General features: G+C 35.6%; 9 protein-coding genes across 10 annotated transcripts in view; 5 read left to right on the top strand and 4 right to left on the bottom strand.

Moving 5' to 3' along the window:
• Nucleotides 1-672, top strand: part of LOC132564412 (rab GTPase-activating protein 1-like) — a 42,660-nt gene extending 41,988 nt beyond the window's left edge. For both annotated transcript variants that reach the window (XM_060229064.1, XM_060229063.1), the window contains one exon: nt 1-672. This exon is cut by the window's left edge and continues 3,490 nt beyond it. The gene's annotated coding sequence lies outside the window, so the exon portion shown is untranslated.
• Nucleotides 673-10,845: 10,173 nt separating this feature from the next.
• Nucleotides 10,846-12,240, bottom strand: LOC132564415 (uncharacterized). Its single transcript, XM_060229067.1, has one exon. It carries the CDS (start codon nt 12,238-12,240, stop codon nt 10,846-10,848), a length of 1,395 nt encoding a protein of 464 aa, XP_060085050.1.
• Nucleotides 12,241-42,501: 30,261 nt separating this feature from the next.
• LOC132564417 (uncharacterized) lies at nt 42,502-69,009 on the bottom strand. Its single transcript, XM_060229068.1, has 9 exons — nt 68,958-69,009; nt 63,298-63,528; nt 62,015-62,191; nt 60,150-60,344; nt 59,196-59,400; nt 56,175-56,431; nt 55,344-55,412; nt 53,049-53,118; nt 42,502-42,625 (listed from the first exon to the last, which is right to left on the bottom strand). The coding sequence occupies exons 1-9, from the start codon at nt 69,007-69,009 to the stop codon at nt 42,502-42,504; spliced, it is 1,380 nt and encodes a 459-aa protein (XP_060085051.1).
• A 2,807-nt stretch (nt 69,010-71,816) lies between these two features.
• Nucleotides 71,817-81,877, bottom strand: LOC132564423 (monocarboxylate transporter 12-like). The gene is made up of 7 exons (XM_060229077.1): nt 81,617-81,877; nt 79,386-79,654; nt 77,640-77,756; nt 77,229-77,372; nt 76,668-76,941; nt 75,895-76,538; nt 71,817-74,769 (listed from the first exon to the last, which is right to left on the bottom strand). Exons 2-7 carry the CDS (start codon nt 79,636-79,638, stop codon nt 74,609-74,611), a joined length of 1,593 nt encoding a protein of 530 aa, XP_060085060.1. The 5' UTR covers nt 79,639-79,654; nt 81,617-81,877; the 3' UTR covers nt 71,817-74,608.
• On the top strand, nt 81,403-98,095 carry LOC132564424 (uncharacterized). The gene is made up of 9 exons (XM_060229078.1): nt 81,403-81,464; nt 90,869-91,010; nt 91,972-92,114; nt 92,338-92,454; nt 92,738-92,851; nt 93,034-93,186; nt 93,819-94,027; nt 94,126-94,284; nt 97,699-98,095. Exons 2-9 carry the CDS (start codon nt 90,871-90,873, stop codon nt 97,936-97,938), a joined length of 1,275 nt encoding a protein of 424 aa, XP_060085061.1. The 5' UTR covers nt 81,403-81,464; nt 90,869-90,870; the 3' UTR covers nt 97,939-98,095.
• Nucleotides 86,812-89,596, top strand: LOC132564413 (LIM/homeobox protein Lhx3-like). Its single transcript, XM_060229065.1, has 5 exons — nt 86,812-87,034; nt 87,664-87,838; nt 88,080-88,282; nt 88,502-88,843; nt 89,240-89,596. The coding sequence occupies exons 1-5, from the start codon at nt 86,869-86,871 to the stop codon at nt 89,521-89,523; spliced, it is 1,170 nt and encodes a 389-aa protein (XP_060085048.1). The 5' UTR covers nt 86,812-86,868; the 3' UTR covers nt 89,524-89,596.
• Nucleotides 98,096-100,230: 2,135 nt separating the features above from the next.
• On the top strand, nt 100,231-104,514 carry LOC132564425 (small ribosomal subunit protein uS2m-like). Its single transcript, XM_060229079.1, has 3 exons — nt 100,231-100,294; nt 101,843-102,001; nt 103,475-104,514. The coding sequence occupies exons 1-3, from the start codon at nt 100,231-100,233 to the stop codon at nt 104,104-104,106; spliced, it is 855 nt and encodes a 284-aa protein (XP_060085062.1). The 3' UTR covers nt 104,107-104,514.
• A 3,328-nt stretch (nt 104,515-107,842) lies between these two features.
• Nucleotides 107,843-122,892, bottom strand: LOC132564414 (ADP-ribosylation factor-like protein 3). Its single transcript, XM_060229066.1, has 6 exons — nt 122,852-122,892; nt 118,904-119,047; nt 117,769-117,891; nt 116,850-116,900; nt 112,994-113,179; nt 107,843-111,345 (listed from the first exon to the last, which is right to left on the bottom strand). Exons 1-6 carry the CDS (start codon nt 122,852-122,854, stop codon nt 111,295-111,297), a joined length of 558 nt encoding a protein of 185 aa, XP_060085049.1. The 5' UTR covers nt 122,855-122,892; the 3' UTR covers nt 107,843-111,294.
• A 67-nt stretch (nt 122,893-122,959) lies between these two features.
• On the top strand, nt 122,960-140,583 carry LOC132564427 (sideroflexin-2-like). The gene is made up of 11 exons (XM_060229080.1): nt 122,960-123,004; nt 128,359-128,516; nt 129,611-129,784; nt 131,873-131,968; nt 132,975-133,053; nt 133,711-133,796; nt 135,666-135,726; nt 137,416-137,482; nt 138,198-138,300; nt 138,848-138,895; nt 139,299-140,583. The coding sequence occupies exons 2-11, from the start codon at nt 128,359-128,361 to the stop codon at nt 139,408-139,410; spliced, it is 984 nt and encodes a 327-aa protein (XP_060085063.1). The 5' UTR covers nt 122,960-123,004; the 3' UTR covers nt 139,411-140,583.
• The last annotated feature ends 3,596 nt before the right edge of the window (nt 140,584-144,179 follow it).

The raw sequence follows: 144,179 nt of genomic DNA, 5'->3' as shown, positions 1-144,179 counted from the left end.
TTACCAACAACCTAGGTCCATATATAAGCTCTCATTTAACCTTCCTTGTTCTTTCCCATCATGCTACATTTGTATATATGTATAGTCTTTATTTATTAGAAATCCTCTGCTGCCATAGATATTGTTAAATTATTCAGTGATGTGAAGATTTAATGGTGCGAAGATTGAGACTGTTAATTTGAGTTAAGTAACAACATAGGGACATTTTGGGTTTTTATGTACATGTTATAAAGTAGTATTGTTACTATTACTCAGAGAAAAAAACACTTATTAATTACAATTAATAAACTTTGTGTAAAAATTATCAAATGCTAAATATTCTCACCAGTGCTTTATGTATACAGAACTTAAATATGAAAGAGTAAATACATGTACATTTACAAAATATGAACCTCCGTAAAAAAATGTGTTGAAAACAAATATCCAAGTGTGGATATATATAAATGTGAAGTATTAAGATTTACAATTATTTTCAGATTTTAGAACATGACAGTGACATATTAGTCAAGGACCTCTTCCCTGTTTTCTTGATTAGTTTGTTTCATAAACATATAGCATTCTTTTGTTGTATGTAAATTATTGACAGATCTAGATAATTTCTCTTGCCCGCTGTCTGTCTCTGTGAGGAACACATGCTGTACATTCATATGAGTAATAAACACTAGTCATGCATGTAGACTTTGTAGTCATTTTTGTCCCCTTCTAATGGTATAAAACAAAACAGGATCTTGTTCCTGACAGCTCAATACTTCACCAGCAGTTTACATTGTGGAATTAATTTGAATGGAAGTCACTAACAATCCAACACTTAGTAATGTAAAGGTAATTTCATTTTTGGCCAGGAGAGGAAGATTGATCAAAGCTGTGCTTTGTAATCCACCATTATAAAAGTCTCTTGATACTTACTGGTTAAAGCCTCCTGATAAATGTCAGTTTATGAACAAAAAAGACACCAGAGGAATATGACCTTCAACTACACATAATTGGGCTAACTATAACAGCATAATTGGGCTAGAACTTCAGGGTTGAATTGTCAATAACATGAGAAGCTGTAGAGCAATTTGATATAAGAATTCTTGGTGGACTTTAAATGAAGTAGGATGCCCATAATGAAACTGTACCACAACTGATTAAGAAACCCGATATTTGTCAAGAGACTTCTGTTAACTGTCAGAAAGAGATCCCCAATACTTGTCAGTTACAGACTCCTGATGTTTGTCGGTAAGACATTCCTGATGTTTGTCAGTAACGACACTCCTGATGTTTGTCGGTAAGACACTCCTGATGTTTGTCGGTAAGACACTTCTGATCGTTGTCAGTAAGACACTCGTGATGTTTGTCAGTAAGACACTCTTGATCGTTGTCAGTAAGGCACTCCTGATGTTTGTCAGTAAGACACTCCTGATCGTTGTCAGTAAGGCACTCCTGATGTTTGTCAGTAAGACACTCTTGATCGTTGTCAGTAAGACACTCCTGATCGTTGTCAGTAAGACACTCGTGATGTTTGTCGGTAAGACACTCCTGATCGTTGTCAGTAAGGCACTCCTGATGTTTGTCAGTAAGACACTCTTGATCGTTGTCAGTAAGACACTCCTGATCATTGTCAGTAAGACACTCCTGAGACTACTGATATATTTTAGCCCACCATCAGATGGCGGGCTTTTCAAATTGTCTTGCATCCCGGGTCCGTCGTCTGTCCGCCGGTAAAGAATTTGTGTTATCGCTTTTTCTTGAGAAATATTGGATGGATCTCTCTCAAATCTTATATGTAGGTTTCTCTTGGTCTCTAATGTACACGTTTGATTTTGGGAATGATCAAAAAAACATAATGGCTTGCAAGTAACCATCTTGGATTTTGGAAATGAAAGATTATTATCACTTTTTCTTCAGAGGAAAATTCAAATTACGTATAATTATGAGCAAAAAGAGATGGGGGGGGAGAGATCCACCTCTTAAAAAACAAATAAAGATCAAACAATGGTGTGCTCGAAGATCCCTCTGGGATCTCTTGTTCAGTAAGGGACTCTGATGATCTATTATTTTTCAGTAAAAATCTATATTCATCACGGTTTCCGGTGACTTAAGCGCAAGAAGCCGACGAAGTTTCCAATAACAACAACTCTTTCAAAAATCGTGGAATTCAAATGCTGCTCAAGAAAGTCAATCCATATGTTATGACAAACCCGTCAAGACGATTGAAATCCAAGGGATATCTGCGCACAAGAATGAAATATTTTAAAACACGTTTTGTAACTTTCTTAAATCGTCGAACTAAAAACTCCTGATGAAAATGCATTAGCATGTTATAACGAAACCTAATAAGTTTCCAATGGAACACAGTAGTTTCTCAAGTTACATCCTTTTCAATAACACCAGATTGTCGCCTGTTAAAAAAATCTGAAATGCCCTAGCCAATTCGGGATGTTGCAACAGCCATATCTGCTACCAAATAGGCAATATAGGCAGAGGAACCCGATACTTAACCTAAGAGAACGTATGACTAATGACTTGATACCTTAAAGTTTACATGAAGCAGAAACTGTCTATGTCTGTGTCCATACATCTCAATTGATGCCAGCAAATATCGTTATAAGAGATCCAGGATAATTTCATATATCATTTTAGTATAAGGTCATATATCATGTATCATAGCTGTATGATGTAGGAAAGCCGGGTTCGAGATCCCGATAAGCAACAGGACCTTGGTGTATGGCGCTGAACATTTCCACAAATATCACTAATAACTTGATACAAATAACTTTAAAGGGACTCGAAGCTTTGCAGTTTCATTAGGAATATCTCTTTGGCGTCATGTTATTGTGTGGAAACAATTTATACTGTTTACTTGCCTAAGTGAATTTTCTCTCACCAGACTAAGCTTATTCTATATTCTCTGGTATACATGCTGATTGAACGTGTACATTTGAATTAAAGTTATTTCCCAAAAGTGGTATTATTTGGTGTTTATTTGATAAAAGTATTGGTTTTAGATATGGTTCAGCGTTTGAGACACCTACTACTGCGAGCGATGCCTCGGAGAGTGATCTATGCAGACAGTATAACACGAAGTGACGCTTCACCTAAAAAAATGATAGCTACATGTAATTCAGAAACACGTGGCAGCGGAGATAACGCTTCGTCCTGTTGACGGTGATGATCAAGTATGTGCTCAACCAAAAGCTTGTTAACGTTTAATCGCTGATATGACTAGATCTACAATGTGTTCCCGGCCGGAGTATCTACACGTGAGAAGCGTGTCTATTTCGAAGCCAGATCATGAATCAAAGTACTGAAAGTCCTGAGAGGCTAAACGTATTGAAAAATGTTCACAGATAACCGCTAAGCTATATTACTTTCCCCATACTCCTACACTTTGGAATGCAAAAATTACTAAAATAAGAGAACCAGAGGCTATTTTTCTTAATTCTAAGCGATTTTATATCTTAATTCTTATTTCAAATTTGACGACAATAATGTGAATAAATCAAAATAGGTAAAAAAAAATAACAAAATACGTACAACCATATATTTATTGCCAACAAGCCAAATGATAAATAGCTCTATGATGAAGTTGACTAAATAAAACCTTTGAAATACCCAAGATGTTGCAATTACTATCCTATCAATATGAGGATTTAAACAAATCGAAAGGACTTTATACCTACTTCTTTATTTTGAATGTATTGCAAAGTAATAGTCCTTACTTATTATAATTATATTTCCAATGCATTCGATAATGTCACCATGACACGCTAAATGAATAAATATGTTATGGAAATATTTCGTTCTAGTTAATTGATAATTATAAACATGAATATTTTGGGTTTTTTTAATACGCGCTTTGTTTGAAGGAATATTTTCATTTCAAGGAACTTTGATACACATTAACAAACATTGAGAAATCAACACAATCAACCTTCATCAAATAAAACTAAAAGACAAAAATATAAGTTATAACAAAGTCAGCATCATGATCAGTACAGTATTAAAAATATATAATTCATAAATCATGAGCACCAAATGTACATTGCCTACGAAGCGCAAACTTTTTATCTTCAAAAACTTGAAAAAGTGTCATGAGGTGGGTGTGAAAATCCTGAAAAAGTGTCATATCGGCGGTTGTGCGCCTAGGACGAAAAGTGATTTTATATATTAAGACGATTTTGCCACAACGACAAGGATTAAAGCAAAATTGATGTTCTGTTTGTAAGTTTTGTTTGTTTATAAGTGCTGTTAGTTGATAATTGAAACCAAGCCCCCAGACTAGCTTCTTATCATGGCGCCAACTCTCACGTACAGTGTTCTGTACGCTTACATCATGTCGAGAATTCCGTAAAATATATTGTTCAAAATTTATCAATAGTTCAACCACACTGTGCTTCTTTTTTGAAATAAATAGTAATCGTATTGTTATTTAAAAAATAAACTAATTTTTGATGCTTTTAAAATAGCGATTTGAAAAATCGCGGCATTATTTACGCAGAAAATTGCCGCTAGAGGGCTCTAACTCTTTTCGATATTTCAGCCAATGAGAAGGCCAGGATCGGTAAATTTTGTCTGAAAAAGGCCGTCGCAATAGGCTGTACGTATTGAGTACGTTTAGCCTAAAAAGGAAAAAGAAAATAAAGACTCCTCAAATGTGTCAGAAGAAAATTGCGGACAGATAAGAGAAGACAAGATTATTCGTCAACTTTGTGAGGTCAACAGCATGATAGGCTCTTCAACATCAGCTACTTATCTCGATATTTTCCTGTAACGAAACCAACAGGACAACTTTCCACCGAAATGTGTGATAAGGGTGATGATTTCAATTTCCAAATTGTGAATTTTCCATTTCTGGACAGCAATATTCCTGTATCCCCATTCGATATTCAAGGACATATTCCCATTATCACGATTTTCAACCAAGAAGTCGTAAACACAGGGTTTCGAAAGGTGCAGGTTGATGAAAATATTTTGAGAAGTGTCACAGTCGTCCTATTTAATTCAATGAGAAATCTTCTATCTCTTTCTGCAATATAAAGCTGGGCTTGTTTGATGCCCGTTAGTTTGCCTGTTGTATACCTTGTTCTCATTTGAGAATATAACATTACTTACTTGGATAGATCAATGTTTACATGGCGGAAGTCGTCGATAAAGCAAAAGACGCTGACTCTTCCTCAACACCTGATCTTATTTTCTATATACTTTTTCAGGTGTCACCGTGAACATTTTTCTTTTTTGCTCTTACTTGGATTATGATTATGTTGACATGTTGGTAATTTCTTTTTGTTTCTTGAACATACATGCCACTGGATAGTCTCCGAAAAGATCAGTCATACCAAAAGCCTCTAATGAAACATTCTTTGTATCTGTAATAAAGCTGTTTTTCGCAGTGTTTCGGCTTTTAACGCGATGAAAGATATGTACGAAGTGCTGGTAAAGAACTCCAGCATTAATGTAAGAATGGTCTCTTTTTTTTTAAAGATTTTTGCAATTTCTCTTCTCTGTCTTAATATTTAGTGGTCTGTTATGCTTTCCGTAGGACACCATTTCGCAACATTCAATTTTGGGTCATATGATAAACTAGCCTTTAACGTTTTGTCTTGTTTGTAGATGGCCATTTTCCTCTACATGGCCAACACATCGACTATAAGGAAAATAACGACGTTGTTATATTCATCATTTTTTCAATATTGTTCCATAAACCATACATTGCTTGTCTATCTTTAATCAAAAGTATAGGTAAACAGTGGTTTAATAGACTGTTTTATCGCCGGGAGTAGTTTCATATGGAATTGTCCTGCGATAAAGCATTTTAATCTTCAGTCTGGAATATGCACTATTGGGTTTTATTATAAATATATTAAAGGTTTACATTTGAGACAGACATTAGACATCAGAACAATCTATCAAGTATCAATCACAAGTGATCTGGCTGTCAGTGTACATGTTTCGGGACCTATTGATAGAACAGTAGATTTTGTTTCACTATTTACTGGGCGTGCACATAATTTCCGGATAGAAAAGGCGGTTGTTTCTTTCTCGATTTTTTGTTTGTTTAACTCGGGTACATTATTGAGTATAGTTGGCTCTGTTTTGTGCACTTCTGTTGGTGTGGCGCCATTACCTTGTATCGTTTGTTATACAGAATCGGGAAGTTTTATACATGTATATACTCTATTGGTTAGGTATATACACTATTTGTTAGGTATATACACTATTTGTTAGGTATATACCCTATTTGTTAGGTATATACACTATTTGTTAGGTATATACTCTATTTGTTAGGTATATACACTATTTGTTAGGTATATACTCTATTTGTTAGGTATATACACTATTTGTTAGGTATATACACTATTTGTTAGGTATATACTCTATTTGTTAGGTATATACACTATTTGTTAGGTATATACACTATTTGTTAGGTATGTACACTATTTGTTAGGTATATACACCATTGGTTAGGTATATACACCGTTGGCTAGGTAAATACACCATTTGTTAGATATATACACCATTTGTTAGGTATATACACTATTTGTTAGGTATATACACTATTTGTTAGGTATATACACTATTTGTTAGGTATACACACTATCTGTTAGGTATATACACTATTTGTTAGGTATATACACTATTTGTTAGGTATATACACTATTTGTTAGGTATATACACTTTTGTTAGGTATATACAATGTTTGTTAGGTATATACTCTATTTGTATATATACACTATTTGTTAGGTATATACTCTATATTTGTTAGTGTATATACTCTATTTGTTAGGTATATACAATATACACTGTATATATATACACTATTTGTTAGGTATATACCCTATTTGTTAGGTATATACACTATTTGTTAGGTATATACTCTATTTGTTAGGTATATACAATATATATACACTGTTTATATACTCTATTTGCTAGGTATATACTCTATTTGTTAGGTATATACCCTATTTGTTATGTATATACTCTATTTGTTAGGTATATACACTATTTGTTAGGTATACACACTATCTGTTAGGTATATACACTATTTGTTAGGTATACACACTATTTGTTAGGTATATACCATATTTGTTAGGTATATACACTATTTGTTAGGTATATACTCTATTTATACTCTATTTGTTAGGTATATACTCTATTTGTTAGGTATATACAATATACACTGTTTGTTAGGTATATACACTATTTATTAGGTATATACACTATTTGTTAGGTATATACACTATTTGTTAGGTATATACACTATTTGTTATGCTGAAGTGATACATACATTATACCACATTGAACGTCTAGAATATCTTGCCATTAAAGGTTATTGTTAAAAATGTATAGGTCCGTCAGAATGGTTATGTTTTGCTGTCCATTCGTCGGTCTTTTTAGTAAAATGGTACATAATTGGATAATTTTGCGCTGTCCATCCGTCAGTCTCTTTAGTAAATAATCATAGGGTTTGTCGCTGTCCATTCGTCTTTGTCTTTGGTAAATAATCAGAGGGTTTGTCGCTGTCCATTCGTCTGTGTCTTTGGTAAATAATCATAGGGTTTGTCGCTGTCCATTCGTCGGTCTCTTTGCTATATAATTGTATGGTTTGCCGCTGTCCATTCGTCTGTCCCTTTGGTATATAATTATATGGTTTTCGGCTGTCCATTTGTCTGTCTTTTTGGTAATTGGTCCATCATATGTATGCTTTCACTCAATCATACCTTTGGAGGGTCTAATTGCCACATGTTTCCGTCATCACTTTAACGTTGTCCCTCCTGAAGATTTAAGGCCAATACCTGTAAAACACGGAATTGTCGTTCTCTTTGGTAGGCTTTGTCTGTATGTAAACAAAAATAACAGTGGCGCATTGATAAGACAACATTTAATTACAAGGTTCGCACATGATTTTCCATTAATAAATCTGTCCGAAAATCTTTGTTCTCCCTGACAAGACACGAGCTACGCTGTAAATTGTGCGCCAACATACCTGTCATACCCTGTGTTATTCATTGGTTATACGACATCAATAAAATCACTACTAAAGACATTAACATATTTGTGTATACCTGTTTATTGAGCGGCTATTATCGACCAAAGCACTACATTCTAGCTTGGGGTTAACTGGGTTTTCAATGGACATTTACTTTTTACGACCAGGTTAAAACACGTACATGAACTTTATTTGTATTTGAGGGGACAATGTGGCTTTAAAGTCAGAATAGATCATTTAATATTCTTCTTTATACGTTCCTGTTAGATTTTATTTTCATTTTAATCATACATCCATCATACGTAAATAATTGCAAAGTCTTGATATCTATTAATACGTAGGTGATATAGTAACAGTGACGCACGCTGGTTCTAAACACGTTCTTTCTCAAACGCCCATTCAGAACTCATTATGAGAGTGCCTTTTTTTATTATAAATGCGGCGTTGACCCATCAATTTAACTTTGATGAAGAACTTGTTAAAAGACGTGTTCGTGTTTGTATTGGTCGTTACATTTTATATAGAACTTGGTTTGTCTTATAAGATATAAACTGGAATTCTATATTCTTAGGTACTTAACACTGTTCACAAGGGATTAATGACAAGTACAAATTACAACATCCATTTCTTGTTAACAGACTTCATTTTCTGGAACCATCTGATATGATAAAGGGTTCACGTGATTTATGCAGTAGCGAAAAATTGCTGTTGTGCACGACCTTACTGCACAGGAGCTCGCGTATTTAGATTAAAAACACATTGGCAACTTATATTAAAGCGATATACGTAAGCTGATAGTTAGCAGCAATCGTATGTGTCCAGTTTAGCATTTTAATAAGAGCAAGACATTTCAGGCTCCACTTGTATAAAATATCTCAATTTCAGATTTCCTCAAGCCCAGATTTTCCTCAGCTAATATCTCCTTGAAAATATCTTGTATGAAAATTCATCAAGGAATTTCATGACGTCCTAGCCGAGGACTTCCTCCTGTTCCTTGAGAAAATTTTATACAAGCCGTTTTTGAGGAGATATCAGCAGAGGAAAATCTCGACTTGAGGAAATCTCAAGTTGAGATGTTTTATACAAGTGGGGACAGGTTTCATTACTAAGTCAATCGTTTGAAACTGTATTTTAAAGTTTTTGTTCGAAATTTTGATCTTCCATATATGTATATAGCTAGGGATGGGTTTATCACGTGACTCACACCTGAACCGAGTCATGTGATTACCAAGAAAACACTTTTCTGATAATTATTCTGTCTGGGGAATCATAAGTTCAATTGATAAACTCTAATCCAGGTAATAGCAAACTCTATCAACTGTATTACATATCATGCCAAGAAACTTATTTAGAATATATCTATAGATAGTTACGCAAATGTTGGTGGGATTGACTCGAATGTATGGGTTGTTGTTTTACAACACTTAAGTAACAACATAAGAAATATTAGGTGATAAAACCTGGTCAATTGGTGATATCGTGTAATCGTTTTAGTAATATCACTAATTGAATTGGTGATATCACTATAATAAAGTGACATTCATTGTGCGATATCACCAGTTGAGTTATTTAGTCACATCACCAGTTCAGTTCATATAGTCACATCACCAGTTCATTTAATATGGTGACATCACCAGTTCAATTGACTTTTAGGTGAATTCATCATAATAATGTAGCGATATCTCCAAATAATTTAGTGATATCACCAAATCAATATTTGTCATCAATAACTGAACTCGTGTTTTCACCAAATCGTCTAAGAGATATCACTTAAGTGCATTTAACGTAAAACGGCGCCCCACTTACATGGACTTTGTGTCGTATCAAAGACTCTTATACCATTGGTCAATCATAAACTAGAGTGAAAATAAAACGAAAGTACATATCATTGTTGAAGATAAGTGATTTCTCATAAAGCAATTAAAACTAACACGTTTTGTATCATTTAAACATTCATTGCATCTACTTCTAACTTTCAATAAAAAAATCAAATAACATCTTATTTCATTATCTTCATTCATATATTTTATTATATGTTTCCTATACTGACTTTTGTATCTCATTATATTCTAGAGATAAAGTAAGACTCCAGGCCTAAATGAATGATTGTAACATAGTTAATAATGAAAACAACAAACTCTAACAAAGACTGTAAATACAGGTAACACGACCCCAGGTAGATTAATACCAACCTCCATACAGGAAATTAAGGCTGTCAACAAAGGCTTCCGCTCAACACGATGTGTTTGTTGATAACATTTAACTGTATACACAAAAAGAACAACATTTCGATATATTTACATTTACACAAGGCACAAACTGTTGGGAACAGACGGAACCAAAATGCCAAGGTGAAAAGGTTATACAAATAGTTCACAGTTAGAATATAGATAACGATTTCATTGTCCCATTTTAACATCGCAGTTCCTGTGGGAACATTTTTGTAAAAACGCTATCTCTTAATACAATAGATACTATATATCACAGTCGACTTTACATACTATTTATAGGTCCATCAAAATGGCACTGAGGAAATTTGAATCCATGAATTACATTTCAGACAATGCTGACTATGTTGGTTAATTCTAATTCAATGTATTTAGTTCGAAATAAAAACACAGACGTCATGATGACAGCTCACAACGTCAAACGACCGAGGACGTATTGTTGTCAATAAAAAGACACTAATGTCGATCATCCCTGCAATCTTGTGTAACTTGGAATTAGTGAACGTCTCCGAGCGGTGGTACAGAGCATCACACATGAGCGTTAGCAGTACATGACTATGTTTTGATGACCAACCGACACAATTAACATTCTTTAAGATAGTAACTAGATAACTTTTGTCGTCTTTAAAGTAATTATTACACTAATTATGGGGAGAATATTTCCTTTGTCGTCAGTTCACGGTCTCGTTCGAGTTTTTCCTTTGACCGTATATAACGGGCTTTTTGTGCCTCTTCCCATGATTTATCAAAACTTGGAAGAGTAAACATTGTCTTGAGGGAACCATCTACGTTGTACATATCCGGGTCCAGTACAGGCTTTCGAAGTAATTCGTCAACCTGTTGCTTAGACATCCGCCGTTCTGGACGCGGTCTGGGTGCATCTTCCGTTTCCGGTTTTACTGAAGAAGCAGGAATTTCGTTGTTGCTGTGTTGCGAACCGGTGGAAATCTCTGGATCAGCTGACGTTGTGCCTTTACGGTTGTTGTGTTTTCTGTTAGATCCGGGGTCAGACAATGCTGACCCTTGACCACTTATGTAGTCCTTGGACAGTCTCTTTGTCACCTTCTTTCGTACACTAGCCATGTCAACGTTTGCAAGTTCCGCAAAATCTAAAAGATCGTTTTTCGGCGACAAATTTGACTGTGATGAACTCCTTAGTGTTGTTTCCGGTACTATCAGTGACGATGTGTAGATGTTGGTTTGTTCCTTTTGTTGCTTTCCTGCTTTCTGTTTGTGTTCTCTTGGTACCTTTGTCGTTCGTTCTTTGGTAACGCCCCCTTTCACTTCTCTTGAACGAACATCAGTGGTAGTCACCGAGTTAATAACCTCTTTTTCTGTGCCTTGTCGTGTTGTATCTGAATAGAACTGTTCCGCTTGATCAGAGTCAATTTTGCCAATCTCTGCCAATCGTTTAAAAGCTAAGCGCGGTGTATCGATATCGATCTGATTGGTTGGGGAACGATACACCGGAGATTTAGCACCCCTTTCACTGGGCGGAGGGGTTCTTGTGTATGTCTGTGTGTTGTTGTGCAAGTCACCGAGATATTTGATGATCATAAAACCGTCCATTTCACTGTCAATGCTATCTATAGGATGACCTTTTAAATCCGCGATAGAGTTCGCACTTTCTTTCAACTTTTTCATCTCATTCGCACCAACATTTGTATTTGTTTCGTGCACTGGAATATCTGTAAAATTGAATACCGGATGATGGAATTTTTTGTCTGGTGTCAGTAATGTTTTATTTGTGGGTTTATGTATTCCCTGCCGGATTTTCTCTAGTTGGCGGTCTGCCATACTCTGTTCTTTGGTAAGTGTCTGCAGGTCTCCCGTCGCTCGTGCTGGGCCCATCGTTCGTATACGACCTAGTTCTCGTGCTATCACGCGCTGCTCGTGATTCACTTTATCTAAATTGAACTTGTATACCGCTTCCGGTCCATTTTTGCCGCTTAAGTTCAAATTTAATTTCCGGTCCTCGCGCTTATTGCGTTCACGTGCGACTTCTTGTGAACGGTATGCTTTGAGTAAGTAGCCACTCATGTTGACTGCCTTAATATCTTTTTTTAACTTTGTTTAATTTAAAAGATTTGTCAAATCACGTGTGAACATCAATATAGCACTAGTGCAGACAAACCGCACCATCAGCATGCGTCATTAGAATTAACAAGCCCTGATTGCTCTTACTGATGTTGTCAACTCGATGGAATCTTGGGAAATCAATTTCAGACTGTAACATGAGAACCTGTTGGACGATTGAAATTTGAATCTCGCCATTGCGTCGTCAGAAGTATGAGACCTGAAATTAAAAAAGAAAAAGAAACAATATATAGAAATAGTTTTCTGTGCTTAATTGGTATATATTTGGACGTATTTCGTTAACATATGAGAATATAGATTTCATCGAAATCTTTTCCCACTGAAAGGTATTTAGAAAATTATACTTCCGTTTCACTGTCATGGAAACGGATACAATAATCTGAAGTTATGAATACCTGTACAGTTTATAGGGGTTATAAATAAATAACAAAATAATCGAAATCAGCGATATACAGTGTATATAGAACTTAAAGATAACACGATTTCAAAATAATGAAAAAGGCCGTTGAAATCACACATGTATCATCTATCTTAATTAGAACGGATAATACGTGTTGCAGTTTAAAATATTGTATAAGCCATATAAGCACAGACATGGAACTTAATTCATTTCTGCATTTAAAATACTTTACTAGACTTTGGAAAAATAAATCGAATCGCTTGGTATAAATATATATATATATATCCATTTAATACCGGAGGGAGACGAATGGTTTTTGTGTGTTACTAGTTGTTGTAAATAAACAATTTAACATTGGTAAAACAGCAAGCTCTTTATTGCGAAGAATAAATTCTTTTTCGTTTTTTATCGAAATTTACGACTTAAGCATTGATAACGGTGTAACCTTGTAGCCTATCTGATGGAAATCTTTTCTGCGAGTTCTGGCAAGACTTTAATTCAAAGGAAAGTGACGAAATGAAGTTTTGTTAGCTTTTTTATAGTTAAATATACCACAATGTAAACATTCGTCACACTTGACTCCTTTCCCCAGCCTTAAACAACTTCACATGTACGATTTAATCGTATAAAGGCACGTTCTCGCTATAGTCTCCCATAAAACAACAACAAAAGAAATAGCGTTTATAGGATTGTGATCGTAACAGAAATAGAGCTATGTCGAAACTTGTCATTTTGCCTAATAGCACATGTAAGAAGCAAAGAAATGGATGGCATTTAGATGTTCCAAAGTGACTGGAAATGTCGATAGGTTGATAATTAAGGTAATTTGAATTTAAAACGGATCCGGATTTGATCGAACCTATGTAAACATTGTCAGTATAATCACATACGGGTATAATCCGTATTTAAAATGACGACCAAGCGTTCATAACGACATGAAAACCGCTGTTCAATTTCTTCACTTTGATATTTGTAAGAAAAGGAGATGTACTCCGAAACCTCATGCTGTATAGCGGAAAGTTTCTTTAAACAATTCTGTCTTTCCCAAGTAAAAATATAGCAAACCCGTGCTACCTTTCTGAAATCGTCAACTCTGACTTCAGCTCTTAATGCTTAATGTAATCGGATTACGGTGTTCAGATGTGTCATTGATCGTGGTGAGATGTTTGGAGTTCATCGTCATAACTTGTAATAGTAGAAATTGAGGAACAAGGAAACGTAGGAGAAAAATAACCAATCACCTTTGTGAAATGCAGTAATAAGACTTTCGAGGTTTAGCACAAGGCGTTGCTCCGTTATTCTTTGATTGAGATGTCATTTTCAGAGTCATATTACATTAGGACCTGATCATATATGAGTTAGGAATTTGTTGTTGTTGTTGTTGTTGTTGTTGTTGTTGTTGTTGTTGTTGTTGTTGTTGTTGTTGTTTGATATATGTGAAGATCGAAAACTTTATGTATATCTCTGATAAGAACAACTTAAAGATCATTATGTATTTGCAATATTCGAGATAGGAAAGCTATTAATTTTTTATGAAGATTGTTTTCATCTGCAGATAAAATACGTGCTGATTATAAACATAACAAAGACATTCTCGAGGTCCATTACTCTTGTGTTGAATATACGCAGCTAATTGGTTATGGGTATGTACTGTCGCTCTAGGTACATGGTTATATACAAACTTACCTACATTACAGTGTTATATACTTTTACAACCTTTACTTATGTAGAACAGATTAGATACTATCTTTGGGGATCATTTTAGTATATGATACGTCTTATCGGCTGTACTACGCTCGCCCAGAATCACACCACCGCCATTATATCTCTACCACAGACTGATGTTTCTAAAAATAAGTAAAATAAGTACCTTTGTTTCTATTCATTGTTAAATATCGAGGGGGATGTGGCTGCTAAGATTGACATACCTACATGTATGTTAACAGTTTTAAGGGCAATCACCTCATTCTAGAGGAAGTCGAAAATAGAGAAATGTTCCCTGAATATGAAATAAAATATATGTCTATAAAATTTTGATGCAAAATTGCTTTTAAAAAGTATGTGGATAATTTTCGTTTTTTTTAAATGACCTAAGTTACCTCCCCGTGGCGAATTGTGTCAGAAAGACAATTCGATTTAACCATTTAAAATTACTTTTCTTCGCGCGAAATGTCGCATACCAGAGACACTGGGGGGCTACAAAAATCTAGCAGTGCATATATACGAGAAAGATCTATCCTCTTCACAAAACACCAAAACTTGTCTTATTTATTTGTTTGTTTATTTATCTATTTTTGCAGGCATATTAAATCCTTCGCTCTGAATATGATTGGTACCCCCACAAAGCTACACTGTATTTAAATGGTACTTAATATACACAACGTACACCTCATTTGACGACATCAATATGTAATATTCCGGCTCCAGACTACTTTAGTTCCGTATCATGATATCATACACCTATTGAGTGTCTACAGGTGCAATTATGTCATGCTCTGCTAGTCCACGGACGGAACAGTGTGTGCATGATTAAATGATACAGATTATGTAGATCTGAAGAGCTCCATTCGAGGTACCGACGGTATCGACATTAAATCGCTATTATGTATCTAAACTACAGAAAAACCCCAAACTTTACAGATATCTGTGATGAATACTGGTGAAATAGGAATTTATGTATAGCAGAACTTCAAAGACACACATTTGAACCGATGCATATCAAATCATGGAAGTTGTATCGGAATTGAATATCACTGGTTAAAGTTTCTGCACTAAACATGTACAAACATATGTTTGTATGCGAATAACTTTGAGAAAAAAATTTTAAATGTCTATGCCGCGTAATGCCAGTTAGAAAACGGAAATTTTATCGCTAAGATACACATTTTATAATTGTTTCATTCAAAATTAATTTTAGATAACATAGAAAAATCTTGTATGAAGGGCGACAACTCCCACTTTCTGATTGTCGTGTAGCAAAATGATAAGAACTTATTTAGATTCTATAATTGTTTTTTATCCCGATTATCGATATATCAACCAATTAATAATACACGTTTGGATATATGAAAGAACGGATACGATACCCGTACATTTAACATGAGCAGGACTTGTATAACCAATTATGTTTAAGTGTATAAATACGTATATAATTTTTTACGTCTGTGTTCTAGATATATTTACCACAGCCGAGAGCTGCCCTTATGTACAACAAGTTATTATCCGAGGGAAATTAAGAACGAGAAGGGTACATCAGTTTGGGATAGGAACTTTGTGTAAAATCCCTTAGTACTATAAAAATTAGAAGGCGTGTAATTGTTAGGTATTCTAGCTGCCTACAAGAATAGTTCTTGTCCGTTGTATTGGGTATCATATACAATTGTACAATAATCTCTTGTAACGACAAGGGATAATTAATATACATGTATATGTAAATGTAAGATAAGTATACATATTCAATTACCAAGCTAAGTCCACTCAAAATGGCTAAAAATATGCGGACTTGAATCTCGCTTGCGTTTGTAAGTAAGTATTATCAGTATACATTACAGCTATATTTCACGTTACATGGAAGGGTTAAATCTGGAACAACAATCAACGCCTTTCACCAGTAATATGATCTGATTATGAATATGAAAAGTTTCATATAGTTATTATATAATGTTTTCTCTTATTGCCTAACGATAACTGTGGTAATTTGATACTTTTAAAAATATTACAAAGTTTGTGCTATTCATTATAAGGCTGAAATAGTAATAGAAACGATATCATGTGCTGCAATTTACACCTACCCGAATCTCGCCACTACATATACCACATGTCAACAGTGTACTATAGCACCAATACATATGTAATATAAAAGTCGAAATGATTCTAAATGTCTCCACACAAGTAAAGAATGTATCATTGTCAAGAATGATACATTTAAGCTTCAATACACCTTATGACGTCAAACTACTGATAGACAACTTAAGAAACCTTTCACTAATTACTTATCGATAGGAAGAGTCACGGAGACAAATCAGTCCTCTCACCAACCAGTCAACCAACCAAACAGCCCTCTCACCAACCAACCAACCAACCAACAACCAACCAACTAACCAAATTTCAACCAGTCAGTCATGTCACCAACCACCAAACCAATCAACCGTAATCTAAATCTTCGGTAGATGTTAAATACCTACGCTTAAAATCTCGGTGTTTGTAAACGATTGTATGTTAAATGTGTCCATTCTGTTTAACGAATCCACCAGCAAAAAAAAAAAAAAATGATAATATGTAATTATCTGCCGTATTTTGTGGAAAGTATTTTTTGCCTCGAGTGAATATCGAGGATGCAAATTGTCTTTCTATCAGGTAGACGCTTTACATAGTTAAAACAGAATCATTTTTGCGTTATCTTTTTAAAGAGACCCGATATTTTCTTTCTATTTTTAATTGATGACGGAGTAGAAATTCTGGTTTGTGTTTGACGCAATGTTACACCATCTAGCTAATGTTATCCTCACTGGACTTTAGGTAAGATAAATCGACAAGAACAAGTGTCCTCCGAAATCCTCATTGCTTCACACAATTGTTACCATATATAAGTCAAATACCACGGTAATATATGATTAGTATGCTAAAAACTGTTATTCAGCTAAACATCACACATGCTGTGATTGGTATTCGTACCATAAAAACTATATGGGGATTGTAATGAATGTTTGTTTGGAATGCCACCATAAAATCTAACTAGAAAGACCGCTATGATGTCAGTAGTTTGGGTATCAAAATGGAGACGGGTGACGAATTACAGTGTCGATAATGAATCATTTACCTTACCTAGGTAGTTTAAATCAAGTTATTATCGGCATAAGACCACGAAATGTAAATATAAGCAAAGGACTGTCTAGTTATTATATCTATGGTCGTTAAAATCGACAAAGCTTTGCTATGGAAAGCTTGAACATATTTCATGGTATTTTCTCTGAAACCATTTTGATAATGTTTCAAACTACATGTAGTTACAATGATAGAGAAGGGACATAGGGATGTGACGCATTACATTTAAAGTTAGATAACTCTTACAACTTCACGGAATAAGTTCCGTTGTCCTTATGCCTATTTTATCAATAAACCCCTTTCCAAAATTTTCCGAATCAAAGGATTTAGTAATTAACAATGATTACTGTCAGTAAAACAGGGTAAGCTTTCCAGTTACATAATATATATTGATCTAAAACTCAAAATATTACTTCTACAACAATCGTTTCTTGAAAATGTTCCAGTCATTGTCCGTTCTGACACAATGTATATATATCTGTTTGAATGTTATATAGACTGTACAATAAATAACCCCGTGTACAACTCCGGTATCACGACGTTGAGACAACGTCTAAACTAGGACGAGTCAAGGAGACAAAACAACTGTAACTAACTCCTGTAATACATTGGTAGCTGCTAATCACTGACACTATCACTGAGCTAAATACAACATGACTATCCGTTATACATAAATTCTATATACCTAATATCTCTGTCACATCCACACACATCAAAAATCACCATGACAGTTGTATCAACTCCTTTTCAAGGATGAGAAGTAGTCGACTATACTATTTGTGTTATAAAGAGAGACCCAGTTTTATGTTTCTGTACGATGAGGACAGAATCACATCGATTTTACAGTAATATCGCACCTTACACAACAACGTTACATACCAGCAAGTCAGTTACTAACTAAACATTAAACCTATATGACAGTCGACTTCCTCATCAATACAAATGACTGGAAGTAGATGTATCACGATGTCAATATTGTACACAACGCCGACAATCTTCCCTCTATCAGGATTGAGAGAGATAACACAAAAACTTACAAAAGTTGTTGGAGACATATTCAACAATCAGGCGTGCTTCCTTACAGCTATATGTTGTACAACGTTAGTAGGTTCGTAGTAGATAGTCACAATCATTGTTAGAGAGACCACACATAGAATATATCCATCCTGTGATACATACTCTCCGTTACAGACAGTAGAACAGCTATATTTGGTGGTAAACATATGACATTTAAATCAGTCACACTGCAATATTAATTCGGCCCTTTAAATGTAATGATATTAGAGCAGGAAGAATATCAATATAAGCTGTATGAAAATATTTAAAATTCCGAAATGTCTACCCTATATATCAATAGAATAGGGTTATCAAACATTCCGTTCTGGTCATAAAGTCCCGCTATTACTGCGTTCAATCCATTCACATCGAATCATCATTTAACATAAATAAATTTATTGTAAATACGAAACCACTTTACAATGCATATCAGTGTTGTATATAGATCGCACTAATAAACGTAATTGAAAATACTTATACATTAAACATATATAAAAACAAACATTATTAACATTTTTGGCTGTCAGCATGAGCTATTGACTTCTATAGACATCAAACACTAATTCTATGTAAGGCACTTTGAAATACAAATAATGACTTGTATATTTTAATACATGTTCCAATACAGGTACACGTATTAAAATAAACAAGTCATTTACGAAAAAAAACATAAATATGAGCTGTTTATCCTTCCTTGAAGTGGTGTCTATTTCTTCTACATCGGAAACGTGTAACTGTGTAAGTTTTACAGTCTTATGTAGTAATAATTAATTGAAAATGTGTATTGTTTAAGATGTTGACACAATCTTTCGACCTCTATCTCGGTTCATGTTTTTGTTAGTACTTATTTGACATCAAATGTCATACACCTGTACCCCCGTATAAATTACCAATAATTTTAACAAATTGCATTGATTGAAAATAGGTAGGCCTATACAAAACAGAAAATCCGGTAACATGTTAGTGTTGTAAATAGTTTTAGATAACTTTGTAGACTTTGTCTACAGTGCCAATGTACCAAGTCACCCGTGATACTGAAGTATCACTCATACTACGATATATTAGGTCTTTTGTTCGCCATTTAAATGAATCCCAATGTCGTGTCTTCATCTGTACACCAATAAACAATGGGTATTTATCGTCGTCAGTTCAGTACATTATTGAAAAATCTACGTGACAATCCTTTTATCAAGCCCTTTGAAGGTTGGTCTGCGGATTCTACACATCACTTTATCATCTTAACAAGTCACCCACTCACCAACCCACTTAACCTGTAGTAGATGTGGTACTGAATATTTATAACGAAACAAACTCGCCAACTTTTCTGATATCTAAATAGGAGTATATCTTGCGAATGTTTGCAAGTCTAATATAATTTCTGGAAATAAATTGTGTTAAGTTGCTCAACATGTTGAATATCGTATGTCGAAAAGTGCTACATTCAAATTCTGAATGTTAAATGTCGTCTCTCGCACTGAGAATTATGCATATTCTAAATGTTGATCATGTCGAATGTAGCGCAGCACAACATTCCTATGTTTGAACGTTTAATGTCGAATGTTGATCCAACATCATACAGTTCAGTGAAAATTAAAATATATCTCTTTCTGTGATTATGTAGTCTCTTAACAAATATTGTGGAACACGTGTTCTTGATTCAGAATATTATTTACATAATAGTAAAATACTCAAAATATTTTAAAATTATTTAAAATACACTTTAGATATCAGGCTACATCGCCATATTGTCTTTATAGTTAATACAACATTAATAGTATGTTATATGATCACAAATGAAAAATATATATATAATTCTATTTAAGCATATGCAATATAATACCTGTTTTCACCAGTGTTTACCTGCTTAAGCTCCACACAGCTGATATCAATGTATGCCTCACTTACTGCTTTAGTCCTTGGTCGATATCGAAATTTACATCTATCTACATAACAGTATTACCTGTGTAACACGAGACGTAACAGGTCATTAGACACGTGCACCTCTTGTATTTTGCATGTTTTAATGGGATGATATCCTGTACTGTAGTCCGTATTGTGTTGTGTCGAATATTAAATATATATTATTATGGCACATTAGTTGATTTCATTTGTAATGTAAAACATGAATAATAAAAAGAAAATGGAAGGATTGTAAGTGATTTTATAGCCTATATAGAAATGTCACGTTGTTATATCTTTACAGTTAAGGTTCTAAATTGAATAGAATTTCATATACAAGTACCGATTGAATAGTCAATAGAAAATCAATCAAATAAAGAAAACGTGACACAATTTATCTTTCAAAATTAAAACTTTTATACCAAATATTTTCATTCGTCATAAACATCGATATAAGTCAGAAATTGCCAGTCAAACAGTCAACAAAGACGTGATCAAACCTTATATTATCAATTTAATAAAATTTCAACGAACGTTTATCGAACATCCTCCTGATATCTTAAAATCAAGGACACTTTAAATAGTTCACATACTGTTAACATCTGTACAAGCGGGCGCTTCTACTAGTGAGGATTGATTTGTGTTGATAATTGAACTGATTGTCTATTGATAATCGAAAATGTAAAATTTGTAGTAACATGGGCTGCTTATTACAACTATACATATGTAAAACTTCACTGAATGCAATCAGGGACAGCTTCCAATAAGTTTTGTGACAAGCGTGATGGTATTTATTTCGTATTGTCAATTTTCTGTTTCTAGGTAGTAGCATATTGCGTTAAAAACCTATGATCAAAATAGTATGATTACGTGTCGACAACAAACGTCACAATTCACAATATATAATCTAGAAATGCAGGTTTATATAGACTATGGTCGTCATCATTACCCACTTGGGAAACATGTATTGAAGCTAGATGTGTTTGATGCATATTAGTGCGTTTTGTGGTTTCGTTGTACACACTTGATGCACATTAGTGCATTTGTGGTTTCGTTGTACACACTTGATGCACATTGGTGCGTTTTGTGGTTTCGTTGTACACACTTGATGCACATTAGTGCGTTTTGTGGTTTCGTTGTACACACTTGATGCACATTAGTGCGTTTTGTGGTTTCGTTGTACACACTTGATGCACATTAGTGCATTTGTGGTTTCGTTGTACACACTTGATGCACATTAGTGCGTTTTGTGGTTTCGTTGTACACACTTGATGCACATTAGTGCGTTTTATGGTTTCGTTGTACACACTTGATGCACATTAGTGCATTTGTGGTTTCGTTGTACACACTTGATGCACATTAGTGCGTTTTGTGGTTTCGTTGTACACACTTGATGCACATTAGTGCGTTTTGTGGTTTCGTTGTACACACTTGATGCACATTAGTGCGTTTTGTGGTTTCGTTGTACACACTTGATGCTTGATCTGACCTATATTTGTATGGCGGATATCGTCAATCAAGCAGAAGACGCTTACCCCTAGAACACTTAATCCTTACTTTCTTGAACTTTTTTTTTATCAAAGATCTCCTCGCAAATGATTCATTTATTTAGATTTTGTCCTTGGTTCATCGAGTTTGATTTAGAGTCATAGTCTCGTTAAACAGTCTTTACAACGGATAACCAAGTACAAATCTTATATATAGATAAGTTTTAACAAAGTACAACTAAGCGCAAAACTTATATTGCAGACAAGGTCTTAACGACGGACAACAAAGTACAAAACATCAGCTACAGACAAGGTCTTAACGACGGACATCTAAGTACAAACGTCAGCTACAGACAAGGTCTTAACGACGGACAACAAAGTACAGACTTCAGCTACAGACAAGGTCTTAACGACGGACATCTAAGTACAGACTTCAGCTACAGACAAGGTCTTAACGACGGACATCTAAGTACAGACTTCAGCTACAGACAAGGTCTTAACAACGGACATCTAAGTACAAAACTTCAACAACATAGTCTTGACAACGGACAACAAAGTACAGACTTCAGCTACAGACAATGTCTTAACGACGGACATCTAAGTACAAAACTTCAACAACAAAGTCTTCACAACAAACAGTTTAGTACAAAACTTCAACTACAAAGTCTTGACAACGGACAACAAAGTACAGACTTCAGCTACAGACAAGGTCTGAACGACGGACATCTAAGTACAAAACTTCAACTACAAAGTCTTTATAACAGACAGCTTAGTACAGACTTCAGCTACAGACAAGGTCTTAACAATGGACATCTAAGTACAAAACTTCAACAACAAAGTCTTAACGACGGCCAGCAAAGTACAGACTTCAGCTACAGACAAGGTCTTAACGACGGACATCTAAGTACAAAACTGCAACAACATAGTCTTCACAACAGACAGTTTAGTACAAAACTTCAACTACGAAGTCTTGACAACGGACAACAAAGTACAGACTTCAGCTACAGACAATGTCTTAACGACGGACATCTAAGTACAAAACTTCAACAACATAGTCTTGACAACGGACAACAAAGTACAGACTTCAGCTACAGACAAGGTCTTAACGACGGACATCTAAGTACAAAACTTCAACAACAAAGTCTTAACGACGGACATCTAAGTACAAAACTTCAACAACATAGTCTTGACAACGGACAACAAAGTACAGACTTCAGCTACAGACAAGGTCTTAACGACGGACATCTAAGTACAAAACTTCAACAACATAGTCTTGACAACGGACAACAAAGTACAGACTTCAGCTACAGACAAGGTCTTAACGACGGACATCTAAGTACAAAACTTCAACAACAAAGTTTTAACGACGGACAGCAAAGTACAGACTTCAGCTACAGACAAGGTCTTAACGACGGACATCTAAGTACAAAACTTCAACAACATAGTCTTCACAACAGACAGTTTAGTACAAAACTTCAACAACAAAGTCTTAACGACGGACAGCAAAGTACAGACTTCAGCTACAGACAAGGTCTTAACGACGGACATCTAAGTACAAAACTTCAACAACATAGTCTTGACAACGGACAACAAAGTACAGACTTCAGCTACAGACAAGGTCTTAACGACGGACATCTAAGTACAGACTTCAGCTACAGACAAGGTCTTAACGACGGACATCTAAGTACAAATCTTCAACAACATAGTCTTCATAACAGACAGCTTAGTACAAAACCTCAAGTACAAAATCTTCATAACAGACAGCTTAGTACAAAACTTCAACAACATAGTCTTGACAACGGACAACAAAGTACAGACTTCAGCTACAGACAATGCCTGAACAACGGACATGTAAGTACAGACTTCAGCTACAGACAAGGTCTTAACGACGGACATCTAAGTACAAAACTTCAACAACATAGTCTTCACAACAGACAGCTTAGTACAAAACTTCAAATACAAAATCTTCATAACAGACAGCTTAGTACAAAACTTCAACAACATAGTCTTGACAACGGACAACAAAGTACAGACTTCAGCTACAGACAATGCCTGAACAACGGACATGTAAGTACAGACTTCAGCTACAGACAATGCCTGAACAACGGACATGTAAGTACAGACTTCAGCTACAGACAATGCCTGAACAACGGACATGTAAGTACAAACTTCAGCTACAGACAATGTCTGAACAACGGACATGTAAGTACAAACTTCAGCTACAGACAATGCCTGAACAACGGACATGTAAGTACACACTTCAGCTACAGACAATGCCTGAACAACGGACATGTAAGTACAAAACTTCAGCTACAGACAAGGTCTTAAAAACGGACATCTAAGTACAAACGTCAGCTACAGACAAGGTCTTAACGACGGACAACAAAGTACAGACTTCAGCTACAGACAAGGTCTTAACGACGGACATCTAAGTACAGACTTCAGCTACAGACATGGTCTTAACGACGGACATCTAAGTACAGACTTCAGCTACAGACAAGGTCTTAACAACGGACATCTAAGTACAAAACTTCAACAACATAGTCTTGACAACGGACAACAAAGTACAGACTTCAGCTACAGACAATGTCTTAACGACGGACATCTAAGTACAAAACTTCAACAACAAAGTCTTCACAGCAAACAGTTTAGTACAAAACTTCAACTACAAAGTCTTGACAACGGACAACAAAGTACAGACTTCAGCTACAGACAAGGTCTTAACGACGGACATCTAAGTACAAAACTTCAACTACAAAGTCTTTATAACAGACAGCTTAGTACAGACTTCAGCTACAGACAAGGTCTTAACAACGGACATCTAAGTACAAAACTTCAACAACAAAGTCTTAACGACGGCCAGCAAAGTACAGACTTCAGCTACAGACAAGGTCTTAACGACGGACATCTAAGTACAAAACTGCAACAACATAGTCTTCACAACAGACAGTTTAGTACAAAACTTCAACTACGAAGTCTTGACAACGGACAACAAAGTACAGACTTCAGCTACAGACAATGTCTTAACGACGGACATCTAAGTACAAAACTGCAACAACATAGTCTTCACAACAGACAGTTTAGTACAAAACTTCAACTACGAAGTCTTGACAACGGACAACAAAGTACAGACTTCAGCTACAGACAAGGTCTTAACGACGGACATCTAAGTACAAAACTTCAACAACATAGTCTTCACAACAGACAGTTTAGTACAAAGCTTCAACTACAAAGTCTTGACAACGGACAACAAAGTACAGACTTCAGCTACAGACAAGGTCTTAACGACGGACATCTAAGTACAAAACTTCAACAACATAGTCTTGACAACGGACAACAAAGTACAGACTTCAGCTACAGACAAGGTCTTAACGACGGACATCTAAGTACAAACGTCAGCTACAGACAAGGTCTTAACGACGGACATCTAAGTACAAACGTCAGCTACAGACAAGGTCTTAACGACGGACATCTAAGTACAAAACTTCAACAACATAGTCTTCACAACAGACAGCTTAGTACAAATCTTCAACAACATAGTCTTCATAACAGACAGCTTAGTACAAAACTTCAAGTACAAAATCTTCATAACAGACAGCTTAGTACAAAACTTCAACAACATAGTCTTGACAACAGACAACAAAGTACAGACTTCAGCTACAGACAATGCCTGAACAACGGACATGTAAGTACAAACTTCAGCTACAGACAATGCCTGAACAACGAACATGTAAGTACACACTTCAGCTACAGACAATGCCTGAACAACGGACATGTAAGTACACACTTCAGCTACAGACAATGCCTGAACAACGGACATGTAAGTACAGACTTCAGCTACAGACAATGCCCGAACAACGGACATGTAAGTACAGACTTCAGCTACAGACAATGCCTGAACAACGGACATGTAAGTACAAAGAACAATGCTATAGTACCAATAGCTACCAAAGGTACAATATCGACGGCCGGGAACAACACAACAGGTACAATATCAACCACTAACAGTTAAGTATAAGACAATGTAGTTAGGATCTTGAGATCGGACAATATTTGAAGACTTTCACATAACAAACATTTTGGTAATAGCAAGATGTTCCCTTGACAACGATACCTTTATTATCCTTAACCTATATATTATCCACTTGTCAACAGAACGATATTAAAATCGATAAAACTGTTAATCATCTGAGGCGTGTAATAGGGCTGGATTAATCATATTGACCAGATATTGACACATTTATGAATATTATGTCATTGAAAAATAAAATTCATGTGTAATTTTGTGTTGTATATGTACATTTTTCATGTGTAATTTTTGTTTTGTTTTGTTTTTGTTTTTGTTTTTTTGTTTTTGTTTTTTGTTTTTTGTTTTTGTTCTTGATTCATGAAATATATCTGTGAATGTTCGCATTTATCTGCCTGCTTCGACACGGAAGAGATGGTATTGAAAAAACCCTTCACTGCTGATATCAATTTACTCAAAGAAGTCAAAGAATCAAACGGAAAGGTATTGCTGATCAAGCAGTGAAATATTCAAAAATAAATGTATAATATCATGCTCGCTCTGAAATTGCTTGAGAGTACACAAAAAGGCTAAATATTTTATCCCGATCTGATATCTGTCGTCAGATCTAAAGGTTGATATTTTTTCTGATACACTGACCGGAAATATAGAACCGATAAGTGGTATCGGCATTATCGAAAATAAATAAATAAATATTATATAAGGTCATTTGACAGATGATAACATATGGAAATACGAAAATGACAAACTTATTATGTCAGAATCTAAAAGGAAGCGATATATGTAGACATAAAAGTTAGACATACTACCTAATGTCTCCATGGCTACCACGTACTCAAGTTTTCATTCATGTGTATGAAATGTATTGTATTTTTCAAAATATTTTAAATCTTTAACTATCATATTAGGTCTTTTAATTCCACAACAGTCCTTGGCACTTGCTGATCATTCATATGGATTTAATGAACTCACAATTAGAGATAAAGGTTCAAATATTAGGATACCTTATTACGTATCGTATTTCATTGACTGGAGGGTTAAACACTTTTCTGTTTACAAAGACACCGAAAGATCTCCTAGTCATTTTGATAGATATACAACATAGACAAACATTTTCGACTGTTAAGAACGACATAGTCTCGGGAGCTGTTCTCGAGAAGATGTTTGTCTGAAAGTACACACGCCCGGACATATTTGTGGTAGTAATGTTTGCCTTCAGTCTATCATATATCATTAACTATCACCAATTTGACGTTATATACACCCCAAGTGCCTAAATGGGAGTTTTAAGGACAAATAGACCACAAGAAAGGTGATTTAACATTGTTAGAATATGCATTGAAGGTTAACATAAATATAACACTATACAGGAGATACAGATCCGGTTTATTCAGGAGTTTTTTACCATCATGTTTCCTTTCAACTAAGCTATATACTGCTACAAGTTACTTGTTATAAACTTAAATGTGTTCGGAAAAATTACCACGTTTTAAAGTACTTTCTGTTTATTAAGCATCATAATCTATTATGTTAGTGTTTTCATCCGAGTTTGAAGCTATCAGTGTTCTTAGTACAAAAACATGTTAGTATTGTCATTTTATAGGGCAATTTACCAATTTATAGCCAATTGTTAATAGCATTCTAAACAAATTCAAAATGTAATTTCCGTTTTGGTAATTTACATTATTAGAAACTACTTCTTGTAATTAAAATACAATACATTTACCACGTGAAGCATTTGAAATGTTATTAAATATGCATTAAATACACAATGACAAACACGACTAGTAACAGACACAAATCAACAACATGTAAAACATCAGTTATATTAATAGTCTTTACATATTACAGTATCAAGAACAATCAATTTACAAACAGGAAGTGAAATTAATTTCTGCTGAATGTGTTTTACTCTCTGAGATAAGCATTATTTGATTAACCACTTTTGTACTCTCACGATACAACACATTTTTCAGAACTAATACAAATCGTCACGAGCGCAATTCACATAAGTCAAAGATATTGACCTGTATTGGGATTTTCATATCCTTTTAAGAGTGAGGACGGGTATACGGCGTGTGGTTTAATATCTCATGTGTTTAAGCGACCCAAGTTAACATTTGCCTTATCTGACGTTTATCTGCCGTTGAGTGGTGGGTGCAATGAGGGGTCCATATTAACAGAATCAAACGCCAATATTCAGACCTGTGATATATTGATTTATCAGGTTCACCGCAATCACATAAAACTAGGGAAATTCCATAGGTGCTTTTTAGTTGAATATTAAAACACCTGTTAAAACACCTGACAGCATATCTCACGCAGTGGTCTGATGATTGAAAAAGTCAGAGACACACGCATTACAAAGTACATTAATAGACGGTGTCTTTGAGAAGAAGTATATTAATGTAGATATAAAGATATCATTTACTAAATCTTTGGTAAAGATAAGCGCAACGTATTGTCATTATTCATTACGATGAGACAATTAATGACATACCTTTATTCAAACATGTGTATATGGTAACTCCTTACCGACATATACAACAGGCATACTTAGGGTCCATATTGATATATGTTCTATCATAAAACGGTATTATATACATATGTATTGACGTCAAGGAAACATTTAACACATATCAAAAATAATACTTCAGGTAAATTTTCGTTAATATATTTCTATTAATGTAATTGTTAAATTGTTTCGGTTTATGATTTAATTTGATTGATGGTACTAATGGGTTTCTGTATTTCCGGCAAGTTAGAAGTTTAGCCGATACCCTGTATATGGCCTTATTGGCATGTTAACAATTTTCCTGTAGTGTCGGAGTGACGAGACGCAGATAGTATCATAATCAACACGTGATTATCGTTTTTTTCCAATTGTAACTTTTGTTAAGTGATTATATGAAGCCGAGAAAGATAAGAAGTTGACCGAGCGGAAATTGATGTGTTTTATTGACATTAATAATACATAATGACTGAGACGTTAGACTTATTAATTCAGATATCAACTTAGACAAGCCTAAGGTTAATAAGGCTTTTCAGGTGTAACCCCGTCTACAGTCATTGTCGTGCTAAATATACTTCTTTATCAATAAGTAATATTAAACAAAAGAACATTTTCATGAGAAACATACATGCGTGTTAATAACAAAAATAAGTATTACTGTTTTCATGATTATTTCATTAATAACGATATGTCTCACTCGTGGATTTTATAATTTCCATATTCGAATTTAGTCGAAAATACCATTTTTACCTAAGATTCATTTATAATAATTAAAATTCTGACTATTTGCAGCTTACTATATTGAGCGCATATATCCAGATTTGGTTTGGATGAATGTCAAAAGTTTGTTGAAATCTAATTAGATGCAAGGAAAACGATGAAAAATATACCGACGGTACTAATATAAAAACTGTTATATATAAAATGGGATATGAAAGTCATTCTTTAGTCTGTCTAGTGTTTTGACCAATATAACCAGGTATTGGAACTTGTTTACAGATCGGAGAACTACATTTCACTGCACCTTGGCATCATAAAAATGTTGTGAAATGTAAAACAACAGTAACCATACTATATCCAGAATGGACAAAATATGAAGTAAATAACAGACAAACACATGAAAAACACAAGTACATTGATATTGATACTGAACAGATAAACTTCTCTGTATAATTGAAATAACAGATAAAGTGAAGAAACCAAGAAAGTTATATTTCTGGAAGAAAATTCTGTATCTTACCTGGTATTCCGTCCAGATTGTAGACATTTCTCAATACACTTCTTTATTTTCCAATTAGTGTCGTCTGAGAGCATTTAAATAACCAAGTTGTCATAGTCCATATCAGTAGCTAACCTGAAGGTTGAGTCGTTATCTTAGACAAACAAATAGCTAAATAACATAAGAAGTAAATGCGTAAACTTGACGGATTTGTCAGCAGGTATCCTTAGTCTGGACTACCTATAGAAAAGAGGGATTTATATTAAACACCATTCCTGAAAGAAGTCAACGTTGCTTCTTTAAAATTCCGTTCAGTCATCTAGATTGACCATTGAACGTAATAAATGCAATGCCATGCTCACACAGCATGTGTTAGTTGACAAACTACCCTTGAGAACACCCGACACATGGTTAAGAGCGCTGATATAAATGGACGTAAATCTATGTATACCTATTTACCTGACAGGCTTGACGGGAATACAAAGGCAGGTATTACGCGGCCCAATACCCCCCACATCAATGAATTTGACACTATTGCAGAATGGATGAATAAATAAATATTACATTAGATTTTATAAACGGTTCTTTAACACAAAGGAATACTAAATTTGTATAGTAAATTTTAACAGTTTAATCACCAAAAGAACATGTAATGATACTTTTGTTACATACATAGAATATATGGTTGAATTCTGTTTCATATTTGTGGATCATAACTTTCATTGTTATTTAATCATATAACACTAGCTACATTTTACATAAATGATACTGCATTTCTTATAATAATATTTTTACATTCTGGTATATTGGAAACTGTATCTTGTCACTATTATAAAAAGAATGCACGATTGCATGTTCACAAACGATGTTATTGATTACAGTGTATACTGTCACGAACGCCGCTCTAAGTCATCAGTATGAAACAGCATGGGACATGTTTTGTTTTGGAAATATTGTGAGAGAAAGCTAACTACCACTGTTTACATACCGGAAATTAAACAACATTGGTAGGAAGGAAAGGCAATTATTTCACAGACACCAACTACAAAATAATTAATATCTCTACTAATATTAACCTGACTTTAATTTGATAACGGTATTGTAAAAATACAAAAATGCTCCTCAAAAAGGCAAGTCAGCTGATATCCCACCTCTTTATGATCTGTGTGAGATAACATCCAGACTTCACGCCTGCTTTAAGGCATTAGTCAAATTCACAAGGAAAGTGAAGTTGTATGGGAAACGTTCTAATGGGATTAACGATATGCATCTCCGTACCTTGGTACAAGTAGAAGAAAGGGGATGGGACAATGGCTATTGCTTTGTGTATTTCTAGTACACGCTGTATGGTATCGGAAACTGGGATAGCAGTATGGAAATCTTACTAATGGAGTGTAGAAAACTATAAATATCATAGATAAATTACCTTTTTAAAAAGGCTTTCATCTTAGCACATACGCAAGAAAATGCCAAGTTTCCGTATGGTGTCAAATACAAGGCTGGCTTGACGGCGCTAATACGGATTGTTAATCAATTAAATGGTCTGAAACAACCTCTGGACATGATGAAGATTAACTAGAACCATTAAAGCCTTTTTAGGTATCACGAATGTATTTCTTATTTTAAATATAGAGAAACATAATTGGACTATACTAGTGTAATAGATAGGAAAGCAAACCGCATAATCATAAAATACAAGGAATAACCATACCATATAACGTTTGCTTGATAGCGCCAAACCAAAGGCAAAAGAAAACATATGTTCACGGAGATCCTTCTTAAGAACAGGTATTCCAGAAGTATCTATACGCCCCTGGTATTATGTGAGTATATGTAATTGGTTGACGCTAATTAAGAAGACAAGCCTCTTCTTGCAAAAATCACCACGAATAGGACGACATAAACACTATGTGTTTGTTTCAGCGGTTATTATTTTCAGGAAAGGACAAATGTCACAACCCTTATATAGATTTTAGTTAAAACATGCAATATAACAAATTACCAGGATTTATCATCCTATTATCCGACGTTTAGTCGTTCTTTCGGTAATGCTTAATATATAAGATAATATATGGTAAAGTTGCAGATAAAAAAAACTGCTGCATAATACTAAAACAATAATAAAAATTACGGTATAAGTAAACAATTTCGTTCCTCTTACCAAAACAATATATAATGATTGCAAATATCAGCAAACGAATGACCACATGTTCCGGAAGGGTAAGCGTCTTCTGCAGACATCTGTCATCTAAATTAGGGTCAAGCTCAGTAATGCCACATAATAAAAAGAAGTAAATATGTTCTCTTTCTCTAAACCAACAACAATATGAGAGCAGGATGCGTGGTTTTTGCAAAACACAGCCAAAAACAAAAGCAGATGATAAAAAGTCTTTCTTTTATTATCTCAAAGTGTTTGTCACAAATGGATGTAAAAATGATACATATCAAAAATATATCAATAAAATCATTTAAACCGTTCAAAAGTTTCACTCATTTTCTTTCAAAATACAAGTACAAGAATATTTATTGATGAAAACATGTTTTAAAGTTAGTTTTTGACTCTGTCTTTAGGGAATGATCAATAGAGGTAACCATTTCGGTGGTCCTAGCGTCTCGCTGATTTAGAATTAGACCGTTTCATTGTCCCATTTCCATTATAGATAGTGCGTTGATGGTCTTTGTAGGCAGCCATGTTGGCCCAAGAATAGTAGTTCATGTTCATCATCACCACATTTGGTTTATATTTCACATTTTTCATTTTGGCAGATAACGTTGGAGCAGAGAGTCTATTTACAATATTTTTCACGTCATTCTCTCCTTTCACATCTAGACTACGGCGAATAATAGGAAAGTTTTTTTGGTAACCTTGGAGATGATCACGCGGTGAGGATGGACGAGATGCCCGGATGGGTTTTCCTTCACGCCATGATGGAAACTTCATACCTGAATTTTTTGCCGATGCCACGTTCTGAAAAAAAAAAAACAAATCAACAAATAAGAAATATAATAAAGAAGCAGAACATCATCGTTTTATGTCTTCATGCAGAGTATCAGAAGTGAGCGATAAGTTATATCAAATCAACAACAATAAAAACAACAACAGCAAAAACCAACAACAACATTTGTAAGCTTACAACAGCATCATATCAACCTCATTCGTGGTTTCACTTTCACCTATCGTAACATACTTATTTTATAATTCCTAACTATATTAACCTAGCTTATCTTTTCTCTGTGGTTGTAACTAAGGTTTATACCAGTTGGCAACAGAAATCTGTCTTGCATTTGTTATTTGAAAGAATATGTATCTTTGTGTAATGCCTGCTATACCTTAAACTACTTGTATTTACCACTACGGGTATTTTGTCAGAAATGTGTTAAGCTACTTTATGCAAAGAAATAAGTCAAACATATAAAACAGATTAGAACTGTAGTACACTTGGAGATGTAGAATTTTCGATAGACTCTTCCGTACTTATATAAAAATACTTGTAACAACCCATATCTAATAAAATCCTATATTTCGTAGTAGTTTGTTATTGAGTAAGGACTTTGTTATGGGGGTTCAATGGCGCTCCCCTCCCTTAGCTAGCGACATTATCTGGCGCATATTATTCAAAATGGTTTCTCCTAAAACATAAAAGAAAATCAATTTTAGCACTATTGAACAGCTATGACACCATTAAAAAAAAATCGGCATTGACCTCCTCTAGCCCCATTTCCGTTAAATACCCAAGGTATATGTTCACATATGGCCATCCGTTAATATCCTACTTTGTAGGGTTATACAAGCATGTTAATACTATTATATTTGAACTTTGTGTTGGTGTTAAAAATATTCATCTGATTACAGTGGATTTCGACAAAACATTACACTATATATGTTTCGGCGTCTATATAATGAACTGACCGAATTCCTTAATGATATATGGAATATAATAAACAACACCACACTAAACAATACACAGATCTTGATGATTTAGACATCCTTATGAAAAATACAAAGCTTACTACCATGCAGTAAAAGTTGAATACAGGAGTGTGGCATATGTCACCGCCCCCAGAAGGGTGATGCCAGTCATCACCTCCAAAAGTGTTACACATGTCATCACTCCTAGAGTTTTACACATGTCATCACCCCTAGAGTTTTACACAAGTCATCACCCCTAGAGTGTTACACAAGTCATCACCCCCTAGAGTGTTACACAAGTCATCACCCCCTAGAGTGTTACACAAGTCATCACCCCCTAAAGTGTTACACAGTCATCACCTCCTAGAGTGTTACACAAGTCATCACCCCCTAGAGTGTTACACAAGTCATTAGCCCAAGAGTTTTACACAAGTCATCACCCCCTAGAGTGTTACACATGTCATCACCCCCTAGAGTCTTACACAAGTCATCACCCCCTAAAGTGTTACACAGTCATCACCCCTAGAGTTTTACACAATTCATCACCCTCAAGAGTGTTACACAAGTCATCACCCCTAGAGTGTTACACAAGTCATCACCTCCAAGAGTTTTACACAAGTCATCACCCCCTAGAGTGTTACACAAGTCATCACCCTCTAGAGTGTTACACAAGTCATTAGCCCTAGAGTTTTACACAAGTCATCACCTCCTAGAGTGTTACACAAGTCATCACCCCCTAGAGTGTTACACAAGTCATCACCCCCTAGAGTGTTACACAAGTCATCACCTCCTAGAGTGTTACACAAGTCATCACCCCATAGAGTTTTACACAAGTCATCACCTCCTAGAGTGTTACACAAGTCATCACCCCCTAGAGTTTTACACATGTCATCACCCCTAGAGTGTTACACAAGTCATCACCCCCTAAAGTGTTACACAGTCATCACCCCTAGAGTTTTACACAAGTCATCACCCCTAGGGTTTTACACAAGTCATCACCCCTAGAGTGTTACACAAGTCATCAGCCCCTAGAGTTTTACACAAGTCATCACCCCTAGAGTGTTACACAAGTCATCAGCTCCAAGAGTGTTACACAGTCATCACCCCCTAGAGTGTTACACAAGTCATCACCCCCTAGAGTTTTACACAAGTCATCACCTCCTAGAGTGTTACACAAGTCATCACCCCCTAGAGTTTTACACAAGTCATCACCTCCTAGAGTGTTACACAAGTCATCACCCCCTAGAGTTTTACACAAGTCATCACCTCCTAGAGTTTTACACAAGTCATCACCCCTAGGGTTTTACACAAGCCATCACCCCTAGAGTGTTACACAAGTCATCACCCTCTAGAGTTTTACACAAGTCATCACCCCTAGAGTGTTACACAAGTCATCAGCTCCAAGAGTGTTACACAGTCATCACCCCCTAGAGTGTTACACAAGTCATCACCACCAAGTGTTACACAAGTCATCACCCCTAGGGTGTTACACAGTCATCACCCCCTAGAGTGTTACACAAGTCATCAGCTCCAAGAGTGTTACACAGTCATCACCCCTAGAGTGTTACACAAGTCATCACCACCAAGTGTTACACAAGGCATCACCTATTAAAGTGAGGTATACATCATTATGCCTTATCCAAGTGTTTATCTCCTGTCAAGGTTGATAACTATTAACAATTTTGTTGTGTTAAAAACAGTCTTGTAGCTATACGTCAGGTTGATAGGATTGTGTTGATTTTTTTCACCTAGTGACTTGCGTTTTAATGACGTTTAAGTGAATTATGACTTCAAGAAACTCGGAAATGCCTTTAGTGTTTCGTAACCTCATTATCTCACTGACGTAGTTCATATCACAAAATGTTATACAACATGTCTACTAACATGTATGAAAAATCTATATCAAAACAATATTACATTGATTTTAACAACAAAGAAAAATATAAATTTAATATAATATTACAAAACTGGTAAATGCAGACACAACTGCAAAATTTTTTAATCAGCACCTTTCACAATCATCAGTGAAACAACTTTTAGGTTAAGGCACCCCTTCACCCACCTGTTACAGATTTACAATTATTTTGGTGAAGAACAGAAAATTAATTTTTAGTAATATGCTAGTTCGTCATCGTGAAAAAATTCTTGAAATTGGTCTGAAGTTACAATTTCATTAAAAGTACACTGCCATCAGCATTAAAATGTCATTCAAGTTTAAGTTTCATTTAAAATACATCACCAATGACCATTTGGTTTCACCTCACGAAAGTCATAATGTTTTTTAAGTTACGATATAATGTAAGCTCTAACGTCTTTAAAGTTAGATGTGATGCAAGTTTAAACGTCATTGAAGTTAGATGTGATGTTTGTTTTAACGTCATTAATGTTAGATATGATGCAAGTTTAAACGTCATTGAAGTTAGATGTGATGTAAGTTCCAACGTCCTTGAAATTAGATGTGATGCAAGTTTAAACGTCATTAAAGTTAGATGTGATGTAAGTTCTAACGTCATTAAAGTTAGATGTGATGCAAGTTTAAACGTCATTAAAGTTAGATGTGATGTAAGTTTAAACGTTATTAAAGTTAGATGTGATGTAAGTTCTAACGTCATTGAAGTTAGATGTAATGTAAGTTCTAACGTTATTAAAGTTAGATGTGATGTAAGTTTTAACGTCATTAACCAGGAAAGTGTTAACGTCATGAAATTCATAACTACGATGTTATGTAAGTCTTAAAGTAATTTTAGTTACGATATCATTTAAATGTTGACGTCTTTAGAATTTTAAATGTAATTACGATGTTTTAAGTTTGAACTCCATAGCAGTTACCTTCAAGTTTACGTTACTAAGTCATTAAAATGTCATTATTAGATTTAAATTTAAGTACCAAATTCACTCGCTACTTGGTCACGATTCCATCGTATCTTGGGGAAAAAAATCATTTGTTTAATCAAGATAATAGAGCAAACAGCCAGTTTAAACTATAAAAACGATTGTTTAAAGAGCTATCGAAATTGAATTAAACAGTATCATACGTCTACGACTTAGTGGGTAGTACTGTAGGTTAATTACTGGTGGTGATTATTAGTGGGTAGCACTGGAGGTTAATTACTGGTGGTGATTATTAGTGGGTAGTACTGGAGGTTAATTACTGGTGGTGATTATTAGTGGGTAGTACTGGAGGTTAATTACTGGTGGTGATTATTAGTGGGTAGTACTGGAGGTTAATTACTGGTGGTGATTATTAGTGGGTAGTACTGGAGGTTAATTACTGGTGGTGATTTCGTACTGATACGATTACATGGGATTAGTGATAAGGTCAAACATGGCTGAGGACCTTTTGTGTAGGTAATAATGATTGAATATAGGTTTATAAACACCCACGTCAATACTCTTATCAAACTGATTTCAAATAATATCTAAAAACTGGTATTATGTTATGTATTGTTTATTTTCTCAATAATAGACATTTTACAAAAACGACCTTTTCCTAATGAGTCCGCCGTAAAAACAAACAAGGAGAATATTCGACTCCATACAGGACACTGAATAAATTCAAATATATATGTAACGGGACACCAAATAAGATGAATTTTACATATTAGAATATATAATATTCTGTTTATTTCCGAGATTTTCAATCACAGTAAACATATTTCAATCAGCCGTTACACATTCTGCTGTTTATTCAGTGATTTTGCCATATACCAATTTTACACTCAGATTAAATTTTACACCATGTTAACATTCAGACAACATTCTTAATACATACAATAAATGTCTGTTATACTACAATTACAATATTTACTTGAGAAGTGATGGTGATTCTTAATTTTGTCAACAGTTCTTGATTTGTTTTTAGCCAATCGGTGGTGGCTGTTGTAAATATTGTTCTTCTATTTATCAATTCCTAACGCCGATTATTTCCCCCACTTCTCTTTTTAAGAGCACCTATATGGTGATGTATACTTGTTTATCTTATTTCTTATTGTTTTAATCATTGTTCAACAGACAAATTTCATTTTTTCTCCAATATGTATAATTTTATCCATGTTTTTAGAAATAAATATTAAACCACGTATTCGCGCTTAGGGGTGTAGATATCTAGGACCAATATATAAATTGTTCCCATTTTATGTAGGAATGCTGTGTCAGCATTTATGAATTGTTATCTCGTAAATTGAGTCAATACACAACCATTGTTGTCTCTTATAATATATACTAGATATATAGGTTACACAACAAATAAATATGAGAAATATTCGGGCTTAACATGTGGTAAAAGGTACAAACACACAAACTTTAGCGAGTGTTTTCTGAATTTTGGAATAATAACTATAGATAATGAAAGAAACACTATACAAAACAACCTTGAGTTAACGATAAATTGACATTTTCTATGTCCAATGTTTTCAATCTTTACCAGAGTTGTCGTTCCTTAACAATCGCAATGTCATTGGAATACCGCAATGCACTCTGGGAGATATTGTTGTGTTTTGTTAAGATATCAGTTCGGCGTAAATGATAAGACCTTTAGCGAAATGCAGCTTATTACTCTACAATTTCGGAAATATGAGGGAAAAATACAATTTATTACAAATCATAACAAGTAATTTGAAATAGTTTATCATCTTCAAAGCGATAAATCGAAAGAAATTATATACAAATCAAATTATCACAAAAACAAACGCGTACCACGTTTTGCTGTCGTTCATTTTCGCGAATGATTAAATGCCCTTCCCGTCAAATTTCACACGTCTGTCATACATTAGTATTAAATTGTCGCCCAGTGGAGTATGTTACGTTTGGACGTTTTGGGGATACGGAAGGATACATGTTGTCAGTGTTGATGTTTATGTCAAATTTACCACCATTAATCCGTCCTCCAAACACAAAAATAAATTAATATAAAGGCGTGTCGGTCTTCGCCACCACTGTAGATATTCGGCATGATGACGTGGGCAAGCAAGTAGCAATCCCGGTCAAAGTTTGTCGTATCAGCCAATCATAACACCTTAAACGCTCATAACATGTGTGATTTAAGCTTTTTTTTAATTAACAGTTGTAATGATGACTTTACCTTGATAAGTTGAATACCATCCACCTATTGTGGTAGAAATAGCAGTACTTTATAAAATACTCTATATAAACCACACATTGTCACCAATCAACCAATGTTGTGGTCTATTAGTAGGATGTGTTACCTGTATGTGCTTCAGACCGATTTATCTCAATCGTTGGCCAACATTCTGTAACAAAACCTTATTTGAGGTCACAGAATATGAACCCGGGACCGAGATAAGTCGATTTCGAACATACACAGGAAATGAATGATATTTCTAGTATGTCATCGTGATGCGTCAAATGTCTCGATCGTTCAGGTGCCCGATAAATCTGACGAGACCTGTTAACATGTCCATTGAACCTCAATAATATTTTTAAAATAAAAGAATTAGATATTGCATGTTCTCAACCAGCAGGAACCGATTAAATGCACATCATTTCATTTTTATTTTTTGTTTCTCACCATTTTCTTCTTCCGTGGAACGGTTGAATGTGACGTCATAGGTTTTGTGACATCATATGAACTTGTTGGAGATTCTGTTCTCCAACTGATGGATGTTGAACCTGCAACTGACATGATCAGACTAAAGTGTCACCATCTAGAAGCTGAACTTTACGAATGGCTTTTAATCCTCGATCCCGGAATATTTTTTCCTCAGTCGAATGTATCACACTTCAATCATTGGATGTTTTACTCCGAATCCACACTCACGGAAACGTCAGATGTTAGAGAAATATTCCATTGAGTTCCAGGAGTAATTTATTACATGCATGTAATGTCAGCCGTTACTTGTATGTTTTTTTCTCGTTCCTTCCCATAGAACAATGATAGACACAACAGTAGTTACTATATACACACTGAGTGTTACTGTGTATGGGGACATATACAAAGCACTACCGGATTATAATATAAAGACTTAGTAAGTTATAATATAAAGTCTTTAAGATTAAACTATAATCCATATTGATATTTAGATAGTCTATCTGTAACGGAATGAAAAAATAATTAGAAAATAATACGTTTTCTAATCTCTTTGTGTTTGACCTTAATCGTGTAGCTGTTGGGGTTAACGCTATAGTCAGAATGAGGATATATTGTTGGTCGAAGATTCCAGACTAATAAATGTTAATACCCTAAACCTAGGTTCAGGAACGCCATGTAGCATGTAGTTTGGTTTAACATTGTGGGAAACCTTTCACTGAAGTCACTGAACAATGGTAATCATTGACAGCCGAGATCATCAGCAGCGGTCATTGGAAAATGATAAATGATTTTATATGAAAATAAATATGGTGTTGGTTGTATACTTACCGACTCAGAAGCTTTCAAAAACTTACTCGAAAAAATCTAAAGGAGGGGAGAAGAGGTGGGGATTAGATGGAGGGGGGTGGGGTTAGAGGTGGTGAAGGGAGATAATTACGCTTTACGATAAAAAACCATTGGTCTAAAACAGTAACATTATGAAGATTTAAAAAGATGTGGCTTTCAGGAAAAACAGCTTCAAACCGATAGAAAAAGGAAACAACGATTATCGTAAATGTAAATAAAATGTCTTAATTTCTGATTTTTTTAAAAAAAAATTAAAACTTCCTATGAATGTTTCTTTGGTTGACACCGAGATAATCGATATGTGATATCAACCGTTGTTTATTTACATCTTCAGAGAGAAGACGATTCTAGTTACGTTCTAAATGTAACAACATTCGGTCATGGAACTTAAGCAGTAAATATGTATCTACAGAGATTGATAAAAACATTGAAAACTTTGAAGTTTGACTTAGGTTTGGTATAACACAAGAAACAGCAGGTCTCGGTACCAGTCGTGTCTTCATGAGTAGCCATACGTGTAGGGGGTGGGGGCATTTACAATGTGAATGTCCCTTGTTCTTTAAGTTCCACATATCATTATTCTTGGCCATAAGTTAGAGGCCATCATTTTCCTTCTGAAAAAGATAACCATATCGTTCTCCTTGCAGTGTTTGGAGTCGTATGCCACCAAGCGATACATCCAACTTAACGATCATCCGGATTAAACTCGGGTACGCCGTACTCTAACGAAACAAGTTTTTTTTACAATAAGGAGGGTTTGCATGTGCTCCATGCCACATCAGAAATTGACAACTGCTAAAATATTTCGGTTAATACAGCGTCGGAACCAGATCAGACGTCCCTGTGTAGGCAGGCAAGACAAGTTGCATTTACAACAATACAGAAGACAATGGAACGTCATTATTCACGTAAGATGGCGTACCGTCAAAAGACGTTTGAGCGAGTGTTGATTTCACTCCTGCCGACAAGTAAAACGTCCTCTGTTGACATGGTCAGATCATTCGACCTTCACTTGTTCCTAATCTCAATTCCCATCGATTGGCAGATCGGCCTCTTATAATGGACGGCAATGCCAAACCATGTAATACAGAGTCCGTCTAGTACAAGACTATCAAAGAGGAAGTGAGAGAGATGCTCCCATGGCGTGCAATGTCACCAGAATTCATCTGAGCACGTGTTTGATTATCCCAGACTAAAAGGCATTATAAGGGATCCAAAATGAAGAAGAAAAAAACCGGAAAATTACGGGGTGCATTTATTCAGGAGAGGTTTCCTCACTTCGGCGTCTGGTTAATGGTGACACAACAGACACAGGAATTGTACCAGGAGCGTGATAGCTATTCCAGATCTTGACATTTTCATACCCAACATAACTCGTTTATTAGTTAATCTTTTTGACACTCAGGGTCAAACGTTTTTTCTAGACTTTGATGACGCCTGTTTGAACACGTCTTTTTAAAATGAAGTACTTCCACTTCTGTAAATTTCTTTTCCTATCGACTGTGTATAGTTTTGTTAAGTACAGCTAACGATATCAAGCCCAATTCAAGGCATGGGTCGTCCGTAACTTATGGCCAAGTGTATATGATTAATCTGGTGCTGTCAATACCTGGATTATCGATACAGACATGCAAACCCAGGATCACTTTTGCAATATGCCCGTCCGATCGGCGGTTCACATGATAAAGCTGATCGACACTTGACATTTTTGTATAGAATGTATTTGATGGAGACAAGAGTGGAAAGCCACACTTGTGACACGACATTCGCGTTGTTTTGGTGTGTCAATATTGTGGTGACGGATTAATACATCTGTAAACGTCAGTCTATCTGATCGTAATGTGCACATTTTTGAAAGTAGATGGACAACACTGCAAGCCCGTAGCGCATGCTGCTTTGCGTCAATGTGTTAAACGCCCTTGTACTTCTACATACTTAGTCAATTGATTCAAGCGCGCAGCTGACGCGTTTTTTTTTTTTTTTAAATAACACTCGTTAAACAAGAGAAAGACCAGTAACCTGTTTTATTATTGTGTGGCTAACAATCTTTGATTCATCACTTCTCTGCTGTTCGTCTTAGCCATCAAATTGCACATGTAATTATAATTGTGCTAATTAAGTTGAATAGTTGGAATGGTTTTATATTCCTGATTATGAATATTTGTATCAAAGACATTAAATGTGTATTATATACTACAACATATAAAGGGCGTACTGCTATCGGCCTCAATTCTTACCTTGATCAAACCGATATAGCATAAATCATTTAAAGCGAGATACTTCTAGCAAGACCACAGGTACTGTACATTTACATGATGAGCATGTAACACATGTTCTGATTCGAGGAAATATCTATATTTATTTTGACTTCAATCAAACAACGTCATGTATTAGACAGAGAAAAATATAACAAAATGTTCGCTATATATTTAACAGACAATTCCATTCAAGGTCACACACTATCGCCGTCGTCCTTCTATGGTATACTGAGTTGGTATTCCAGGCGGCTTATAAAGTTTTCCTTCTTTGATATGATATTTGTTAGCTGAATGACGATAGCTGGTTCTGTGGAGTTACTCGCCAACAAGCTCGTCATTAAACTGAAACAATACAAGCGCGTCATTAAAAATCACACAGTTTACTGAAACCACACTAATATACGTCAAAACCACACGAGATATCACACTAAAACATGTCATCAAATGTCACACAAAAAACACGTCACTTTACACCACACCAAAACACGTCACTTTACACCACACCAAAACACGTCACTTTACACCACACCAAAACACGTCACTTTACACTACACCAAAACACGTCACTTTACACCACACCAAAACACGTCACTTTACACCACACTAAAACACGTCACTTTACACCACACCAAAACAAGTCACTTTACACCACACCAAAACAAGTCACTTTACACCACACCAAAACACGTCACTTTACACCACACCAAAACACGTCACTTTACACCACACCAAAACAAGTCACTTTACACCACACCAAAACACGTCACTTTACACCACACCAAACATGTCACTTTACACCACACTAAAACACGTCACTTTACACCACACCAAAACACGTCACTTTACACCACACCAAAACACGTCACTTTACACCACACCAAAACACGTCACTTTACACCACACCAAAACACGTCACTTTACACTACACCAAAACACGTCACTTTACACCACACTAAAACACGTCACTTTACACCACACCAAAACACGTCACTTTACACCACACCAAAACAAGTCACTTTACACCACACCAAAACAAGTCACTTTACACCACACCAAAACAAGTCACTTTACACCACACCAAAACACGTCACTTTACACCACACCAAAACAAGTCACAAGTCACTTTACACCACACCAAAACACGTCACTTTACACCACACCAAAACAAGTCACTTTACACCACACCAAAACACGTCACTTTACACCACACCAAACATGTCACTTTACACCACACTAAAACACGTCACTTTACACCACACCAAAACAAGTCACTTTACACCACACTAAAATACGTCACTTTACTCCACACCAAAACAACTTTACTCCACACCAAAACACGTCACTTTACACCACACCAAACATGTCACTTTACACCACACTAAAACACGTCACTTTACACCACACCAAAACAAGTTACTTTACACCACACTAAAACAAGCCACTTTACACTACACCAAAACAAGTCACTTTACACCACACCAAACATGTCACTTTACACCACACTAAAACACGTCACTTTACACCACACCAAAACAAGTCACTTTACACCACACCAAAACACGTCACTTTACACCACACCAAAACACGTCACTTTACACCACACCAAAACACGTCACTTTACACCACACCAAAACACGTCACTTTACACCACACCAAAACAAGTCACTTTACACCACACCAAAACACGTCACTTTACACCACACCAAACATGTCACTTTACACCACACTAAAACACGTCACTTTACACCACACCAAAACAAGTTACTTTACACCACACTAAAACAAGCCACTTTACACTACACCAAAACAAGTCACTTTACACCACACCAAAACACGTCACTTTACACCACACCAAAACAAGTCACTTTACACCACACCAAAACAAGTCACTTTACACCACACCAAAACACGTCACTTTACACCACACCAAAACAAGTCACTTTACACCACACCAAAACACGTCACTTTACACCACACCAAAACAAGTCACTTTACACCACACTAAAACACGTCACTTTACACCACACCAAAACACGTCACTTTACACCACACCAAAACAAGTCACTTTACACCACACCAAAACACGTCACTTTACACCACACCAAACATGTCACTTTACACCACACTAAAACACGTCACTTTACACCACACCAAAACACGTCACTTTACACCACACCAAAACACGTCACTTTACACCACACCAAAACAAGTCACTTTACACCACACCAAAACACGTCACTTTACACCACACCAAAACACGTCACTTTACACCACACCAAAACACGTCACTTTACACCACACCAAAACAAGTCACTTTACACCACACCAAAACAAGTCACTTTACACCACACCAAAACAAGTCACTTTACACCACACCAAAACACGTCACTTTACACCACACCGAAACAAGTCACTTTACACCACACCGAAACACGTCACTTTACACCACACCAAAACACGTCACTTTACACCACACCAAAACAAGTCACTTTACACCACACCAAAACACGTCACTTTACACCACACCAAAACAAGTCACTTTACACCACACCAAAACACGTCACTTTACACCACACCAAAACACGTCACTTTACACCACACCAAAACAAGTCACTTTACACCACACCAAAACACGTCACTTTACACCACACCAAAACAAGTCACTTTACACCACACCAAAACACGTCACTTTACACCACACCAAAACACGTCACTTTACACCACACCAAAACACGTCACTTTACACCACACCAAAACACGTCACTTTACACCACACCAAAACACGTCACTTTACACCACACCAAAACACGTCACTTTACACCACACCAAAACACGTCACTTTACACCACACCAAAACACGTCACTTTACACCACACCACTTTAAACACGTCACTTTACACCACACCAAAACACGTCACTTTACACCACACCAAAACAAGTCACTTTACACCACACCAAAACACGTCACTTTACACCACACCAAAACACGTCACTTTACACTACACCAAAACACGTCACTTTACACCACACCAAAACACGTCACTTTACACCACACCAAAACACGCCACTTTACACCACACCAAAACACGTCACTTTACACCACACCAAAACACGTCACACTTTACAAACCAAAACAAGTCACTTTACCACACCAAAACACACACACACCACACCAAAACACGTCACTTTACACCACACCAAAACACGTCACTTTACACCACACCAAAACAAGTCACTTTACACCACACCAAAACAAGTCACTTTACACCACACCAAAACACGTCACTTTACACCACACCAAAACACGTCACTTTACACCACACCAAAACACGTCACTTTACACCACACCAAAACAAGTCACTTTACACCACACCAAAACACGTCACTTTACACCACACCAAAACACGTCACTTTACACCACACCAAAACAAGTCACTTTACACCACACCAAAACACGTCACTTTACACCACACCAAAACATGTCAACACCAAAACACGTCACTTTACACCACACCAAAACACGTCACTTTACACCACACCAAAACACGTCACTTTACACCACACCAAAACACGTCACTTTACACCACACCAAAACAAGTCACTTTACACCACACTAAAACAAGTCACTTTACACCACACCAAAACACAAGTCACTTTACACCACACCGAAACACGTCACTTTACACCACACCAAAACACGTCACTTTACACCACACCAAAACACGTCACTTTACACCACACCAAAACAAGTCACTTTACACCACACCAAAACAAGTCACTTTACACCACACTAAAACACGTCACTTTACACCACACCAAAACAAGTCACTTTACACCACACCAAAACAAGTCACTTTACACCACACCAAAACAAGTCACTTTACACCACACCAAAACAAGTCACTTTACACCACACAAGTCAAACCACACCAAAACAAGTCACTTTACACCACACCAAAACACGTCACTTTACACCACACCAAAACAAGTCACTTTACACCACACCAAAACACGTCACTTTACACCACACTAAAACACGTCACTTTACACCACACTAAAATACGTCATTTTACTCAACACCAAAACACGTCACTTTACACCACACCAAACATGTCACTTTACACCACACTAAAACACGTCACTTTACACCACACCATAACAAGTCACTTTACACCACACCAAAACACGTCACTTTACACCACACCAAAACAAGTCACTTTACATCACACTGAAACAAGTCACTTTACACCACACCAAAACAAGTCACTTTACACCACACCAAAACAAGTCACTTTACACCACACCAAAACACGTCACTTTACACCACACCAAAACACGTCACTTTACACCACACCAAAACAAGTCACTTTACACCACACCAAAACACGTCACTTTACACCACACCAAAACAAGTCACTTTACACCACACCAAAACACGTCACTTTACACCACACCAAAACAAGTCACTTTACATCACACTAAAACAAGTCACTTTACACCACACTAAAACAAGTCACTTTACATCACACCAAAACAAGTCACTTTACACCACACCAAACATGTCACTACACCACACCAAAACAAGTCACTTTACACCACACTAAAACAAATCACTTTACACCACACCAAAACACGTCACTTTACACCACACCAAAACACGTCACTTTACACCACACCGAAACACGTCACTTTACACCACACCGAAACAAGTCACTTTACACCACACTAAAACAAGTCACTTTACACCACACCAAAACACGTCACTTTACACCACACCAAAACACGTCACTTTACACCACACCAAAACGCGTCACTTAAAAGAGTAACAATTAATATTACAATTAACAAGTCACTTAATATCGCACTAAACCATCTCATGAAATATCAAATTAAAAAAGTCACTGAACATCACACTGAGACATGTCACTGAACATCACACTGAAACATGTCACTGAACATCACACTGAGACATGTCACTGAATACATAATTGAAACATACCATGAAATATTACACAAAAAAAGTCGCTGAATATCACACTGAACATCACTGACATCACACTACAAACATGTCACTGAACATACACACTGAAAAAGCCCCTTTATATCACACTGAAACATGTCACTGAACATCACACTGAAACATGTCACTAAACATCACACTGAGACATGTCACTGAACATCACACTGAGACATGTCACTGAACATCACACTGAGACATGTCACTGAACATCACACTGAGACATGTCACTGAACATCACACTGAGACATGTCACTGAACATCACACTGAGACATGTCACTTAATATCACACTGAAACAAATCACTGGACATCACACTGAAACAAATATCATATTGAGACAAATCACTAAATATTACAATGAAACATGTCACTGAACATCACATTAAAATGACTCGCTGAATATCACAGTGAAACATGCCATTAAAAAAATACTGAAAAGGTAATTAAATAACATATTGAAATAATTCACTTAACATTAGACTAAAACAAAAGACTTAATATCACATAGAATAAAATATTTTATATCACACAGAAAAATGTCACCTGATATCATATTGAAACATTCACTAAATGTCAGACTGAAAATGTCACTTAATATCACATTAAAACAAATCATTTAATATCACACTGGAACATTATCTTATTGTCACACTGAAACAAATCACGTAATATCACAATGAAACATGTCACGACATATCACACTGAAACATGTCACGACATATAACACTGAAACATGTCACGACATTTAACACTGAAACATGTCACGACATACAATACTGAAACATGTCACGACATATAACACTGAAACATGTCACGACATACAACACTGAAACATGTCACGACATATAACAATGAGACGTGTCACGACATATAACACTGAAACATGTCACGACATATAACACTGAAACATATCACGACATATAACACTGAAACATGTCACGACATACAACACTGAAACATGTCACGACATATAACAATGAGACGTGTTACGACATATAACACTGAAACATGTCACGACATACAACACTGAAACATGTCACGACATATAACACTGAAACATGTCACGACATATAACACTGAAACATGTCACGACATATAACACTGAAACATGTCACGACATATAACACTGAAACATGTCACGAGATATAACACTGAAACATGTCACGACATATAACACTGAAACATATCACGACATACAACACTGAAACATGTCACGACATACAACACTGAAACATGTCACGACATATAACAATGAGACGTGTCACGACATATAACACTGAAACATGTCACGACATATAACACTGAAACATGTCACGACATACAACACTGATACATGTCACGACATACAACACTGAAACATGTCACGACATATAACACTGAAACATATCACGACATACAACACTGAAACATGTCACGACATACAACACTGAAACATGTCACGACATATAACAATGAGACGTGTCACGACATATAACACTGAAACATGTCACGACATATAACACTGAAACATGTCACGACATATAACACTGAAACATGTCACGACATATAACACTGAAACATGTCACGAGATACAATACTGAAACATGTCACGACATATAACACTGAAACATGCAACCACTACTACACTGTCAGGTCTCGGGAGAATTGACGTGTTGTGTGCCAGTTCATTGACGTTTACGCTCTAGAGTGTACAGGGTACTAATCCAGAGACCACACAGACTGTGAGTCCGGGTACTTAATGCCTCGCGTATGTAACTGATGCAATGCAAGTAATTTAAAGGACAAACAAAACCATGCCTATCACAGACAGAAAGAAAAAGACACCAAGAAAAGGAAAATTATTTTAATTTAATTGAATAGGATGTGTCACCAAACCATCTGCCTCTGTAAGCATATATGGTAGCAATGCTATCATTCTACATATTTACTGTTGTACTTTTGTGTGACTAATACAACAGGGACACGTTCGAATTAGAGTATGTCTTAAATACATCCTTACATCCTTCAACATATATAATGAAACTTTAAAATGACAACAAAGTGAAGGAAGTGCATTCATTGATGAATAATTTGATAAATATATCAATCAACATGATGACACCGAAAATGTCACAGATTCCGTTAAGACAGACAGAGCCAGATGAAGTCACGACGGTTTTCAAACTGAAAAATAAATTCAAAAAAGGAAACAACAAAACATAAAAATAGTAGATCAACAATGAACTAATAAAAAATCTAGGTGGATATGTAAATTAAGCAAAACAAACATACAAAGGATTCAAACACATATAACATAGCCACATATCGCCACTGTAACAACTCAGTTTATAAACATATTTATGTATATAATATTCGATAATGTTACACTTCATTAACACCACACTGTTACACTTTATTAACACCACACTGTTACACTTCATTAATACCACACTGTTACACTTCATTAACACCACACTGTTACACTTCATTAACACCACACTGTTACACTTCATTAACACCACACTTACACTTCATTAACACCACACTGTTACACTTCATTAACACCACACTGTTACACTTCATTAACACCACACTGTTACACTTCATTAACACCACACTGTTACAAGCCATGAACACCACACTGTTACACGTCATCAACACCACACTGTTACACTTCATTAACACCACACTGTTACACTTCATTAACACCACACTGTTACCACACTGTTACACTTCATTAACACCACACTGCTACAAGCCATGAACACCACACTGTTACACTTCATTAACACCACACTGTTACACTTCATTAACACCACACTGTTACACTTCATTAACACCACACTGTTACACTTCATTAACACCACACTGTTACACTTCATTAACACCACACTGTTACACTTCATTAACACCACACTGTTACCACACTGTTACACTTCATTAACACCACACTGCTACAAGCCATGAACACCACACTGTTACACGTCATTAACACCACACTGTTACACGTCATTAACACCACACTGTTACACTCCATTAACACCACACTGTAACACGCCATTACCACCACACTGTAACACTTCATTAACACCACAATGTTACCACACTGTTACACTTCATTAACACCACACTGCTACAAGCCATGAACACCACACTGTTACACTTCATTAACACCACAATGTAACACTTTATTAACACTACACTGTAACACGTCATTAACACCACACTGTAACACGTCATTAACACCACACTGTTACACTTCATTAACACCACACTGTTACACTTCATTACCACCACACTGTAACACTTCATTAACACCACAATGTAACACTTTATTAACACTACACTGTAACACGTCATTAACACCACACTGTAACACGTCATTAACATCACACTGTAACACGTCATTAACACCACACTGTTACACTTCATTAACACCACACTGTAACACGTCATTACCACCACACTGTAACACGTCATTAACACCACACTGTAACACGTCATTAACACCACACTGTTACACTTCATTAACACCACACTGTTACACTTCACTAACACCACACTGTTACACTTCATTAACACCACACTGTTACACGTCATCAACACCACACTGTTACACTTCATTAACACCACACTGCTACAAGCCATGAACACCACACTGTTACACGTCATTAACACCACACTGTTACACGTCATTAACAACACACTGTAACACTTCATTGACACCACACTGTTACAAGCCATGAACACCACACTGTTACACGTCATTAACACCACACTGTTACACTTCATTACCACCACACTGTAACACTTCATTAACACCACAATGTAACACTTTATTAACACTACACTGTAACACGTCATTAACACCACACTGTAACACGTCATTAACACCACACTGTAACACGTCATTAACACCACACTGTAACACTTCATTGACACCACACTGTTACAAGCCATGAACACCACACTGTTACACGTCATTAACACCACACTGTTACACGTCATTAACACCACACTGTTACACGTCATTAACACCACACTGTAACACTTTATTAACACCACACTGTTACACTTCATTAACACCACACTGTTACACTTCATTAACACCACACTGTTACACTTCATTAACACCACACTGTAACACTTCATTAACACCACACTGTAACACTTCATTAACACCACACTGTAACACTGCATTGACACCACACTGTAACACTTCATTTACACCACACTGTTACACTTCATTAACACCACACTGTAACACTTCATTATCACCACACTGTACATTTCATTAACACCACACTGTTACACTTGATCAACACCAGACTATAACACTTCATTAACACTACACTGTAACACGTCAGTAACAACACATTGTAACAAGCCATTAAAACCACACTGTAACACGTCATTAACACCACACTGTTACACGTCATTAAAACCACATTGTAACACTTCATTAACACCACACTGTAACACGTCATTAACACCACACTGTTACACTTCATTAACACCACACTGTAACACGTAATTAACACCACACTGTAACACCTCAGTAACACCACACTGTAACACGTTATTAACACCACACTGTAACACCTCAGTAACACCACACTGTTACACTTCATTAACACCACACTGTAACACCTCAGTAACACCACACTGTAACACGTCATTAACACCACACTGTAACACGTCATTAACACCACACTGTAACACGTCATTAACACCACACTGTAACACTGCATTGACACCACACTGTAACACTTCATTAACACCACACTGTAACACTTCATTAACACCACACTGTAACACCTCAGTAACACCACACTGTAACACGTCATTAACACCACACTGTAACACGTCATTAACACCACACTGTAACACGTCATTAACACCACACTGTAACACGTCATTAACACCACACTGTAACACGTCATTAACACCACACTGTAACACATCATTAACACCACAATGTAACACTTCATTAACACCACACTGCAACACCTCAGTAACACCACACTGTAACACGTCATTAACACCACACTGTAACACGTCATTAACACCACACTGTAACACGTCATTAACACCACACTGTAACACGTCATTAACACCACACTGTAACACGTCATTAACACCACACTGTAACACGTCATTAACACCACACTGTAACACTTCATTAACACCACACTGTTACACGTCATTAACACCATACTGTAACACGTCATTAACACCACACTGTAACACTTCATTAACACTACACTGTAACACGTCATTAACACCATACTGTAACACGTCATTAACACCACACTGTAACACGTCATTAACACCATACTGTAACACGTCATTAACGCCACAATGTAAAACTTCACTCATACAAAATGGTACATGGTAAAATGCCAGTTAAATAATTCATTAATACTACAATATAACACGTCACAAACAATACGCATATAACACGTCACAAACAATACGCATATAACACGTCACAAACAATATACTTTATTACGTCACAAATACACAACACGTCACAAACAATATACTATATTACGTCACAAGTAATACACATATAACACGTCACAAACTACACATATAACACGTCACAAACAATATACTATATTACGTCACAAGTAATACACATATAACACGTCACAAACAATACATTTTAACACGTCAATAACACTACACTGTAACATATTATTCACTATGTAAACACCTATTTGACTAATGAGTTGCTATGAAAACACAAAGAAAATTGACTTACTCATTTAGATCGGAGAGTTCTTGTCGTCCGATAGAAAGGATATCGGTGTAATTCACTTCAGCAAACTGAACTGAAATAGTACAGATACGTCTCAATTGACGACCAAGTCACTTTATCAGTAAAGTGTGACATCGGTATTGTTCATTTAATTCAAATTGTAAATGTGGATTCTTTATAGGTCATCCAAAATTGTTCTATCAACTTCCATCGTAAATATCAATAATTCTAACTAAGTTTGAATAATAAAACAAATTATGCTTAAGACTTAACCTAACCGCTCCTCAGGGGGTAACGTGAGGTCTTAGGGTAATGAAAGAGACAATATTATAGAGCACCTTACGACCCTTTCATCCATGCAGTTTTTTTTATTCTTCCGTATTTGGGTCTTACGATTTTGAAAATTGAGTCGATTTGGTCAAGCCAATCAGGTCCTGCTGGTCAGCCAGGATCAATATGAAAACGTTTTCATTCATGAAACTATACTGAACGGATAAAGAAATGCAATTTCTTAAATTGTAAAATATTGACATATACCCATATAAAAAGAAGGAAGAATATTAGAACACATTACCTAATCCCCCAATAAATGTTAATATTGTAAACATATCCGATGTGCCTAAATTCCCATAACTGTACACATGCACGAGTCCTTCCTATTCAAACTAGTGTTGATTTCTGATTATCACCAAAACGTGTGATTGTCAATACATTTGCAATCAATTATTTTTACAAATATGCGACGGCTATTTCAACTGGATAGAGGATGGACTCTCGCAATCCTCATGGGAGGTAGCACTCAATAAATGGTCATTACACACTTAAAAGTTCACAAATCGACTATAAATTGGTAAGTTTTACGCCTCAACGCCACAAGAAGAGTCGAGGACAGACCAAGACCCGGATGTCCACGTGTAACGTTGCGACGTCAAGATCAAGATCTTGCATGACTGGAGATTAAAGGCAGCCACAACGGCCTGTAATACCATTGGAAATGAAGATCGTCGAATTCAACCCCAAAAACTGGGCATTAGACTGCGATAGGAAGTTTTACGCCCACGTCGCCAGTGCGTTGGTTTGTCACTGACAACTCAACGTCGAGCACGTCGTATGCGATGTGTGACGGCACATGTGCCCAGACGTTTCCCTATGATAAGTTGGAGGTCCATGCTCTTCACGGAAGAATCTCGATTCACGTTACTTCGATCGGATGGCTGTCAACGGGTGCACCGCCGTCGAGGAGAGCGTCTTGCAGACACTTGTGTTTTTGAGCACGACATATTTGAGATCCTGAGGCCTCATGTGTCTTTCATTACAAGGCATCGTTTGACCTTTTAGTATGATAACGTTGGACCACGCGTTGTAAGAGTTTATAGGGACTTTTTTTTCCACCCAGATCATCGTCCCTTTTGATTGGCCTTCATACAGCCCATATTTGTTCTCAATCGAACACTTAAGGGATGGATTAGACAGAAAAGTTAGGAATCTAGCAAACATCCCAAATAACCTCCGTCCATTGGCCAACATACTTACCGAGGAATGGAATAACGTCCTCCAAGGACAGCCGATGTCCTTATAAACTCCATGCCATGCAGAATGAGAGACATAGTAGCTGTGCAGGGAGGGCATATACATATAACAGATCGGTTTGACAGCTGCCGTTGTTTTAATTTTGTGTACATTAAAGGTAGTCTGTTTCATAATGGCCAAATGAAGCATTCATTTGTCACAAATCTCAAAAATTTGAAGACGGATGGTCCACTATTCGAAGTTACTTGAATGGCATTTCACATTTAGGCATGTTGCTCGTGACATTTTATCAAGCCGTAATGTTGTAGCTGCTTTTCTTTTTCATATTTGTTTATTTCATTCTGGGTCTAGAAAGGATTTTTTTAAAATTTTTAGTCAATTGACCTACTTTTGGCCCCGACCCCCAGGCACCTGGGAACACACATTTCACAATTTTGCTAACATCTTTTTATGAAAGGTTTCTGCAAAATTTCTTTAAAATTTTAAAATTGGTTCGACATTTTTTGGGTTTTTTTTTGTAAAATGTCCACGGTTTACGAACAGACAATGTACGACGGACAAAGGGTGATTTCTATATTATACATATTATTTCTGTAAAGAAAACATTTAACAATAACTCTATGAACGAGTGATACTAGCCCTATCGTCATGTCACGTATACACGATACACATACTTACGCAATAGAACACATAGAATGGGAGGTAATGAAAGCATTTGGAAAAAGATACCTGCGCACAGAGATAAATGAGTAGATGATAGAGCCTTACCTGTAGGAGATGGGGTCGGGCCAAACGCACGTGTAAACAATGTCCAGGTGTCCGCTACTTCAGTTGGTGCTAGAAAAATAAGGACCAACATTCGTGAGTTATTGTCTACAATTATCTGTTACAATCATCATCCATTTGTGTATGTTTCTTATTATCACTTGATAATAATATTCTACAATACTTATGTCATTCGAGACATATTAAGTCTTTCACACGATACAAAAGGCAATGAAAATAAATTGCCTCTGTTATTCTATTACTCCCTGACTCACTTAATATCGAGTCTTTCATATCCGTTTCCAACTTGCAGTGAAACGAGTCCTATGTTCTATTTCCCTCCCGATTCCCAAAGAAACGAGTATTTTAATATATATTGCTCTCCTGACACTGTCACTGGAAAATCTCATTGTCATGCTTCAGGTGTTATCAGCTTCTAACTTTGCTTTGATAATTTTCTTATCTTAAAAGTTAAAAAGAGCTGTGAATGTTTTGTATACAAAAACATACATCATCTTATAGGCATTAATCTTATTTTATTATATGCACGTCATACAATCAACAAATATCGTAAGTACACTAAAATATGAATGCCAAATGTGGACCATATGTCACCTTCCGAGTAACAGATGGTGCCACACTTAGAAGCAAGCCACTTCTGTTTCTCACATAAAAAACGTTTTTAACTCGGCGTACCCACGTCTCCCAATGAAACGAATTTGATAATTTGTTATCCCCCCCCCCCCCCGACTCACATGGTAACAGTGTAACATTCTATTTCTCCCGACTCCTCGCATAATAGCAAGTTTTGTAATCCATTTCTCTCCGACTTACATAGTAAGCCCAACAGGTACTCTGGGGGTTCAGTCAAGCCATGTGTGGACAGACTTTCTCCGTAGGACGCTGTTGCGTTCATGACTTCAGATGCATAATTTAAGATGAGGCCTTCGAGTTCTTTTACGACCAAGTCCAATTGAGGGTCATCCATGTCTAAGGGTGTGGTCAAGCCGTTACCGGGCATTCTAAACAACAAGTTGATGTCGCCAATCACTTTTGCGGAAACATAGCCGGTCTCCAACATCTTGAAAAAACTGGAATTGAAAGTATAATTCATGAAGTGTTAATGTATCTTCAATGGCATTAAATTTTACATACTGTGTATACCAGGATATTTTCATCACATGTTATTTTCGCCGTTGTTTTGTTATACACGAATTCGCTTCATGTTCCTTTGGCTCTCTGATGAATACATGAAAGGTTAATATAAGTGTAACAAATATTCGCCTCTATCTTTAAATCGCCCTCTCTGTTTATGTACGAAGAAGGAAAACTAAACAGGGCGAAAATTCTCCGGTATACAGTATATTGTTTGCCTTTTACCAAATATACGTTTCATTTCTTAGTTATTCCAGTATAAGTTCATCATGTAAAGCGCTACAAGAGCGGGCCAACATTTGCAAGTTTCACATTTTTATGCTAAAAGTAGTAAATATTGTCATAAAACTTCTGATTAGTTTAATATGATTTAAAACATTAACAGAATTATAAGACTTGTGGATCCAACTCTCACACAAATATATACAGTCTCAAAATTTACAAATGATCTGCAGGATTTTGATTGCAAAACTGTTTTAAAGAAACAACGGTGTATTGAAGGTGTTTATAAAATTGAAGTCTATTCGAAAATTATTAGCGCACCTGGCCAAAAAACATTATCAGGGGAAGGCGAACCAATTTTGTTTATAAGGTGAGTATCGGTCCCCTGGGGCGGGACGGATGGGGCTCAATAAGGGGAACACCGGGCAGAGGACCGAGACCTAGTAATGGAAAGAGAGCAAATCCTTAAAATTTCTTCTGTTGGAATGATTTAATTTTGTCCAAATTTGGTCTAAAGCGTCGTTGGGCGAAGAAAACTTGGGTTTTGTATAAACTGTGCATTTAACCCCTTTTGAAAAGAGGGGAAGGACAGTGGAAATAGTTACAAGTGTTTTAAACACTTTGACTTTGGTTTGAATAAATCAAACTGAACAAGGTGGTCGATACATGACTTATGGACCTCTTGCTTAAGGAGTCAATGCTGTTGTCAAGCAGTAATCGATCAAAAATGGCATAGCTCAACTCAACTCAACCAACCAAACGGGAAAATATATATTTTACATTTTATGAACCAAAAATCCTACTTTATCTTACATCATTGCAATTAGTCTTGTGGATATTATACATTTCTAAGGAGTGCTTGATTGGCAAAAAAGTTCAAGTACAGGGCAATTAATGACCTAACAATTCAGCTAGACGTTTGTCTGTCCACACATCAAATGTTATTGAATGACTGTATAGTGAATTGGATCGAACAACAGGCAAATCCTTTATAGATTCCCTCCACCAAACGATCAATGTAGGAAAAATTAACAGGCAAATCCTTTATAGATTCCCTCCACCAGACGATCAATGTACGGAAACAATAACAGGCAAATCCTTTATAGATTCCCTCCACCAAACGATCAATGTAAGGAAACAATAACAGACAAATCCTTTATAGATTCCCTCCAACAAACGATCAATGTAAGGAAACAATAACAGACAAATCCTTTATAGATTCCCTCCACCAAACGATCAATGTACGGAAACAATAACAGACAAAGCCTTTATAGATTCCCTCCAACAAACGATCAATGTAGGAAAAATTAACAGACAAATCCTTTATAGATTCTCTCCACCAAACGATCCATATAGGGATAATCAACTCATACACATTTTACACACATACAAGTACATGTATCTTCAGTGCACTATTTTTTTAACAATATATACATCATAATACAGATAAAATGTGCTAAACATTGGTTTCTAACTGACAACGCCAATAACACGAAATTAACGTTTGTGTTAACTGTACTCACTAATATTGATATAGTTTATGATTATTTACAAAAGTCAAAGATTAGAGCTTATACCAATGAACTATGGGAGTAAATAGCTGTATCATGTAGATTGATATCACAAAAATCAGAACGCTTGTTCATACTTCGTAATCAAAGAGCAGAAAGTACTGACAGTTATTGCAAGAGACAGTATTTTTGTTGTTAAGCATTCTATTTTAAACTTATATTTATTACATGACCTGGCTTGACTTGGTTTGGCTTGGTGCCATCTTTATTGAATCAAACACCTATCCAAACAAATGACTGATATAATCAAATTTTGGAAATTATTTTTAGTATACTACGGTGAAAAGTGACTGCATAAAAACAAGAGACGAATGGGTTTTCATCACTGACCTGGTATTCACGACAAATATATCATTGACATTCAACAAGATCTATGTCACATCTATTTAGAAACTTTGAAACTAGCATGCTTATAATCTGCAAGGTGAACATTGATCTAAAATTGACGGATCCTGCTGTGGACGACTTCAGGAAATTAATACAATTTACATACAAATTAAGCTATTTTAGTGTCTTACAAATTCTACTACTGTTACCTTGAATACAGATCAAAGTTATGACTTTTAGCAATACATATATATGCTGGCTTTAGCTTAGGGATCAACCAGCCCAATATCATGCGCATAGGCTAGTCAGTAAGTGAAACGAAAGCCATATGACAAAATTATTTAAACGTACAATTGCATGTTTACGAGTGACATACTTTCGTGTTACAGTATAAGTGTGTGTCACGTGCAGCATATTAATTACTTTCAGTTTATCTATAGAGAAGAGTTCACAAGTTCATACAACTTGTCACTGACCCATTTCTCTGTTTCTGATGATAAAATGTGTTTAAATAAAGTGAAGAGACGGAATGTCTCATATCGGACATCAAACTTGGTTTGTATCAAATTGAAAGACTTACTGATCGCTTAACTGTTCAGCAACCGTCTGGTGAACGGCGACAAAGCTTGCCTCTGATGTACACTGCCATACTTCAGGGAAAAGGCGTCGGCCAGCATTTACAGCTTCCATCAGCTCGTTAAACAAGTAGTCTGAAGTAGGGTATGCATTTCTTTCGAAAATGTCTTGTGCTTCTGTTCTGAAGATGGACAGAAACCAAGTTAAATCTGAAAGAGAGAAGAACACAGATATGATAACATGTACAATAGTCACAACTCAACAACTATATCGATTTCGTTATATTTCAAAATTTTACTGTGAAAAATGAGGGTGTTCTATAAACAGGAACGTCTCAGTGGGATAACAGTGACGGAGGATGCTTGTATAGGGTACTGTAGATAGTTAAAGGAAACCAATGAAATGCCAGATAGAAATTCTCCAGCCTCGAATTTGTATAGCATTGTTAATTTTTCACAAGTGTACTACCAAAATGTTCACAAATAAATTACCTCCACTGAAAACACGATATCAAATACCTTAGAGTATATCTACATACATTTACAACATTTACATACGAAACGGCGATTTCACCGGCATAGCTTGTCTGTCCGCTAAACCATATTTAAAGTTACATCTTTCAGTTACATATACAAGTATTCTCACTCCACATCGTCAGTCAAGTCTAGGATACCTGAAACGTGAGGTCTCAATACACTAACTGGAGTTGGACTTCTGGTGTTAGTTTCCTGACAGTAACAAGCTTGAACTGAAGTATGTCGTGAAACTTTGCATTTTTTATGAGATTAAGTAAAAAAATTGTTTAAAATTTTTAGTCATGGGAGTATGACAAGATCACATACAGGCCCACCTTGGCAAGGGAAGGCTGGGTCATTTGTCTAATTTCTAGAGCAAAACCATGATACACACATTATTTCTAGAGGATTTATGGATTCAGAATCTTCACTTAGATACGTACAACGGAACTCCAACTGTAGCAGAGAGTCTACTATCTCCTTATAAACCGTGTCATGCGTGATAAGTATGATCTGGGGAACCAGGACAATCACATCCAGTCTGGACGAGTAGTGACGAGCAAGGATTTCTCCGACCTGGTTTAAAATAGTCCTGTCATCTGAACTCATCATCACGTTCATCTGTTTCATCATCGCATCTGTAAATAAACAAACACTCATCACGTGACCTCGGACCAATGACTTCTGTTTATATCGCGAAGGGATAATTTGGAAAACTGTGTAATAGATTTTTAAGCAGCTGTGTATTTTGTTTATATAACTCATCCAATTTCACATTGTTGATTACATAACAACAGAAATTGCTTAGCCAACTGTAAATTTCGCTGGGGAGAATATGGGAGTTTTAACTTCGTCCTTTATCAACATCCGGGCACTTCGATGTTATATCGAGTTTTACTTTATTGTCAAAATCATTGATAATCATACCACCAGCAAAGTTTATAACGGTCATGTAGACATATCACTTATGATATTGTTGTGTACATAATTTGGCAAAAAAACTTGCTTTGATGTCCATGTATATGGCAGTGCATACTGCGGTTTCCTACAAAATCTACAAGGACACCGCTATCATACAAAATACAATGCTTGGGAAAAGTTATTATGAATCACATTTGCTAGGATTTCTCGTTTCCAATATTATTTTTTTAATCCAACATTTGAATCAAATATATACACATTGGAATTCGGTACACATTTTCCAACTTACATCAAGCCAAGTGTTTTGTTTACCAATAGCAATGCTTTCGCTAGGAGGCAATATTTAAAAAATAGTTACCGCCCCTGATGGTGTTTGTATTGCAATCAATAAGAGTTTAAAATGACCAAAATGACCAATATAAAATAATGTACAATGTATCTTCGTGAAATGTCTAATAAAGTATGAAAATGTCAGGAAAAGGCCAGTGTGACAAGATTTCAAACCCTGGGTAACAAATTCCTAGCCACCAACATACATACATACATACATACATACATACATACATACATACATACATACATACATACATACATACATACATACATACATACATACATGTATATATATAAACATTTGTAAACAAATTACTGTTCGTAAAACGAGTAGGATAATGCCAGTCCAGTGGTCAAGGGATAGCATCAGACAATACAATTATTTTCAAGATATTAGACGGACTTCAAAAATACCCTAACACAAACCAAATATAAAACACACCTAAGAAATGGTATAATCAGAGGCTTATTTCTCTATATCTTTTACTAGTCTTTATAGGAAATCCGATTTTTTTTTTCCAATTTTATATAAACAAGTGTGTTTTATGCGTTCAATACGTTTGTAGAGGCATTTGAATTGAACAAACTAAATACGACAAAAGAAAATATAAAATATGTAAGTACGTCCGGGGACATGGTCGACAACACACGAAGGGAGTTAACTCCTATACCAATAATTATCGATGCTTAACTGGGATCCAAATTTTCGATTCATGGTAAACGTCACCAAAATACATTTACATTTTCTAAGTAACTCTTCCAGTCGAAATAAACCCCAACCATTAATCTGCGTCTATTATCTTTTTACATATATGTTTTTTTTATTTGTTTTCATGTTTTGTTTTAGGTTTTTTTTTTTTTTTTTGTTTTTGTTTTTTTTTTTTTTTCGTTTTTGTTCTTTGCTTTTGTCGTAATAGTGTATATCTATAAATTCTGTAAATAGGAACAGATAGGTCGTTAAACTTCGTCAACACTTCTCTGCGTGTTCAGTCGTTCGAAATTTCACATTGGACCTTTTTTTATTTCTATATTATACACAGTTATCTATACTTACATATAAAGACCCGCTGGTACATTGTAATTGTACAATTGGCCCGTTTCTCTAGAATCATTCGAGCAATGTCCTCAATCAACAGGTCAACAGTCAGAAATGGATTCTGAATATACTCAAATGTTTTCACAACTCTCCATAATGTGGCATTGATGGTTGCTTCGGAAATATTGAATGAATCTATAAATAAAAAATTTAACATCAAAATATCAATAAATGTCCAACGGGTAATGAAGAACGTAGACATGATGTCGTGGGTAGGTAGCTGTAATATTCACGACAGGCATTGAGTAACATATTTATATTATACATCAAATCTTACAAAACTTCCCTTGTCACTCTTGCTATTGGAATATGTGATCATAAATAGAGGATATTACATGTGCTTTCATTCATAAGAGATTTATGAAGTAAATGCTTGAACTTGACGAGTTTCATAAATCTCGTATGAAATGGTAACGACACAATCTATATGATGTCAAGAAGTTATGACGTCACCATGGAAACGTTGGAAACCTTTAACCAATTGTAAGGTCACATTGTGAAATGGGTTTTATTACACTGAAGCTATACAGGGAAGCTTGAAATATTGTAATGAACGCATTACACTTTTTGAGAGGTTTGGAGTCTCACAGTGTTGTCCCCTGACGCCGCTATCACTTTTATACAGTGTGACCTTTGACACCAATGTACACTGTATGTGTTCAGTTTCTACCGATGTAATACTGATCTATCTAGGACATCACCCCCGATTTTAACAAGTCTGTCGTATGTAAGACTACTATTTAAAATGTGTTTGTTAAATGATGATTTCTTTTTTTAAAACATTTGAATAGAGACAAACATGTCATGATAACTAACAAAGAACTACATGGATATATCTTAAAGCCCATGAACATCCTACATTCACTATAAGATTCGGCTCGTCCATTTTTAACATCGCAAGACACAACATGATACAAATATTGAATTTGAATGTTTAAGTGAACTCTTGACATTGCTACATGTAATACGCATGTGAGTTATCAGAGTTCAAAATTATTTTTTTTTATTAAATGCACCAAGTAAAAAAAAGGTTCAACCTTTTGAAAACAAACATCGCCTTGACTGTGGCAGTGGTAAGATAGGTTCGATTAAAAAAAAAAGTCAACATATATGCGTATGTACGATAGGGATATCCTACCTCGGCGTTCAGCAAAATGTAAAACTCTCGGCAGAGTCTTTGGTTTTACCACTTTTCACCACTGGAATATCCCTATCCGACATGAAGTTTACATGTAACTTACCTATTGCCTTTGATACTTCTGGAAATCCGCTTATATACAGTCGGAGTAGCTGCTTCAGAATGGGACAGCTCATCCAGTGGTGTATTGCTACTGGCGAGGGTGAGGGTGAGGGTGAGGGTGAGGGTGGAGTAGTACCGACATGAGGATTGAACTGTCGATGTTCATAATGTTCCGACAGTTCCCGTAGCTTTGATAATTCAGCCTTCCGTAATAATGATGAACCAGAAGTGCCTGTTGAGAGAACACACAGGAATCAAAATATCACTTCTGATCAGTCCCCAAATAAAAAGGGCTTATCTAGGGACTGCATTGAAACTTTATATTGGCCAAATCAGTGAAAGATTGTTCATATACTCCTCAAGTAATAAGGATAAAAATCTTTCCTACGAAAAAATCCAACATGATCGCATTTCAGTATTTTTTTCAATCCAAAATTCAAAAGGGCGCATCTGCGGACCAAGGGAAACCTATTCATAAAATTTCCTTGGGAAATACCAGCAAACTTTCATATTCAAAATGCAAGATGGCCGTCTGTACACCATCTTTCCTTTTCTGATCAGTCACAAAATCAAAAGTGCACAAGGGCCCAAAGGGAACCTACAGATGAAATTTAGGAAAGATTCATCTTGAACTTCTTCAAATAAAGATAACTAATTATGACCTTTGACTTTTTGAAATCTAAGATGACGCTCAAATTAGGCCAAAATGCGTTGAGCCGTTTAAAAAAGCATTAACAAACGACGGATGGGGCACGGTTACATCAGGTCGCCCCAATACAGTCAGAAAACAGACCACTTATAAAACAGACACTTTAAGACTTCTGGAGTAACTTTCAGCATAACGTGCCTTACAACTTTCTATTCTGTGCCAAATCTTTCGGTATCAATCTCAGGTCAGCAAGGATACTAACTAGATTATGCAAAGGTACTTCACATAGAAACTTCGCACAGGTATTACACATATAAAGTTCACATAGAAAGTTCACATAGAAACTTCGCACAGGTACTTCCTTCACTTAGAAAGTTCACATAGAAAGTTCACATAGAAACTTCGCACAGGTACTTCATATAGAAAGTTCACATAGAAACTTCGCACAGGTACTTCCTTCACATAGAAAATTCACATAGAAAGTTCACATAGAAACTTCGCACAGGTACTTCACATAGAAAGTTTGCATTGAAAGTTCACATAGAAAGTTCGCACAGGTACTTCACATAGAAAGTTCGCATAGAAAGTTCACATGGAAATTTCAAACGTACATATATATCTATTCTTAGATTGTATAGGTACCCTTGGAAATCAGAAGAATTATACTGATGTACAAAAACTTGAACAAGGATTTTTTTTAACTGTTCTGATCTCGTGCATGACGGTCATCGCTGAACAATGTATTACAATAGATGTGATAAAAGTTATCACACTAATGAAGATAAACAGTATTGGACCATGGGAGATAAAGATAAACAGTATTGGACCAGTGGAAATAAAGATAAACAGTATTGGACCATGGGAGATAAAGATAAACAGTATTGGACCAGTGGAGATAAAGATAAACAGTATTGGACCAGTGGAGATAAAGATAAACAGTATTGGACCGGTGGAGATAAAGATAAACAGTATTGCACCATGGGAGATAAAGATAAACAGTATTGCATCATGGGAGATAAAGATAAACAGTATTGGACCAGTGGAGATAAAGATAAACAGTATTGGACCAGTGGAGATAAAGATAAACAGTATTGCACCATGGGAGATAAAGATAAACAGTATTGGACCAGTGGAGATAAAGATAAACAGTATTGGACCAGTGGTAAAGATAAATAGTATTGGACCAGTGGAGATAAAGATAAACAGTATTGGACCATGGGAGATAAAGATAAACAGTATTGGACCAGTGGTGATAAACAGTATTGGACCAGTGGAGATAAAGATAAACAGTATTGTACCAGTGGAGATAAAGATAAACAGTATTGCACCATGGGAGATAAAGATAAACAGTATTGGACCAGTGGAGATAAAGATAAACAGTATTGGACCAGTGGTGATAAACAGTATTGGACCAGTGGAGATAAAGATAAACAGTATTGGACCAGTGGAGATAAAGATAAACAGTATTGCACCATGGGAGATAAAGATAAACAGTATTGGACCATGGGAGATAAAGATAAACAGTATTGGACCAGTGGAGATAGATAAACAGTATTGCACCATGGGAGATAAAGATAAACAGTATTGGACCATGGGAGATAAAGATAAACAGTATTGGACCATGGGAGATAAAGATAAACAGTATTGGACCATGGGAGATAAAGATAAACAGTATTGGACCAGTGGAGATAAAGATAAACAGTATAAAGATAAAGATAAACAGTATTGGACCAGTGGAGATAAAGATAAACAGTATTGGACCAGTGGTGATAAACAGTATTGGACCAGTGGAGATAAAGATAAACAGTATTGGACCAGTGGAGATAAAGATAAACAGTATTGGACCAGTGGAGATAAAGATAAACATTATTGGACCAGTGGAGATAAAGATAAACAGTATTGGACCATGGGAGATAAAGATAAACAGTATTGGACCAGTGGAGATAAAGATAAACAGTATTGCACCATGGGAGATAAAGATAAACAGTATTGGACCATGGGAGATAAAGATAAACAGTATTGGACCAGTGGAGATAAAGATAAACAGTATTGGACCATGGGAGATAAAGATAAATAGTATTGGACCAGTGGAGATAAAGATAAACAGTATTGGACCAGTGGAGATAAAGATAAACAGTATTGCACCATGGGAGATAAAGATAAACAGTATTGGACCATGGAGATAAAGATAAACAGTATTGGACCAGTGGAGATAAAGTATAAACAGTATTGGACCATGGAGATAAAGATAAACAGTATTGGACCAAGATAAAGATAAACAGTATTGGACCAGTGGGAGATAAAGATAAACAGTATTGGACCAGTGGTGGTGATAAACAGAGATAAAGATAAACAGTATTGGACCAGTGGAGATAAAGATAAACAGTATTGGACCAGTGGAGATTGGAAAGATAAAGATAAACAGTATTGGACCATGGGATTGGACCATGGGAGATAAAGATAAACAGTATTGGACCAAGATAAACAGTATTGGTACCATGGGGAGATTGGACCAGTAAAAGAGTATTGGACCAATAAAGATAAACAGTATTGGACCAGGGAGATAAAGATAAACAGTATTGGACCATGGGAGATAAAGATAAACAGTATTGGACCAGTGGAGATAGATAAACAGTATTCGACCATGGGAGATAAAGATAAACAGTATTGGACCAGTGGAGATAAAGATAAACAGTATTGGACCAGTGGTGATAAACAGTATTGGACCAGTGGAGATAAAGATAAACAGTATTGGACCAGTGGTGATAAACAGTATTGGACCAGTGGAGATAAAGATAAACAGTATTGGACCAGTGGGAGATAAAGATAAACAGTATTGGACCAGTGGAGATTGGAAAGATAAACAGTATTGGACCAGTGGGATAAACAGTATTGGAAGATAAAGATAAACAGTATTGGACCAGGGAGATGATAAACAGTATTGGACCAGTGGAGATAAAGATAAACAGTATTGGACCATGGGAGATAAAGATAAACAGTATTGGACCAGTGGAGATAAAGATAAACAGTATTGGACCAGTGGAGATAAAGATAAACAGTATTGGACCATGTGAGATAAAGATAAACAGTATTGGACCAGTGGAGATAAAGATAAACAGTATTGGACCATGGGAGATAAAGATAAACAGTATTGGACCAGTGGAGATAAAGATAAACAGTATTGCACCATGGGAGATAAAGATAAACAGTATTGGACCATGGGAGATAAAGATAAACAGTATTGGACCAGTGGAGATAAAGATAAACAGTATTGCACCATGGGAGATAAAGATAAACAGTATTGGACCAGTGGAGATAAAGATAAACAGTATTGGACCAGGGGAGATAAAGATAAACAGTATTGGACCATGGGAGATAATGATAAACAGTATTGGGCCATTGGAGATAAAGATAAACATTATTGGACCAGTGGAGATAAAGAGATAAAGATAAACAGTATTGGACCAGTGGAGATAAAGATAAACAGTATTGGACCATGGGAGATAAAGATAAACAGTATTGGACCATGGGAGATAAAGATAAACAGTATTGGACCAGTGGTGATAAACAGTATTGGACCAGTGGAGATAAAGATAAACAGTATTGCACCATGGGAGATAAAGATAAACAGTATTGTACCAGTGGAGATAAAGATAAACAGTATTGCACCATGGGAGATAAATATAAACCCATGGGAGATAAAGATAAACAGTATTGGACCATGGGAGATAAAGATAAACAGTATTGGACCAGTGGTGATAAACAGTATTGGACCAGTGGAGATAAAGATAAACAGTATTGTACCAGTGGAGATAAAGATAAACAGTATTGGACCAGTGGAGATAAAGATAAACAGTATTGGACCAGTGGAGATAAAGATAAACAGTATTGCACCATGGGAGATAAAGATAAACAGTATTGTACCAGTGGAGATAAAGATAAACAGTATTGGACCAGTGGAGATAAAGATAAACAGTATTGCACCATGGGAGATAAAGATAAACAGTATTGCACCATGGGAGATAAAGATAAACAGTATTGGACCATGGGAGATAATGATAAACAGTATTGGGCCATGGGAGATAAAGATAAACAGTATTGGACCAGTGGTGATAAACAGTATTGGACCAGTGGAGATAAAGATAAACAGTATTGGACCAGTGGAGATAAAGATAAACATTATTGGACCAGTGGAGATAAAGATAAACAGTATTGCACCATGGGAGATAAAGATAAACAGTATTGGACCATGGGAGATAAAGATAAACAGTATTGGACCAGTGGAGATAAAGATAAACAGTATTGGACCAGTGGAGATAAAGATAAACAGTATTGCACCATGGGAGATAAAGATAAACAGTATTGGACCATGGGAGATAAAGATAAACAGTATTGCACCAAAGGTAAGAAAAGGATAAAAAGTAAATCGGGATATATTGTGAGGTGCATCTCTGCGTACAATTTTAGAATTTGAGATTTACGGTTTCCATATTTTTTATTTGAAAATCGAAAATATAACGACATCTTTTTTTCAAACTGTCAGCGCCACGTTATCTTAATCAGAGTTCAATGGCTAAAATGTTACATCATTTATCGAAATGAGAAAAAATCGTGTTTATGAATACAAAACTGGGTTGGAACAATACATATCTATAATGAAAAATACATGCTAAAAAGTGAAATTGTTGGCGGAAGTTGGTGTCCGCCATACCAGTATATGGAAAGTGGATTGAAACTGACGGTACGGATCTCTGGTTACATCATTTAGATCGGCTCTTTAACATAATTATATAATGTACATACAGTATCGTAAAAAGTGAGCTTAATACGACAGAACTGACTGCTGAAAATACAGAACATCGCAGAATTTACAAAGAATTTACTTTTACCGATACACGTTCTAACAAGAAATAGGAATTCATGGAATTTTTACACTGGATCTGTTGACAGGGATGAATGTTAAACATTCCTGTCAAGATAGATGTAATATTTCAGTCGTTATCTCTACATACCAGTCCATTGACATGTGTAGAATATCAACAGGGCACGAATGGAGAGGTGCATGTTTCCTCGTCTCCTATCCCTTCTTGTAGTGACCGCTCACCTGAGATACAGATACGTCTAACACATTTCACTAAGGTGCACGTGGGATACCTGGAATGCGCACGTGTCGTGACTTCAGTTTACATATATAACCCATTTCGAAAAGCGTGACCGTGACGTCACAAATATTAGATCGCTTGCGTTTGCTGAAAGGGATTTGGATTAATACAGGAATCACTGGACAATTGAGTTATTTAATCCCATGTTGCGAACAGACTGAAAATTATGTAAAAAACTTCAGATAGTTTGTGCAAATTAATAGTAATTAGACAATAATAAAGTATTGTTGTAGAGAACTCTCACTGACCTTGAGATCACAGCTATCACCAACACAAATGTTACAATGGTAAACATGTTTAGCATGTTTCACAAATAAAGTACTCATCTCCAACTTCGCAACGTCGATGTAAGTAAGATGAGCTCGCCCTAGTGCAAAAAACATACAGTGCATTTTTCGTATCGGAATATTATGAAAATGCGAATTGCGAAACATGTTATTCAACTTGTATAATTTACCCTTGTTTGTCAGGCAGGGAATCGAACCGCGGACGCCAAAGTGAAAGGCGAATGCATTACCACTGCGCTACCCGATCACATGCATCGCTTATAGTTTGACAATAGTTTTTTTTATTGATTTACATACTACAATTTCACTAAATGTTTTAATAATAATGAAAACCCCACATGGTGAGGCGAGTTAGAAGAACAAAGTGGTACAAGTCCTATAAACAAGTTCGAAGGGGGTCTTTAACGTTAAACGTTTAGTATGAAAAAGGGATCCACAGGGCCTTCATAATTCATTCGATTGTTCCAACAATCATGACAAAAAGTTGTTTTTTTCATTATGAAATAATTTCAGCCCTGCCTCTTATAAATAATCATATATTACGTGACTGTGAATTCCGCACGTGATAAACATTTCTGCATGTATCCCCTACTGCCAGTATTACGCCTTAATTTCCCCTCTACTGTAAGGGAGACTAGGTCTTTCATCTGTACAGGATCAAGTCTTCTGTAACCAAGAATGCTCTAACAAAACCTAGTCAAAATGAATTTATCCACACACAGAGATTAGGATTTTCAAAAATTTACCTCTATTTCCCCGCCCCAGTGGCAGGTACAACACACCCCTCTGTCTCAAAGACGTAGAGAGGTGCAGATATTAAGATTATCCAAAATTTGGGTAAACATTCCTTTGTCCGATTAGAAGAAAAAGTATTATATAAGGTCCTAATCTAATTAGATGTTGATTTAAAAAGGTGATGATGAACTACGGTCGGACGGACGGATGACGGACAACGCAATAGATAAATTGGCTTCAAAATCTGTTGATTTAAAAAGGTGATGTAAAATAGAAGATTGTTGAATAGTAATGATTAAAGAGATAACATCCGTACATTAAATGATAGTGACCATGTGATCCAATATATGATAAATACTGGGTATCTACGACGGATATAGGGTTGTAGATGGTTGAAACATAATCAATACCGATCACTGTTTATTGGGTTCAATGCATTATACTACATATATCGACTTCATAATTCATTTTTTTCAACATGGTAAATTGGCTACTTCATAATGGTTGAAGGAGTTTATGGCAACACGCCAAATCTTTATCATTTATGGTATATCTGTTTACATTCACCTGGTGTGTGGATCATTCAATGATGTTAACAAAAAAACTGACCACATACACCATAAGATATACAGATATGTGACAATGTACACAAACAATTAACAAAGAATAAATCACGGATTTATCAGGGGGAAAATATACTATTTTTATCATTTGGCAACATGTAAAATAGAAGATTGTTGAATAGTAATGATTAAAGAGATAACATCCGTACATTAAATGATCGAAAGTCGGAGAAAGAATAGGATGGAAGAGGTTCATTTTTTTGTTTGACAAAACTTTCAAGTGTCTCTATTAAATATCCACACAGCAAGACCGATTAGAAGCTTTGGTGTTCCAGAGGTTATGTATATACACGCGTAATTTATATTTATGTCGCGGTAGTATACAGCATTCTTTCATAAAAGCAACGAATATTTTTCGATTATTTTACGTCGAAAGAAAGAACACCTACAAAAGCATAGGTGATTTGATTTCCAGTGAAGTACAAAACATATAGGCTTGTTTGCTTAAAACAAGTTTTTTTTCTAAAGCAAAACAGATAGAAACAGATCAAATAATAATAATGAAAAAAAATAAAAGCACATCGCAATTCTTGAATCCACACAAATTGCCTTTGTTACATGCGATTCTAAAGTGATGTTATTGCCTTTACAAAATAATAGAATATTTATCAATATTCTGAAAATTGCCTCAAACTTATCAACGAACAGTGTTTTCTATGAGTTTTGTCTCCTCTTGCATTTAATTACTGTAACCTCAGTCAAAAAATCCAATGTGTGTAGTTCGATCGCTGACCTATGTAGTTTGTGTTTCTCAAAAAGATGAGCTCACGGACCGTCAGGCCACTGGCTTAGAGAGCTTGCGACGGATCTCCCTTGTGATATTCAGTAAGGTAGAAATTAACTACCACAAGGAAACTCTACCTTAAAATGAGCCTGACCGTTCATGAGACGATAACCCCAGCAAACAAATTACTTTAAAATTCAATTCAGAGAGAGATTAAATGATGCTCTATGAACTTTCTTGTAACCTGTTCTCAGTGACAGACTGGCAAAGACTAACATAACATAACTGAAGGATTACCAGTAAACATTTATTCAATAGACAGTAAGTCTACTTTCAGGATAGAATCTGTATACACATGAGCAGTCGTTATTAAGTCGTTAGACTACATTATGTCTATAGGACACTGATCTCACCAACTGGTACAGGATCCCCGAGTTGATAGTGACCATGTGATCCAATATATGATAAATACTGGGTATCTACGACGGATATAGGGTTGTAGATGGTTGAAACATAATCGTAGGGTTTATACTGGGTTCCCAGTTGAGTCCCAAAACTGTTTATTGGGTTCAATGCATTATACTACATATATCGACTTCATAATTCATTTTTTTCTGAACATGATTATTGTTTCGTTGTTTGTACACGAAGAAAACCCCTAAAACATCTAGCTCTGCCTACTTCATAATGGTTGAAGGAGTTTATGGCAACACGCCACCTTGCGGCGGATCTGTTGGCGCTATTCTTTATCATTTATGGTATATCTGTTTACATTCACCTGGTGTGTGGATCGCTGTCATTCAATGATGTTAACAAAAAAACTGACTACATACACCATAAGATATACAGATATGTGACAATGTACACAAACAATTAACAAAGAATAAATCACGGATTTATCAGGGGGAAAATATACTATTTTTATTTTACACGTTGCCATTTGAAATAAATCTTTACCAGAGTTGTCGCTCCTTAAAAGTCACACTACACCTCTGTAAGCGGCTCACGGACTAACCAGTAGTTCAGTAGTTGACGTCACGGATAGGATCAAAGTTTGACGTCGAGTAAAACTACGGCCATATCCCTGACAAATCCAACGAAGGATACAACCGTATATCGTTTTGTCTACCATTGATCAGTGTAAAAAACATCTTTTTGAAAGGTAATGTGTTGAAATATCCTCGCAAAATTACCATCACTTTTCACCGATATCATATTATATGAACATGTATCTTAAGACCACGTCGGCAACTGAAAGGTGGTAGTACAGATTGTAAACACGACAGTTGCTGACTGATTACTTAAATCTGCCGTGATATGAGCAATACTGTTTATAATCATATAAACCAATGTAGTTATATTCCAGATGAATAAATATATATTTTCAAAATAACAAAACAGAAAAATGATTAAATACTTTATTATTTGATACAAATATGTCTTTTTAAAAGAATATTAAAATAGCATGAGCCGTTTACAGAGGTGTCATTAGGGAATCGCAATGCACTCTGGGAGAAACTGGTTTGGAATGCGACTGGTTCGTTCATTAATGAATTTCGAAGGCTGAAAAAGGCGTAAATTTGCTGCGAATAATGTCGCGTTGTGATTTGTTATAAAATAATCCATCATTAAATTATCAAATGTATACATTTTTGTTCTTTGTAACCTTATAAATATATCATAAGCTTTGAGAGGAATAAGTTTAGTTTCATGCTAGTATGAAAGAAACCTAATTTGCAAACTGAATGAATGCGTAGCGCATTCACGGTAAGTTTGCAATTTTTTTTCTTTCATATTAGCATGAAATTTAAAAAAAATATTTTTTTATATTTTATTATTTTTTTTCAGTTTTATCATCACAAACACAACAATACATTGTACATCATAAATCTTCAAACTACAGCAAATTTGTTGACTTTATGTTCTTCACACACAAAGCAGATAATTAATTTTTCACCACACACATACCAACAGACAACCCAAGTGCACACTGGTATTGAATATACCACACATATGATACTAACCACACATACAGCTTACATGTACTGTACATACACACATGTAGTAGCCAAATGTCACACATACAACACAAACCACCACTAGTACTGATTAAAACAATAATGTATGTTCTTGGTATGAGACCATGCATCCTCTGAACAGTATTGGGTTATTAATAAAACGTATATATAGATCTATAGGAGAATAGTGAATGTACATGTATAATGTATATCTTACATACCCATTGTGTCAAAAATGTATCACCTTGCATTCATACTTCAGCCATAATCAGAAGACATACATACCTTTTACATGTATACTTACTTACAGAAATAGTTTTCAAACATTTTCATACAATTGTGACTTGAAAAAATAATAATAATAAAAAAGAATATTCCTATAAAAGCTTAATTGTGTGAAAGGTTATGCGTAGGTTCTGGATACGGCAAGATAACACAACGGATGTGAACTGTTCCAACAAGTAAACCAAAGCGACTCAAAATGATGACGTAATAGACAGTTTCATAATAAAACTAACTCTACATAAAAAAAACATACAACTTGAGGAAATTATTCACAATTTTCATTTTTTTAATATTTCAACCTATTCCACGACCCCTTTAAGGAAGCGACGGTTTATCCGTACACCTCAGCTGCAAGCAACCACAGGACCACATCAACATCACGAGACTTTGATGTACCCGAGTTGTGCACTTCCCCTTTGACTCATAATATGTTATGTGGTTTACACGCAACCCAGGCGTGTCTAAAGCCTCGTGATAGTAATATGGCACTGTGGTCCAGGTTTTGTACAATTTTGATAAACACTTTGAATAATGAAAACTTCAAAACCCCGTCACATAGTCTTTATTGCACATTATTCAAACCTATATTTCTGGTCTGAGAAGACCCATGTCCGTCATACGATGATTGTAAGCAGAGTGTGAAGTGAAAACAGCCACAACACAAACACGAAGTTTGAATCATCCATGTTAAGACGACCCAAAAGTTCCTTGACTTAGCTAATGTGGTTAAATAAATTAGGCAGAAATCCATAGAGCAATTATACTTGTTAAAGAGCAGATGTGTACCCGAAACCACCGAGTCGTTATCCTAAAATTCAAATAACTCGTGTTAAACTTCGTCCATTTCCAAATCGTCTGTGTTCGTCCTTCTTCTTGTTTTGATATACTGATACATATTGCCAATAAGGAGAATCAGAGCACCGAAGAAGTTGATAGCAGCTGCAACATAAAACCCTACGGCAAACGAGTGCAGATTGTCCTTCAGCCAACCTAAAAATAAAGTAAATATTATTACGACATTGTAATATTTTTATTTAAACATATTAAGACAAGACGTTATGTTTAAATACAATTATTATGCGAAGAGAGAGAGAGAGAGAGAGAGAGAGAGAGAGAGAGAGAGAGAGAGAGAGAGATCGAGAGAGAGAGATCAAAATCTACTTGAGTTAAATATATTGTAATACCCAGTAAGATATTTTGTTACTAAGTATATCTAAGTTACAAGATGTCTTCATGAAGATATCTATTTTTAGTTATATTTCCTTTCATACAATTTTATGCCAAGACCCCTATTAAAAACCAATGCTCAATGACGTCATTGTGGCATTATGAAAAACTTCTATACACGTCGATATGTCTGCTTCGAAAGAACATACAAGCGTCCAGATCACATTCTGAATCCGTGAGAAGCAAATGTTAATATGGTATGTGGTATGAAATGTGCATTAAAACCCTATTTACAATCCCTATCACGTAAAACGACACCCTTTTGAAAATTATCTACGCAACCAATCTTCACACGGCAATGTTTGATACTAAAGCTGATACCTATGTAGCCAAGATTCCGACTTCGATCCTTAAATTAATCTTACGAATAATCTCTTAAAAGTATCTACGGAAAACAGGATAACATCCTTTCTCAGCCATCTATGAACGCCGGAATGACTGATTGTAAAGCATATATAAATGCGAAAAAGAGCGCTTGAAAATCTCAATAAGCTGCAAGATGACATCCCGAAAGGTATCCGTGAACGCCAAAATGACGCCCAAATCTACAGTCTGCATAAAAATATAAATGAATTCCACGATGCTTTCAATAAAAATCGTCAATCACATATCAAGACTGCGTCCTCTATAAACCATCCATGAAGACCAAGATGACAGATCGAAAAGTACCCATTGAACACCCATGATATACATCTGTAAACGCCAACATGTTTCCGTTAAAAAAAACACAAATAATTGTTTGATATGTTTGTAAATACTAAAGAAACAATCTATGAATTACGCCCGGATCTCACATGGATGTTAGTACCATCTACCATCATGTCTATTGTGTGATGTAAACACGCCAATATCTGCTTCGATCACCCTCCATGTGCTTGTAAGATGTACCTGTAATTGGGGGACCAAGAAGAGTACCAACACCTTGGAAGCATATCAGGATCCCAAACGAGCTCGACAAAGCACCAGATCCTAAAATATCGGCAAGTATCACAGATTTCTGAGAGGTGTAAGTACCAATTAGGAGTCCATATAATGCTGCTATAACCGCCAACTGTACAAAAGTCTCAATATAAGCCAGCGCGAATGTAAGTGTGGACAGCAGGAAGAGAGCACTATTATAGACCAACATCCGGAATCTCTTCACCCGCTCCACGTCCAGGACGACACCGGACGCCAGACGACCGATCGTGTCGAATATCCCTGCTATTGAGAGAACGTATGCCCCCTGTAGGCGCGTCAAACCGATGGAATACGCCAAAGATGGGATAAACACAAGCACTGAATTAAATGCCAGTGCCAAAAACAAAATTGCAACACACAACGAGCTGAAAGATGGATTCCTCATTAGGCTACAGTCTATAAGTTTTTTCTTAGTATGTTCACGTGGGTGTTTAACAGTGTTTTTATGTGAACACAGTGTACATTTCAACATCCCTAACACCGAAAACTTTACTTTCGGGGCAGCATTTCCTACAGATAGGTTTGAGTGCAGTTCTTTGTCGTGTTGAATACTTGTTCGCTTCGTGGAATTTCTGAAAGAAGAATAAATCGGCTGATTTTCATACACATTTTTTAGAAAAAAAAACTCCAGATTAAAAAAGTATTCCGTAATATAAGGTTATTTGGCAAGATAACAGTTATACCCGTGGCGCTCTACTCACAAGTCGGTAGTCCTGCGTTGAAACAGAGCACGGTATTTGTTGAGTGGCATGTACAAGGACCCTGCTATACACAGTTGTAGAGACAGTCCGGACAGAATCATCATGGCGCCCGTAAACCTCAATTCTTTGAACAGACGGTTTATGATTGGGGGTATAAAAAGAGTTCCAACTCCTCCCCCAGCTGTCGCAAGGCCAACTGCCAACCCACGTTTCCTTTTGAAATATTGGCCCACGATCACCAGCCCGGGAGTGTAGGCCAAAGATTTACCCAATCCTATAAACACAAGTCGATATTTAATTAACAAAGAAAATACCTAAATGTTAACAGAATCTTGATTCAAACAAATATTCTATGGAACTATGACAAAATAAGAACAAAAAAGTACAAGGATAATAAGACCAGGTATTCCGGAATGGTAGGCGTCTTCTACTAGAACGAAGTAATTATGTGTATCAATCATGGCATATTGAGTTTCATGGTGCGACTAGTGTTTCCATAGCAATCTTTTACAGAAATTTGTCAACATGTCATAATGATAGTAATAGAGATTCGCTACGTACCACAAAACAGTCCATATGTGAAGTACAAAAAGACGATGCTGGGCCCGAATCCACTCACAAACACTCCGATAGAGACTAGAAGGCCTCCCATTACCACTACGGATCGACAGCTGTATTTATTACTCAGCATACTAGATATTGGGCCTACAAAATATGTAATTAACGTTACATTTTTTATAAATGAGATCGACATTTCTGAAAAGAAAGAAGGATGAATACATAATTTCTATAAATTACTCTTATGTAGATTGTATTGCGTATACATTAACTATTGGTATTTAGTCAGTTACTTATTTAAGGTGATTAAGAATACTATTTCACACCAGTTGGTACATGATCGTACGTTGGTTGTATGGATAAGTACTTACAGTGCTTCAAGCAGATAGTTAAACACCTAATACTTTTATGTACCAAACAAGAGACGAAGTGTAGAACTAAGGGAGATCACCCAAGCAGTAGCTGCCGCACCGGAGTTGAACTTCTCCTGGAGTTCGAGGAGAATGACGCCACCAGACCTCTCCAGGCCACCTAAAACAAACGAATTTCCATGTGCATTCTTTCTTTAAATATTAATGTATATGGTATACATTACAGCATACACTATCGTTGACGCGATAGTAAACACTAGTATGACACTATTTGAATATCCAACCAGCCAACGTGATTTTATGCTGGGCAGGAATATCATCCTACCCTAGAAGTTTATTTAGAGTGACATCATTCCTCGTGAGAGAGCACCACCTGAATGTATCATTCCGGTGATGGTTTCAGAATATTGTACATGTTTGCAATAACAACCAAACCTGATGATATGTTTTCGAGATCTAACCAACTTCTACCCAAAGTATCATTTGTTTACCACAATTTATATTGAAACGGTTATTCATATCTAAATTGACCATCCTGACGGAAATTTACTTTCTTCCTATCTCGCACGACAAAATAATTTCTACATACATTGCTTTCACTTATCACACAACCTTTCACTTTCTACTTACCTCATTACTCTTAATTATCTTTTGGAGTTTTTTTTTTTTTACTTATGTTGAGTATCACAAGTGAACGGCGTTTGAATCTATGAAGCGAAATTTGAGATAACATAACGTATACGAATTAATGCGTTCAGGATCTTGTCCCGTTTTGGAAAATGTAACGACCGCTATATAAAGTCATGAATGGGGGATTCGTTCACTATAAGGCTGAAAGGCAGAATAGCCGTAACAGTAGAGGTAAAATCCGTTGAATAAATAACGATAATTCCGGCACTTTCTCTTGTTAACGGATCAGAACAGCTAGGAATGTTTTAAGTTAATTATCGTGCACTGTTGCCTATCCTTTTTGTAATTCTGTACTTAAAACATTTAAAGGATTACCATTTTTAGAATGGATTTCAAGAGACTTATGACTGGTTCCACAGTGGAACTGTTCATGCTGTTGAGGCGATGGTTAATTCAAATGTAAAACTCGAGTTTTGAGAACGATGAAAAGTCTTAGGTTAGCTCGTAGTTTGATAACTGAACATGCCAGATTCTTACAGCGATGAATTTTCTTAGAAGCTTAGTAGCTACTCCAGAATAATGGCCGTCACTTAGCTAAGCAGGGCGGTACTTGGTATATTTTTTCTGTTAATAAATTGCTTAACTTTATATCTGCCTCCATTGTTTTTCTCATCAGTAATGTTCATCTAATATATTTTGAACTGAATGAATTATGTCAATAAAAGAAACAGTCTAAGCAAAGACAAAAATAGACGTAATGGATTGTTTTGGTTATAAACGTAATGTTGTCTGAGCTACGAAATACCAGCTAAAATACATTAAATTTCATTTTCGGAACAAAGTTTTAGAGAAAAAATGAATTAATACTTTAGCTTTAAATATTTTATTTCAAATGACAACGTGAAATGCTTCTCCTTCTGTCCATCCCCTCCCCTCCTCCCATTTCTAACCCCAACGACTTCTCATACATCGGTGTAACAAAACCACATACTGACATAAACTAACGACCAATGTATGGTTAAAAATACTACGAGACTAAAACCATATTACATTACTCTATCTTTGGTAGAAACCACATTCTAGTTGGGTTTAATTAAGTGTACTATCGCATAAGGACACCAGTCTTTTCACAGTTATGTAAAGTATTGTATCAACTTACTCGTGACAAAATGTGATAAGGTACAACCGACCACACACCACCATCCCCATCCCCCATCTGGTACCAGTTCTTCCTCCACATCTTCCTCCCCGAGACTCCCCTCGGACGGCGGGCGGCTTCCCGTGTGGGCTTCCAGCAGCTGTGTTAGGTGATCAGTGCTGCCTTCCTCCTCTATACCCCCCGGCTTCGTTACGGGGGAATACTGGTCCGGATCCTCTCTAGGATAATCCCTCCCATTACCATCGATTTCCATTGCATATAACTTCACACTGTCAAAACACAACGGAATGAAAGTAGTGTCTAAAGACAGATCACCGATACTTCGTATTCAGCAACATGGACTAAAGCCACAGAAATATTTCACGTTCACGTCCAGAATAGTCGCAATCATCTCAAGTAAATCTAGCTGCGTAAACCCATGCAAACCTTATGTCATTTAAAACGTTACAAGCAGTTCAGTTGATAACTTGATAACACTGAAATGAATATCACTGTCGTGATCAAGTGCAAATGTGTTGGTGTCTTACGCATTAACTTTGGATGCAATTGGAGAATAAACAACATTAATCAATCTATATGGGCAATTTCATATTTGACCTTTGGTGACCTATATATTGACCTTTGACATAATTCAATATAATGACCATTTGTGACCTATATATTTACTAGATATCACTCAACATTGTTAATGTTTTTACATAAATACTCGAATCCCATGTGAAATTACGGACAGTTTGACCAATGACCTTGATGACCTATACTGGAGAAGCTAATTCATAATACTTCGTCCATTTGGCTTCAGATCACAATTATACTTCTGGGTCGTTGTGCAAGATTGTAGTTCATGACGTAGTTCATGGCATTTTATAGTAAATAATTTGCGAATTTAGATATGGCAGAAATGTGCATATTTTTCACACAAAAAAAACTGAACAATATTGCTTCAGAATTTCATGACATAGTGTGTGATAAGGTTCAAGTTGGACTTTTTTTGGTTATTTTTAGCATTTCCCTTTAGTGAAGAAAAAATAGCTTTTCTTTGAAAGCCGCTCATGCGGTCACTGTAGACTTAAAAAGATCCGTTGTACTTTTAAATAGTCAATAGTAACAATAGTCAAAGTTCGTTTTCCTGTGTTAGAACAGGACAAACATTCATTGTGACCCGATGTAGTTTGCTAGATGTATGTGGTGCATATACTTCGTACAAATGCACTTAAACGTTTGGAGGTTGTGGTTTTACACTCGAGACATAAGTGACTGGAAATCCTATGTTGTGATATCAGCAGTAAAACATTAAGGCAGTTAAAAGCCATTGACCTGCTAACATGTGTAGTATTCACTGTCTGGTGTACTTGTCGCACGTTGAAAACATCAGTAGAAATTGATTAATAGACAGTGTTGGTATAGTGTAAAATACTTATTGAACATACATGTACATCAATGCAAACATTCAAAATAAAATGTATCATATATATTTAATTTGACATGAAAACCTTGTTTTTGTAGTTACTCCCTATATCGCAGTCAGGTTATATACCACTTCGGCGTCCTTGCCATCTGGTCAGTAAACCTTTCTAAACAGCTTCATTTTCATCATTTGAAGGAAAACTTTGCATGGACACTTACATTTGACAGACGAACGACAAGAGTCATTTGAATACTGGCTAAGACATTACAAGATTAAATAACATAGAAGGAGATGTGAACGAATTAATGAAGAAATGTAACGATATAAAAATCAACTCTAGAAAACAGGGTGTAACACAGATACCATCGCTGGTTTGAAACAATATGTGCAAAATTAAACGGTATCGGAATAATAGTCTCACTAAGAATTATAAATTGAAAGCTATCTCTGTCATATAGATCATTAGGGACTGTTGAGAGTAAAGAGGGTACCATGATCTGTACTTGTACGCTCTAAATAAGAGACAAATGTACTTATGGTATGTGTCGGTACCATGATGTGATCACTGTTATATTGTAATATGTGACGGGCTGACCTCCATGGAGAATTTCCAGCCGAAGCAGTGTACTTAGATTGTGAATCCCAAGAAGTAGACTCCCGTCCGTAAACAGGTAAATCTGTGTCAGCTGATCGTAAACAGGTGTCTTGGTTATCATGTGTATCGTGTGTTATTTTACGTGGTCGTGAAAGCGACAACGTGTGACATAGTACAAAGGTGATTGTCAACACAAAACTACTCTAAACACTGTAGCTTGTAACCTACCTGGAACAAAGCTTGTCCTGCCTTTCTTCATCTAAAAATCAGTCTGTATCCGGAACAACAATCTAGCATCACTGGCAGGCATCGGAGATGTTCCATAATATTTGCCACATCACGCATACTCGGGCATGGAGTGGCTCCAGTCACTGTGCTGTCAGCTGGCTGGGCGTGTTTTTGTATAATACTCATATTTACCCTATATATACACGCACGGCAACACACACATATCCATAATATATATGTTAGAGATAATAGATAGATGTAAATACAAGTGTAAAATACCCCATGTTCAGTTGACCTCCGCCAGCATACGTAAACAGGATGGTTCTACAAGTCGCATCGACGTTATGTAAGAGTGGAAAATCTCAGTGACCGTCGGGGTTATCTGTAACACTGGGAAGGTCACAATATCGAATTTAACTTATCATTTCAGAGCCAATTTAGTTACACTAAGAAGTTCACCATGACACTGTGTGGAAGGCCACACTATTTTATATGAATTCCCATGACAGGAGATAGCAACAATACCAGTAAATTCAGAACGACAATAGAAATGTCTCTACGATGTTAGAAAGGTCACATACTAGCGAGGTCACAATAGTATCGTAAATGCCAAGACAAGAGTGAAAATGTCACACATATTAAAAAGGTCACAATGAGAGTTCAAAGGTCACAAATATTAATAAGGTCACAATGAGAGTGGAAAGGTAACAACTACCAGAAAGGTCCAAAACATTAAAAAGGTAAAAATAATATTTGAAATACTACTATGATACTGGAAATGTCAAAATTGTATTGAGAGATAAGAAAGATAATGAAATTGTCAATTTATACCAAAAAATCCACAATGGTACTAAAAGATCACAATAAAAGCTCAAAGGTCAGAATAATAATAGAAAGATCACAGCAGTAATTCAAATGTCAGAATAGTTATAGAAAGGTCACGGTAAAAATAGAAAGGTCACGGTAAAAGTAGAAAGGCCACGGTAAAAATAGAAAGGTCACGGTAAAAGTAGAAAGGTCACGCTAAAAGCTCAAACATCAGAATAATAATAGAAAGATCACAGCAGTAATTCAATAGAAAGGTCACGGTAAAAATAGAAAGGTCACGGTAAAAGTAGAAAGGTCACGGTAAAAGTAGAAAGGTCACAGTAAAAGTAGAAAAGTCAGAGTTACAATAGAAAGGTCACAATAGTAGAAGAAAGGTCAGAATAACAATAGAAAGGTCACAATAGTAGAAGAAAGGTCAGAATTACAATAGAAAGGTCACAATAGTAGAAGAAAGGCAAGAATATTAATACAAAGGTCAGATAATGATATAAAGATCACAATGATAACACAAAGGTCAAAATAACAATATAAAGATCACAATGATAACACAAAGGTCAAAATAACAATATAAAGATCACAATGATAATATAGAGGTCAAAATAACAATATAAAGATCACAATGATAATATAGAGGTCAAAATAACAATATAAAGATCACAATGATAACACAAAGGTCAAAATAACAATATAAAGATCACAATGATAACACAAAGGTCAAAATAACAATATAAAGACCACGATGATAATACAGAGGTCAAAATTACAATATAAAGATCACAATGATAATACAGAGGTCAAAATTACAATATAAAGACCACGATGATAATACAGAGGTCAAAATTACAATATAAAGATCACAATGATAATACAGAGGTCAAAACGATGATAATATAGAGGTCAAAATAACAATATAAAGATCACAATGATAATACAGAGGTCAAAATAACAGTATAAAGACCACGATGATAATACAGAGGTCAGAAAAATGATATAAAGATCACAATGATAATACAGAGGTCAAAATAACAGTATAAAGACCACGATGATAATACAGAGGTTAGAAAAATGATATAAAGATCACAATGATAATACAGAGGTCAAAATAACAGTATAAAGACCACGATGGTAATACAGAGGTCAAAATAATGATATAAAGACCACATAAATACTACAGAGGTCAAAATAATGATATAAAAACCACATTAAAAATACAGAGGTCAGAATAATAATATAAAGACCACATTAATAATACAGAGGTCAAAATAATGATATAAAAACCATATTAATAATACAGAGGTCAAAATAATGATATAAAAACCATATTAATAATACAGTGGTCAGAAAAATGATATAAAGACCACATTAATAATACAGAGGTCAGAATAATAATATAAAGACCACATTAATAATACAGAGGTCAAAATAATGATATAAAAACCACATTAGTAATACAGAGGTCAAAATAATGATATAAAAACCATATTAATAATACAGTGGTCAGAAAAATGATATAAAGACCACATTAATAATACAGAGGTCAGAATAATAATATAAAGACCACATTAATAATACAGAGGTCAAAATAATGATATAAAAACCATATTAATAATACAGTGGTCAGAAAAATGATATAAAGACCACATTAATAATACAGAGGTCAGAATAATAATATAAAGACCACATTAATAATACAGAGGTCAAAATAATGATATAAAAACCATATTAATAATACAGAGGTCAAAATAATGATATAAAGATCACAATGATAATACAGAGGTCAGAATAAAAAGTTCATTTAAATTGCAAGGTGGCCATCACCGAACCGTTACCAAAAGGGAGTGGACTGCACTTTGATTGAAGTTGATCAGCCCAGAAATAAGATAATATTGGGTGTCAATAGTGATAGAATGCTACGCCTAATTGACTAAATCATAATTGTTTATGATATAATTAGATGTAATTTGTCAGTCCCTGGAGCGGTATTTATTACCTTTCAGGCGTACAACATTTTTCCATTTAACAGGTCGCAGATCTTCAGATGAAAATTATAATATAATCCAGTGGACTTTTTACTTCTGACTTTAATGCAAATAAACAGAAGTAAACAAAACTAAGGTTAGGGAGAAAAAGTAATATTAAGTTCATATTTAAAATGAAGAAGGTATTTCTGATTACCAACCGATACGTGAAGCAATCAATATTCATTGCTTTCATGTTAAGGAGTCATAACAAAAAAGTTCGATATTAAAAACCGTCAAATGTATTGTCCTTGTCTTACCCTTACCCAGCTCATGACGTAGAATGATCGCTGTCAAATATCCAAACCCGTTAGATGTACAGTATCGTATTAGTATTACTACGGCCAACGTCCGTAAGTAATACCAACGTTTTGTAGTAATCGCAGTCAGGGACACCTATATGTCGAGATACACTCTAGATAAACTATTTATTAATCATTTATTTAAATCAAATTTTCAGTTTATTTATTGGAACTTCGAGTTACGCTGTTACGGTACAACTTTGATTGTAGAGAGTTTATAGAAAAGGAATTCATTTTTAAGGAGGTTTCTGAAATATGTAAAAATCTTAAGACAAGAATGTCTGGTGGTCCAGACGATCATTGTGTTTGAATATGGTAAGTACTGTAACAATTCATTAGCTACACATAATACTTATTTTTTTTCAATCTGATTGTTAATTATGAATATATTCTGAAATCCTGGGAACTTGGCACGATAACCACGTTGTATAAAGGTAATCGTTAACCAAATGACGACCTAAATAGTTACAGGGGTGTTATATAAACTCCTGTGAGACACTGTTGTCTACTCGTCTAAGCCCGATTCTATAAACATGTATATTACCAAACAGCTTTTGTAATTCTTAAATTTACAAGAAAGTGTTAACTGTAACCCAGAAAATGGATCTGATGTCTTTGTTGCTTTTCTACATAGTAATAAAGCATTCGACTCGGTATGGCAAGAAAGTCTGTTTTATAAACTTTATAATATGGGCATTGAAAAGGGAAAATATGGAATATTAAGAAACAAATGTGTTATCGTTTAACCAGTAATGTTGTGCTTAATGGTCTTAAGTCAGACAAGGTAATTATTAGACGTGGAATTTTACAAGGTGGACCTTTATCAATGATTTGCTAAAAGAAGTTGAATTTAGAGGAAAAGGGTCATAATTATCATTGACTTCATGGTCTTTGTGGTGATATCATCGCCTATGATTTATCGCCAAAATAACTGGGGGATTTTAGAATTAACTCCATAGTCATTGTGACTAGAATCCTACCACACAGTGGCCTGTTGTAACTTGGATCATACATAAGCATTGTCTATGATAGTGTTGTGCATGACTTTTTACACCGTGTTTTCGCGCTTTCGTGTTAATACATAAATCATTGCTAACCGAGCGAAAGAATATCTGTATTATATCGTTATGTGCCTAAAGTTGTGAAATGAACCACACAAATAATGTGTTAATATGTTATTGAAAGGTGATTCATGTATAACTGTATAACAAGTTATTATGTGAACATGTGTAGGTATGTGTTTGTCCGTGTGTATCTGTGTGTATGGGTCCTTGTAAGTTTCTTTCTTTCAATATTGTTCAAATTTGTGTGATATCCTCCCGCCCCTCCTCTTTTTCTGTAACTCTTCTGAATTCTTATGATCAAGAAGTACACAAGATTGTAACAGATATTATATATAACAGTCCTTCGTATGATCTCACTGTCTGGGTCTTATCTCTCACTGAACCGTCTGACTGCCTGACCGAATTTCATTTACGTCGGTAGTAAACGAGTAAAAACAGGCAACGCCATTATCAATATCTATAGAAAGTTTGTAAACAATATAAGTAAACAAAGGTTGGATTCTTTTAAAACTACCGTTATCCTAGACAATATTTACCCGTCTGGTCAGCCGAATTACCTGTAAGTCTGTAATGTTGACCCCAGCTACAAGCAAGTCACTCGAGGGGGTTGATCACCTGTTAAAACCTGACCCCAGACGTCCGTCGTATTTTCTCATTTACCCGTCTGTAGGTGAATCCCGACCCCTTTCTGAGACATGCTACCTGCAATCTGGGCGTCGCGGATCTACCCTAAAGTACATTCACGCGTTCACCTGAACAATGACCCCGTTAATCTATCCGGAATCATGGTATAATAGGAACTGATTAACTTTACATACCTGTATATGTTTAATTTATACGGCTCTACCTGGAATGTTTGGTCTACGAGGTCACGATAAATAGCCAGGTCACTCTGAGAATCTTCATAACTCACTCACATCTCGTAAACGACGGATGACAAGTTTTACTCCTGGACTACTCGAATTTTGGAAAAATTTAAACAAGTGTCGAAGACGCGTGATTTCTCTGTCGTTTATATTTTTACCCATACTATAAGTAAGATGGGCACATGTACATCACCCGATATACTGGAAAGGCTACACTCATCTACATCAGTCCCAAACCCCAGGGTGCATCATCTCACGCCAGTCGCCATACCCCACGAGCACCTGGCTGTCCCCCAAACTCAGGAGCAACTTTCCATGGTCGGAAACAACTGGAATGGAGGTGAGAAATGAATGCGAACGATGTAATGTTTTCATTGCTTATTCATTTTATTGAAAAGACGGAAAGATGTTTTTGGCCCCCACCTTTACCAAAATTCAGGATATGTCACTGATTTAGCAATAGAAACAGGATATGTTGAAGACTAACAATAATTACCAGAAACACACTGCTGTTTTACCCATCTTAGACTCTCCAAACGGACCAAACTTGTCGATATTCTGAAAGAAATTTAAGAAAATCCAAACCAGCAGAAATTCAAAAAGGGGATTTTCGATAACATACAAAATCAGTTTGCTAACTTTGAATGGTAAACAGATTTTAAAATATTACTAAATATGTACTGTATTCTGAAGCTGTGTGTTTCCCACTAATATTTTAAATTTGGCTTGTAGGATGTATACACCATTATTTCAGATGTTTACCTGTCAATGTTCTTTATTTATGTTTTAGTCTATATGATATAATGCCATTTCGTATGACCACAAAGATTAATGCCTAAAGCTGTCCGTAGTATTACATTTGACCCTTTTATGTCTTTATTTCTGGATCGTATAGAGTAGATTGATGACAAAAAATAGACTTTATGTTGTTTACAATAAATCGAAATAATGTTTTATTTCCTTCCACAGTAAGCGCCCCAACTTGCTGTAGATGTGGAAACGCAATCTTCGACAGACTAGTGGTTCGCGTGCAAGATGAAGTAATGCACAGCGCATGCGTTCGATGTACGGCGTGTGGCGTGGAAGTGTCGAATGTTTGTTTTTCTGACGGGACCGACATCTATTGTCAAACTGACTTTTACAGGTGAGCTCTCTAGGTCATAACAAGTGTGACCAACACAGTTGACCCCAGTAGATTAGTGTCACAGCTTTTTCCCGTAGTTTTCATTAAATCTGACATCAGTTTACTAATGAGCTATAGTGTGTCTTACTTAGTTGTACTGACGGGTTAACCCATTTAAATTCCTTGAAATAACGTAAAACATATATGAAAGATATGTCAATTTTTGAGTTTTAAATCACCGTTGTGTAATTTTCATCTACAGGAGGTTTGGCGGAATGTGTTCTGGATGCTCTGGTATGGTAGCTCCAGAGGAGTCCGTTCGAATGGCAGGCAACAACATCTATCACGAGACCTGTTTTGCGTGCGCAGTGTGTCGCGTTGGATTACAGACCGGTGATAAATTCTACATTCGGGAAGACGATAAGCTTTTATGCGACCAGGACCTCCAAAAAATCACAACTCAAGGTAAAAAATGCAAACGTTGATGCAAAAGTTACTGACATCTTAACACACAAGAACGAGGAAGATAGCGGTCTTGTTTTTACACATTTTTTTCTTGTACGTATATTTTTTCCATCTAGTTGAATTAAGTACGAAACTCTCCATTTTATGTATAGGTCCTAACCAAAGTTACTATTTATTACTATTAAATATTATTACGGTTATGTTTCTGTTTATTTATAGCGTCAGAGGACCGAAACATAACCTCCACTGGTGACGGCCACACAAGTAAACGACTCGCGTTAAACCTGAATCATAATCAGAGGGATATATTAGAACATGCGTATAGGAGTAACCCACGACCTCCACGTCACATCCGGCAGAAACTGAGTACTCTTACAGGCATTGAAACCAGGCTGATACACTCGTGGTTCCGTAATAAACGAAGCAAAACCAGGAGTCGAAGAATAAGAAATATCCGCAGAGGATGTGGTGGCAGAAATCAGGATTCTGGGCTTAGTGACAATGAAACAACTTCCGGTTCTCTCTCGGGTTCTGGAGACGATGTGCAGAATACAATAAATGGTAGGTTTCCTAGAAAAACGAGATGCGATCCAATAAAATACAAGCCAAAATCGATGTCTATTTACTACAGTTTTTAACATATTCTGTCTACGTTTTATTATGTTCTTCTGAAGATTATTCTGGTGATTTGTCACAAAAGTGAAACTGTACGGAAGACACACAAGTATTAGCACATTTTACAATTGTTAAATCATTACAGTAGAGCAAAATTATTAATTAAACTGTATCACACAGAGGTTTCGTCTTTCTAGGACTCGTCAGTGATTCTCGAAGCATAAAGTCCCATTTTTCAAATTGTCCAACTTTTACTAATTTCAAGTTAGATTTACACGCATGTTTGCTTACTATTTTCTTTTCAAAGTCATGTATAATTTTTGTTCTTAACTCCTTTTTCAGAAGTGCAGTACCCGATGAATTACTCCAGTGATCTGTCTACTCTACAGACCAGCGCTATCGCCAGATCACCTCTCAACAGACTAAATACCTGGCTCAAACACATAGATTCCCTGGCAGTAGACGCGGTCCCACCTAACATTGAACTGAAGGCGTCAGACTTCACACGAGACGGAGAAATAAAGCTGGACTCCAACAGAGACAGCCAGAATCAATATAGCGACCTTCAATGGTATCAACGACAGGTGGAGCATCACGATAGCGACACCTGGATTCCTGCGATTTAAAACAATTTTACGTCATCACTATGCTTTTCTCCTTGTTTTATCGCTGGAGTAGAACAATTTGAATCCAAGCAGGCAACGCCAAGTGATGACGTTTTTGTAACGCAAATTGTTTCAAATTAAAGTTTGAGTGTTGAAAATTAAAATATTTATTTGAAGTGTACACATGCGTGTTTTTATCATTACCTGTCGGTGAGACGATTGTCATAATGTTACCATCTGATTATGGTTTATAACAGGATATTATACGTCCCTGGTTATAATGATACGAGCACAGCTGTAGACGTAATCGTTAATGTGACGGTGTAAGGGGAGATTTATCTGCTGTAGACGTAATCGTTAATGTGACGGTGTAAGGGGAGATTGATCTGCTGAGGACGTAATCGTTAATGTGACGGTGTAAGGGGAGATTGATCTGCTGTGGACGTAATCGTTAATGAGACGGTGTAAGGGGAGATTGATCTGCTGTAGACGTAATCGTTAATGTGACGGTGTAATGGGAGATTTATCTCTTGTAGACGTAATCGTTAATGAGACGGTGTAAGGGGAGATTGATCTGCTGTAGACGTAATCGTTAATGTGACGGTGTAAGGGGAGATTGATCTGCTGTAGACGTAATCGTTAATGAGACGGTGTAAGGGGGGGATTGATCTGCTGTAGACGTAATCGTTAATGAGACGGTGTAAGGGGAGATTGATCTATTGTATACAAAATCGTTAACATGGCGGGTTTAAGAGACAATCTTTACGTGTCTATAATAAACAAGCGTCTTTTCAGAATGTCCGGAGTATTTTCTATTACCTAACCTACTGCAGCATTTCAAATGTCAAATGTATGTCCCTACACCTATGTCATATTTGAGCTTCGCTGGCTTACAAACGTCTATTTCTATTCTTAATCCTTATGATTACAGCGTCCATGCGTGTTTTAATGTTATGTCTGTTTATATGATAAACATCCGGAAGTAATATAACAACTAGATATTTATGTAACACTGCGTGCTTAAGGAAGAGAAAATCGTTTTTTTTAATATACATGTACGGCTCATCACTTATTTTACGTGACTTTGTTTAAGTTTTTGAAAACAATTCTGTAATATTATGAACTAAACGACTATTGTTGTAAAACGTGCGTGTCTTTCTGTGGTCTGTGCATCCATCCAATGTTTTAAAATATTTGTGTATTTATTAAAACTTATCTTTTAAATTTGCTCCCTCACCTCTGGAGTCAACAATAGCCCTCCCCCCCTCCACCCCCAATCACCTCCACCAAAAATGGTGGCATTAACTCGATGATATTATTGTACATATTTTAACTTGTTTTTTGTTTTATGTTCAATCTTGTCCAGCCATGGGATCTGAGGAGATGACACTTCCTCCGTTTGGTCAAGAGATGAGAGAAAAAGAGTTCTGTATGAGAAAAGGCTCAATGTTTTTAAACCACGGCTCATTCGGAACGGTACCGAAACGTGTGAAAGACATTCAGAAACGGTAAATTTTTTTTATCTCAATCAACTATTCTTTAAGTTAACAAAGAAAAACCAAATATCCATGTTTCCGGTTTCCCGACTGTCTCTTTTATTTTACTACCGACCCTATTTTTTTCAACATTCGGCAAAAACAGATTTACTCTCCGTGTTGATTTTGCCACTTTTTCTGCGATTTCCAGAAACACTAGTAGAATGAGGTCAAGCACTTAGAAACTTATGTATACAGATAGATGTGGTACGTTCTCTCGACACCTTTCTGGGAATACTAAACTAACATCTACAATGGCTACCACTATACGAAATCTCTCTAGAATTGTCTTCTGAAACATAGTAACATAACTTTCGCGAGATTGGCGGAAACGGTAGATTTGCAGAATCAAGTCTAGAGAGAATCCGTGTATTGGCAACCATGTCAGAAAGTAAAATTGTTGGGAAAATTAATTGAAATCCATTTTTTCACACATATGCAAGTTAGTACAATTTAGAAAAGTGTTTTATATTTCAATAGATGTATGATCTGTAACATCACGCTGTTGTAAACTATATCAAATATTGCCTGAATGCCGACCCAGGCCCGAGCCTTAGAACCCCGTTTTTCTTAAGGAAGGAATTTTGACTACCGCCCGCGACCAAGACAAAAATAATCGCGGATAGATAGTCGGAACCCTTCGGATTAAACATTTTATAATATACATATGCGATAATTATACCTACCTTTATACCAAACACATGGGTATAAACCTTTTCGTAATCAATATGCCTTACTTGGGAGGTCAGTTTTAAGAGCAAGCAAACATTGTTTAAAAAGAAATCCCAACCTACCGACCCTATTTTACTCTGTCACATATATTATGAGATAGAAGTATATTTGAATTTGTCTCCTCTTGAATTCTAGGAATTATTTCAGTCAAACGTAAATGTGGTTTTAAGCGATTAATTTGTAATTTGATGTGGATGTTTAGCTACATTGACAAGATGGATGATCACCCAGACGACTGGTTCCGTCGGAACAACCTCGGTAAATGGAAGGAAGGGAGGGACGCTATTGCCGCGTTTGTGAACGCCGATTCAGAAGATGTTGTCCTTGTACAGAACGCAACTACAGGTGAGAGTAATTACTCATCATCCAAAACAGGTCAAAGGTCACAATACAATCGTTGTGATCATTGTTTTTGTGTTGATTCTCTATAACATCAGCTCAAAGGTTATTGTAAAATATTTACTGATGTGTAATTGCTAGAATTAAAAGGTCATAATTTTCTTCACAATGGGCTTTGTATTATCACACGTTCCTAAATATTTATGACATACGTATATATGTTTTTCAGGGGTCAATACTGTACTGAAGTCGATAAACTTTAAAGAGAATGATGCTATCCTAGCGACAGACAACACATATCCGGCAATTCAGTTTACGTGCGAACACGCGAAAGCAGCCAATAGTGGTATCGTTAGCGGTGTCATATATTCAGAATACTTCTTTGACAATACGGAAAATAAATCTTTCTTTAAAGAAAAAGTGGATGTCATAATTAAATTATCAACATTATTTAATTAGTTTCAAACAATACATTTTTACAACGAGCTATAAACCTATTCATAACGACTTCCAATAAGGAAGCATTTTCCATGTGAAACTCTATAAAATTAAACGAAATTTCAACATGTAAGTACGAACACAAAGGACATGGTTACCTTAGAATGGTCTAAATGACGTGACAATTTCAGGATCACAGTATTACAAAATGGACATCAACTACCCTATAATCTCGGAGGATGACGTAGTGGAACAGTACAGGCAGTTCCTCTCATCACATCCGCACGTGCGGCTGGCAGTTATAGGTAAGTCCAATTTTCTTATCCTTCCGGGACAAAGTTCGTTTGCGAAATTTCACATGTATACATCAATTTCTTCCGAGAATACTAGCATTTGATTACATTTCGTGTCCGAAAAGTGTCCTTGTATTTACAGTCATTTTGAATTTGAGGTTTTGAGACTTTAAAAATTATTTTTGTCGCCATAGATCACATTACAAGCTCCACCGCCGTTGTCATGCCTATTAAGAAAATCATCAAGTTGTGTCGAGAACATGATGTCATGTCCATGATAGATGGTGCGCATGCGCCTGGGCAAGTACCTATCGATTTAAAGGACCTGGATCCCGACTTTTACACAGGTCAGTAAGTCAGATTATCCTTATAAAGTGTCTAAGTTACAAGATACTATGGGTTCATTTCACCACCAAATACTGCGCTGCAGACATTCTCCTCTGACATGTAAACATAACTTTATGGAAACGTATCCATGTGAACATCAATCCATAAACCAGGCTTATATAAAACCAGTCATGCCCATTTTTTCCCTTTAAATAGTAATATGTTCAGTTTATCACCACAATGACCGCCATATTGGGAAAAATCTGTTCGGATTTTCTCTAGACTTATTTTTGTAAACCTAATATTTCCGCCAATCTCGCGAGAGCTTACTCTTGGTAGGTTGACAAGAACAAATCTATCTAGAGATATTCTCAGCTTTCGTCATTAAATTGCTTGCCATAACACATATGCAAGTTCGCTGAAAAAGGTTTTACATTTCAATTGATATATGATTTGTAACTATCATGCTGTTATAAACTAAATTTAAAAAACTGCCTGGATTCCAACTCCGGCCCGAGCCAATGTTTTTTTTGTATTCTGAATTCTGAATATCGATTGCGACCAAGACGAAAATAAATTCGCGGATAGATAGTCGGAATCCTTCGGACTAATTGCAGCTATGATGTATGTGTCAATATTATTAAATTTTCAGGTAATCTACATAAGTGGGCGTATACACCAAGAGGATGCGCTCTCTTGTATGTGAGGAGAGAACACCACGCCTGGATTCGGCCATTAGTCACCTCGTGGTATTATCTGAAAGAGTTTACCATGGAATTCTTCATGCAGGGAACACGTGACGATTGTGCTTATGTAACTGTGACAGACGCTCTTAAATTCTACGAGGACCTCGGAGGAATGGTAGGATTGAAAAAAAATATTCCATTCCATCTTGACAAAATTTCTACTGTTACACTATATATTTAGCATATAATCGAAATTTCCTTTGCTTTTGCCAGACTGCCATAACTGGGTACAACTCCTCTCTATTGGACCTCGTAACTGACAGGATGGTGACGGAATGGGGTACTGGCAAATTACCTATCCCTCGGGACATGGAAGCACCGTGTATGAAAATGATCAGATTGCCGCATATGGACCTATACGACGTAACGACGGTACGTATGTGTTGGTTACTACAGCTGTGCTTTCTTCATATGTAGTTAGTACTGTGTCATATGTTCGTCCTGTTGCACGACTTGTTGAGATTGAAGGTTTGATGTAAGACTTATTGTTGAGTTTAGAACTGATGTATTTTATGTTGTTTTGAAGGCCTAATAGACAGCTTATTGTTTTGATGTTTATGTTGTGTCACAGGCCGAAGTGAACCGTGTGTTGGACAGCTTATTGTTTTGATGTTCATGTTATGTTACAGGCCGAGGTGAACCGTGTGTTGGATAGCTTTTTATGTTCATGTTATGTTACAGGCCGAAGTGAACCGTGTGTTGGACAGCTGATTGTTTTGATGTTTGTGTTATGTTACAGGCCGAAGTGAACCGTGTGTTGGACAGCTTATTGTTTTGATGTTTATGTTATGTTACAGGCCGAAGTGAACCGTGCGTTGGACAGCTTATTGTTTTGATGTTTATGTCACAGACCGAAGTGAACCGTGTGTTGGACAGCTTATTGTTTTGATGTTTATGTTATGTTACAGGCCGAAGTGAACCGTGTGTTGGATAGCTTATAGTTTGGATGTTTACGTTATGTCACAGGCCGAAGTGAACCGTTTGTTGGACAGCTTCTTGTTTTGATGTTTATGTCACAGGCCGAAGTGAACCGTGTGTTGGACAGCTTATTGTTTTGATGTTTATGTTATGTTACAGGCCGAAGTGAACCGTGTGTTGGATAGCTTATAGTTTGGATGTTTACGTTATGTCACAGGCCGAAGTGAACCGTTTGTTGGACAGCTTCTTGTTTTGATGTTTATGTCACAGGCCGAAGTGAACCGTGTGTTGGACAGCTTATTGTTTTGATGTTTATGTTATGTTACAGGCCGAAGTGAACCGTGTGTTGGATAGCTTATAGTTTGGATGTTTACGTTATGTCACAGGCCGAAGTGAACCGTTTGTTGGACAGCTTCTTGTTTTGATGTTTATGTCACAGGCCGAAGTGAACCGTGTGTTGGACAGCTTCTTGTTTTGATGTTTATGTCACAGGCCGAAGTGAACCGTGTGTTGGACAGTTTATTGTTTTGATGTTTATGTTATGTTACAGGCCGAAGTGAACCGTGTGTTGGACAGCTTATTGTTTTGATGTTTATGTTATGACACTGGCCTAGGTAAACCGTGTGTCAGATAGCTTATTGTTTTGATGTTTATGTTATGTAACAGGCCGAAGTGAACCGTGTGTTGGATAGCTTATTGTTTTGATGTTTATGTCACAGGCCGAAGTGAACCGCGTGTTGGACAGCTTATTGTTTTGATGTTTATGTCACAGACCGAAGTGAACCGTGTGTTGGACAGCTTATTGTTTTGATGTTTATGTCACAGGCCGCAGTGAACCGTGTGTCAGACAGCTTATTCTTTTGATGTTTATGTTATGTTACAGGACGAAGTGAACCGTGTGTTGGACAGCTTAATGTTTTGATGTTTATGTCACAGGCCGAAGTGAACCGTGTGTTGGACAGCTTATTGTTTTGATGTTTATGTTATGTTACAGGCCGAAGTGAACCGTGTGTTGGACAGCTTATTGTTTTGATGTTTATGTTATGTTACAGGCCGAAGGGAACCGTATGTTGGACAGCTTATTGTTTTGATGTTTATGTTATGTTACAGGCCGAAGTGAACCGTATGTTGGACAGCTTATTGTTTTGATGTTTATGTTATGTTACAGGCCGAAGTGAACCGTGTGTCAGACAGCTTATTGTTTTGATGTTTATGTTATGTTACAGGCCGAAGTGAACCGTGTGTTCGACAGCTTATTGTTTTGATGTTTATGTCACAGGCCGAAGTGAACCGTGTGTTGGACAGCTTATTGTTTTGATGTTTATGTTATGTTACAGGCCGAAGTGAACCGTGTGTTGGACAACTTATTGTTTTGATGTTTATGTTATGTTACAGGCCGAGGTGAACCGTGTGTTGGACAGCTTATTGTTTTGATGTTTATGTTATGATACATGCCGAAGTGAACCGTGTGTTGGACAGCTTTTTTGTGTTCATGTTATGTTAAATGCCGAAGTGAACAATGTATTAGAGAGCGTATTGTTTTGATATTTATGTTATGTTACAGGCCGAAGTAAACCATGTATTAGACAGCGTATTGTTTTGATGTTTATGTTATGATACAGGCCAGAGTGAACCGTGTGTTAGATAGCTTATTGTTTTGATGTTTATGTTATGTTAAAGGCCGAATTGAACCGTGTGTTGGACAGCTTATTGTTTTGATGTTTATGTCACAGGCCGAAGTGTCCCGTGTGTTGGATAGCTTATTGTTTGGATGTTTATGTTATGTCACAGGCCGAAGTGAACTGTGTGTTGGACAGCTTCTTGTTTTGATGTTTATGTCACAGGCCGAAGTGAACCGTGTGTTGGACAGCTTATTGTTTTGATGTTTATGTTATGTTACAGGCCGAAGTGAACCGTGTGTTGGACAACTTATTGTTTTGATGTTTATGTTATGTTACAGGCCGAAGTGAACCGTGTGTTGGACAGCTTATTGTTTTGATGTTTATGTCACAGGCCGAAGTGAACCGTGTGTTGGACAGCTTATTGTTTTGATGTTTATGTTATGTTACAGGCCGAAGTGAACCGTGTGTTGGATAGCTTATAGTTTGGATGTTTATGTTATGTCACAGGCCGAAGTGAACCGTGTGTTGGACAGCTTATTGTTTTGATGTTTATGTTATGTTACAGGCCGAAGTGAACAGTGTGTTGGACAGCTTATTGTTTTGATGTTTATGTTATGTCACAGGCCAAAGTGAACCGTGTGTTGGACAGCTTATTGTTTTGATGTTTATGTTATGTTACAGGCCGAAGTGAACCGTGTGTTGGACAGCTTATTGTTTTGATGTTTATGTTATGTTACAGGCCGAAGTGAACCGTGTGTTGGACAGCTTATTGTTTTGATGTTTATGTTATGATACAGGCCAGAGTGAACCGTGTGTTAGATAGCTTATTGTTTTGATGTTTATGTTATGTTAAAGGCCGAATTGAACCGTGTGTTGGACAGCTTATTGTTTTGATGTTTATGTCACAGGCCGAAGTGTCCCGTGTGTTGGATAGCTTATTGTTTGGATGTTTATGTTATGTCACAGGCCGAAGTGAACTGTGTGTTGGACAGCTTCTTGTTTTGATGTTTATGTCACAGGCCGAAGTGAACCGTGTGTTGGACAGCTTATTGTTTTGATGTTTGTGTTATGTTACAGGCCGAGGTGAACCGTGTGTTGGACAGCTTATTGTTTTGATGTTTATGTTATGATACATGCCGAAGTGAACCGTGTGTTGGACAGCTTTTTTGTGTTCATGTTATGTGAAATGCCGAAGTGAACCATGTATTAGACAGCGTATTGTTTTGATGTTTATGTTATGTTACAGGCCGAAGCTTACCGTCTGATGGACGATCTATTTTATGAACACGATATACAAGTACAAATATTCTGTGTCCTTGACAACCTTTATGTCCGTCTTTCTGCTAACGTGTATAACCACACGGAAGAATACAGTTTGTTTATCAATCTGATACGTGATGTGTCATTAAACAAACGACCGATGTGCCTGAAGAGAAAGTCCGAAAAGAGTCCGGGGAATTCAGATATGCCTTTCTCGGAAAAGTGAACAACGATGGTAGCTTCAACGTAAAGCCTGTCGGAAGTAAAATGTTAGATGCATTGTGTTCGATTTAATTGATGATGTCAGACATATTCGCACAATTTTTCTGTCTTCACATATCACATGTCAATATAATGATTTGGTGAAAGATATTTTAACATAACCAAGTTCTTTGTTGTTTGTTGGGTTCATCAGCCACTGTCGTTTTGAAGCGAAGAATACAGAACGCAAAGGAGGAATGATATCCCACCATACAAGGCGAGCACTATCATACGTATACTATACAATGAGCGAATTACGGGACAAGGTACTATCCTTGTGTGTCAAAAAACTAGTTCTATAATAACGTAGACAACGAAAGAGCTGTGACAAAATAGCCGTAAAATTAAGATAATTAATTATTTTAAGATAATTAATTGGTGGTAATCAGTGTTAGTTAATTATATATCTTTGTGGTGGAGGGATTATATTGATTATATTTTCTTCATATATTGGAACATGTTTTAGATAAGTTAGAAGTTCAATGTACTGTTACAGTTAAGCAGAGAGAAGGATAATTATATCAAATATAGATTCTCTAAATTCCAAATGGACGTTCACATGCATCAATCTCAATATTGGGTTGAGAGGTTTGATAGTTTAACAGTGGCGTAGTCTATTTATCTCTCTTATAGTATTGGTCACTGGCAGGTTAATAAGATGAAATTTGAATTTATTAATTATATTCTCGAGTCCGCGAGTTTGAGCGGAGTGTTTATTGTCATTCATGGAGATTGATGGTCAATAATTGCATCAATTAGATACCGATGGTCAATAACATCAACAATTAGACACATGTTCTTCTCTCTGTTCTCGCTATGTTTTGGGGGATATTAGGTAGACAGACTAGGGTCTGGAAGCTTTTGAGATAGGGCTCTCAGAGGGTACAATTCGAGAGTGGGAGAGCTGACCGGACGCTCTCGGGGAGCGTGGCCTGAGAGTGAGGCGTACATGATGTATGGACTATGTACAGCGACATGACTTGTAAGATAATAAACACTATACGATCACTTTAATTAACTCGTTAATGTTGTGTGTATTGTGCAACAGAGCTTACCTGAAGTTGATTGATATGGGGGTAAGGAACACCGTGTAGTACCACTTGTGGTACCTCACTGTCAGTCATGTTCAGTTGAGAACGTAGCTTTTTAGTGTCAAAATACAGGTTAACTACTGTTTTTACAACAAGTATCTTCATAGTTGGGACTTCATTCAGTTGGAACACAACACAGTGATTTAAAAACGAAAAGAAATAAGTTCGAAGATACAATATTCTAAACGGAAAAAATGAAAAATACTTGAATACTAGCATAGAAATATATAAACTTATGTGTACAAAAATAGATTTGTAACATTTGCAATATGCGAATACTGATATAAACATCGGAAAATAGACAATTTGAAACATGAAAATTGAAAAATGTAAACAAAACATAGAAATACAGAGTTATAGAAATCATGAGTATGGCGGTCGTATGTTTCCATTAGATTGGTTGGTTTGAATGGCAGGTCTCGACCTCTAGGGGCCTAGCACAAAGGGAGAAACTCGGCAAACTAAACGTCCTATATCCGCGGAAATGACTGGGCTTTCTCCAAAGTTGTATTGGTCTGAAATATATTTTTGTGAAGGGAAGTAAACGGTGGATCGCGGACCCTGTATTTTCAAATCTTCTGTTATGAAGGTATCTTTGAACAATGTCCTTATTTGACATTAGTCTGAAGTATCCTAGGGTGAAGGAGAAACAATTCAGTATAAATGGAGGGTCCAGCTCCCGGGGTCTGAGGGGGCTGTCCAGGGCCAAATTGCGGAAATAGAGAAAGGTTTTAAAATCCTTCTTCTGTTGAGATGATGCTCTCTGTCCAAATTTGGTCTGAAGCAAGCTAGGGTGAAATGGTCGGAAATATTCCGATGTTAAATCGGCCTTTTTTATCAATTTGTATAGCGATAAGCTTGACAGACAATAAGGGCCTAGAATGACATTCCAACGAAAATAGCGAAAATAATAGTAAAAATAATTTCCACGCTTATGCTTAGTTACTCATTACATTTTTGACGAAAATGGATTCACAATAAAATATGCAACGTTTTAGTTGTTACATCATTGTAATTTTATTAAATATTGTTATTTAAGAGGAATGCCGAATATTTCTGTCCCACCTGGAACGGCTCAACCATATTAACGAAAGCGACATGATGCACTACCACGGTACTTGTACGAACGCGCCACTTGAAAATTGTATATCCGGTTTGCAAACAACATGGCTGCGCTCAGAGGCAAAGTCGTGACATTAGCTAGAAATAGGCTGATCAATAAGATATCAGGTACGTTTTGGATATACACATTATAATCTTATTTTTATGATCTTACTTTTTTTCATGCAACAGTTACTGATCCTCACGGTCTCAAACTTGTTTCTGTCCTAATAAGTGAATCCTGTAGTAATATAATTTACTGTCCAAACGTTTTGACCACACACTGACCACTTACGTTCGTTGGTGAGACGATAACGACAACGGGAGGAGCGTGGAGACGGAAAACCTATCAACCAACCAACTTTGACCACTTGTTTATAAAATATGGAAGCCGTTACAACATGCAAATTGTTTCGTGCGAAATGCTGAATGCGAAATACTTCATACAAATTGTTTAATGCGAACCCCTTATGCGAAATACTTACTTTGAAATGTATTGATTATGAAGTAATTTTATCAGGGATCGTAGAGCTACAAATAATAGATGAGCTATGCCAAACCTGTAGCATTAGAAATATTAATTTCTGTTACCCAATAGTGTACAATTTATTTACATACTCTGTTCTCCATTGACTGCAGTGTATAATGCCAATGGGAGCATTTAGTGTAAATGTCATAGATGAGCATGAATTTACATGTGTTCTCTAAAACATAGTTGATAAACAATGAAGTTGGAACTCAATGTGTGTAATTGAACTGGACGGGATCAATTGTCAGCAACCAGTTAGCTCAGTAGGCAGAGCATCTGTCTAGAGTTTGGAAGGTCTTGGTTTTGAACCCGGTCTGGTCATGCATTTTTTGGCTCCTGTAACATGTGTTTCCATTTCAAAATTACCCTGCATTTGAGTAACTAATTGATTAATCAAAGCTGTAACTTTCCCTCATCTGCAGGACTAGTGCCCATCATCCATGGTTGCCTGTAGAGCATTCAGCATTTCAAATTATTTGGCCTGCTTCATAAAAAAGTTCTTTACATTGTAAACATTTTGCATGAAGCATATCACAGTACGGATTCAAAATAAAGCATTAAGTATTCAATTATGTAGAATTTCCCAAACATAATAAATGGAAACAACTCTTCACAATTATATATTGTCAGTATGGCAACATAAGTTATCTAACATTTATATATTGTCAGTATGGCAACATAAGTTATCTTAACATTTATTACGTGCAAAGAGACAGATGTTTTCTTATGACTTGAGGTCATCTTGAAATCAAAATTAAAGCAGTTTACATGAAGCATTTTGCATTCAATATTTGGTATAAAGCAATTCACATAGAGCATTTAGCGTCTGGCACTGGCTTTACATAATATGGTTCTAAGATTCATGAATATGTATCGGATAAAATTCCTCCTATTTTCATTGTACATTAACAATTAACATTTATAATAGAGCTCCCAATTCTTTGATTTACATGAGAAAACAAATAGAATATTTATGTACATTATGTTTGTGCAAATTAATGGTTATGTGATTGTACCTAGTTATTAATAGGTTACTTTTCTGCTGGAGGGGCCTTTAAGATTTCAAGTACTGAACATTACCCAGAAGATTATTATATATGTACATATTTAGCAGGGTAAGTGTCATGACTTTTGATTTTGTCTACTAGACCCCAAAGCTGCAAGTTGTCCAGTACAGTCTCTCGTGAGGAGGAGGTCAAACAAAGTTTCATGGGACTCTCCAATTACTTGCCAGGGCAGTCGCAGACTGTTCTGTGCCAACCAAGTAAAGCAACAGATTCCACTGACACAAGAAGCTGATAACCAAGGTAACAAAATGATCTTGACAAGGTTACAGGGATGGGGTTTAAGGGTGTCACGCTGAAATTTTTAAGCTGTTGTTGTCACTAATAGTGATAATGTTAATGGAAGAATGGCTGGTTTGTGTTTCCTTTCTCCAAATAAACCATGAGGAAGTGTGTATCTACTTGTGTCTATATGTAATTTATGTTATTAATTGATTTACAGTGTATTTTTAAAATGCTCTGAATTTTAAAATTTTGTTTCTGGTCAACCTCTAAGAAATTTGATAGGTTGAGAATTACCTGATACAATGTATTATATGTGAATGAAAAATCCTACATGTTGAAAGAATGTATATTATCATAGTGGCAGATATTTGGTACAATGTTTGTAATCACAACAGTAATTTTTTAATCATGTGATGAATATCACTTAATAGTTGAGTAATTAACCTGAGTTTTCTCTCAACCTGAGTTTTCTCTTGCCTCAATACCAGAAGTTAGACATTGTAACAGAGATTCCTGCATGCTGTACATGTCTGTTGGAATAGTGAAGAATCTGCTGTTGAGCCCTGTAAAGAGATGTTTGGTGTATGTCCGAAAAAACTTGGGCTATATAATTGTGGTACATCTATATATATCCATGAAGTTGCAAAAATAGTATATTGATATGTACCTTATTTGTGCTGTGTAAGTCAAGAGAACAGAGCTAACATACTAATTCTGAATGAGTTGATACACTTACTAAAGGATTATGAGATGCATGGACATAGGTTTATTGCTGAATGAATATTGAAGAAAACATGTCATGACATTACAGACAGCATGAATAAATGTTGACATCATCAAGAGAATCTCAAATTCATTCCTGCCTTGAATATAGAGATAGGGCATGCATGTACAGAATGTAATCACTGTTTCCTTTACATGAATCATCAGATGGTGGGCTGTTCAAAATTTCCTTTGTCACAGTCCATCATCTGTCCCTCTGTTCATTAATAATTCTTGTTATTGTCATTTCTGGAGAAGTACTCCCTGAATCCTCAGGGATCTTTTGTTTTCTCTGATTGAACCTTAAAGCATAACAAGGCTATACCTTGCTTTGTGTCTTTTGTGTTGATAATGAGCATCCACTTTCTAAATCAAAGAAGAGTAGGAGTTCTGTCCCCTGATTTAGGCATGTACTTACTGCTCTCTGCTTTGTATTCAGCTTTGAATGAGCAGTTAGGACAGTGTGATGGCACTCTAAAAGTGTCCATAAATGATTCCGTCATCTACAAATGACCTTGGCTGTAGCAAAGATGAAACACATCTCAAACTTATTTGCATTCAATGCAATATACCGTACTTGTTATGAAAACTTACTGAGGCATGTTTCTGTCCAAAAGATAAAAAAAATCTTTGTATGGTTCCAATTGATTTTATTTGATGTATTAAGTACTGGTGTTTTTTTGTTTTTTTTTTTGATTTCTTGTTTCAAATTTACTATTTTTTTTTCAGACAAAATTATTGACAATCCATTAAAGCATGATGACTACTTTGATGTGAAAAAATTGATAAAAGTGGAGGAACTTTTTGAAGCAGGTGTTCATTATGGTCATAAATCAGGAGTTCGTAATGAATACATGGTGCCCTACATATATGGTAGCAGGATGGGAGTTGATATTTTGGATCTTAAACAGACAGTCGATAACATGGAAATAGCATTAAATTTTCTAGCACACATAGCATATAGAGGAGGTGTCATTTTATTCCTTACAAGACAGGCATTGAGTATGCCCTTGGTGGAGAAGACAGCAGAGGAAGCAGGCGAGTACAGTCACTGTAGATACTGGCGGGGCGGAACCTTTACCAATGCTATACAGCAGTTTGGCTCTGTCACACGTCTGCCTGACACTTGTATTTTCCTCAGTACATCAAACACTGTATTTGAACAACATACTGCCATCGTTGAAAGTGCGAAGATGATGATTCCTACGATAGGAATAGTGGATACCAACTCGGATCCAAGGATCATCACTTACCCTGTTCCAGGAAATGATGATACATTAACATCCATTGAACTGTATTGTAGCCTTTTCAAACAGGCTATATTAAAAGGCAAAGAAAAACGAAAAGAACATGGATTATAAAAAAAATGGGTAAAAATTGTGTTTTTGTTGGAGGGCTTTATGTATGACATTTGACCCTGTTTCAATTGAACCATGTAGATAGCATTTCCTAGTAAATATAAACACTTTGATTAAAAACAACTGCTTTGTGCCTTTTTTGTCTGTTAGTTAAAGCTGGTATTTGTTTGGTGAACCATCAATCTGTTCCATGTTATCTATTAAAGACATTATAAACATATACTAGATATATGTCCCGCAGTACTTTAGATATAGGGTAGGGGAAATAATTTATTCATATTCAGAGTCAGGGGATAGACTGATTACAAAACCGTGAAATAGCATTATTTCATTATCATACTGAACAGTGATATATATAGGTCGGTCTGTTACCAGGCATGGGCTTATTGCCAGATAAATATGGTATGTCTTTGAAAGATGCTGAAACACACATGCAAGGTCAAAGCTACCTCATTCCCAGAAATATCTATATAGAGTACATGTCTTGGACAAATATGACTGACATTTGTTAAAACAAGTATTCCTCTAACATTGTGCATCTCCATCTAAACAACAACTTCTTGAGAACAAAAACGGGATAAGATGAAATCAAGGTTAAAATTTCAAATTTTGCCAACTGGTAGATTTTTACGGTGTTTCCAGTAACTTACATTTCTAAAGAAAGACATTTTCATGGATCCTTGTTGTGCATTTCACATTTAGTGATTGATGACATGACAACTACTTAGGGATTTTTGAAGTGAAATAAATTTGTATTTTTTTTTGCTAGATTATTGATTGAATATTTTTCATCACAATACATTTACCAGACGAAACACATGCACACTCACCCATAACAAAATGCAAATATCAAAAAGCATCAAATTACATATCAATATACACATTTTGTATATGTTTTTAATGATTTTTGTTGTACATGTGCCTGCTATGTTCTGGATTTTATCAGATTTATACTACTGACTTGACAAGCTTTTTATTATTGATTTTTAAGAATGATTTGAATTTATGTGGCGTGGTTTTCCTGAAATCTGCTAGTACTGTAATCCATGTTAACTTTCATCAGTTGATTATTTTGTGGAAATATAAATTCAGAGTACCCACCATTTCAGCAAAAATAAATTTCCCTACAAAAAATAATGGTATTACAATATTATGTCCATGTTGTGTTTTTTAAGCTTATCACTGCAGCTTCTCATAAAAAGATTAAGGAATTTTTCAATGGAACAGAACAAAGTTCTTTCCCTGGGTTCTAGTGATGTTTTTTCATATGCCTGTCAAAAATTTTGACAGGAGATGGCTGTCTTAAACCTCTGGTTGCCAAGAGATGTTTTTTCCATACTATTCAACTGACCATTTTCAATCACCTTGACATGAAGTTGTGTGAAGATCTCAAGATACATGGAGACTGAATCCTACATATCACAGCCTCCCAAAAACATGCTCTTGCACATTCCAGGAGGCCGTCAGAGTTACTGCCTCTTGTTTATTCATCATATAAATATATAAATACAGAATAAATACAGAAATTTCCTGTCTCAGTTGTCAACAAGCTGGGTAGGCTTAATCACCATGTCATGAAAAATGTGTTTTCCTGAAGTGCATTTGCAGTTTACAAATTTGGGAAAGTTAAATTTTTTCTGCATGTTTTCTCATTAAGTTTTCAACAGATGTTGTGTTTTACTGAGCACAGTTTTCCACCACTGACTTTAAAAAAAAAATAAAAAAAAGTATTATGCACTTTTACAGAAAAATGACAAAATGGTAACAAAGAGATGTAGACAGACTTCTATCTGTTGTATTTCCCTGATCAAAAACACCAAAGGAAGTAACAATATGTTGACAGAATCTTAACTCAACCTCAAAGTTAATGAAACTAGAAAAGATATGAGCATCATGATTTGCATGGAGACACCTGCAAAAGTACTACACTTTATATGTAAAATAAGACCAGGTGTTCCAGAAGGGTAAACGTCTTCTGCTTCATCAGCAATCCACTAGAAAAATCTTTGTCAATCCATTATGAACAACGTATCCAGCATCTCTTGATAAACCCTGTGTTGTGAATTTATGTGACAGTTGTCAACATATTTAATTTGGACCAAAATCATCATATTGAGAACAAGCCCTTGAATATTGAATAAACTGCGACATGTAAACACTATAGGCTGAAGAAGCAAGACTTTTGCTGTCCAGAAATGATGTAAATTCACTATTAGGAAATTAAAATCATGTTTTAATTTTACAACCCAAGAATTGGAGTCAATGTGGTTGCTTTCATACTGGTTCAGGACATTTTTGTTACTCAAAATTTGGGAAAACAAATATTGTGACGTTGATAAAGGGGGTCACAGTCTTGCCGAACTAGTGCTCAAAACTTTTAACACATACTAAGCTAGTAAGTATCTTTTGCTATGGAGAAGTTCTCCTTTTAAATAATTTTTCTGTTACCATGGAAACAGGTAGGCCTCTTAGATTATTCAAGGTTATTACCCAGTAATCAAACCTTTGTACAAGCATCAAGCTAGTACTCTAGTAGACGTTCTCCATTTAAATACTTTGTATGGGTAAAGTAAAAATAACAAATAAAAAAATAAACTTTTTCTAATATTAACATTATACATATATATGGTTATGTGTATTTATTTTAAATAGGAGGGCATGGGGAATGTCTGGCTTTGTGTTACCTTGTTAGTCCTTGGCTATAGTTCTCCTTGTCGTTACTAGTTGGGAATCTGAATGATAAACTGTTAGTGTCTTTCTCGGTCATGTTCGTTTGTAAGAAATGGTCCAATTCAACTCGGTTGTTCCTTCTGCGGATCCATAGTAGATGCAGGGGTTCCGTAATAGACAACTAAGCATATAACCAAAGAAATGGAGCCAAAGCCATTGTTTTCATACTGGTTCAGGATATTCAAGTGACTCCTTGCTTGGATACCTACCTGGTATGCAGAGCGGTTGGAAAACAGGGACCGGTTAAGTATGATGACAATCGCAACATGCTTGGAGTAAGTAAATAGGAATTTATTTCAGTATTCAAAATTAGGCAATCCTTTTCGGTACTTTAAGAGAAAATTTTCTTACTTGAGTGTCCTAAGGAAGCCACATTTCTGGGCAAAACTGGTCAACAATACATAATAAATTTACATTAACTTACTTTTAAGCTTGTTGCCATTGTCATCCTACAATGCTTAAAATTTTCATACAGTTCACAGTATTTTCAGAGCTCAGTAGCTATCACTCTTTGTTTCTTTGTAGTAAAATTTAAAATAAGATTGAAGTAAGAGGCCTGATGTAGTTGGGCCTGTGGTGTATTTGATTTCCAGCTCAAGTGTACTGCCAAATTTGAGCAAGATATTGTCAACCAGAGATTTGATCATATTTGATGATTTTGTCCTCTGTACATTTCTTCTTTTATTTGGAAATATTTTTCCACAAAATACTCAATAGAATAGTTCACCACCATATATATGTACCACCATTTACTGAAAAGACATAATGAGAATGTACCCCAGTACAAAAATGTACCAAAAAAGATACAGTTATAAGAAGTCAAATTTAGCTGTGGTCATACCACATCATCAATACATTGGCAATGCAAGTTAGGTTGATTACCACTTGTAATAAATTTAATTTTGATACGACTTGACCTGATTGGAGACCTTGATTACAGGGGTAGAGCATAAGCACCCTTTAGACTTTGCTAATAAAATAAACAATAAAAAACTATAAATTTGTCTTCTTTTAAATGATTTTATTTCCTTATAAGGTATGTTACAACTTAGTAGTCTTAGGGAGAAAACATTATCAAAATTTTTTTAAAACAAATTTTTTCCTGTTACAAGTTAGTTCATTCTAAATCAATAAACCTGTTAACATTGCACCTGATGTCAAAACGTATTCTGTGATAAATATGTGTGTTAGCTTTGCTTAGAGTATCACAACCATTTCTCACCTTAGACCAATACAAAATTGGCTCGATATTTCAGAATATGCTTTCTGACAGACATTATGTCCTCAGTAATTCAAATTCACATGCTGTGAGTGCAAACAATATATATATTTAATGTGTAAATAAATATGCAGATCTTCAACCGAGTATACCCAGTCATGATGTGTTACATTCCAAAAAGAGATTTCAATTTCTCTTACACAGACAGATTTATCGCTGCTTTTATTTGAGTCTGATTTCTTTGTCTCGCCCTAGGGTTGATAGTAGGGGAATCCCCTTTTATATTGATAATATAATAACAATACAAAGCATTGGGACAATGAAATGATACCTTAGAAGGCCAGCAGGGTAAGAGAAAAAAAAATCATCCACCCAAAAGTTGGCAAGGTAGGGAAATCTGTACTCTTGGGAAAAGATTATTATGTTGCAAACATCCAGCAAGCTTGACATTTATTTTTTAACTCTATAATCTTTCCCCTTGATTTGAGACCCCTATTTCAAAGGTATGAAAGTTTCTATTAATCCTTTGCACATCTTTCCTCTGTAAAATTCCTATAAATCTAAGTCAAACAATTGTTTCCACAGTTAAAATGAGTATATACATAACCTGGAAATTAAAAAGTGAGAAAAAGACACATGGTACAGAGATATGTTATATAAACAACTGGACGGACATTTTCACCACAACATGATAAATAACAATGTTCCCTTCATACATCTCATGTGGCATCATAATAACAAGATACACAGGCCTGTGATTAATTAGGCATTAATTACCATATATAATGGTTTCTCACCAAAAATTGTAAGGAAAAAATATGGGCTTTCGATTTGTTAAATACAAGGTTACAATAAATCTTAGTACATCTTTCACACTTAAATAAATGACAAAATTTAAATTTACCGATGAAAGCAGAGAAGTACTGATAAAGGTGTACATGTAGTTATAATTGTTGTCACTCACACACTTGAACAAACAATGGAGAACAAATTGACAAAATAAATACAAAGTCAAATACCAAATAGTATCAAGTCTTTAACGTTTTTTTAAACTCAACCACACTAACATGATTTCATGATTATATCTGTGTGTTGGCTTATACAGCATACAGTTCAAACAATTATGCATTCACTAAAATTAACAAGTTTTTGTACCTGAAACACACTCTCAATGTTATATGTTAAAGGATAAAGTCAAATTTAGATAAGCTATTTTAGCATTCTCAGTTCTGATAACATGCTTAAATATCTGATATTCAATATTGTGATCACTGGCAACAACAGCTGTTTGAGATTTGTAATGATAGGTTGTAAATGACTTCAATTTGGACAAAGGGCAAAAACAGATTTGAAACACTGGAATTTAACAGAGCACTTTGATATATTCTATTGTAGTTTTTTTAACATCAACATTTAAAAAATGTAAAGTACTAACTTCTTCAGTTGCAAAATGATAAACTTACTATCATGATTAACATAATTTTTAGATATATCAGTACCATAAGAAAGAGAGATATCAAGGAATTAGTGGAGGTTATTGATATCAATGTCTCGTGATACATTGAATATTGAATGTATGTAGACTGATGATATAGATGGCAAACTTTACAACCTTCTGATACTTTTACTCAGATAAGAATCCAAAGCTAGTGATTTGAGAAATGAAATTATGATAAACATGTCTACAAAAGAAAGGATATTTTCCTAAATCGATTCACAAAAAGTGCTAAAATAATGTATCATAATGATTTAGACGGTAAACTAAAACGAAGAAAAAATCAGTCTTTTCAGCATGAATAATATTTTAAATCCAAAATAATGATGACAATTTGTAACAAGAGAGCAATGGCCCTTAACGGTCATCTGACAATCAATGAACTGATCGACAAACCACAGAATTTGCAGATGGTGGTCTGACCAATCTGATAAATTCAAATTTGGAACATTCCTACTGTGGTTACCATGCTGAAGTTTTGATCAGGCTGAAAAATAACAACATGTACCATCTCTTTCTTTTCCTTAACAAAACAAACTCCAACTATTTTTCTCAGTGGTGTGAATGAAAATGTTTCAGGCAAAATTTGGATGAAATCTATTCGGGTATGCAGAAGGTGTAGCATTTTGGAGCAAAATATTGCCTAATTTCCCCATGTGGGACCTGTCCCTATGACCCAAGTCCCTTAGGGTCAAATCAACTTTCTGAGTTTAAGAAATGAAGTTCAAGACCAAATCTGAATGAAATTCATTTAAGCATTAAGGAAGAGCATCATATTGAAGCAAAATACTGCATAACTTCCTCATTTGGGGCTCTGCCCCAAGTGTCTAAGGGTCCAGTCAACATCCTGAATTTAAGAAACATATATGATTTCCCACCCACAATGACATTTCAGACCCTATTTGGTTTAAATCCATTCAAACGTTAAGGAAAAGTAGCATTTTGAGGCAAAATATTAACTAACATCCCCATTTGGGGCCCTGCCCCAAGTCCTTAACTAATTAATTTTTTGAATTGAAGAATTAATTCCCTAACTCCACTGATGTTTCAACCAAATTGAATGAATGCCATTCATGCATTAAGGAATAGTAGCATTCTGAAGCAAATTACTGTCTTACTATCCTTTTGCGGAGTTAAGCAGGAGTAGTGATTTAAAAGAAAAGTTTGTGAATGGCAACTGGCCAACACCGCACGACGATGAATGATAACAATAGGTCATCTTGACCCTTTGGGTCAGATGACCTAAAAAGTCAACCTCAGCTGGATAACAGTAAGTAGTGTTTATGGCTAATGTTGATTTGGCTCCAATGCCACTTCTAAACAAACTAAAAGGATTCTTTTTATATCAAATGATCGAATTTTAAAAATGTCTACCGAGTTGAAAATAAGTTTGTATTCAAAAGTAAAAAGCTAGGAATACACGAGGAAAAGAAAACAAAAGACCATGTATGAACCACCAAATTAGCAGTGTAACACTGCTCTTACAACAGTCTGTGATATGTTGTAATCATGTATTGTAAGGTCAATGCTCTCAATGCTTCGGTCCACTCAAAAGTGAGCTGCGATGATATGTGGATTACCATTTAAGAACTAGCATCCCACTCATGTAGAATGTTGCGTACTCTCACTGAATATGTCATGTCCAAGATGAGATGTGACTGGGTCCATTATAGCATTACAATAGTGAGTAAATTCCTGACATATCAGTCATTCCTTATTTCTTGGTGATAACTGGTCCATGTTGGAACTACTTCTTACGACCTTTGAGTGCCTTAGTTTGGAACCATAAAACACCTTCCTGTGAAAAGACGAAATGTTCTGTTTATTCTACAACAAATATTTCTGAAAAGCATTACATTAAGATCAACAATATTCACAGTGTTTGAAATCTGTTTTGTCCCACTAACAACCATGATGTTAATATCATGTGAAACCACAGAAATTGTGTTGAATGAACTTCTATTCTATGTTAAAATACCAGCTGATCAATACAAGCCCAATGAGCCTCTTGCCAGATCTGACATAAACTCAAACTTGAACATGTAATTAATTTATACCAGCATAATTTTAAAATATTTTATAAAATAACAGTGTACTTTTTTTTGGCCTTTGGAAACATTGAAATGGAAAATACTTCTGTACAAAAAACTCAAAGGTAACAACATACGACCAAATTAAATTTCAGATGCAGCTGATATAAATTCCTAGCAAGTAGTTTTGGTACGGAATCATTAACCTTGACTACTGGGTAGTTACAAATGGAACCAGCTATGTGTCTGACCTTAATATTGAGGTCAACCAAAGTGTTACAATATAGAAGTACCAATTTATTTCTAAATGGACTGAATAATAGATATAAGACCCTATTGCAAATCTACTTATCACAGTGACTTGTGTCAAAATGTTGGCCTTCTTGGTTCTGGGATTATCTTTAATTTGCCAACCCAAAAATGTAATTGTACTGTCTTTAATTTGCCAATCCAAAAATCTAATTATATTATCTTTAATTTGCCAACCTTAAAATATAATTGTATTATCATCAAATTATCTTTAGTTTCTCAATCTAAGAACATAAAAGAAGTTAAATTATTACACTGTGTAATCATCATGTAATCTATCAATACTTCAAAAGATATTGTAAAGAATGCAATCAGAATATCAGATCATAGCAGCCTCATTAAACATGTACAGAACTTGATTAACAAACAACCTGCTCAAAGGATCTGAGAAATAAGTGTACTGAGTAAATCTCCTTTAGATCAGATGATTCCTTCAGCAAAATATTGTGTCTGGCGATGTCAGCCAATCAGACCTTAATATCAGCACCTTGTTACTTAAACATCCATCAACTTGTTTATTCAAAAGATTTTTCAAAGATTCTTTTTTTGTGCTGGTGATTTTAATCCAAAATGTTTTTCATTCTAAATATACATACATTTGTTAAAATCTTTACATAAAATATCTTATTTTTGGCTACCACACACACAGCACTGAAATGATTAATCTCAAAGTTGATAAATATTCACCATCTTTCAAACACCACATGAAGATGTTTTTTTAAGTCTGAAGTCCTTATAAAAGGCTTTTGGCATCCATCAGATCAAGGGATTATCAATACTCTTTACATTATTATTATCAATAATAGATTGTAACTTTGTTTTATGTTCTATGTATGCGATGTAATATATGTAATATTTTGTGTCTTAATTAAGGGTCAGATTGCCCCAAAATTTGACATTTTACTTGTGCCTACTGTTGTAATTACTTATATTTATCATATATATATGTTAACACACACATATGTATATAACTATATGTCTGTTTATAGGTACATATAAACAGCCAATCAAGGGGCTCCTGGTCTATGTGGCTCTTTGTTATCAATGTGACTTACATAAAATCTGGTATTCCTTATTTACACCAAATCACAGAGTTGGAAAACCTACCTCCAAACCTTCATTGTTTTTGGCAGAACATGCCTGGATATGCCATTGCCTGTTACGAAATCTGTCAAGTCGTAATGCATCACTGATTTCATCAGGATGCTGTGCAGTCCCCAAATCTTGTTTATTGGCAAATATCAGAACTGGTACACCGGCCAGTCTATCCTCTTCTAATAATTCCTCTAATTCCTGAAATATAATAAAAAGCTGTCAATTTCTGCTTGTAGTGGGAAAGTACACTTAATAACTGTAAAATCATTTATTCAAGTGCGACTCAATTTTACTAGTTTTCAGAAAAAATTCTTTCTTGGACATTTGCTTTGTTGGATACCACTTTGTTGTAGGGGTTATACCAATAAAGAAGTAGGGTATGTGGCCTGACAAGGGGAGTTTTTTCACTCACTCTTTCTGTTACAGGTGTGAAGCATGATGTCAGTCAGTTATTGTGTGATTTCTCCTCACTCAGGATGTACTACACTATATCATTTAGGACTTAATACACTCAATCACCGAGCTTACATCACACAATCATCCAGAGCTAATAACACACAATCACTAAGGATTTACTACACATGATCACTCAGGACTTTTTTTTTGTAACTTTTTATTTTTTTCTTCAAACAGGATACATTGCAAGACAATAAACATACCACACTTTCTCATTTATATTTTATATCCCATTCAGCTTTTCTTCTTTCAGTCACTCATCATACACCTACATTCATACATCACCTTCATTTCATCTATACAACACTCCCAACTGGTATATTTATTATATAGGATATATTCATTCATCCTTCACCTATACTACATTCACTCATATTTCACCTGCACCTCATTTATATAACAAAAACACTCATAAAAGATTGATTCACTTATTTCATACACTACATTTCACTAATTCTTCATATATATATCATACACCTATACAAACTCCCCTGAAGGATGTGTTCACTCATTTTTCCACTATGTATACATATTCACTCATCCTTTACCTATACTACACCTATACAAACATTCTTACATGTTATTATCACTCATACTTCACCCACTCAAAAAACACAGAACAAATACACATAACTACATAAAAGGAATATATCTCAGAAGGAGAAAGAGAGGGAGAGAGAGAGAGAAAGAGAGAGAGAGAGAGAAATTAAGAGGGAGCTGCCTGGGAATGTATAACCACATCCTAGAAACACAAATTTATGATGCTAAGTTATCTCAATTAACTTTTCCCATTTCCTCCATACTTTTTTAAACTCATCCAGTACCAGATTCCCTTTTCCAGTAGCTATGAATTTCTGGACACAATATGTTTCCTTAATTAGATTCTTGAGACCATGAATAGATAATTCCGTTTTTAAACATCTAGAGCTATAGATGTACTGTTTCATTATCAATATTATTGTGTTGTCCACTACAAAATTGATATTGTTCCTATTCAATATTCCAAATAAAAAGGATTCTTTATTATATGCAAAAGGAATTGAAAGACTGTCCACAAGATATTCAAAATTCTGTAAAAATCTTTGTACTTTTTCACATTCCCATAGGGCATGAATAATTGTTTCTGGTTCTGTTCCACACTGGAAACAGGAAGAACTATTTTCTATCCCTATTTTTGATAGGTAAGTGTTAGTAGTTAAAATATGCTGATTTATCCTATATTGTAACCAATGTAATTTGGTATTTTTTGTTACTTTAAAAGGCAATTTGTATATTTGTTTCCATTTTTCGTCACTGTATTCAAACATGGTGTTCCATTTTTGTTTACCTGTAGACAATGTATTGTTGTGACATAATAAAAGATAAAAATCTTTTGATCCTTTTTTATTTTTAAAGTAAATCTCAAAAGCCTTTGGTAAATATGGGTATACAACTGGATGATTGGTAATATCTGTGTCAGAAATAAGCTTTTTAACGATCACTCAGGACATACTACACTCAATCACTCAGGACTTACTACACTCAATCACTCAGGATTTACTACACATGATCACTCTGGACTTACTACACATGATCACACAGGACTTACTCCACACGATCACTCAGGACTTACAACACATGATCACTCAGGGCTTACTACACATCATCACACAGGACTTACTACACTCAATCACTCAGGACTTACTACACTCAATCATTCAGGACTTACTACACATGATCACTAAGGACTTACTACACTCAATCACTCAGGACTTACTACACTCAATCATTCAGGACTTACTACACATGATCACTCAGGACTTACTACACTCAATCACTCAGGATTTACTACACATGATCACTCAGGAATTTACTACACATGATCACTCTGGACTTACTACACATGATCACTCAGGACTTACTACACTCAATCACTCAGGACTTACTACACTCAATCACTCAGGACTTACTACACTCAATCACTCAGGATTTACTTCACATGATCACTCAAGACTCTCAATCACTAAGGACTTACTACACATGATCACTCAGGACTTACTCCACACCATCACTTAGGACTTACAACACATGATCACTCAGGACTTACTACACATGATCACTAAGGACTTACTACACATGGTCACTCAGGACTTACTACACATGGTCACTCAGGACTTGCTACACATGATCACTCAGGACTTACTCCACACGATCAATCAGGACTTACTACACATGATCACTCAAGACTCTCAATCACTAAGGACTTACTACACATGATCACTCAGGACTTACTCCACACCATCACTCAGAACTTACAACACATGATCACTCAGGACTTACTAAACATGATCACTCAGGACTTACAACACATGATCACACAGGACTTACTACACAAGATCACTTAGGACTTACTAACTCAATCACTCAGGACTTACTACACTCAATCACTCATGACTTACTACACATGATCACTCAGGACTTACAACACATGATCACACAGGACTTACTACACATGATCACTCAGGACTCTCAATCACTTAGGACTTACTACAATCAAGTTATAATTCTCTTACTGCTCCAGTAACATCTACTTGTAGATAAAAATACTACACAAAATATGGATCAAAATACATTATTACCATACTGTTTCTAAATGAATAAATGCATTCAAAATCTAATTCTTACAATGAGCATTGATCAAAATGATATAGTCAACCAGAGGGATCTTGGCGCCCACCATTTGAGGATCTGTTTTCAGTTCTTGAAGATTTGTTTATTTTTTTTTGTTTGTTACAGGTGTTGTTAATGTTCATGAACTGGTCTTCATTGAATGTACTCAATGATGGCACAAGATATTTTTATTTAGCACCTATTAGCAAATATCTTTTGAAAAAGATCCCAAAGTATTATTAGACAGCAGTCAGTTACAGGTGGATAATGGACAATATGCTTGTGCTGTATTACTGTCGACATCCAAGATGGCTGCCTGTGGGCCACCTTGATTTCAAATCAGTCAAAAAAAAGGTACAATGCACAACTTGGAACCAAAGGGGAAACTGCATATGAAATTTAAGAAAGATCCACCCAGTACTTTCCAAGAAATAGCAGTAACAAACTTTTACTTCCAAAATCCAAGATGGCTGCCTGTCGGCCATCTTGAATGCGAATCAGTTCAAAAAAGGTACAATGCACAACTAGGGACCAAGGGGAACCTGCATATGAAATTTGAGAAAGATCCATCCAGTACTTTTCCAGAAATAGCGGTAACAAGAACTGTTTACGGACGGACGGACCACGGATGGCAGGGTGATTTGAATACCCCACCATCTGATGATGGTGGGCTAATAAGAAGAGTTAGTTATCTACAGAAATTTAAACTTGTATTCAGGAAATGTGTTGAACTGAAATATATTCCAAATAAAATATTCTTTACCGTTGCAGTTTCTTCCATTCGTTTTCTGTCAGTGCTGTCTACCACATATATCTGTAAAAAGAATGATTCAAGAAACATTCAACATCTATAAATACCTTGAATGCCTACGTTTGATAAATTGAATGTTTCTATTCTATTCATATTATCTATTAGAACTGTCCCTAAATCAGACAATGTACTACTAGGAATCAAGAGGAACCTACAGATAAAAATCTGAGCATTATCCATCTGTTACATCTAAAGAAACAGCGATAAAAAACTGTTACTGTCAAAAGCCAAGACAATCGTCTGTGTTTTTGGAAGTCCCTGAATGAGAAAATGCGCGACTAGGAACAAAGACGAATCTGCACATAAAATTTGAAAATGATCTATCCATTACTTCTCAAGAAAGAATTCTGGGACTACAGCCAAGGCCGTGGTTCTTGGTGTAATTTAGGGTGTTCCAGATATCCCTTGCTCAGACACCACCCAGTATGCAGGTCAATTGAGGAATAGGGATTAACAAATGCAAGTACCAACCGCAACAAGCTCAAAATAACTTTGGTCATAGGTTTATTAATCTGGCCTTCCTGTTTCGTTCAAGCTATGTGGGCTTCATCAGGATGTATAAAATTTCCCTCTAAAGTACATAAAATGTTGGCACTTAAAATTGATGTACACAACTGGGGTCACATGTGTGACCTTACATGACCTATAGTCATGACTTACACAATAGTGGTTGACACTTGCATTGTTTTCATGAAAGATTTATAACAAGCATTATTTATTGGACAGGTGAATGGATGCTGCATAACAGATACAAGGCAATTTGAACAGCAAACCATCTGATGATGGTAGGTTATATTCTTCCCACACCATACTATCTAACTTATTAATGCATTTGCATTTTCTGACTGCACTATAATACTTTCTAACATACCAATACATCTGTATCGTCAAAGTAATTCTTCCAATAGGGTCTTATTCTCCTTTGTCCTCCTATATCCCAAACATTCATTTGGCAACGGTCTTTAGATGACACCACAGATTTGATATTAAACCCCTGTAAAGATAAAGCATCAAATCAAAAACAGATATTATGTAAGTACATTGGTTTCTGTTGATTTTCAACTGGGAGACAAATTCAAAAATTTGATATAGAGATGAACATGTGTAGAAATCTAAGTAAGTTGTCTTTAAAACCCTATGAATAGTGGTATAGAACAACCAGATGTCTGTTAGACATGATCTGTAGTCACCCTGTTCCTAATTCTAGTAATTACAAACAAGAGGCCTACAGCCTTGATGGTCACCAGAGATAATATAAAGGTTAAAAAGTAAGCACTTAAAAGTGTCATGAAAAAGAATTTGTGACATTGAGGATAGCAAGTCACTGTCAATACATGCATATCATCAAAACTGTCATTCTATACTAATAATTCTTACAAAATTATTTCCAATAGGTAATAAACAACGTTATGCTGAAAAATGATACTTTTCAACAAAAATTTAAGTAAAGTTAACCTCCTCCCCATAGAGAAATGTGAGACCCATTTTGAAATTAGTGTCAACTGGACTCTTTTTGGCCCTGTACATCAAATCCTGGGGGTCAGCCAGGATCATTATGGGCATACCAACAAGCTGTCATCCTTCCCTCATTATTCTAACCAAGTCTGAAATATTTCCAATGGAAATTCCACAAATAATGCTTAAAAAATCAATTTTTTCCTATATAAACTAAAGTAAACTTTACCCTTCTCTACAAGGAAATGTGAGATCATGGAACCATGAAATTCACAATTTTTTTACAAAAAACAAACTTCCATTTGAATAGGTTTTAACAGCAGTTGAGTTTTCTACATCAACATAAAATATAAATCTATAGAAGCCTATGCCTACCATTTATACACAATCAGTTTCTTTTTTCCCTCAGGGATGTTTCAGACCAAATCAAGTCAAAATCTGCTTTTGGTTAATACCTTGTGATTTATAAGAAATGCCACAGACTTACAGACAATGGAAGCTGTGGTATTTGCCATAACTATGGGAAAAGGTCAACATTCTCTTTAATTTACCTGTGTTGGGGTAATATTCTGTATTTCTTCCTTAGCCATCGTCTTAAGTATTGTTGTCTTGCCAGCATTGTCTAGACCAAGAAGCAAAATTCTTATCTGCTGATCTTGGCCACCTTTCATCTTCCTCAATAGACTTAGAAGACCCTGCAGAAAAAAAATCAACAACTCAGGTAATTTCAAGCAAAATGATACAAATGAGTTCCTTCCCTTGTTTTCGAGCAACAGAGCTAGTGTAAATGACTTCAGAGAAACATGTTACAGTTTATTGGTCACTGGTACGTGTAAATGGAAAGCAATTTGTAATCACCTAACCACTTAGATTTTCATATTATTATTTATCAAAACTAATGCTATATCTACAATGATTATTAATTATCATGTTTGGAGTTGGTGTCTTATTCCAACTGTCAAACACACATCTACGATATGTTTCTTGTTCTTTTCTGCACATTGGTTTCTGAACAATGGCATGTAAATGATAAATCTTTAGGTGTTCTTTGTAATTTTTCTGCAATGCCTCCCTGGTATATATATTCTTCTGCGAAAGACATATTGTTTTCAAATGTAATCATTAACTGTAGCAACGAACAAGTGATGGAAGATACATTGTTTGACAGAACAAACAACTTAAACAATATGAATGAGAAAAAGTATAGGGGAGCAACATATTCTTTCATCCAGTGATGTGAATCATATGAAAAAACCATGTTAACTGAAACTAAACTGTCGGAAAGCTGATCATAACATTGCAGCAAGATTCTGAAAATAGAACCGTGTTAACATGACAAACTTTAGCATCTAGAGATGAATGATTTTTTTTCTATAGAATGTTTATGAAAGACTGCAGAAATTAACTTATTTCATATTATTACAAATCAAACTCTGTAAAAACTGTAAATCTGCCAAAATCAGTTTTTTTTTCACTTAAACTTATGAAGTAAGATAACCTTCAAGCACAAAAATAAAAAAAACATTGCTAATTTCAGTGAATGTGGAACTGATACATCTTTGTTGCTTTAGTGATAATGCGGTAATGTATGCTAACAGCAAAAGGATGTGCTAGCATATTGAAAGCTAAGACAATCTAATGTTTCTATTCATTCATTCATTCATTCATTTCTTTATTCCTCCAAAAGATGAAGAGTTACAAATAAATGAAAAAGATATTAACATATTTTAAGATACATGTACACAAGATAGTGAGATTAGTTGTCGATCAAATAAAGAAGTAAATATCCAGAAAGAGAAAGTGAGCAATTAAATTACTAAAGCATTCCAAATGACACCAATGCAGTCGATGATAGCAACCTTTTATCAAAAGAAGTTACTGAAATGTAAGGCGAGACACCTTTTCGGAGAACACACAACAATCACGTAAAAAGTGGAAGAAAAGGTCATCGTATCCTCCGAAAATGTCTTGAATATTTTCGGGAGGAGAACAGAGAAATGTGGCTACCTGAGCCTCACGAGAAGCCTGGTCAACAGTTATATAAACATGTACAGGGTAATCATTTACAATTTTGGTAAATATATCATCACGTAGAGACAAAATATCTATATGTGAGCAGTCTAATAAACAATGTGCGACTGCGTCATTTACAAACGTGCTGCACTTTGCACACATTAGCTGACAAGAAGGAGACATAGTCCATAATTTAGCAACGCTAGCACAAATGTTATCCAAAGATGGGAAACGTTTTGAAAGAAGCCAGATATTTGAAGGCCTAATTTCGATTTGCAAATAGTTAAACCTAGAAAAGTCACTGCTGAGAAGAAGACGTTGTTTCCAGTCAGTAGTGTAATTACGCAATAAGACATTTTTTGTCAAAAATTTCCATTTTTGTTTCGATGGAAAGTACCCTGATTGCAAAAATGTATGTAACACATCAAGTAAATCATGCTCATGAAATATGTTCAAAACATCTGAGACAAGATCTTTTTCTTCTTTACAGACTTCAAAATAACTATGAAAAAGACGAAGCATAAACAATCTTTTAGCGGAAAAATGAGTATCAAGTCTACATAGACTAGCAAAAAAACGAAGTTTGGCTAAATCGACCTCGACTTGTATAGAAGTAAGACCTAACATGCTTAGAGCGATGTCTGAACGTGTGCGACGAGAGAACCTTTGAATGAGTTTTGCACAAAGGTGATGTACAGTTTCAATGCGAGACCAGTCTGAATCTGTCAGAGAAAACCAGAGTTCACAGCCGAAGAGGCATCTTGGCATAACAACAGACTTGTATAATTTCACACCCGTGATGGGGTTCATACCAGTATCAAAAAAATTGCAGTTAAGTAGCGCAAAACATTGACTGCGTAGCCTGTTAACAATGTCATGGATATCTGGAGATCCAATTTTGAACTTGTTAAGAAAAATGCCGACATGTTTCGTATTGGCTGACTCCGAAACAATCCCATTACCCAGAACCCATTTTCGGGTGTTTTTGGAATAGGCATTTTTGCTTTCATTAAAGACAATGACAGTTGACTTAGATGCATTATACATAAAACGCCACTTAATGCTGTACGCATAGCAGACATCCATAAGATTGTCCAGGCCACGTTTACAAAGTGAGAGCAATGTGATATCGTCGGCTTGCGTCGGGCAAGTGACGTTGGTGCCATGGATAGAAAATGAATAACTTGATGAGCACAGTTCATTCAGTAAATCATTAATAAAAACAGTGTACAGCCAAGGGGAGATAATGCTTCCCTGACGCGTGCCCTGGCAAACTTTGAACCAATCGGAAACAAACCCTTGATGAAGAACGGCACTAAACATATTTTCGTATAGTGAAGCAATAATATGGACGAATTTCGAGTTAAAACCAATATTAGTTTCTATTGAACTTTGAGACAAAGTGCATATATCATGGTGTAAATCATTCACCAATAATAAGGGAATAAACTGACTATTAAATAAACTTAGAATTATCATAAATTCCCCTGCAAACAATATTCTTTTGACAACAGCATTTAGGTCTCAAAGAACATTCAATTACATAAGCCAATGAATATTTTGTGGTTTAAGTGAACAAAAATCTGGACTCAAAATGTGAATTAAGTGTGATGAAAACTGATACTCGTGACCAACCACTAAAAGAATTAAGCATACCAAATGATGGGTGGGAAAATGGAGATTACAGATGGTTCCTTTATATAGCTGTTATCATGAGACAAAGAAAGCTCATTTCAGAACATATACCAGATATATGCTGATCCTTTGTTGTGGAAATATTCACCTCATATCACAGGCGTTTTTTGATACCTTTCGGTTATCCATTATCTACCAGATCTTCAAGAGTATTTGGGTAGCCCATAAAAACCCAAAGTTATTTTGCTTCCAATTATCATAGTTCCTGAGAATGCACACGAAATAAAACGATACTGTATACATAAATTGACACATGACTTCAAAAGCCTGAAATTAATTTATGATCATATTAGCATAATGTCATATGATTTACCATGTTTCATCCATAAAACTTAAAATCATATTTTGTACAAATCTGCGGATTTTAACAACAGATGATTTATCTGACAACAAATAGACGACCGACCGAATGCGAATCGTAATTCTGGTCACCATCTACTTCCTCTATCTGATTAGATCACACACTACTCACACCATCAAAATAAAAAAATTCATGCAATGCATGAGCAATTGTTGGTTGAACTTTTCATTTAGCAGCTACTAAGAGCCAACATAAAAAGGCAAGATACGAAACACAACTGTATAGAGTTCAAATTGCATTCGTTGACCAATATTCCTGTGTGTCTGTGTACAGATCATGTCAAGGAAAGAAATTTGATTCCAATAATGATCTATATTTTCGGTGAGATAAAACGGATTCATTAAATAGTGTCTACATGTTTGTAGTTGTACTGTCTATAAAATATTTAAAACATTTCATTTGCTGGTTTAATTACACAACTTCGCCTTACCATTTTCCTCCAAGGAAATCTACGGCTTCGCTATGTAACTACGCGTGACGTCACTGCCTCATTTTGAAAGCGGAAGTTACTCCAATTGTATCTTCAAACGTAGAAGAATTCTACGTATAATGTGCAGGTGCTCCAGCCAGAGATCTCGTCAAGGTATGTGTTGATATAAAATAATTCTTGTAAATATTAATAATGTCAGCCATATATGATACTCTATATGTACGAAACATGCATAGATGTTTAAAAATCATTGACATGGAACTCAGGAATGGCATGATCACAAAAGTAATCTGGAGAATGTAATTTGATCAAAAGTGTTGTCTGCTATCGTGACCTCTACTTGCTAAGTTGTGAGCCCCGGGATATTTGATATCCAAACTATAAATTGTATCACATTACTGTGCTGAATATACTAGATTTCTTTACAAAACTGGAAACATGATATGCTGAGGCCTTAGTATGGTATAATGATCACGAACTTAAAAAAATAAATAAAAATAATGTCATGGAAGTGCTATATATTACAGTACGATGTGTTGTGATACCACTATAGTCATCAAAGCCCAGACACACAGACAGCATTTCTATGTTAGAGCTAATGAATATTTTAAAGAATAAACCTGAGTAATGTGTACTCCTTAGAATAAATACAAGCTTCATTTCCATTTCACATTAGATACAGGTTCTGAATTAGTTAGGACTTGATGCATTGTAATGGCTGTTTTTTTACCTCTTTTCATAGTTTGTACCTTGTTCATAATCCGGTTACTGATGACACAGTATTGCAAACCTAAAGGAATCTACTATCTGGTCATAGCCCATCAAAATCATAGGTGAAAGGATGTGTTAAAGGGTAACAAGGAAAAAGATCCGATAATCAATTCTATTGTACAGTTATCCCTATGTATTTAATGTTCAACATTTTTATTTTTGATAATTATTTTGACATATAGATGAAAAGTAATTAAATCTCAGGTGATTCTAGTATTTTTAGCTTACCTGGTCCAAAGGACTGGTGAACTTACGTCATGGTGCAGTGTCTAACATCTGTCAACTGTTTAATAAAATCACTACTAGTCATGAATGACTTACCTTAGATATCAACATGGGGAAATGGAGAATTCAGCTTGTGAATAATAAAACATATTCACAATAAAGCTATACATGCGCCTATAACAGCAAATCTGTTGTTTTTGTACATATTTTCAATGTCACAACATTGTTTTTCTGGACTATTGTTTATAAACATGATCATGCTCGGTTTATTACAAGAAAGCAGAGTGGGTCACATGGCTTGTCATGTGACAAAGTCATTTACTTCTGCTGCAAAGAAAAGGTGAATTACGAGGAAAGTGTAAACAAATGCACATATCTTATGTATGACACTTGCTTTTAAACTTTTCTGCTAATTCTTGTTTGCAGTAAATGATTCTATAGTGATATAATATATAATTTTTAACAATCAATCTAAGTAACTAGTTCTGTTTTGGCTTCTCGTACAAGAATTACCCATGTCAATCACATGCGCTAAACTAGTGGGGCCCCAAAGTGGGTAATTACAATCAGAAAAGAAAAAACTCATGGTGCAGAAATGCACAGGAATTGCTACTCTGTCTGTTCACATTAATAGATATTAATACAGTGGGATGGAGGCACAACGTCCCACAAGTGAAAAGTTCAAAGGTTTTCTCCCTTGGGCTGCCGTGGATACCGAAAGGTATACAAGAGTCCTCACTAGATAAAAGTAAAATGCGTGTCAAGAGTGATGACAACACGAGCAGCTCCTTTCCAATTCACGATTTATTCGTGCAACAGTTGCTTACATGCTTTGAGTCCATGCAACCCGTCTTCAGAACAACAGTCCCAGATTGTTACATCATCACATATTGATAACAACAACATTAGTTGGTTACGTCATAAATAATGATAGAAATGTGACATAATGATCTATTAGATTAGGCGGAAGTCACCAAACTCTATAGAGTTAGTGGTTTACAATTGATTTAACTATACTATATGGGTTATAGAATTAATGACTCTAGATTAGAGTCTTCTGTTGTAATCAGTTACACAATAACAATATTATAGCATTGGAATAAATAACAATCGTTGAGTGTGACGATATGATATATATGTAAAGCTAACACAATGACTAACGATGTGAGTACATCTGTAATAAATAATGAAATAAGAAAGAGTTCATAATTAGAATGAGATAAAACTGGAATTAGAAATAACAGTTCTAAAAATAGATAAATATTCTATTAAATTCTATTAAATAAAAATAGATGAGTATCGTATACGTCGGTCCATATACGAAGTTAATGTTCAATGTTCAATCTGAGAACTCTGGTCTTCAAAGTCCTTAAAATTTGTGCAAATTCTTCTTGCCCTTTTGAATTATCCTAGAGGTATGTTCCGTATTTGGTGTCTGGGATGACAAGACGAATAGTGTAGATACAAGTGTGCATCGGTGGGTTTCGTGTACAAGATAGTACTCAGTGATCCATCTTCATTTTTCAACTCATATGTGTCCAGGAAGCTGATCTTGTGAGAGTGAATTTCATAAGTAAATTTGATAGTTGGGTGAAAGCTGTTGAGACTCTCTATGAAGGTGCAGAGGTCCTCGCTAGTGAAAGTCCAGATCATGAATACATCATCGATGTAACGCCACCAAACAAGGGGCTTTAGAGTGGCTCCCTGGAGGAACTTGTTTTCCAAGTCGTCCATAAAAATAGTTAGGGGGACAAATAGTCCCCATACTAGTTCCTTGTTTCTGCAGATAAAATTTGTCTTCGAAGCGGAAGCAATTCTTGGTGAGAATGAAATGCAAGAATCACAAAAGTATCCAAGCAGGGGAATTAATTTGATAATTGTTGGTAAGCGCATCTTTAACTGCCAATATTCCATCCCAGTGTGGGATAGCAGTATAAAGTGAAGATACATCTGCTGTGACTAGGATATTGTTTACCATTCAACATGTGTCGATGTATTCATTATGTATTCACAGTAACACCAGTACCATCATATTTTTACACTTAGAATGAATACCCCAAATTGGGCCCCACCTTGCAGTCAACAACAAACACACGTTGTCAATAGCAAATTCAAGCGAATAACACAACTATTTTCATTCAACATTTATCAGATAACACTTTTAGTAGTGTTGTTCATAACATATTCACGCGTCAAACACTGGATATTGGATTATAATCAATGACAGGTGGATACGTTATAATTATAGGGCTAACATTAAGCTAACCAGTCAAGCAGCAGCTTTGCAAATTCCGAATCTGTATTCAGTCCAAGATCCTCCTTCATCTTTCGCCATCTATCGATCTCCTTTCTAATAAAAATTCTTGCCAGTCCTCTTTTCTGGTCTGACTCCTTTCGTCTTAGCTTTTTGGCACTTTCTGTAAGGTAACTTTTAGGTCCTCATCGCCTTTTCATATTTGTGTCTGCCGTGTTGCTTCTTTCTAGGATTATATGCATGCGCAGCATCAGGGTTATGAGCGGTATGTATGAATTAGATCAAAACCGCACTGTTTACATTCTTTATTTTTTAGATATCAATAAAAATGGTTGCAGTGACTTTTAATTTTAGTAATTAACAAAAAGTCTTAGTTTTGTAACATACTATTGGAAAATAGAATTTTTTATATTGTTTTCTCGTTGTGTTTTTTAACGTTATAGTTGCTTTAACAGATTCTGACAAAAATCAGGGGAATAGGAACCAATTGTGTATACAAATTGGTGCTAGGCTCCAAGGGATCAGAAGAACGGGGCCCAACGGGAAATTTGACAAGTTCTTTAAAATCCTACTCCTTCTTTAGGTAGGAATGAATATCGCTGAAATTTGCTCTGAAGCATTCTTAGGTGAAGAAGAATCAATCTTGTACAAATGTAAGGCATCAACCACTTGGGGTGCTGAGAGATGGGGCTCAAGATGGGAAATATAATTAATTCTTTAAAATCCTACTGCTCCTGTAGGAATGAATGGCTATTGCCCAAATTTTAAATCTGAAGCATCTATTGATGAAGGAGAATCATTTCCGTATAAACCATAAGTCACTGCTTGGGGCAGTAGGGAAGGGTGGGGCCCAATAGGGGAAATAGAGTAAATTCTTTAAAATCATGCCTCTCCTGTAAGATTGAATAGATATTGCCCAAATTTGGTCTGAAGCATTCTTTGGTGAAGCGAAATCAATCTTCTACAAATATAAGGCATCAGCCATCTTGAGTATGGAGAGACTGGGCCCAATAGGGAAAATAGAATTAATTCTTTAAAATGCTACTCCTCCTGTAGGATTGAATGGACATTGCCCAAATTTGGTCTGAAGCATTCTTTAATGAAGCGAAATCAATCTTATACAAATATAAGGCATCAGCCATCTGGAGTATGGAGAGACTGGGCCCAATAGGGGAAATAGAATTAATTCTTTAAAATCCTACTCCTCCTGTAGGATTGAATGGATAGTGCCCAGATTTTGTCTGAAGCATTCTTTAATGAAGCAAAATCAATTTTATACAATTATAAAGTATCAGCCATCTGGAGTGAAGAGACTGGGCCCAATAGGGGAAATAGAATTAACTCTTTAAAATCCTGATCCACCTTTAGGAATGAATGGATATTACCCAATTTTGCCCAAATCAGTTCTGTATCCTGGCACCAAAGGATGAGCGGGGTGTGCCCAATTTGTGAATTGGAAGTTCTTAAAAATATTTCTTCTTCTGTTTGACTATAAGGCTAGGATCCGATAGTGAAATTGTATCAGAAATTGTTTGTCATATTTGAAATTCTTTTTTAAATTTTTTTTTTAAAAAGTAGCTGAGTAGCTTAATTAGTCAGCAGAGTGATGAAGGACCCTTGTTCATGATTTAAGAAGGTCATGATGTGGCCAATATCATGTTTACTTGATAAAATCAGTTATGTTAATGACACTGATGACAATATTGCATTGAACAATTTTTTTCTTTTCTGAAAACTCGTCTTTATCTTTTCTGAAGATTTGGAAAATAGAAAGATATAGTGTCATGACCTTTGGAATAGGTTTTTGGCTAGATATAGTACAAACTTTTCAGAATAGAAATTTTGTTGATGATTATTCTAGGTGACAATGAGTGAAATGGACTTGATCAATAATTTTTTTTTTCAAATGTATGTGTATTTTGAGAAGATAATGATTTTTAGCCTGGAATGGGTTTGACCTTGTCATATTTTAAGCATCACAGGTGAAAAATGTTTGTGTATGTGTAATCTAATTAAGATTTGATGTTCAAAATAACTCTATATGAGTTAGAGATGAAAGCTGAATGTACATTGGGACTATTTTACTGTTGACTTGATATATTTACACATAGCGGTGTATATTTGCCTTCAGTGTTGACATTACTTACTTCATTATGTACATGTACATATACAAGTGATCAGTAAGGATGCAGAATTATGTCTTTTTCTCAATGTCATCAAGTTATGTATGTTTATATTTTCATATTATGCTCTGAAGATGACCTTAGAATCTGCAGTTAATTTGAATGAGCCTATCTGGGACCTATCAAAGTTTCAAGGAAGACTTCGCTACTATGCTTGGATCACTGATACCCGTTTGACATTGATCCCAACAAAAACATTATATCAGTATAAGGACTTAGTGGACTACTACAGGTAAAATAGAACTACAAGTGTACTCTATATATGGCATTAAACTCCTTTCTGGTAATAAGTCCACTCAGAATTTTTATATTTTCAGATTCAGCAGAAAAATCAACATATTCTTATAATAAACCTAATTCTTCATGAGTCAAGGTTGTTCAATATATATATGAAGTGATTGTAACAATTCATATATGTATGAAGTGATTGTAACAATTCGTATATGTATGAAGTGATTGTAACAATTCGTATATGTATGAAGAGATTGTAACAATTCATATATCTATATGTATGAAGTGAAGTGATTGTAACAATTCGTATATGTATGAAGAGATTGTAACAATTCGTATATGTATGAAGTGATTGTAACAATTCATATATGTATGAAGTGATTGTAACAATTTGTATATGTATGAAGTGATTGTAACAATTCGTATATGTATGAAGAGATTGTAACAATTCGTATATGTATGAAGTGATTGTAACAATTCATATGTATGAAGAGATTGTAACAATTCATATATCTATGAAGTGATTGTAACAATTCGTATATGTATGAAGTGATTGTAACAATTCATATATGTATGAAGTGATTGTAACAATTCATATATGTTCATATATGTATGAAGAGATTGTAAGAATTGTAACATATATCTATGAAGTGATTGTAACAATTCGTATATGTATGAAGAGATTGTAACAATTCGTATATGTATGAAGTGATTGTAACAATTCATATATGTATGAAGTGATTGTAACAATTCATATATGTATGAAGAGATTGTAACAATTCATATATCTATGAAGTGATTGTAACAATTCGTATATGTATGAAGTGATTGTAACAATTCGTATATGTATGAAGTGATTGTAACAATTCGTATATGTATGAAGTGATTGTAACAATTCATTTATGAATGAAGTGATTATAACCAGCATTAAGCTTATTGCAGGATGAATACTACTCTTGGAAAACTTGAATATTTAAATACATATTCATAATGAATTGACAAATGTATGTATTTCACTTAGCATATTTGTATACTATAAACTAAAAATGATTTATGCTTTGAAAATAATAAAGGAAGTTTTTGTAATGTTTTTAGTAAAAACAAAAGCCTACCATCTGGGTTGACGGTGGCAGACTACCGACGTGCCCAGCAGGCAACACTGTCAGCATTTCACCCAGACACAGGTGTACTGCAAAATGTTATAGGAAGGATGTCTTTCCAAGTCCCAGGTGGCATGGTTCTTTGTGGATGCATGGTAACATTTTACAGGTACATTGTGTTATCCCATTAATTGAATAATAACATTGCACAGGTATGGTGTGTTAGGCCATTTTTGTTATCTGAGGCAAAGGGTCAAAATGACCAATTGCTATCATGTGTTGTTCGTTATTGTGCACTGTCCACCTTCTGGTGTCCACTTTTTTAACACTTTTCCTTTAAAACACTACTTCTGCTTAATATCTCGTTGGATTTCAACCAAATTTGGTCTGAAACATCATTGGGGCAGGGAATTATTTCTTGAATTGATTTGACTCCTAGGGCTCTGAAAAGGGAAGTTAGGCAATATTTTGCTCTAAAATGCTACTCCTTAATGTAATTTCTGGGTGGATTTCAGTGAAATTTGGTCTGAAACATTAATAGGGAGTGACAGTGATATCAAGCATGCATGAAGTGCTCCTGAGATTTCCTGGCCAAATCATATTTTTAGGTTTAGTCTAAAATCCAATGTAACTCATCTTGAACAAATAGTCTGAACTATTCACACCATTAAGAAAACAATTTTGAGTTTGATTAATGAATTAAAAGAAGCAGGTGATATGTTGTTTTCTTACAGCCTGGTCAAAACTTTGTAGATACAGTAGCCATTTTTAACCTGATTGCACAACTCTTTTTAATGAACAAAATTTCTTTTCTTTCCATATCTAATTTCAAAAAAAGTTCCAAGCCACTAAAGAAAATTATTATCAGTTTTTAGTTCAGCTAGTCAGAAGGGACAAGGATACTGCAGTGTCCGGTGTTGTCTGGCATTTGTCAACCTTTCCTGCAAATTGCTATGAGCAGATTTTAACCAAATCTGGTCTGAAGCATCCTCAGGGATAGGGGAAAACCAATTTTTTTACAGTGGGTTCAGGGCTCCCAGAACCTGAGGGATAGGGCCCAGAACATAAAGTTTTGCAATACTACTCCTCCCCAAGGAATGATTGTTTTTTATTTCTAAAATGGTCAGAAAGCATTCTTGGGAGAAGGGAAATCAATTTTGAATAAACACTTTGTTTCACTCTTTGGGAAGGAGAAGAATAGAGCTTATTCTTTAAAATCCTACTCCTTCTAAGGGAATATTTCGATTTTTTCCATATTCCGTCTGAAGCATTCTGTTGTGAAAGGGAATCAGTTCTTTATAAATGGTGGGTCTTGGTCCTTTGGCGCTAGAGGAGCAGGGCCCAAAAGAGTAAATAGAACAAATTTTTGAAATTCCACCTCCTCCTTAGGTGAAGATGAATCAATTTTGTGGTTCAGGTTTCAGCCAACTGGGTCAAGTGGGGCAGGGCCCAATAAGGGAAAATCAGCAAACACATTAACATCCTTCCTCTTTTGTAGGAATTCCTAGATATTGTTCCTGTTTTTTTTTTCATTTGTTTTTGTTTTTTGGAAGATTTCACACCGTTTTAAATAATAAACATTAAGGATGACACATGTACACTTTCATTCAGACTCACTCAGACATCGTCATCATTATGCTTGAGAAAAGAGGAACAATTTTTTATGAATTTGGATTTTGGTACCCTGAGGTGGGATGGGCAGGCCAAGTAATGGAAACAGAAAAAAATTTGAAAAATTCTTTTTCTTTTGGAATGATTTAATTTCATCCAAATTTGATCAGAAGCATCCTTGGGTAAAGACTTTGTTTTGTGCAAACAGTACATCTAACCTCCTTGTGGAGGAGGGGGGAGTCCTAATAGAGAAAATAGATGCCAGTATTTTAAATACTTTTCCTATAGCTTAAATTAATCAATTTCAGCAAAAAACACAAGATGAATGATACAGGCACTAAGGGCCTCTTGTTACTGTCACAACCTTTGGTTTGTGGAATTTAGATTTTCTTGTCAAATTTGAATTATCTTTGTTAGGAAACTTTTCTATGGTTTTGAATAATTTAATCCTGGTTACAAACGCTTAATTTATACATGTATATAAATATTTCATTGTGTTCCTAGATATACATGTAAAGCAGAAATCAAGAACAGGAATTTGCCACAGCTTCTAACTATATACGTAGTAATGTCAATGTATGTATACTGGTCATGGACCTTAAAAATTCAATGAATGAATAGCAAAATGTTTTTTTTTTCATTATAGGAGTCCGGCAGCAGTTGTATTCTGGCAATGGACCAATCAGTCATTTAATGCTATTGTTAACTATACTAATGCACCTGGCTGTTCCAGTGATACCAAGTAGGTAAATTTATGTTATTAAATAACTGAGGTTGAAGGTAGTTCATTAGAGGTTTAAATCATAGCAGGAAAATGGGGTTTTTTGTCTGTGTGTAGTTACATATATGTAAATTGTATTCTAAATACAATACAACTTTAAAAAAAAATTTACGAGGAGATTTTACATGCTCAAATTAAAAACATAAATAAAATGTGTACATGTACCCTCCAGTAAAGAATTAAGGCTTATAAATGGCTTCTTTTGGAATCATTAGAATATTACAACTATTAAAAAAAATCTCTTGTTAATAATAGCTAAATTAAGGGTCCAAAATTGGGAGTATCCCTTTCAAATTAGGAAGGTTGGCAAGTGTATATGTGTATTTAAAATTGGTTTCATACTTGTGTTTCATGGGTTTTTCTATGTTGCCTGAAGGGAGAGCATGTAGCTGCCACTTTGTACGTGCATCTGTTTGTCTGTCAGTCATAATTTTGTCTGGAGCATAGCACAAACATCAATATAAAACTTCATAGGAAGATAAATCTCAACAAGGAGATGTGCAGTGCACCAGATCCATCACTCTCTTTTGCATGATTTAGGAGTTATTGAACTTTGTTATTTTTCATACTTAAATTTTGTCTGGAGCATTACAGTAAAACTATAAGAAATATCAACACGGAACTTCATAGGCAGATAGATCTCAATAAGGAGAAGTGCCAAAAAGATTATATAACCTCCGTAAAGGAAATTCATACATGCTAGGTACCAATATAAACCATCCTGCTTTTATTATAAATCTGATGTAAATGTGCACTACATATGAAAAGGAATGGATATGGAAATTTTGTATACCAGGTTATTAAACATTACTTTTTTCAAAGATTCCTATGGAAGTAAATGTATTTCCCTTAAATCCTGACTCTGAATTTTTATTTTTTTTTAATTTGTTGATGATAACAATAACTGTATATATCACATTTTCTGGAAATATTACAATAGTCTTGCACATTGGAATTTCTGTTGTAGAAAAATCATGTTTGCATATGTGACTGCTACTACAAGTGCATTAGTGACCGCCCTAGGACTGAAAGCTTTCCTTGCAAAAGTGAGTAACACCTAATTAAAGGATCATTCAGCTGGTAGCTACAGGTACAAGTATGTGGACAGTTTCATGGGGAATTAAGTAATTGTTATAATTTTTCATATTTGTTGTTGACTTCACAATACTGAAAGGATCACTTGCTTGAATATACTATAAGTGTCACTCTATAGAATGCAGGCTGCAGAGGCTAAATTTGACTCATATTTCATGCTTCAGTGACTTAGATCTAAATCTGATTAAGAATTATATGGTTCATATCTTGGGTAATATATGTTTTGCATCAACAGTACTGGTATGAATGATGGAAATAGGGTTTTATAAATGTTCTGCAGAAATCTGGGAACTGTGTCTATGGTAATGTAGTGTAGTACCAAGAGGAGAGAGCTGGAAATATTGATGATGCCTTCTTTTTATAGCTTATTTCACAATTATTCGAAAAAAAAGTTATTAATTCTTTTTAAAAAATTAAACCTGATATTTACCCAGAATCTGATTCAGTTATATTAATTGTAATTAGTTATTTGGAATTGCCTATTTAAGTATTTTTGGTGATATTTATTAATTGATTTATTTAATTACACATATTTGTGTATTTATTTTTTTTATTTCATTTCAAATCATACTTATTAATCTTCATCATATGGAATCTGTTTTATTTAGAATGCTTCTGCCCTGCTACAGAGGTTTGTTCCCTTCGCTGCTGTGGCTGCTGCTAATGCTGTGAACATTCCACTAATGAGACAAAAGTAAGATTTTCAATGTGTAGAGAATGGACCTTATGGTGATATGTCATATACAGTCTACAGATCTTCTAATAATATCAAGACCATAAAGTAAGCCAACTTAAATCAGACCATTTTGAATTAATGAATGAAAATATAATTTTAAACAGCATAGACATACATTGTAAATATATGATCCATCATGAGGTAGTGTTACAGATACATATTTATGTGCCATCACTAGGTAGTGTGTCAGAGTCCTACCTGTATGTGCCATCGCTAGGTAGTGTGTCAGTCATATATGTATGAACCATCACTAGGTAGTGTGTCAGTCATATATGTATGAACCATCACTAGGTAGTGTGTCAGAGTCGTACCTGTATGTGCCATCACTAGGTAGTGTGTCAGAGTCGTACCTGTATGTGCCATCACTAGGTAGTGTGTCAGTCATATATGTATGAACCATCACTAGGTAGTGTGTCAGAGTCGTACCTGTATGTGCCATCACTAGGTAGTGTGTCAGAGTCCTACCTGTATGTGCCCTCACTAGGTAGTGTGTCAGTCATATATGTATGAACCATCACTAGGTAGTGTGTCAGAGTCGTACCTGTATGTGCCATCACTAGGTAGTGTGTCAGAGTCGTACCTGTATGTGCCATCACTAGGTAGTGTGTCAGAGTCGTACCTGTATGTGCCATCACTAGGTAGTGTGTCAGTCATATATGTATGAACCATCACTAGGTAGTGTGTCAGAGTCGTACCTGTATGTGCCATCACTAGGTAGTGTGTCAGAGTCGTACCTCTATGTGCCATCACTAGGTAGTGTGTCAGTCATATATGTATGAACCATCACTAGGTAGTGTGTCAGAGTCGTACCTGTATGTGCCATCACTAGGTAGTGTGTCAGAGTCGTACCTGTATGTGCCATCACTAGGTAGTGTGTCAGTCATATATGAATGAACCATCACTAGGTAGTGTGTCAGAGTCGTACCTGTATGTGCCATCACTAGGTAGTGTGTCAGAGTCGTACCTGTATGTGTCATCACTAGGTAGTGTGTCAGAGACCTACCTGTATGTGCCATCACAGACATACATGTATGTACTATCATTAGGTAGTTATCACAGACATACATGTATGTACTATCATTAGGTAGTTATCACAGACATACCTGTATGTACTATCATTAGGTAGTTATCACAGACATACATGTATGTACTATCATTAGGTAGTATGTCACAGACATACATGTATGTACTATCATTAGGTAGTTATCACAGACATACCTGTATGTACTATCATTAGGTAGTTATCACAGACATACCTGTATGTACTATCATTAGGTAGTTATCACAGACATACATGTATGTACTATCATTAGGTAGTATGTCACAGACATACATGTATGTACTATCATTAGGTAGTTATCACAGACATACCTGTATGTACTATCATTAGGTAGTTATCACAGACATACAGGTATGTACTATCATTAGGTAGTTATCACAGACATACATGTATGTACTATCATTAGGTAGTATGTCACAGACATACATGTATGTACTATCATTAGGTAGTTATCACAAACATACATTTATGTACTATCATTAGGTAGTTATCACAGACATACATGTATGTACTATCATTAGGTAGTTATCACAGACATACATGTATGTACTATCACTAAGCAGTGTGTCTCAGACATACATGTATGTACTGTCATTAAGCAGTGTGTCACAGACATACACATATATACCATCACTTGGCAGTGTGTCATAGATGTACATGTATATATACTATATAGAAAGTATGCTAAAGACACATGTTACAAAAGTCTTTATTGTAAAATAATGAATTGGTTTGTACTATCACTTTATCTACTTCTTTATTTACAGTGAGATTATAGATGGAGTTACAGTTTATGACGAAAACAATAAGGAAGTGGGGAAATCCAAGGTAAGACACTATATACTAGCTAGAGTCCAGGTCTGTTCCCTAAATCTATACATAAGCTAGATAGGGTCCAGGTCTCTTCACTAGATCTAGACATTATCTAAGGTCCAAACCTATACATTAGATAGGTTCCAGGCCTATACACTAATTTGTTTTCAGATCTATACATTAGCTAAGGTCCAGACCTATACACTAGCTTGGTTCAGGCCTAAACACTAGTTACAGTACCAGTCTATACATCAACTAAGGTCCAGACCTAAAGAGTAGCTGATGTCCAGGTTAATACATTAGCTATGGTCCTGGTCTATACAGATCTGTACACAAGCTAGGATCCAGACCTACACATTAAAGTTCAGTCCTGTACACTAACAAGGGTCCAAGTCAAAGCTAGATAAAGATCTGCTCTATACACTGACAAGGGTTCAAGTTTATACACTAACTAGGTTCCAGGTCTGCTCACTTACTAAGGTCCAGGTCTGTACACCTGCTAAGGTCCAGGTCTGTACACTTACCAAGGTTACAAGGTCTGCACACCTGCTAAGGTCCAGGTCTGTACACTTACCAAGGTTACAAGGTTTGTACACATACCAAGATTACAAGGTCTGCACACCTGCTAAGGTCCAGGTTAATACATCAACGAGATTCAGGTCAATGTACATGCTAAGGTCCAAGTCTGTACACTTAATGAGAGTCTAAGTCCAAACGGTAGCTAAGGTCCAAGTCTATACACTAATGGGGATCCAGGCCTGTACATTAGCTAGACTCAAGGTCTACACACCTGCTAAGGTCCAGGTTTATACATCAACAGCATTCAGGTCTATGTACATGGTAAGGTCCAGGTCTATACATTTATGAGGGTCCAAGTCCAAGTCTATAACACACTAGTTCAGGTTTTACTCATTGGCTTAGGTCAAGGTCGTACAATAGCTAAGGTCCTAGTCTATTAGCTAGGGGTCAAGCTGTTTACACTAGTCAGGTAATGCTGTTCACAATCTGAGACTATTTAGAGATTGTTTAGAGGCAAAATGTACTGTTTGATTTGACATATTACTTACTCATTCATTTTTCTCTTATTCAAGTAATGCTAACTGGATTTAAAGATCACTGAAAGAAAATGAAATACATCTGTATGGCAGAATTAGATTACAAATGTGGCCTGAAAGTAGTTCAAGTATCTACTAATTTCTTCTTTTTATCGCATATAGTCATTTCAAATGGCTGTGTATTAAATGCAGGGTTGCTATCTTAAAAAAGTAATTTCACATATCTGTTATTTTCATTTATGGGATTCTGTAAAAGTCTTAGAAGATTTTATCTTAGCAAGCCGTGGCATGCAAAAAATCAAATGCTAGCAGCCATTTCGTTCTGCCATTCTCAATTTATGATGTAACATTGTTGTCCTAAATATGACATCATATTTTATTTCTGACTAATGCAGCTAATGAAATATGTTTCAAGGTATATTAGTGACATATACACAAAAATATTACACTGGTGAATGATTCACTGGATGACACTGTGATGAAGCCATGATACTGTATATGTTATTGTAGTATTGATGACAGCAGTGAAGAAAAAAAAGCACAATTGATCTCACCACAGAATGTGAATAACTGAAGAGACTGGTCTCCACTCTGATACCTGACTGTTTTTTTTATCATAATTGACTTTGATACCATTGTATCTTTATAGTATGCTGCTATGAAAGGGATCCTTCAGGTGTTTATATCCAGATTATTTATTGTAACTCCCTGTATGAGTAAGTATTATCAGTAGGTAATGTCTTGTTTGTCATCTTATATATATATATAATATATCAAGGGGCAGGAATTATAAAGATAACTAGTAAGGTTGGCCTTAGATGTTATGAAACTAATATTCATGGTATAAACCCCTGTTTTAAGAAGTAAGTGGCCCATTCTTGAGAGTATGTTAACAGTGTCAGTATGGATTAATAGGTTTTGAATCCTTCATTTCAAGTAAACTTTAATTGAATGAATTAATCTGACATCATTATTGTTGTGAACTCAATGTGTTTACGTCATTGTTTTATAACATAAGTTGAAAGATTCTTACAGGAATGAAGTATGTCTTATCTTAAATTATCTGCCAGGCAGGGATAATGATGACAGCATCTTCTTGAATTAATATCACTTTATATTGTTATTGAAGTTTATTGCACATGAGCCTCAGTAAGGTCAGAGGTCAAATGTCTAAAGCCACAAGGGTCATCAAGAGGTCAGAGGTCAAATCTTCCAATACACCAGGCTAAATAAGGGACCAGAGGTTGAATCTCCTAATACAACAACACCAGCATATGGTCATATCAATCTTGATATAAGTATCTGTATCAGGGGATAGTTGCTAATTGGAGTTGATCTCTCATTGATTTCTATGAGGTCTGTAATACTTTCAGCATTTAGATTATGGTTCTACTGTGACATGATGATATGGATATTTACTCTTTATTTCAGCTTTGATACCTCCTGTCATGATGCGGTTAGAAAAATACGCCTGGATAAAAAAATATGGCCGCTTTGTCAATGCACCACTCCAAGTCTTTTTCTCAGGAATTTTGTAAGTCTCCACACATGCACTGTTTCTTAACTATGTATATATTTTTATGTACAACTGTTGTTTTTCAACTGTCTGTATGTATATACAGTGTTATTTTTACAGTTATTTTGGTATTGAATTTTAATCTGAAAATTACTCTACAGAATCTGTAAAACATGTATCTTAAAAGTACATTGTATTGAAAAATTAGCTTATTACTGTGTTTGTCCACTTATAAGTCCTTTTCTTGTAATAAGCCCACCCTTGTCTACTGCTATTCAATAGAATTACAAGCTTATTAACCTTAATATGCCTACCCTTCTGACTTTGAGTAAGATTTTGTTTGTTGGGTCTTCTCCCTATCCAAATCTCACTTTGTTGTCTATTGTGTTTGTCTTTGTTGTCTATTGTGTTTGTCTACCCACAGTTTATTCCTGTAATTTTCATGCCCTTTTCACTAAGATTGAGTCGGTCAGATGACTAATGCTGTCTGGCCAGTACTTTCGGTTTAATATATTCGTGTGGTTATTTTATTAAAATTATTTTATTGAATCCTTCTGTTTTACAGTTTTGTTGGCTGTGTTCCTATAGGTTGTGCACTGTTTAACCAAAGATGGTGAGTAGATATTGTACTAAAATGCTGCTTTCTTGTGTCAGTTATTCATTATAGCATTGGAATGGTGAATGGGAGATAACAAGGGTTGTCTGCTCTTTAGCTTCACAGTGCTTTTAGCCATGGGAAAAGGGTATGAAATAAGAATGGATCTGCTGATTTTACTTTGCTTACAGACACGCCCTGATAGAATCATAAATGCTACATTTCAAATGTTGATCAACAAGTTTGTATACATAACACATTTAATGACTTTATCTATACACATATATGAAATGCTGTAGTATGGAGAAAAAACAGAACATTTTTCTTTACTTTCACAGCCATTTACATGTTTACATAAGTTGTATGTTATCGTCTTTTTGGCAGTGACCATTTTATATGATGTTATTAATTTCTGTTGTAGTTCAGTAACAACTGAACGTCTGAAGACAGTTGAACCAGCTGCATATGAGAAAATGAAAATGGACCTCAATGGTGAACTCCCACAAAGAGTTTTCTTTAACAAAGGACTCTAATGCTGTCAAATAGATCTGGTGATATTCACTCATGAACCTGCCAAAACAAATCATGATTCTTCATATGATTTTCATTCAAAATGTGCTAAATTGTGACATGATCATTAACGGATCATTGATATTGGTTTTTTTTGTATGATGAGTTACATTTACAGGAGTGATGAGTCACCTATGTTTCATTATACAGGTATCATGAGTCACCTGTATTTTATCTATAGGTATGGTGAGTTACCTATGCTTCATGTAAAGGTGTGATGAGCTACCTGTGTTTCATGGACAGGTGTAATGAGTTACCTGTGTTTCATGTACAGGTGTGATAAGTAACCTCTGTTTCATGTACAGGTGTGATGAGCTACCTGTGTTTCATGGACAGGTGTAATGAGTTACCTGTGTTTCATGTACAGGTGTGATAAGTAACCTCTGTTTCATGTACAGGTGTGATGAGCTACCTGTGTTTCATGGACAGGTGTAATGAGTTACCTGTGTTTCATGTACAGGTGTGATAAGTAACCTCTGTTTCATGTACAGGTGTGATGAGTTACCCGTGTTATATGAATAAGTGTGATGATTTACCTCTGTTTCATGTACAGGTGTGATGAGTTACCTCTGTTTCATTGACAGGTATGATAAGTTACCTCTGTTTCATGTACAGGTGTGATGAGTTACCTCTGTTCCATGTACAGGTGTGATGTGTTACCTCTGTTTCATGTACAGGTGTGATGAGTTACCTCTGTTTCATGTACAGGTGTGATGAGTTACCCTTGTTTTGTTTGTAGGTATTATGAGTTACCTGGGTTTCATTTACAACCTGAGTCACAGATGGTAGACAGTGCTGTGACTACCCTATATTTAAGTATTGTGATAATATTAAGTATTAAAAACTGGCTTCATTGTAGAATACAGGTACATATCTACTTAATACTCATTTTATGAAACCCATATTTAGAAACAGAGAAATATACAATGTAATGGGCATTCTATATGATCTATATGATTGATTTTATTTTTAAAAAAGCAACATTTACATTATTTATCTTGTAATTCACTCTTTATAAAGAAATTACTCCTGTATGTTTATGGTAAATGATGTTACTGCTGAGCTCCACTTGTAGTGAGGAACATCTGCATTAGCCATGATTTAGACTCTACAGGATAGAAGTGCAAAACTATACATAAAGGTCACATTAATGAATCCTGACCGATAAGTCACCATAATGTGTTCTGACAGATAGGTCACCATAATGTATCCTGACAGATAGGTCACCAAAATGTATCCTGACAGATTGGTCATCGTATTGTGTCCTGATCAAAAGGTCATCATATTGTGTCCTGACAGAAAGGTCACCATAATGTGTCCTGACAGATAGGTCATCACAATGTGTCCTGACAGATAGGTCATCATATTGTGTCCTGACAGATAGGTCATCATAATGTGTCCAGACAGATAGGTCACCATATTGTGTCCTGACCAAAAGGTCATCATATTGTGTCCTTACAGATAAGTCATCATAATGTGTCCAGACAGATAGGTCATCATATTTTGTCCTGACCAAAAAGTCATCATATTGTGTCCTTACAGATAAGTCATCATAATGTGTCCAGACAGATAGGTCACCATATTGTGTCCTGATCATGAGGTCATCATATTGTGTCCAGATCAAAAGGCCACCAAAATGTGTCATGACAGACAGGTCATCATAATATGTTCTGACAGATAGAACATCATAATGTGACAACACAGAAAGGTCACATTGATGCAATCTGACACAAAGGTCACCAATTATGTCGACCTCACACAAAGGCCATTGTAAGTGACTTCACCTGAAGTCCACTGTAGTCTACCTCACACAAGTCTTTGTAATGTGACCTCACATAAAGATAATAAGAATGTGACTATTTTGTTGTAATTTGACCTCACACAGAGGTCCTTTTAGTCTGATAAACTTGTACAGAATGAATTGTTGAAACAAAGGTCACCACATTAGAATGACCTCACTGATAGGTTATCCACTTGTACATTTTACTGGCAAATTACTTTCACTACAACATCCAATGACATGAATGTAATTATCTCACAAAAAAATAATGAAATAAGGACACATAATGGTGACCTTTGCATAGTGTAATGTCAATGACCCTATCTAGTTAACTTATCTAATAATTAGTTGGATTTCTTTATTATATGAGGATGTTTTTCATGTTTTAATGTGTTTTCTTAAAATATTTTGATATGTATAAGTCTTTCAATAAACATTTATATTTTTTTTATTTTCAAGTAATTTCCTTGATACTTAAGTATTTTACATGTATTGCATTTAAGATTGTATACAAACAAGGATATGAACGCTTATGTATTTACTTACACCCTATAAACAGATAAAGGCTGTTTCTTTTTTAAGGCCCATTTACATTCCAAAATTATTCAGATTTAGAAAAAAAAGTAATTTCATCATTATGTTTAACTTAAAGGGGCTATTTAGTCAAGTTTATTTTTTTTTCTAGTTACAAATTCATCTGTAAAAATGTAGATCTATAATCCTTATGAACTATCCTCACCGACATATTGATACAAGCGCATGTTTTCCATCGGTTTTTTTATTAATCATATGGGAAATCCTAATCGTCTGTACAGACACAATAAAATGCAAATGAGCAAGCCGCCAATGCACACTTTGACCTGTGAGCATGCGCAAACGCATCTGAAAAAACTTAACAAAAAATGGCTTCCCAGCCGAAGCATGTTTGTGGCAAACGGGTCACATGATCAAACACAAAACGTAGAAAAGGCCAGTGGCAGAAAGCTCACCCTCGAATAACAATAGGAGAGCAGTACGAGAGTTGGGACAAGTTCAAGAAAGAAAACTTTTTCCAAAGTAATGAAGAAGTTGTGAAGACCCTCCTAAACTGTTGGTAAGTGATAAGTCATCATCGCAGGTGATATTTATTATATGTCAGACGGTGTTTAGCAGATTTAAACCATCAAATAAGAATTCACCGTGGATTTTAGTAACTTTTATATGGTCCACAAAGGTTTACCATGCAATTTCTTTCATGATTTCCTTACGAAAGGAGTAAACATGGAATCAGACTCACCGTTTCATCACTTGATGCCTCCATATAGCGTGCAATTGTTTACAAACAGTCTTCTTCCCGCCAGAGGGCGCAGCGTTTTGCACTATATTTGTATTATCATTATTTTTCGCTTAGGCTTCCCCAGATTTTAAACTGACCACACTGGATATTGGCTACGTAGGAGAAAACTATTATGTACAGATTTGTTAGTCTGCACACATATTTTCATTTCCAGCTGAATAGAAAAACATGTTGCTTGACTAAATAGCCCTGTTATGGTAACAATTACAACCCTCAACCTGCATTAATTACCACATGTTTAACAATATTTTTTAATCATTGTTATTTCAAGTGATTTATTTCTGTTTTTGTATGTATTCACTTATAATGATATACAGGGAAATGTATCACGTATTATGTTTGGAGTATGTACATCATGTGATGAATGCTGGTAATATTAAAGGTTGTCTTGGACATATTACATAGGTTGAATGGTATTTTATACAAACTGTTTTGAATAAAAAAACTGAAATTTTACAATATAATTCTTATGTAGCTGATTAACCTTCTTTTTTAGATTGTATAACTGTATGATGGTCACTTTATGCACCTAAGTGGACCTGGTTGGGGGGGCGGGGGGGGGGGGACATATTGTCATGTTGATGACTCTATTCATTATTAGCACATAGACAGAGGTGAATGACACTTTTAATGAATTCTTCCCTGTTTACAATGTGTTGTCTAAGTCAGATATATTCTTACTGTTTACCATGTGTTGTCCGTGTCAGCCAAATTGTTCCTGTCTACCATCTGTACCGCTAGAGTAATGTTGTCTCCAACATAAAACTCTTCTCCACTTAGTGGTGCAGTGTTAATCACTACACAATTGTAGTAGTATTTATATTAACATAAAGTGTAAACAATGACTATGGTAACCAACTTGTAAAGTCATTTTGGTGATCCTGGCCTGACGTACCTGTTTCATTGTCTTATTAAAGCATGTCATTAAAAATGTCAGTTTTGTTTTTCTAACATCTAATAAAACTGTTTCCTTATATCAAATATATATTTTCATTTCAGTAATAATTACCATAACTTTAGTATGCAAATATGGTACCTACACCCATCTTTGTATCCCAAAAACAAAAGATTCAAAAATCCCGCCCTCCCTACGACCATGAGCCTTCACGTCATGAACATAGAGTTATTTCCCTTCCTCTTATCTTTATGGCTACCGGAGTGGGCGGACGTGCTATATTCTGCTGAGTGCCTTCCTTTTCCTTTTAGCTTAAGTCTAGCTTATAACCGAGTATTTATATATCGGTTTATTGCTTTAAACCCATCCTTAACTATAACAGTCTTTTGCAGACGTTTATTTAGTTAATATATCCTGCTTTTAGGCCTTTATCGGCCGGCCTTTATTCGGCCTTTGTTCGGCCATTTTGCTATACTCCACGCACCGAGCGCGTATCTACGTGTTTTGCGCTGTTCGGTTATTTCGTGAAGTTTTTTCGCTTTTTATCGGTCGTATTATTTATTCGACCGTATATTTTGCTTTGCTTTTTTACGTTTCGTTAGCTTTTGCTTTCGTTCATATTTGTTTGTTGGAGTTGTGTTTTTTCACTCCATTTATTTTTGTTATGTTTATTTGTATTAATAACTGTTGTTATTTGATTATTTATTTCGTAACAATTATG

This window comes from Ylistrum balloti, unplaced genomic scaffold, assembly GCF_031769215.1.
Source record: "Ylistrum balloti isolate Yb309-2 unplaced genomic scaffold, AGI_CSIRO_Ybal_v1 Utg372270, whole genome shotgun sequence".
In the NCBI taxonomy this organism is placed as follows: Eukaryota; Metazoa; Mollusca; class Bivalvia; order Pectinida; family Pectinidae; genus Ylistrum; species Ylistrum balloti.
The sequence above is the reverse complement of the archived record's forward strand: the minus strand, read 5'-3'. Positions and strand labels throughout refer to the sequence as shown.

What these genes read in the sequence shown, in the direction of transcription:
- LOC132564414 (XM_060229066.1), bottom strand. An exon ending in GAATGGAAGAAACTGCAACG is followed by an intron (nt 113,180 to 116,849) that starts GTAAAGAATATT and finishes ATTATATTTCAG; the next exon opens with GAATTAGAGGAATTATTAGA. An exon ending in AAAACAATGAAGGTTTGGAG is followed by an intron (nt 111,346 to 112,993) that starts GTAGGTTTTCCA and finishes GTCTTTTCACAG; the next exon opens with GAAGGTGTTTTATGGTTCCA.
- LOC132564424 (XM_060229078.1), top strand. Translation starts at nt 90,871, where the DNA reads ATGGGATCTGAGGAGATGACACTTCCTCCGTTTGGTCAAGAGATGAGA. An exon ending in TGTACAGAACGCAACTACAG is followed by an intron (nt 92,115 to 92,337) that starts GTGAGAGTAATT and finishes TATGTTTTTCAG; the next exon opens with GGGTCAATACTGTACTGAAG. An exon ending in CGCGAAAGCAGCCAATAGTG is followed by an intron (nt 92,455 to 92,737) that starts GTATCGTTAGCG and finishes TGACAATTTCAG; the next exon opens with GATCACAGTATTACAAAATG.
- LOC132564415 (XM_060229067.1), bottom strand. Translation starts at nt 12,240, where the DNA reads ATGAGTGGCTACTTACTCAAAGCATACCGTTCACAAGAAGTCGCACGT.
- LOC132564413 (XM_060229065.1), top strand. Translation starts at nt 86,869, where the DNA reads ATGGGCACATGTACATCACCCGATATACTGGAAAGGCTACACTCATCT. An exon ending in CGGAAACAACTGGAATGGAG is followed by an intron (nt 87,035 to 87,663) that starts GTGAGAAATGAA and finishes TTCCTTCCACAG; the next exon opens with TAAGCGCCCCAACTTGCTGT. An exon ending in CCAAAAAATCACAACTCAAG is followed by an intron (nt 88,283 to 88,501) that starts GTAAAAAATGCA and finishes GTTTATTTATAG; the next exon opens with CGTCAGAGGACCGAAACATA.
- LOC132564417 (XM_060229068.1), bottom strand. Translation starts at nt 69,009, where the DNA reads ATGCACCTCTCCATTCGTGCCCTGTTGATATTCTACACATGTCAATGG. An exon ending in GCTACAGTTGGAGTTCCGTT is followed by an intron (nt 59,401 to 60,149) that starts GTACGTATCTAA and finishes TCTCTCTTTCAG; the next exon opens with ATTTAACTTGGTTTCTGTCC. An exon ending in CCCGACCCCATCTCCTACAG is followed by an intron (nt 53,119 to 55,343) that starts GTAAGGCTCTAT and finishes GTACTATTTCAG; the next exon opens with TTCAGTTTGCTGAAGTGAAT.
- LOC132564425 (XM_060229079.1), top strand. Translation starts at nt 100,231, where the DNA reads ATGGCTGCGCTCAGAGGCAAAGTCGTGACATTAGCTAGAAATAGGCTG. An exon ending in GCTGATCAATAAGATATCAG is followed by an intron (nt 100,295 to 101,842) that starts GTACGTTTTGGA and finishes TTTGTCTACTAG; the next exon opens with ACCCCAAAGCTGCAAGTTGT. An exon ending in ACAAGAAGCTGATAACCAAG is followed by an intron (nt 102,002 to 103,474) that starts GTAACAAAATGA and finishes TTTTTTTTTCAG; the next exon opens with ACAAAATTATTGACAATCCA.
- LOC132564427 (XM_060229080.1), top strand. Translation starts at nt 128,359, where the DNA reads ATGACCTTAGAATCTGCAGTTAATTTGAATGAGCCTATCTGGGACCTA. An exon ending in GACTTAGTGGACTACTACAG is followed by an intron (nt 128,517 to 129,610) that starts GTAAAATAGAAC and finishes TAATGTTTTTAG; the next exon opens with TAAAAACAAAAGCCTACCAT. An exon ending in GCACTGTTTAACCAAAGATG is followed by an intron (nt 138,896 to 139,298) that starts GTGAGTAGATAT and finishes TTTCTGTTGTAG; the next exon opens with TTCAGTAACAACTGAACGTC.
- LOC132564423 (XM_060229077.1), bottom strand. Translation starts at nt 79,638, where the DNA reads ATGGAAATCGATGGTAATGGGAGGGATTATCCTAGAGAGGATCCGGAC. An exon ending in CTTATCACATTTTGTCACGA is followed by an intron (nt 77,757 to 79,385) that starts GTAAGTTGATAC and finishes CGTTTGTTTTAG; the next exon opens with GTGGCCTGGAGAGGTCTGGT. An exon ending in TACACTTCGTCTCTTGTTTG is followed by an intron (nt 77,373 to 77,639) that starts GTACATAAAAGT and finishes CATATTTTGTAG; the next exon opens with GCCCAATATCTAGTATGCTG.